The sequence below is a fragment of the Harmonia axyridis genome, chromosome 1, assembly GCF_914767665.1.
Source record: "Harmonia axyridis chromosome 1, icHarAxyr1.1, whole genome shotgun sequence".
In the NCBI taxonomy this organism is placed as follows: Eukaryota; Metazoa; Arthropoda; class Insecta; order Coleoptera; family Coccinellidae; genus Harmonia; species Harmonia axyridis.
This window is the reverse complement of record NC_059501.1, coordinates 35045798-35164369: the sequence shown is the minus strand read 5'-3', so window position 1 is coordinate 35164369 and position 118572 is coordinate 35045798. Positions and strand designations below refer to the sequence as shown.

General features: G+C 33.7%; 3 protein-coding genes across 5 annotated transcripts; 1 reads left to right on the top strand and 2 right to left on the bottom strand.

The window, feature by feature from the left end:
- The first annotated feature begins 1795 nt into the window (after positions 1-1795).
- Positions 1796-75662, top strand: LOC123685666 (A disintegrin and metalloproteinase with thrombospondin motifs adt-1-like). 2 transcript variants are annotated; one of them, XM_045625455.1, is made up of 18 exons: positions 1799-1994; positions 7009-7227; positions 16952-17021; positions 54694-54947; positions 57319-57684; positions 62668-62929; positions 63038-63143; positions 65679-65813; positions 65870-65976; positions 66178-66320; positions 66427-66650; positions 71705-71886; positions 72714-72924; positions 72980-73157; positions 73632-73743; positions 73804-73961; positions 75269-75434; positions 75490-75662. In XM_045625455.1, exons 2-18 carry the CDS (start codon positions 7165-7167, stop codon positions 75609-75611), a joined length of 2859 nt encoding a protein of 952 aa, XP_045481411.1. In that variant the 5' UTR covers positions 1799-1994; positions 7009-7164; the 3' UTR covers positions 75612-75662. The 2 variants fall into 2 exon arrangements, with proteins under 2 accessions (XP_045481420.1, XP_045481411.1); XM_045625464.1 differs by lacking the exon at positions 7009-7227 and having other exon boundaries at positions 1796-1994.
- Positions 75663-76580: 918 nt separating this feature from the next.
- On the bottom strand, positions 76581-79735 carry LOC123688732 (protein lethal(2)essential for life-like). The gene is made up of 2 exons (XM_045627374.1): positions 79577-79735; positions 76581-77517 (listed from the first exon to the last, which is right to left on the bottom strand). The coding sequence occupies exon 2, from the start codon at positions 77515-77517 to the stop codon at positions 76930-76932; it is 588 nt and encodes a 195-aa protein (XP_045483330.1). The 5' UTR covers positions 79577-79735; the 3' UTR covers positions 76581-76929.
- Positions 79736-81786: 2051 nt separating this feature from the next.
- LOC123686640 (high affinity cAMP-specific and IBMX-insensitive 3',5'-cyclic phosphodiesterase 8) lies at positions 81787-114467 on the bottom strand. 2 transcript variants are annotated; one of them, XM_045626860.1, is made up of 16 exons: positions 114188-114467; positions 103681-103737; positions 103439-103629; positions 100746-100805; positions 100633-100690; positions 99748-99915; positions 95215-95435; positions 94607-94766; positions 93225-93404; positions 92571-92654; positions 91519-91770; positions 89557-89773; positions 89338-89498; positions 85898-86183; positions 85443-85605; positions 81787-81950 (listed from the first exon to the last, which is right to left on the bottom strand). In XM_045626860.1, exons 1-16 carry the CDS (start codon positions 114422-114424, stop codon positions 81947-81949), a joined length of 2499 nt encoding a protein of 832 aa, XP_045482816.1. In that variant the 5' UTR covers positions 114425-114467; the 3' UTR covers positions 81787-81946. The 2 variants fall into 2 exon arrangements, with proteins under 2 accessions (XP_045482816.1, XP_045482819.1); XM_045626863.1 differs by lacking the exon at positions 114188-114467 and adding an exon at positions 109319-109520.
- Positions 114468-118572: the final 4105 nt, after the last annotated feature.

Below are 118572 nucleotides of genomic sequence, written 5' to 3'. Positions count from 1 at the left end.
TTACATTTTTTTTTGAATAAATTTGTTAATAATGTGTTTTTCTACCGCGATTATCTATACTTACTCCCCAACACGTCTCGGAATTGATGCAATAAGATGGCCTATTTATTCTTGAGGGATATTATCCCAAGCTACCTGTTCTTCATTTCTCAGAGCCGCCAAAGTCCGTGGAGGCTGGGGTAAATTTCCAAGCGTTTTACCCATGATGTCCCAAACATGCTCTTTGGGTGAAATATCGAGGGAACTGGCGGCCATGGCAAAAGATTCACATGGGTCGCTTCGAAAATGTTAAAACTAACTCTGGCAATGAGGTCGAGCATTATCTTGCTGAAATATTGGATTCTCGAGCCGGTTGAGGTAAAGGTGAACATATGGCTCCACTATTTCTTGAAGGTAACGAAGGATTGTCATGTTACTTCGAATAAAGACTTAAGGTGACCTACTTGCATGTGCAATACTGCAATAGCACCCCATACCATAACGCAATAGCACCCCATACCATAACGCTTACTGTCCGGTGTATATGAACATGACGCTCAATATCAAACTGATGAGGTTCACGTCTTTCTCCCCGACTTCGTCTTACGCTTCTTCGGCCATCATGTGCACCCAAGGAGTACGAGATTCATCAGAAAAGACGACCTGATGCCATTCCACATTCCAATGTTGACGTTCTCTGCACCACTGTAATCGTTGCCGGCGATGCTCACTCGTCAGAGGCAACACAAGATGGGGTCGAGAATGCTGCAGTCCTAAAGACCTTATCTGGCGGTAAACCGTTCGGACAGTTACAGGGTGTTCTCGTTCTCCTATCCACTCATCAGCCAAAGATCGAGTTGTCGCAAATTGGTCTCTAATGTCCCATAAGTCTTGGACGTCGATCTTGAACCTCATTTGTGCCCTTTACGTCCGGTGGCTAACCTTCTTCGATTTTGGCATTATCAAACCAGGCTTGACAACATCTAATAACAGTATTTGGATTTCTGTTAGTACGGTTAGCGATTTGTCGAAATAACAACCTCGCCTCCTGTAGATCAATAAGTCGACCTCTTTCAAATTCACTTCGCTGGCGATAAATTCCGCTTATACGTGCTCTAGGCATTTCAACAACAAAGAAACATCGATTTTGGATCTCCTTGAAGAGCTGGTTTATTGTAAAATTTAAAAAACTTTCAAAAACCACTACAATATTCAAGTAACAAAAATTGTTTACATGAAAAAACCTTCACGATTTTTTTTCTCCGAATTCAATCATTTACTCCTTGCTATACCATTTATGTTTCACAAAAAAAAAATTTCATTTGAACAGTACCTTCTGGGTGTTGCAGTTTCTTTGTCAGTTAATAGGTATATTTTGTGAGATTTGAGAAAATAATAATCCGGTACAATATGTTTTCTATTTGTATAAATTTCTTTAAATTAATGATTGTTATTCATCGATGTTTATGTATTAACTTGTCGTGTTCACAACACATACATTAGCACCTCATCCACCTTCCTAGTTGAAAACAAGTAATTCACTTTCTTCCTCAAGCTGTGGAGGCACACCATCGAAATTACATGCTACCAGTGTTAGACCTTCCGTAACAATTGCCTGTTAATCATAGTCATCACTCAATCAAGTTATGAAATTCGTGTCATAATCATAGGAATAGTTAAAAGGATGGTATCAATAATTATTATTTATGAACAAAAAGCCTGAATAAAGGTTGACCGGCAAATCTGACATCTGCATGGTTCGTTGGCCGCTTGGTGGAAATGGTAATAGCACTATTGCTATCAGACGAGGCATTCACTTCGAAATTTGCAGAACAGTTCTAGGCGTAAGGTGTTGGTGAGGACGCGTCCGTGCTGAAGAAGTGGTCACCGACCATCTCGCGTGTTTGTTTAGTTTATGGCGTGTAAAATCCAATGTGCGGTTTTGTTCAAAATTGTCATACTGTATGATTAGATCTGAATATTCAGCAAATACTTCTAGGCTCCTTTGTTGTGTGGTAATAAATTTTTTTTTTGATGGTCATGCTATTATTAGGGCATTGGAAAAAAAATTGGAATAAATCAGTAATCAAATAATCTTATAACAATATTCATTAATTTCTTGTTCGTACACAATTTTGCACAAATATTTTTCGATATCTTTATTTCGAAAACAATAACAGAACTATAAAGTCAGTTGATATAGGAACATCAGAGAAAATTTTAAGGGAATCTCCGATTTTAATTTCTCTCTCACTTTAACTGGTTTTGGTTTTTCAAATATTCGCTGCTTCACAATCACAACCGCAAGTTATAAATCTAATACAAGAAATATCCTCCAAACTTTGAACTCAAAGTTATGTTTTGAGTTCCTAATTTCGAAATATTATTTTTTAAATTATTGTAAACATCTGAAAATGCAATTAAAAATTTTGCGACAAAAAAATTTTCTAACAGTTTCAATAGACAAAATAGTTAAAATTTCATACTGAGTATAGAAATGTTGTTGTCCTGTTAATTTCAAAAATGCCTATTCGTTCGAGAAGAAAATTTGCATTTTTACGTAATACAACAATTTCAAGTTTGTTATGAAATTTCATGTCGATCGTATAACCAGAATTGTACAAAATTCAAGAGGAATGTCAAAAAAAAATGACCTAATATTTTATATTTTCGTGACATGTCGACAATTTCAAGCTTCATACAGAATTCCAAACTGATCATAGGTACCATCAAATTCATATGAAATTCAAGAAAAAGAAATATAAAATATGTCAGTGACAACGAATTCGATCGAAATAAGATTTTGTATATATTATGAAGAATAATTTTAAGCGTCGTGCAGAATTTCGAGATGAAAGCGTTGTTAGAACATTGAAATTTCAAGTATATTATCGACAAAAAAATAATATTTCTTCGACAGCAGATTCCTCCTGAGTTGAGAGTGTTCAAATGAATTGAGAAAAACAATTCATAGCTTTATTCAAAATTTTTATCGGATTATCAGAATATAGAAAAAAATGAGGAAAGTCAGAAACTTTTGAGTGTTCGTTCATACATGCTCAATTGCACCTTTGGATATACCCATAGAGTAATAAACATAGATAGATAGATAGATAGGATTGTGATATATTTTCAAATCCACAATTTTACTATATCATTATGAATGTATATTATATTGAATGTTGAATGAAATATAATTATTTGAGTGATTTTCGATTAAATATGCAAATTTGAATATTTGGAATCCGATATTTTTTCTAATTGTCGAATTTATAATAAGCAGAATATTTATTATTTTCTATATCTAACTGCTGAAATCCAAGGTTTGGCAACTTTTGCTCTCCTAGTGTCATCGGTTGTTTCACGTCGTTTGGCGTGCTTGAAGTTTGTTTTCTAGATTTCTGATATATTTAGATATTTATTTCAATATATTTTGAGTTCATATAAAACATTGATTCACTATGGGACTTAAGAAATGCGTTTCTTGTGGAGAAACTCGCGAATTGAGTGAAATATCGTATCACTGATATGTTTTCATTTCCGTGCGCTTCATGTCAAATTTTATATGATAGTTCATGTTGGGGATGAAATTTGCTTACTGAAAATGACATATGCTCCCTCCATCTATCTTTATTACTCTGAGGATATACCCCATATGCGGTTCTGTGGTTTACAAGGGTGCAATTGGTGCATATATAAATGAGCCCTCAGTAGTTCTCGACTTCATGTTAGAGCTTTTCTCATATTTGAAAAAAATATCTTTCACCTTGAAAATTATGAAGATTCAAGCTCTGAAAGGGGAGGAATAGAGATTTAAATTCTACTTATTTTCAAATAGGGATTATTAACTCTTCAGGAAGAAAGTTTATGTTTCGTACGATTTATGAAAATTAACAAGATAATATTAGAATTGATGAACTAATAACTCCTAGGTCTTGTTATATCGTAATGACCAAGTTTTTATAATTCGATAATGGAAATAAACTACTAAAGAGAAGAATGAACTGAAGGCAAATTAAATTCAAGAATGCTTGATCCATCATCAAGAGGAACAGAACGAAAAGTCATGAATCGAAATTTTGCTTCAAGATAAGGCTAATGCACTTGTGAAAACCTGAAGAAAATATTCTACTACTTCTTATGTGTTTAGATATGATTAATAATCATTTAAATTTCTCTCTATCTATATTATAGTCGTAATTATCCTGAAAATCTACTTCCTAAGAACTCTTCCTTGATAACCTGAGAATGTTTATTCTTCGTCCGTTTGTTAACATCGCTGTAGGTATTTCGAACTTTTTCATTCTCACAAAAAGATGAAAATTATCGCAGCGTTTTAAACAAACGGTACTGCTCTTTTCGGCTCGTAACTTCCTAATTGCATAATTGTTTCCATATCCCGTGAAATCCGAAGTGACATAAATGAATGATATGAACGACATTGACTTCTGATGACACTCAAGTTTCTCACATTATTTTGGGATCATTTTCGATATTTGCTAATAGATGATGAATAAAATATCGAGATGATTCTTTCAAATTAGGTGTATGGGAATGAGTGAGTTAATGAGGATTTTGCCTTTGCGTTATCTTGAGTAACACGTATTGCACTTCTGGTTCAAGGAAATCAAAATCGGTATGACATAACTACTTCTATTATATTCAATTTGAGGAATTTCCAAGGGTAAAATAGATCTATTATATTATTAATTCATATTTCTTTAAATTATGGGTATTAAAGTTACTTAATTAAAAGTTATATTATAGTTGGCAGGCCTGGATTCAGCCGAATATTTATGAGTAGGGGGCGGTTATTCTCCAAACTAACACTTTTACATATTTATTTTATAACAAATATCATTTTTTTTGGGTTTTTGGAGTGAATAATCTAATTTAAATACTAAAAAGATTTACATAATTGCTTATTTAAGTTAGGTGAGATTGATTCGTACAGCATTGAATTTTTATGTTTCACATTATCGCTAAGTGAATAGATATGAAAATGAATTATTAGATTCTTTTATGATTTTTTCTTCAGTAATAATTTGAAAATTTTCAAGAAAACTTGCTGAAATGTATATAATCGAGAAATATAATGAAAGAGTTGTCCATGTGAATTCTACTCGAAACTAAAACAGAATCCCATCCAAAACTCTGCCAATTTTATGTTTTGATTCATTATCCTATCCCCTTCAATATTTCATATACAATATTTTTTTGTTTTTATTTATCGAATATCAAACACCAATTTTTCAGTAATAACATGTACTACAATTAGTGAGAAAAATGAATCTCGAAGAACATTGACTTGAGTCAAGAGCTTTTTAATGTTTCATTCATAGGCCTCTTGTGCCCTTGCAGGCTATTCAGGTTTAGAGGGGCACTACAGGGATATCGAAAACTGTTAGAATTACAGGGTCGCTTAAATTACTTATTATTATTTAGGGATGAGTATGTTGGTGTAATCAGATCCAAAATATATCCAATGGTTTCCGAGTTATCCCAAAAAGCCTAAAATCGAGATCCCTTTTTTTTCTGTATAATTCATTTGTTTTTAGAGATAAGTCCACGAAATTTGGTTTTTAGCCATTATCCAATATGGAGATTCTAATGGTGTCTTCAGATTTGTTTTTTTATTATTTCAGAGACGCGAAAGTAAATTTTTTTTTCTTATGGACGCCATATTGATTCTTCTTATGGGGTGATGAAAAAACTACGAATTCAAAAATGTATGACACTACAAAAATATCGAGCCTAGCTACGCTGATTTGAACTTTGTTCCTATTTTTTTGTTTGAGTAGCAGTAGGACTGGTGGCAAAATTGTCAAAATATTCAATGAATATTCGAATATTCAAATTATTCATTCATAATTCCCAGCCCTAGTTTACACCAACACACTATTCCCAAATAACGCAACTTTTTTGTAATTTAAACCACCCTGTATTGAAACGGTTTTCGATATCCCTGTGGTGCCCTCCTAAATAGTTCTTACCTTGTTTATATCTAATAAGATACATCTTATTGAAAAATTAAATTTGAACCATATCTTTTGAGAGTATTCCCAGCTCAAAGTTTGAAAAATACAGATATCGTTAGGTGATATAAGGTAAATTAACTGGAAGTCCTGCCCTGATTAGTTTCGGAAATAGGTAGGCAATACTGAAGATTGAAATCAGGAATCGTTTTAATAATCCAGAGTTCAAATGCTAACCAATAATATTTATCTTGAGTAGGCATCCTTTTGAGATTAAATAAATAAATAATTTGTGTAAAATTTGCAGCGTTTCTGTGAACATTATGAGGTATTGTATATCCAAAGTCACTTGAACTAGTCCATAAAACCGCTTGGCCATAGATGTCCCTTTGAAGTGGATACCGCGATCCGTTATATACCGGGTTTTATTTGAAAGTATTGTTAGGCAATAAATTCACTAGCCCCAAAGATATTTCTAGAAACTTGGACAACCCTAGTGTAATCGAAATATTCAGCTTCCTCCGAGTGACTTTGGATATACTATACCTACCCAACTACGAATGTTTACCACTCACGTATAATGTTTTGGTTTATTGATATGATAATGATCATAATTGACAATTTTCAGATTCCTGCGATGAAGATCATTTCACTTCAATTTGTCACTATTTTGCTAAATGAAGTAAAAATAAATTTGACTTTTCGTGTAAATCGTGTGAATAATTTATAAACTCACAAGGAAATACTAGTAGTTTTATAGACTGGTTTCCTGAATTAAAAAAATTCATCTTCCAGGTGAATGAAAGTAATGAAACTCCTGATATTTTGAAATATATGTGTTATCATTGAACTATTTCGTCTTTGAATTTCTAACCAGAAATCTAAAAACTGGATTTTACGGAAAAAAATTTGCAGAATTTATGCTAATTTCATGGAACTGAATGAGTTATATCGATTCATTTTGAAATAGGTATCAATATTTTTTTTGGAAGACTAATTTTAGAATATTTTTCTGGAGCCCTGAAGTAGTTTGCTGAATCAGATTTCATTTCAGAAAAATAATGTAGTAGTGCAAAAAACTTACATTTGAACGATATGCATATTAGCATTTTGAATATCGATGGATTCGCAGATTTCGGTAATCGAAAGTGTTCAGTAGCTGTCCATCATGGTTGGATCTGGTTATAGACCAAATATTAATTATTAACTGATGATTTTCCCACTGAAGCGGCTTCTCTTCGCCGCTTTTTGGATTTTAAATGTGTTTGCATGGGTGAGTTGATTAATCTTAATGTAGAATAGTATAAGTTATTCTGTTTACCTGCTGAATACAAAGTGTTGTACATGTAGTGAAACAGAAAAATATTGAGTGGTTGAAAAAAAGGAAGACCATCGATGTGTGGTACAACTCTCTTGGAAATCTGGAAAAACTTTTGCGTTGATATTTTTCAGCACATCCCTGAAATGCAAGAAAAAAGAGTAGTGACCGAAAACTTCTTTTCTTTCATAGATTGTTCATAGTTTCCAAGAAAAAAATCTCCTAAAATATCTGGTTACCTACCGGCAAAAGAACTCATTTGATACTAATACGTTGCGAAAATGATGAATTCATAAAAAAATATGAGAAAACACATGAAGTCAGGAATTTTGCTCACTTGTTTAAATTCGTATTTATGTGGTTTTCTCACGAAATTTCACATAAAGAATTCTGTCTTGATCTTCTGCACATTAATCTGCAGTCAAAACTTCCCGGTGATGTGCCATAAAAATTTGTATTTGTGATACATACTTTCAACATAATGCTGTTTATTACATTCTTGTTACAATTTTTTTGGAAATTGGCAAAGCATATAAAAAAAATAATAGAATACTAACAGACCAATAGGACTTCTATCTTTTTCGAGCGCTCGTTCCCTGATCATATCGCTCCATTATTTCGTCACGGAGTCTGTAATTTTAAAATGAATCCTTCCTCAAATACGATTCTGTTCGCCTAAGAGTAAACAGAATAACTCCCGGACGTAAACTTGAAATTTTCAGGGTAGGTTCGAATCTTGAAAGTCGCGTTTAAAGTAACAGTATTATCAAGCTATGTGCCAAATTTTGAGTTGAGTCAGATCCACAGAAAATTAAAAACAGAATTCAAGCACATAATTGTTTATTACTCTATGGTCTTCCATGGTGCAGTTGCAGATGAATGAGCAAGCGCTCAAAAGCTCCTGAAAGTTCTATATACCCTTTCTCATGTTTTGGGTTGAGTGTGTAGCTAGATTATAGAAATAAGTACTCACTCTGAAAATTCTGAAAAAACAACTGAAATGTTTTGGAATCGTTGGTTCTCATCCGAAAAAATCAAATAAATATCCCAATCATTAAATTTTCTGAGACATCAAAATTGGATAGTATGATGCAAATCTAAAAAGGTTTCATTGGATACATTTTCAATCTTCTAGTTTATCAATTATCTACTTCACAATAATCAGATTTTCATTTGGATTTTCTCTTGAATGAAATGAAATTTCATGACCACAACTAAAAAAATATGAAGAATTCAGTAGCTAATATCAAACCTCAATTAAACTTCTATTCGTCGCAGGAACTAATTTTTGGAATAAGGTCGAAAAGCAATGTACCTTACACTTCTCGTACCTCGCACTATTCATGAATTGTTACATACAGAATATCGATCAAAATGTTTGATACTGCTTAGTCATTATCTACCGAATAGGATGGAAACATATTTGCTTCGCCATTTAGAGAGGCCATGAAAATATTTCAGAAAAGCAATGATATAAAGTCGTTACCTTTTGCGTGCATATTCATGTTCATAATTTCCTACAATTGTATATTTTGACCATTTCATCTTAGGGTTTAATCATAAATATATTGCCAAAACTTCTATACAAATATAAAATGATATTCAAGGTATTTAATTGGAATTTACTTCGAGAAAGGCTTATTCACCATGTTTTCAACCATCTTAAATCTCATATCCTGTATAAACACGTTAAAATATTAATGATTCAAAATAGTTGTTCGAACAGTTTCCAATCAACTTCAACTTCGTGGATTTACTATGCAAAAATCTTTGGTGCATGTTGGATATTAGACAGTCCCCTCATAATGTCCACAAACTTTCTATGAGGTTCAATTTTTAGTGATCAGAGTGGCCAAGACTAAACATTAATGTCTATTTCATATTTATTTATTATCCATAAAAAATTACAGGGATAGACAGTTTATATGTAAAAGGATATTATCGTTGTTTCGAGCATAAGAGTTCAAAATAGGTACATATATCACATATCAACATAAACATTCGAAACAAACTATACATGATACATCGTGACGTCTATTTGAATTTATATTTGAAAAATTTCTCAATATTCCTGGAGCAGCATGCATTGAAAATATACAAGATGTCCCAAAATGAAATTCAAAATAATTTTGCTGACTGTGTGGACGCAATCATCAGAAATTTTTTCAGGAGGGGCAAAATTAAAATTATTGAAAAACGATAAGGCGTCCATGATTGTCATTGAAAACCGGAAAATTGTTGTAAATCCATTACTTTCCTTTTTTCCATGCCCTTTGGATTGAGAAAGTAATATTGAGGGTGTTGTGCTGAAAAATGAGGTAATCTCAGGGGCGGCCATGGCCCTCAAGAAATTTCAGAGTATCCGATAGACTCCTTCTGAATCTGATGTTTTCTGGGCACTAAGCTGAGCTGAGCTACGTCACCTGAAATGAAAATATAATCCTGTTAAGGAAACAAAAACTATCCAAGTGATTGTTAACACGACATCAAAAATATCAAATACATTTACAAATCTTCAGAAGATGATCAACTCCTGAACGGAATAGTTTTTCATTTTGATTTTGTTATTTTATCTTGTAAAACCATTATCTCTGAAGAAGTTTTAATTTACGTATTCGCAACGTAAACGAAACAGCTGAATTTGGAATATTTATATCCCTATGCAAATGCACGAAGGTACACACCAAATTTCATCAAAATTCTACAAGCAGAACGCGAAATATACCAACTGTCAAAGAAACTGTAACACCCAGAAGGAGCTGTTCAAATTTGAATGTTTTTTTGGCGAAAAAAAGATAGTAAAACAAGGCGTAAATTATTGAAATATGGAGAAACATATTTTTATTCCTTACTCTGTCTGTCCATGGTATCTTCAGCATTCTGCGGTATATCCACATTTCAAAGGCTTCTAACATGTTCATTGAGCTTACCTTAAGGGTCCACTAGCGCAGCTAGGGTGGGGATGTGGAGCTGCAGCCCTCCCCAAAAATACCAAAAATTCAAATTATGTCTCTAATGAATTTTTGTTCATTATTCATTATCCAGCTTTAATATAGACAGTATTTCTTGGGCATTGCTTCTTGGATTCAAGTTTGAACCTCGGTTTGAACAAACCTTTGCTTCACATCATTGCTTTTCTCATTTTTGTATAACAACTCTGCGTTAAATTATTCGTTAATCTGTTGTTGAAAATTGGTGAATTAAAGCATGAAAACAATTACGGTAAATTGTAAATGTCCTGCTCAATTGGCGTAAAAATTTTCTACCCGTCTAATTGAATCGGAACAGGAAAACCACATCGATATCCTAACTCATTGTCCCACTTTCTTGGAGATCAATAGGCATTCAATTTCTAGGTACAAACACTTATCGAGAAGAAATACTTTTTACGGCCAGTTGCTTTCCTTATTGGTAAAAGTAATACAGAACGGTCATATTGATCAGTTTTGTATCCGATGTTTCTACTCGTCAAACGGATATTCCTTTTTGGTATATTTTTGTCCCTATTGCAAGAGAATTATCTATATTATGATGTATTACTGAAGAGAGTAGGAAAGTTGAAATATATTCGCATAAATATTTCATTTCGAATTCACTTTCGCGAAAGATATTGAAAGGAAATTTAATTGCAACCGACTAAGAAAGTTAATTCATCAATTATTTGTTGCGAAGGTTGAAAATCAGTTAAGCAAAAATATTAGTATCTATACATAATTTTTTCGGCAAAATATGATTTAATAAGCAATAACTCAGTAAAGTAATAACTGCAATTAGTTTAATCAATGACTTACTGCCAATATACACCAATTTGACATGCCTGAATCATTGATTTACGTATTTGGAATCAAAAATAGCCGAATTGGATCGCACCATTTATAACTTATAATTGCAAAAATAGGAAGAGCATGCTTGAGCGCTTGCTTGAATCCGTATTCATCTAAGTTTTTCTCGAAATTTTGCATGAATTTTCAAAACATTATTTTGAAATTAAGTAGAACACTTTTGCTCAACCGGTTCTCTAATTTTGGAAATGCATATTGAGAAAATTGAAATACATTGAAGTGGGAGATTCAGCAAACGACGGTAAAAGTTTAAAAGTATATATCAACAAGCAGTATTGCCGTAAATTTTAAATAAGTTTTTAATTCGGTACTAAGCAAAAAGGACCATTCAACTAAAATCAACAATTGGTCATGTACATCTTTATATTTTGTTGCATACAGTTTGCTCCTTCATCAGGATGCTTCAATAGTATACCTGCAACAAAAAGATCTAGCTTACATCTAGGCAGATTTCAACTCTTGAGATCATATACAGAATAATTTTAAAATGGAAATCCTTGGTGCAATTTTTCTCATTGATAAAATACAGAAAAAAGCACTCCTAGTTCACCAAATTTCACACTGAATACACCAGAAACCGCCCTTTGAACGACTCTATGAAAACGCTTGTCCAGTTTTTATTGGAAGTCATACCGCAACAATGGGCACACGCTTTTTGTGCCTCAGAGTTGAAAAAATATTAATGCGACTGTATTGAATTCCGATGTCGATTCTTTCAGATAATTTGCGACGTAAATATCTTTTTGTTACATTATTATTGCTACTATGTTATTCTACTTTGTTAAAATTTGATTATTCTATATTCTTGACTACTAACTAACAACATTTTATCGACTATGGTGACATGATCGTTGCATGAAATTTTAACCGCACGAAAGTGTTTCAGCTGAAATAAGGCAAATTAGAAATAACATTGATAAAATCAGAAAATACAGTGGAAATTTTCTACAAAAATCTTGTGTCACCGAAATCAATAAAAACTTCTCTCATTTTCTCGATAACTGTAGAATTATTCGTCGGTGTTTGATCAAATTTTCTCTCACAGATTTCAATAACTCCCCAAATCGATTTTGATGATGAGATGTGGAAGATGAGCACAACTACTAAATGAGGGCGATCAAATTGTCACGTGCGACCGCATGTGTAGTATTTTGGACAATGAAAGTGAACAAATGCACACATACTATTTCATCGACTAGCATTATTTAAAAGGAATGATAAGACAATAAATTCCCTACTGACTCTACTTCCTCATAAATTCCTGGCAACTAGGAAAACTCTTGAATATCAGAAATATTCTAAACAATTAAAAGGAGTTTGAATGGACTTTATCAAAATAAAAAGAAACAACGCAATGAAACCAACTGAAATTGCTCATTTTCTTAATCCACCTAAGGACCGCACTAGTCTATACGAAACATTAGAAAGATAGATAATAAAGCAGTGACATATGCAGTTAATGAAAGTAACAAAATCACCATGTGGTGGAACGTGAACTATATTAGCCAATTCTTCTTCTTCTAGTTCCATCTCCTATCGAAAGTTGGAAACCATCATAAGCAATGCGGATTTTGTTAACCGCCGCTCTAAAACAATAGAAACAAGTAAATCTACACCTTTTGGATCCAGAGATGATTCGCTATAATACCAAGGTTAATTTGAAAGTACTGTTAGTCAATAAATATCCTGGCTCCTAATGAAGTGCTGAAAACTTGGACAACCCTTGTATAATCAAAACATTCTGGCTTCCTCCAAGTTACTGTGGTTATAATATAGCATTCAAAGCTCAGAGATCAAAGATTATGATCATGGAATTGCTAATTTAAACTGTAGTTCAATAAGAGATGAAACAGATTTCCTTCATTCCAAAAGTGACTACGTTCGATAGACACAGAAGCAAAATCTTGAAACTCTTCATAAATAACGAGGCGTTTTTGGAAAGATGTTCATGAAAAACTATTATTTTGCCTTGAAAAATACTTCTGTAAAATCATGATATACAGGGTGGCCACTTTTTCAATGGGATTGTATCGGTAACTTTTAAACCATAAGAGTTAGAAGGTCGGTCAAATGGAGAAAAAGTTGCATGCATAGAAGCAATATCAAGCAGTTCAAACAAATCGAGATTATCAGGGCCGGTTATTGAGATATCATAAGAAAAGTAAATTCTGCCATTTTGATTTTTTTTTCCCACTTTATTTAAAATATTATCAAAAAATGTTACAGGAATTTTTTATTCGACAGTAAATTGTTCTCAATTTGACGTAATCAGATTTCGTATCCAACGTTTCGTGCTCTCTGGGCCACCCTCAACCTCATTTTTTTCAATACGGACCTGTATATTTTATGACACTTTTCGAAATAACTTTTAATGCTGAATTCAACGATATATCATACAATGTCATTCATTCTTTATGGTAAATCAGGACAAATTTGCGATATGGTTGGAAAGAAGATTCACTTCTTGAATATTCGATTTAGTTGTGGAGTTTTGAAGCGGTGTTACATAATACTCCTCACTTTGCTCTAGAAATGAAATATTAATCAATGAAAATCTCCATGTCGCTGTCTGCTAGGGCTCCTATATTCAAAATAGGTATGAGTTTGCATAAAAGCCGAAGGGAATCTTGGCACCTGTATTGGTTATGAATAATAGCTTAGGTTGTGCTCTAAACGAATCGATATGTACGTCTATAAGTCATTGTTGAGTCACAATTCGTACAGATAAGGCAACAATTTATGAATCATAAGGGTCGACATTGAAACACATTGTCATTTTCGACATATACATAAATATATCTTTCATGTTCTTCAACGCCCGGCCCACATGGGCTGCAAATTAATCCAGACGATATGCCGCCGTGGTCGTTTTTGATCTAGATAGGCAGAAATATGTTAGGATTAATGGGGCAATACATTTCTGCCTTTCTGGATTGAAAACTAAGACCTCGTTCCGATTACTCATGTGCGCCGTGTCTACACTAGCGGTTATCACTAGATTGATTCGGTAGTTCTAGAATTCGACCCTGAACTGTTTCCCTCGGACTCATGCATAAATGACACCGTTTTATAAAATTACGATTCAATTTTCTTAAACTAAAGTGTATGCAAAACCAATAAGAAGCGAGGAAGAATTGCGTGAACGCGTATTCGACGCAGCCCGGACCATATCGGAAATTAGTTTAATAAAATTGAATCGTAATTTTATAAAACGGTGTCATTTATGCATTAGAGTCCGAGGGAAACAGTTTGAACATTTACTGTAAGTTAGATTTAAGAATTAAATAAATAATCGAAAGTTAAGTATGTTTTTAATTAATTTACCTTTTTTTTCAATAATATTCCTTTTTCGCTTCCCCTAATCCATCTTTTTCCCTATTGTGACTTTAACAAATAATAACAAAGCCCGGTATCAAATGTAATGTCATAGCAAGCGGCAAAATTACCTGATAGCGGGGTTCCTAGTTTCAACTTAGTTAAGTAGGGCATCGGTAAAATGATGAAAATACCTAGTTTTATGGGCATAAGATTCGTGTATTGTACCATTTCTAAATCTGTCTAAAATGCCCAATTTTTTGATGTTACTTGCTTGTTTTGTTTCAAGGATTTTTTTTTCACAGCAGGTGTCCAAAGTCGAAGTTCTCGTTTTGCTAGCAATTGAAATCGAGATTTATCCATTAATTCACGGAAATCCACATAACTTTTTGCCAGAATCATACTCATGTCATCTTAAATAACTATTTAAGATTCCATTACAACAACAAAAATAAGCTTCGAGAGCTTTCCAGCAGAATTCTGACCCTGACGATGTTAAAAAAGGTGAAAATTCACTAAAAAACGTAATTTGGTAATAACTCGAAAACCATGCAACTTTTACTGGGGTCATGTTAGGCTGGTTAGGTCCCTTTTTAGCTGACCTACCTCCGGTGTCACTGTGACGTGCCACTTATGGGACACCCTGTATAACATTGTATGGTTTGTATCAATATAAATAATGAAAAATGGTCAAAAACCTTTTTTTACATAAAAGTGTCTCAATATTTCTATGGTTTCAACTGTTGACGAGCACAGAAAAATTGAGCTTCCCATAACAAGAGAAGTGTCCTTCCGTCAATCTGAATATTTCATTGATTTTCACTAATTTCTACATAATTCGAATCTAGGTAGGTATATTTTATAAATTTTTTATCCAAAAATGGATTTGGAAATAACGAAAAGATCAACAGGATCGAATGGTTCAATCGAAAGAGTTGTAATGAGATAGATCCATCAGAAGATTATTTTTATAGGTCTCCAGAATGAATACGCACAAGTATCAATCCATTTCAAATAGCATATGAAACAATGCATATATGATTGAATAATTTAATTACGAAGGGAACAAACAAGAAATAATATTTAACCTAATAATAAAAATAATTGCACAAAGCACAGTCGACACATCTTCTCGATATTTCGCACCGAATTCAATAGATGAATATGTGAAACTGTGTTCAAGCAACCTAGGAAATCTTCTCCGAGTTCATTCATATTTTCGCAACTATTTTTATGAAATATATCTAGATTCGAATAATCTCCTCTGGTTCAAAAGTTGTAGTGCTAAAACATCGAAATTTGCCCATCCTGTACTCCATGTTTCAGAGCCACCAAAATCCGTGGGGCTGGGGTCAATTTCCAAGCCTTCTACCCATGATGTCCCAAATATGCTCTATGGGTGGAAGATCGGGGGATGTGGACGGCCAATGCAAAAGATTCACATGGGTCGCTTCGAAAAAAATGAAACTAACCTCTGGCAACAGGAGGTCGGGCATTATCTTGATGAAATATTGGATTCTCGAGCCGGTAGAGGTGATGGAGAACATATGACTCAACTATTCATAGAAGGTAACGCAGCGCTGTCATGTTACCTCGAATAAAGTCTAAAAGTGACCTACTTGCATGTGCAATGGCACCCCATATCATAACGCCTACTGTCCTGTTTACATGACGCTCAATATCAAACTGAGGTTCACGTCTTTCTCCCCGACGGCGTCTAACCTTTCTTGGGCCCTCATGTGCACCCAAGGAGAATTGAGATTCATCAGAAAAGACGACATAATGCCATTCCACATTCCAATGTTGACGTACTCAGCACCACTGTAATCGTTGCCGGCGATGCTCAACCATCAGAGGTAACACAAGATGGGGTCGATAATGCTGCAGCCTGCAGTCCAAAAGGAATTATCCGACGATAAACTGTTCGGACAGTTACAGGACGGCCTTGTTCTCCTTACCACTCATCAGCCAAAGATCGAGTTGTTGCAAATTGGTTTCTAATGGTCATTAGTCTTAGACGTCGATCTTGAACTTCATTTGTGCCTCTTCGACGTCTGGTGCCTACCTTTTTTTCGATTTTGGGCATTGTCAAACCACATAGACCAATAATTCGAACTTTTTCAAATTCACTTAGCTGGCAATAAATTCCGCGTACACGTGCTCTAGGCATTTCAACAACAACTAAACATCGACTTTGGATCTCTTCGAACAGCTGGTTAGTTGTCAAATTTAAACTTGCAAAAAACGATTACAATATTTAAGTAAAAAATTAATTAAGTCACTGTAGTATCACCCGATATCAAGACAACCAATGCTTTCTATTGCTTCATTACATATCTATAGCATCTTAGGCGTCTCACATAGGCTCAAAAGTGTCGGTGAAAAATATTAGATTGCTCGATTAACAGGAAGCTTCAAGAAATGAGTATTATTTATAAATTATCAGAATATGAAAATTGCTTCATAATATCAACCCCGATTTATTATTTCATTTGATCTTTCAATATTTTCTCTTTTTTCAGGCGATTGAATATGATAGACTGAAAGAGATATTAACAGATAATGAATGGAAATCTTTACTAGGTAATCAAGGTGAGTTCAATAAATCTTTTATTTTTTATAGGTTAGGATGTTAGGAATAGGTTTTGTCATATAGGTAGCGATATTTTGTGATATGGGGAAATAGGTAATGAACCAATGTATGATATTTGCAGTACTTTCGGTTTATTAGTTTGGCTTAGGAAATTTTTTTACCCACCTTGTGAAAATTTCATTTTACCGCTTGGAATATTTGAATCAAATATGGAATAAAAAAAAATCCTTCCGTCGAAATTCACCGTCCGAAGCTTTCCTCACAAATCATGAGAGCCATTTGCATGTAATTTGATAAAAAAAATCGGTTGCTATACCTAATGCATTGATCTTCTTAGCTTGCGAGAATATATGAAAATTACCATTTCAAGTTTCATGAAAATGTCGTGAGGATAGCATCATTACAACCATATAAAATTCAAACAGAACAACAAAAAAAACTTTATTTTAGGGACAACAAATTCAATAGACTTGAAATTTTTCGAGCATTAATTGAATATATTTCGAAATTTCGTGTGAATAGAGGCGTCAGATCCATGGAAAATTCAAGCAAAATATCTAAAATAATTGTCAGGAGCTTTGGGAACTCATTCATTCATATGCCAATTACTCCTTCGGAGTTCACATGTATGTATTGCATATAAGTATATGTGGTTTTTAAGGGTACAATTGGCATATAAGTTAACGAGCACTCAAAACCTTCTGACTTACGTCAGAGCTTTAATCATTTTTTAACGATTTCCATATTTTATGAGAGGAAATAATAAAACATAGTGTAAAAAGCTGCAGTATTTTATGATATATGACCATATGGGCGATATAGTTAGAAATGGAACTGAAAACATCGAACCTATGAACCTATAGTTGTGTCATTTGCAACACTCGATATTCTCGAGCGATTTTTTTGCTGATAATATTATTCTCCTATCTAGAGTCTATGGAAACTTTTAGCCCGATTACCTCCTCTTAAAAGAGAACAAATCATGTATTGAAAACCGTCCAGAACTATACTAATTTTTCCTCTAAAATCCAATAAAATATTTCCTAGTTTTTATATTTTCTTCGATATAGAGAAAAACCACTTTTTTGTCAAGAAGTTGAATTTTCTTATCTATTCATCATGAGATGAAGCTCATCTCTTATCTCAAACAAAACTTGAGGATATAAGGAATATCATGCAAATGGATCAAGCTCTCTATGAAGGCACCCCTAAAAAAAATTATGTCTGGCTAATACGATACTCCATTGTGAACCGTCCTGTATATGACTTTTGAATGTGAAGCTGGGAATGCGCCAAACCTTGCCAAACTTTATTTCTGAAAAAATTCACATTTTCTTGTATTCGCCAATTGATAGGGAAATTTTGGAGCTTTTTGAGAAATTTACAACTTTTTGTAAAGAATAGAACAGTTGTCTAATGGTCAAATGGAGAAAAAGTTGTATGCATAGAAGCATTATCAAGCAGTTCAAACAAATCGTTATTATCAGGGCCGGTTATTGAGATATCATAAAAAAAGTAAATTCTGTCATTTTGATTTTTCTTTTTTTCCCACTTTATTTCAAATATTATCAAAAAATGTTACAGGAATTTTTTATTCGACAGTAAATTGTTCTCAATTTGACGTAATCAGATTTCGTATCCAACGTTTCGTCCTCTCTGGGCCACCCTCAACCTCATTTTTGTCAATACGGACCTGTATATTTTATGACACGTTTCGAAATAACTTTTAACGCTGAATTCAACGATATATCATACGATGTCATTCAAAGTTGATTTTCAGGTGATTTTGACTCTTATCCAAATTTCTTTGGGTCGGATCTGTATTACATTTTGGTCCCTTTAGTTTAATTAACAACAAGCAATACATTTCGATGAGAAAATCAACTTACTCATCTTGAACTGAATGGAACATATCAGAATCAAATTAAGAAACAAGTATTTATTATTTACATATTTCAATTCATAATAATTAAACGAATTATCATTTAATGAAAGAAAAATCGAATGATTATTCGAAAGTAAATGAAAATGAATGAAGTAAGTGTTCGAAATGTCCACCATTTTGTAAAATGCACTTAACGGTTCTGGAACCCATACTTCTTATACATTTGCTTATTTCGTCTTCTTGAATACCTTTCAATACATTCTCAATCTTTTCGCGAGAAATCACTATTGTTGGATTTGTCATTTGTTCCAGAATCGAACTTTATTTGGATATCATTACAATATAAGTTTTGAAGGCTTGGTATTCAAATTTAAAATCAATGTATTCGCGTCTCTTGACTATTTTATTAACAGCAGTTTTTGATAAATTGCATTCATTACAGATCCGACCCAAAGAAATTTGGATAAGGGTCAAAATCATCTCAAAATCAACTTTGAATGACATTGTATGATATATCGTTGAATTCAGCGTTAAAAGTTATTTCGAAAAGTGTCATAAAATATACAGGTCCGTATTGAAAAAAATGAGGTTGAGGGTGGCCCAGAGAGCACGAAACGTTGGATACGAAATCTGATTACGTCAAATTGAGAACAATTTACTGTCGAATAAAAAATTCCTGTAACATTTTTTGATAATATTTGAAATAAAGTGGAAAAAAAAGAAAAATCAAAATGACAGAATTTACTTTTCTTATTATATCTCAATAACCGGCCCTGATAATCTCGATTTGTTTGAACTGCTTGACAATGCTTCTATGGATGCAACTTTTTCGCCATTTGACCGACCTTCTAACTCTTATGGTTTAAAAGTTACCAATACAATCCCATTGAAAAAGTGGCCACCCTGTATATAATGTTTATAAGATCTAAGAAAGAAGCCAAAGAAAACTCTTACCTGATCCCTATCTACCGAAAGAATTTGGTGAAAATATTTATACGTTCACTGTCCAGAAAATTCCTGGGTATACACTTTTATAAATATCTCCACTTCATAAAGAATTGATAAGAAACGACAAATGCCAAGAAAATTCAAAGCATATCTATTTGCTTTCAAAAATGAACACTCCCTTCATATTATACATTCAAGAATATAGAAAAAATAACTTGACATCGAAATAATGCATGATAAAATCTTTCCACACCTTCGAAGTGAAATACGGAATAAAGTAGATTATTTTTTATGAATTCCTGCACTTTCACGTCCTACCTTGCTGTAATACTTTCATAATGATTGCTTCGACCTTGAGTATTGATTTTTTAGATCACAAAAGAAATGTTTGCTTTTGTTTTTAGTGTCGATCCAAACTAAATAAAGGTTACTTCAACGTGAGTTATATTCATAGGCAACACCATTTATGAATTATTCTCTATCGTGCAAACGGATAAAAGAAAAAATACAATTAGATATCCATACTTTAAGTTTCCGGTTTCTATGAATATCAATTCTCTGATCAAACTGAATTGGGTACATACCTTACGCATTGTTCTCAATAATATATGATAATTGAATATATCACTGTTTAAATAATCATGCAATTTGAAAAAAACAAAAAAAAAATTATCGTTGCATTATGCCCTTTAAGCCCTATTATGTGTCTGAATATGAACTTGAAATGAGTTAAGAACTTTGCGGTCACACAATGTGATCTCCAAATTAACACTAAATTTTCGGTAGTAAACATAGATATAGAAATTGTAAAACTTGTTGTAATCATGATCAACCACCAATTAGTAGGGGCTGAAACCCTGAAACAGTTCAAGTTCAATATACAAGGTATTACTTTTCCTAAATTGGAGGTACAAAAAATATTATAATTATGGTCCCACAAACGCTTTTTTTTCGTGATACAGGGTATATAAAAGTTTGATTTTTCTTCTCATAGCACACATCTCTCCGCAAGATATTCAAATTTGGCGTAGATATTCCAATTTGAAGTTTTCATCATGTGATATGCTAATTTTGAATGCAAATCTACAGGGTGATATTCTTTCTACCCGCTTCTTTCCTCCAGAACTTTTTTTGGTACTAAACTTTTTTGTTTTTTGTAGTTTTGTCGAATTTGCTACCGATTTTTAGACAGAAATTTCGAACAATTCTCTAGTAATCCTCAGGAAAATCCAAATTATTATAAAGATCCTATTAGCATTTTGCAATAAATAAAGATTCGATAAACTGGTATAATTATCACAAAATGTAGGACTACAAGGAACACTCTGTATCTTGAAAACAAAGCGTTTGTGGTCCAATTTTTATTGGATTTTTTTTTTCTTGAAATTATACACAAGGAATTTCTCATTTTCCTTTGTACCTCCACTTAAGGAACATCTTATATTATTTCGACACGATGATGCCTGTATTTTTAGAATGCTCAGGAAAGAATGGTCTCAAACAATGATGTTCTGCTCAGTGATGACGAATCCAAAGTCAAATTCTGTTTTGTCCGTGTTTTCAGCCATGAAAACGAAAAGTTATACAAAAAATCTAAATACATGAAACTTTCAGGCTCTAATCGCGGAACATACGTGTAAAAATTTCGATAGGTAAAATCCACCCAACAGTTTATTATAATTGGATCGAACTTGCAAATTGTCAATATTTTTGTGAGGCAGTCATCGGGAGTATGTCGAGAGCCTTCTGATAATGAAAATATGCAACGAAGAGGTTTTTGTATTCCTTGAACTTTTGGTTGCTTATAATGGAATCTTATACTAGCTCCTAGTGTTTTGAAGCATCTTTTCTGTTGTGTAGTTTTTATTTTATTTTTCTCGTAATAATAACGCTCAAATTTTGCATGAAAATTTTAGAGTGAATTAGGAACAGCTTATTTTATGGAATGATGGATCAAAAGCCATATGTGTTCGACTCACACACTATAGATTATAGAAAACAATTTTTTTCAAAAATTTTTTGGTTACAATCATTCGATTCTTCTAAAAAATTCTAAATATTCTAAATCTTCATTGTGAAAATATCAGGGAGTTCTTTTTGTTTTTAATTATTCGGAATGTTATATCTGAGGAATTAGGACAAAACAATTTCATAGGGAATATTAGGGTGAGGTTTTATAGACTAGATTGATTATTTGCATTTTAAATGAGAAGATGAACGGAACATAAAATTGATGCTCCAGTACATAAGAAAGTGGTTACGATTGACCTACTTTACTCTCAATCGATGAATCGATCGGATTTCTCATGAATTCTTCATCTTATATTTCTAATTAATTTGAGTGATAGGTTGATTATTTCATAACAACCGATTATTTGGAATTTGTATATAAACAAACAATTTATATTATTTAATTACTATATTTATTTGAAATTCTTCATCCAAAACATTATTCACTGGCTGGCAAAATTTTCATGAAACTCTCATGATATTTAAGATATATGAATAAAATTACAGAAATTCGGAAATTCATTTGATTTATTAGTTTTTTCTTCAATTTTCGTTTTGCTAATTCTTTTTTTTTTGGTTGATCCAATAACTTTTGTTATTGTGGAAATTGTATTTTAGGAAACAAATGTTTTAAAATATATATCGGAAGCCTTCACTCGTCGTATATCATCACAAATTATTGTAATATTTTCAATATTTCCATCACTTTATCAAGCATTTGAATGTAATAATTCAACATTTTATAACTAAAGAAAAGTTGTTATTAGGAATATTCAGTAATATTCTAGAAATATTAAACAAAAACGACTATCACGTTGATATTTATACACAATTAATTTCTCCCAAATTTCATTTGAAACTATGACGTAGCTAGATCTCGGTTTTTTTACTGAAAACATTCTAGTTGGAGAATTTCAATTCCATCAAAATAATAACTATTCCAAAATTAGGAAGAACATAAATATTTCAAAAAATACCTAGTAAAATGAAGAAGGAAAAAACTTTCTTCACATTTTGATTATTCTTTAAATATTCTGCGTACACAATCTCATTCAGCATCAGAATAAGTGAAATTCTTGTTTATGTAAGTGCTACTTGAAATTTTCTGTCCTGAGCTTTGTAAAATGGTGAATTTTCTGATTTTATTATGCATAATAAACTTCCTGATGTTTCACTTACTGATTATCTCATTGTGAAGAAATTCAATTATTCAAGTTCACTCTCTCTTTCTAGTGTTTTTCGAACCATGATATGGGTATTTTACATAGAGGTTAAACATACTCCAGGAAAGTATACCTACTTAGGTACTATTATTTCTATAAGAGTTGCTAACCTGTGGATTAATTTGTTTTTTGGAATGAATTATCTACAGATTTTTTGATACGTTAGTTATTGTAAAACTCAATGTCGATATCGTTTTGTTTGGAATTTTATTTTCCTAATAAAAAAATGTTATATATCCTTTATTACAAAAGTTTATTCCTCATAATTCAGAGATTATTTCCCCAACAGTAAATGAATAAATTCAAATGATGAAAAATTATATTTAATTTAAAATATTCACCTTTCCATCGAAATAATATCAGCCTATTCCCTGAACAGATCACTCCATCATTTTTCCGAAAACCTATCACCATCAGTGACCTAACTATCAAAAAACTTGGTGGTGCTGTGCTCTGGTTCTCAGATCATGACAATGGACTAGTTTTCATTTTTTTGTTAAGGACTAATTCTAAAAATTTAAGTAAAATGTAGCAAAAATGTGGAAGAATCATTGAAATATCTCTAGAAATGAAAAAGTTATGGGACTTTGAAGTTGCGCTTGGAAGAATAATTTCATAGTACGCAGCGTCTAGTGTGTGACGTCACGCCACTTACACGAGGCGAATGGTATTCGCAGAGTGCTTACGAATTCATTGGTGTACAATCACTTGTACCGTTCGTGTCGTGTTCTGTTCGTTACACGATGGCTGAAATAAAAAAACAATCCTACAAATATTGTATTGTGCCTATGTGTGCAAGCACGACAATTAAAAACTCCAATAAATTGTTTTTTCATGTACCAAATGACACGTATCAAAGGAAGAAGTGGTGCAAATTAATGAGGCGTGACTTAATTGGACCTAAAACAACTTCATATGTGTGTAAAGATCATTTTGGATTTGAAGAAAAAAACTCCATCACTGCGAATATATCTATTTCAGGCAAATTGTCACTTTGTCCTTTCACGAAGCCTTCTTCCATTATGGGGACATAAAAACAAAACTCGAGTAAAAACTACACTGTACAACTAAAAACGGCGCGAGAGCCTTGGCGCGGCTAAGTATTTAAATATAATTTATGGTATAGCGATCACAGGCAAGTGGCGTGACGTTACAGACGAGTCGGAACTCGGAGACCAAAGACGTTCCGCGCTAAAATACGTAAATTTAAATAATCTATTTCTCAGTCATTTATTGATGGATTTTCAAAATTGTTTCACTGATTTATCAGTTTTGCTCTATATTTTAATTCTATCGTGTCGAATATAGTATTATCAACATCACTAAACTAGTCCATTGGTTAATTATTAGCAATAATGAACCTTAGGTATTATTTGAGAAAAAAAATTACCCATCTTGAAATTCCCCTTTATGTGATGTAGAGAATTCAAAAATTGAATAAAAAATTCGATTAAATCCCTGATTTTGCATCAGAAGCTTTTGAGCGTTCATTTATTCATGCGCCGTTGGAGACCATAGAACTGAATTTATCTATATGAGAAGAGATTTTTCATGATGGTATTGCTGTGGGTTAGTTTATCTAGATTAGCGCTTCTAATAATACGATCCTCTTGAGGTTTGACATGAACACTGAAATGGTTATTTTAGATTATATAAACTACATTTCACCCTAGTGAAAACTTTCAACTTTTTTATTATTGAAATATTAGGTTTTTTCGATATTTCTCCTAAATTTTGTATAGTTCCGCTGTTATGATGAACAAGAAATGTTGCATGTAGTTTAAAACTATCATGATTAATTTGCTCGCAAAATCTCAACTCAGTCAGATCTGTCATTACTGAAATATTGATTACCTTTGTTTCCGATGTATATAACTGAATTTTCTATGGTTCCGATAACGCAATCAACATGAAATTTTGCATAAGGCTTGAAACTGTTATTTTCTATTTAAATACAGAATTAAATTTCGATCTACTCCATATTTTTGAACTTGACAAGAAAACAAATTTTCAAAAGGGCAAATTAACGGAACTCCACATCTGATTTTGCCTATTAACTAACATCAGAACCTTTCCTCAAATTTTCAATTTTCTAGATAAGCCACATTAGCCAGATGGCCTGCAGAACACAAAGACTAAAGATCTTCTCGAGGGTAGAAAAGAAATGAAAGAAGGAACGATGTAATTAAATATGGATGAACATATAATTATGGGAATATTTTTTCCAGTTAGTTTGTGAAAACAAGGCAATAAGTCATCCGATTCTCATATTCCCTTTCCATACATGAGTTGATTCTATATGTATACTGACATTGGTTTTTCTGTTTGAGGTGATACCTTCATTGCAGGATATGTCTGTTACATTATCAGTTCTATGTATTAGCTGCAGAAAATTATAATTTTCCAAGGATTTTGTCTCTAAGGAGTAGTTTTTCTTTGTTTTCAGATTTTTAGAAAAACTGGGGGACCTGATTATGATTTTTATTATTATTCATTTCCTGCTGAACGAAAATGAGTTTGAATGCGAAATTCTTTGATATTGGATAACAGAAGGAGAACGATGTTTCAATAATGAAATGATAATACAGTGGCGCACCCGGACATGAGCTTTAGAGGGGAGAAACTGTTATAAACAAAAAAAATTGGTTATTCTTTTCCAATGTCCTTTGAATTTACAAATAAAAAAATAATTATTATTCATCAGGTGACGAATCATCAGTGCAATTTTTGCACAAAATATAAGAGGTGAAAAATTAAACTAGTATTGAATTTTCTATAGTCATTTCGAGTATTCTGCAACAGGAAAATTTTTACAGTCACGTCAATGTTACTTCTCAAATCATTATGTCCTTCACCAGCAAATTAGGTCATAATCTGTCTCGAATCTGAATATTTTATATCCGACCAAAGGGACTCATGAATAAATACGCAATCTGTTGGCTGTAATTGAAATGTTGGCTCTCATTGAATTGTAACAAGAAATGAAACACAACAAGGACAAAGTGAAGGCTGTTGGGATAGATAACATATCAATTAAACATATGGGATTCAATCGATAGGACTTTCATTCTACCATCTTAGATAATTCATTACTAGCATTTCGTTCAAATTTCTATGATACCTTATTTCATTACAGCGTGTTTCTGAAAAAAATATATATTTTGATGCAAACTAATTTTCCTTACCTAATGACCTTTCGAATTTGGACAAACTGAATCGTTTTCATTTGCTATATTATGTGAGACTTCTATTGTGTTTATAGCTTCTACACAAATAAATGAGATGATTATTCTCATTCAAAAACATTTTCCACTGACCTATTCCAAAATCGGTAGTTTCATTTGATTTGTAGGTTTGAAAAAATCTAATATTCATCTCCTATGATCATTGTGACATTTTGTTTGAATATAACAAAACCGGAAATTATAATAAGTGATAATATTCGACTCCCCGATGACGAATCTGTGGTCAAATCCAATTCCGTCCTACCATAAACAAGATAATTCGAACAAAAACACCTTCAGTTTCGTGAGATATTGTTGAAATTCAATGAGAAATTCCGATTATACATCCTAGTAACTTTTGTATTATAAAGCTGTAATGAGTTCATTACAGCACTGTTTTTAGTACTGCAATGAACCCATTACGATACTGAAATAGAGAAAAGTAAAATACAGCACATTTTACACTATGGCTTATTATTCCTTAGTTTAATGACAAAATCCAGAAAACGATCCATAAATTTAGAAGGCATCACTGGCATCAGTATCTCAAATGTTAAAGACTACTGATCTAATTGGTGCATACAAACTCAGTGGCGTACCCAGACATAAGCCTTGGGGGCATAAAGAAAAAAAGTTGATTACTCGTATTGGATGTCCTTTGAATTTCCAAAAACTTCTTGATATTGATTTTCAATTCGAGTAGTTCGGAGCTTTTAATTCAGAATCTTATTAATTTTACCAAATTTTTTATTTTTAATATAGGAAACCTGGTGTGTGCACTGATTCGATATTGTTTCAGACTTTTTGAGATAGTCCACCGGTTGCTTTGGTGTTCTGCTTCACCAGAGTTCTGCAAGGTGGATCTCTTCAGAAATTTTCGAATTCCTGCTATCTCCTGGTGACGTTTAAAAATGAAATACTGATTTAAGACACTGCAAACTTTCACAATAAATTACAATTCAGTTCCTATCGAATTTTTAATGAAATGGAATGGAATCTAATCACAGAGTATGAAAGATGGTCACGAGCATAGAATATAAAATATTATTGTTCTATACTCGAAGGTCACGAGAGCGGAGAATCGAAAGAAATATCAAATGTAAACGATGTAAATGTAAGCGCCATCTGAAACAGACGGGATCTCTCGAAATCAAAAAATCTCCCGTTTTGTCTGAAAGTATTACAGGTATAAGTAGACTCACCATAGGTTTTCTATGCATCTTACCTGTAAGTAAATAATGATTATGCCGACTATCAGATCAAGCCCTTCGACTTAACCGCTGGTTGATGAATTCGTTGATTGAATTTTTACACAATCAAATTATTGAGCGTTGTAAGTAACTCATAATGGATATTTCTCCTGGCGGAAATATATCCCCCCTATACCTCCCTTGCGTACGCCACTGTACAAACTATTGTCTTCGATAGTTAAATTGTCCTTACTGTTCTCGAAACTCAATATACAGGAAGAAACTAAAACCACAGAATTTATGTTAAAAATAAGGAATAGCAAATCCATGTACTGCAATCCAATTACTACAGCAGAACTCAAAGAATTAGCCAGGAAACTTAAAAATAAGAACAGCAGTGGTGATGACGACATCCCTACAAGCATAGTTAAAGATTCAATTGAGGAAATAGTGGAGCCCCTTACATATATATTAAATAATTCAATTAAGTATGGTATATTTCCCGAAAACTAGATTGCACTCGTTAAACCAATATTTAAGAAAGGAGATAGAGGAGATCTTGGAAACTATAGGCCTATTAGCCTGTTGCCGTCTCTTTAAAAAATCTTCGAGATAGCAATGGGAGAAATAAATTTTTTGGTAAAGTGCAACATACTGAGTGAAAATCAACATGGATTTGTCAAGGGCAAATCGACAAATACTGCTATTTTCCAGTTCGTCAAAAAAATCGTGCAAACAATGGAGGAGAAAATGAACATATTTGGACTCTTTTTCGATCTCTCGAAGGTATACGACAGTGTAGATCATGAAGTATTGTTGGAAATAATGGAGCAATATGGAATAAGAGGACAGATATCAAAATGGTTTAGGTCTTACTTAACACACCGAGAACAGAGGGTATTGATAGTAGAAAATGGGAAAGAAGTAAAATCAGACAAAAACTACATCAAACAGGGTATACCATAAGGAAGCATATTGGGATGCATTCTATTCTTGTTGTATATTAATGATCTAACAGGCATAACTGATATGGGACAACTGATGGTATTATTTGCAGATGATACAAATTTGTTGCTCTGGGATGAGAATTTTCAAAAGTTGTTGACCAACACAGCAAATACTTTCGTCAAGATAGAACAGTGGTTACAATCTCGTAAATTGAAACTTAATGCAGACAAGACCAGCATAATGTGCTTCAGAACTCATCATTCAAAGCAGAGTATACCAGAGGAAATTAAAATCAAAGAATCAAACTTTAAGCTACAGAAAACAACTAAGTTCTTAGGAATAACACTTGATGAACACCTAACATGGAAAGAACATATAGAAACTCTAAATAACAACCTTAATTCAGTATGCTATTCCATCAGGGTATTATCCATCAATAATCGTCCTAAGCAAGACGTCATTGAAAACAGTATATTTTGCCAACTTTGAGTCGAGAATGAGATATGGAATGATTTTTTATGGATCTAATAGGAACATCAACAACATCTTCACAACTCAGAAGAAGGTCCTGAGGATTATATTCGGTCTCAAATTCAGAGAATCTTGTAGAGGTTTATTCAGAAATAATAAAATCCTCACAATTTATGCAGTGTATATTCAGGAATGCTTAAATTTTTTTTTTCCAGAATAAACAACTTTTCATTGATAATGTAAATTCAAGCAGAACCGAAAGTAGAAATCCACATTATGTATATCCTAAATACCACCTCACAATAACTGAGAAAAACTGCCATTATTCTTGTTTAAGTATATTCAATATATTGCCTATGCACATACGTAAAGAAACAAACTCAAAAAAATTCAAAAAAGCAATATATGAAATGTTAATTAACTCAGAGCCCTATGATATGAATGAATTCAATAACATGTAGCTCATACATTGTATATCTGTATTGACACTATTTTTTCTTGCTATTGTTGTAGTACCCAGAAATAAAGATATATTCTATTCTATTTTATTCTATTCTACTTAATATTCTCTTTTGGGTGGTTTTTCAGTTTCAGTACATTTTTATAATTCAGAAAATGACTTTGTTGTACACCGAGTCCCCGAAATTAAAAATGTGTTGATGTTTGTTGATAGCGAGAGCGTTAATTGATACTTTCAGATGCATTGCTTCGTTTGAATCATGAAACAAATATCCGAATCGAATCGATTGTCATGATAATATAAATAACGGATCGACCTCTTTTTCCATAACGCGCGATTACTCCTGAATTTGTTTCTAATTTGAGTATATAAAAAAGTTTTCAGATTACGAGTGTATATAGAGCTCGCGATTCAGCTTGTCAGTTACGCTCAATCCGTACGTTGAAAGTAGATGGTGTCGAGATAATTGCTTTGTAACGTATAATATAATAATAGAATTGAGCGTATGCGGCCAAGTTCAGAGAAGGTGAATTTGAGCGGAAACGCAAAATCTGTACTTCCGAAAACAAAGGTCAAAGAACATTTAGCATGGCTCATTCATTATGTTTGATTATAATCTGTCGACGATCGATTTGATACAATACGGTTCGATAGTTCGATAGTATTTTTGTATCTTTTTACTTTCAGTGACTTATGATTTTTCCATCAACTATTGAATTTATTTCATATATATTTAATATTCATTTTAGGTATAGGGTTTGCTGAAGTAACCCCCACTATTTTTGTACGTAGAATCGACTGAAATAATTAAAAATATAGGTTTTAATTTGAAAATCTTGAGTTTTGATGAATTTGAGTTGTCCAAGTTCATGATCCTCTTATAAACACCCTGTACATTTTTGGTCCAAGCCGAAAACAGTCTTATAATACTACGTATTTGCGTAAACGAAACAAAACAAATTTTTTTCGAAAAAGGCTTTTTCTGCTGAAATATTCAAAAAAATGTGAGTCCTCATCGCCACCTTTTTTGTCATAAGAATCCCAATAACTCATGAACCGTTGAATTTTTACCCAAGGTATGGCATACTGCCGAAATTGCCATCAAAAAAGCTATCTAATGATGCAATAATATACTGGGTGTACTATTTGAAATAAGGAAGTAGTAGTCTGTTTCCGGTATAACCGGAAGTTGTAGAGATCTGAAAATATTTTAGGGAGAAAGATCATTGTCTCAAACCCCAATATGCAAATTTTCAGCTCAAAATTGTTATTAGTTTTCCAGAAACGTCCATCGAGTTTGGGACACCCGATATAGCGTGCCAAAAAAGTAACTCGTCAATAATTCTTGTACGAAGAATTTTTAAGCAAAATCCTCGCACCCGTCGATTTTTAATTTCAAAAGCAATTTATCCTGTGCTTTTTTTTTAATTTGATATTTCTCACCCCCTACGCCCCGCACTCCTCTACTTAATTTTTTCAAATGGGAATATGGGTTTGGGTTGTGATACATCAAATTAAAAGGTAATTTGATTACCTATTCAACGATGTGGCTAAAAAAAGAATTGGTTGTGCCGTTCTTTATAAAAAAATTAGGAAATAATTTACAATTTGTTATGAGAGAGTAACTTCAATCAGACCATCATTCTTTTACAAATTATTATCAAGATAAATCCACGAATCCATGGATTTTTCATTTCAAAAGTAGGTCTCCCTATACCTTTTTGAATATATGCTCCACACCTTTAACGCTCCACATCTCTTTAGTGTTTTTTTTCAAATAGGAATATATGGATTATGATATATCAACGGAAAGGACATTCGATTGCATATTATTTTCGATCTGATACAATTCGCAACAGTTTTTAACTTGTGTATGAATTTTTCATTTCATCATAACATTTTTATTGCAAGAATTTTAAAATTTTATTTTTGTTCACATAACTGAATTGGTCCTCGACTTAGCTTTGATGCGATATATCACAAGCAATATTTTTCCAATAGAAAAAATTTATTGAGGAAGTAGAGGAATGTGGAGCGTGAAGGTGTGGAGGGTTTACTCAAAAAAGCATAGGGAAACCTGTTTTTGGAATGAAAAATCCATCAATTCGTAGATTTCTCTTAGTAATAATTTGTAAAAGAATAATGGTCTGATTGCAGTTACTTTCTAGTCACAAATTGTAAATAATTTCCTAATTTTTCAATGAAAGACGGCACAACCAATTCTACTTTTAGCCACATCGCTGAATAGGTAATTAAATAACCTTTCATTCGATGTATCATAACCCATATATTACTATTTGAAAAAAATTTGTATAGGGGTGCGGTTCGTAGGGGGTGAAAAATATCAAATTCAAAAAGCACAGGATGAATTGCTTATGAAATTAAAAACTGTCTGGTGCGAGGATTTTCCTTAATAATTTTTCGTACAAGAATTATTGACGAGTTACGTTACTTTCATGGAACGCTGTATTTATATTTCCAAGGTCCCAATTGAACCAACTCGAATTATTTTAACTTCTTTGTGATATTATATAAATTTTTCACAAAGTTTCGGTAGTTATACAGGTAAAGTTAATTATTCAGAATTGTATCACTACTGTATTACGTAATAATGCGTTGATGTAATAATATTGTTAATAATTTAATATGAACCATACACACATCAGGAATCAGAATCATCAGAATCAGGATAATCTAAAAAAATTAACCTCTACAGCAAGAATATGACGAAACCATTAACGAAACCATTGTTCAATATTAACATACTCTTTTGGTATAATTCCATGGAGCAAAACAGATATCGAACACCTGCAACGAAAAAAGAAAATTTTGATGACAAATGCAAACAAGGCCCGTCCAAAAAGCAATATCGACAGGACAACATTGCCTGGCAGGGTCTCTTAAACATCATGGAACCTGCTCATGGGCAAGTAGAATGCCTACGAATAAAATTCATAAACCGTACGGCAGAGGTCTACTGAACATCGTGGAAAGCAGAAGAATCAACAACTTCACAATTACATAACGATTATGTTCATACAACTACCAGACTATCACAGAAAACTGTAAATATGGGGGAGAAGCTCCTACATCGAAGACATTTCAACGACGTAAACCAGGATTATGTCGACATTGAATCGTCGAACTGTTGACTCACATTATGTGAAATGTATCCAGAAACGTAAGATTTTCTTCTAGCTATCACGGGTGGATGTCGAATGTTTGCAGGTACCGAAGATGCAAGAAGATGCTGTAGGAATTATACTTCACCAAGAATTGGTAAACATATTAGGAGCACTACAGTGTAAAAAAAAGTGCCATACTACAAATAAAACCGGAGAATCGCTTCACAATGTACTGGGATCCTACGGTTCCAACTGATAAAACGGTTCCTAGCTACAGATCAGATATATTATTAGTCGATTAACATCAGAAGGCAGCAATACTCATCGACCAAATAACAACAACTTGCGTCTGAAAGAAATCGCAAAAATTTCGAAATGGAGAGACCTCTAGGAATGATTCCAACGAGAGCTACCCCAATTATCATCTCAACAACTGGAATTGTATCAGAAAATTTTAAGAGAAATATCAAGGAACAAGGACTTTATGAATCTAAGTATATATAAAACCGCTTGCACATATACGTCAAACTTTAAACGTAAAATCACAGCCCAAACGGGACCATCTAGAGCAAAAATGACAAGAATAAGACCCCCCTCAAAATCGTCTGGAGATCCCGGGAAAAATCCCAAACCTTCGATTCTCCCCGCGGTTTTCGAGTATACGGGGTGTTTCGGATCATTTTGACATTTCAAGTCCCATATTTCTGTGGTATCTGTGGACAATTTGGCTGTCAGTGTCATGTTAATAATAAATATTCCATTTCGATATATGAAAGTTCTTGAAAAAGTTTGCAGTTTCCAAAATTGTTATTCAATATTTAAATAAATGCCGACAGATAAAATGCAAAGTTTTCGGCGAATCGAAAATTCGATAGATATTTGTCAAAATTTGGAAATGAACATTGATATCATCGAATGCATTTTCCTCAATTCAGGTTTGTTTTAAGTGTTTGTATCATTCAATTGGATATGAATGTTACTTTATTTCAGGAATTTTTCGTTTATTTTCCACAAACTATAAAACTACATTCTCTTTCGTGAGAATTTGAATCTATTGCGACAGAAGATGGAACTACAAAAGAGAACAGAAGCTTCATCTGATCATGTATTAAACAGATAGAAAAACTCCTTATAGATAATTCACAATTGGCTTTATTACTGGAAAAAGAGCCAAGTTAGTCAGATGACATTCAAAAATTTCCATGTGTTTTTGGAATATCTAAAATATACACTTTTACGACTGAAGAGTGCAAAAATATAAGTTACCTATCAGTTTTTGAAGAATTTGAGTGCAGTGCTGTTGAATTTATAATGAAGAAATCAAATCGTTGTGAAATCTTTCATACGAATAATTTCAACCATATATACCCTGTTATATTATCATAATATTATTTGTCGTTCAACTGAAACCTTGGAAATTAAGAGACTCTCAAACTTATAACCTGATTTCTCAAAAAGGTTCTACCTAGATATTAAATTTGCTTATGAGGTAACATAAGCCATGGGTATTCGAAAGGCAAGTCTATTCATTCTGTCTCTTTTCAGGTTGTTCATTTATAGCTATACTATATACATATATAAAATCAGTTCAAATTTTTCACTTGAATTACTAGTCAAAATGTTACATCAGAAATAAAATTTGAAGGATCATTCAGTATATGAAGAATTTTGACATGGCAGTTACTTTCGAAATTGGTATAAATTTTCCAGCAATTCAATGTAGGTATAAAATACTTTATACTTGCATCTTGAAATGAATTTTGCACTTTTTCAGTGTTCAATAATGAGATAATTATTAAATTGACTCAAGAGATTAACAGAGTATGCTTTATCAGGATTAGTTAATACTGCTAAAGACGTTAATAAACCTATTAATTTCTTATATGGTTCATCATTACAACTCTCTTTTGTTGAATCAAATTTCAATTAAGTTTTCAAAGGAGTTTTCATATGTTTACAATTAGACATGCTGAATTATTGCAATACATACTTGAAGAATATAAACAATTACTATACTACCTTTTTCATAATTTCTAGTGATATTCATCCCTAAACATTTTTAGCTTTCCCTGAATTCTTTATGATGAAATTACCACTTAAATTTTCTATCAGATATATTCATAAGTAATTGCACAAGTGCATCAAAATTACCGATAATTTTGCATGACAGCGTGTTGTCATAAAAACTGCATGAGTTCATTTTCATTTTTGGAGAAAGAGCCCGACACCGAAGGTGGAGGGCTCTTTCTCCAAAAATGAAAATGACCGAATGCAGTTTTTCAAAGAAAACACGCTGGAATGCGAAATTATCCGGTCATTTTGATGCACGAGTGTAATTCGGGGGAATATTTCCCGAATAAACTGTTACATTACTTGTCAAACTGATTTAGAATGGAATTGCCATAGATTCGATCTGTGTAAGATGCATAGAAACTATGCATCTATGAACAGAACAATTATCGCAGTGCAGTTTCGCTACCTACAATGCAATTATCGCTGTAATTTTCGATAATTGTTCTCCATATACATAGAATTTTTGACAGGAGGGAAATATTCATTCAGAATTAACATTTGTTAAAACAAAAAAGTCAACCACGTACAATGCAACAACAGTTAGCAAGTTATTTTTTGATTTTATGTAAATACAATGCTCAATTGTTGATCTTTTTTAACTAATATCTGTCAAAATTTCATTTACTATATATATTTCCCTGTTCAATTTACTTCTGAGTGAAACCCAGAGCTACAAGCTTGCTCTATAACGTAACGAACCATCACGATTAAGCTTTAATTCAGCTGTCCTCCACTGAATCAGAATTATCTAGTGAAATTTCTATATCATCTTTTATCTATGATAACTACATCTCGACTGGTATTAATGAAATTGTTACCTGTATCCCTTTGATCATTCACCAGAACCCACAAAAATCATTTTTGTCCATATACCTTCAAGAAATATGGAACAGAAAAGTATGCAAAATTCATCGATACAATTTTCAGATTCTAAAAACGTCTTAGTTCTTCAGGAATGTCCAATTGGTCTTTCAATATTATAAATTATGGAAAATAACCTACTATTAACCAAATTTTTAGATTTCAAAAGGTGTCCTTCCTTGTATTTCTTAATAAATTATGAAATAGAAGAATAATTTGTTGCTCAACTGAAAAAGTATTGATGAACCTCGGAAATGAGGGAATTCTAATAACCTGATTTCTCAAAGATGTTACTGATATGATTACGATTGCTTGTAAGGCAACATTAGCCATGGGTTTTTGAAAGGTAGATCTATTCATTCTGCCCCTTTTTAGTTTATTATAGCTATACTGAATATTCCTAAAACAAAATTTCACTGTAGGTCTTTTCATAGATCTTATCGAATGATTATGTAAATTCAATATTTGTCAAAACTGAAAATAAACATTGAATGCAGTTTCTTTTTCAGGTAGTATTTCTATTGACTGATAATAACTCTCACATTTTGATTATGCATTTTTCCCAAATTTTTCAAAGAAGAAAGGAATTGCCATTTCTAGAGAAATGAGAATTTCAGATTTCAAAATGTCTAATTACTACTTCAAATATATATACACCCTATATAATTGTTGATCAAATATTGTGTATTTCTTTACAAATTAGTTAATAATTTGAAGCTTTAATCTCAATTTTCAGACTTGAATTGGTCCAACATCTCTAGATACTTCTAATTGATATTCGACAAATAAATATCCTGTATAATTATTCATCCAAACGAAAATAATCCATCTTCTGAAAAGAAAAACAATGTTTACTATATAGAATTAATTTTAATAATGATTCAAAAGTGATGAAATTTTGCAGACTTACTTATTTTGGATCTTAGATCACGAATCCCCTTTCATAAATTCCTTAATCCAGCTAGTTTTTTTTTTATTTGGGAAATTGGCCTAATGAAGGTGAGGTTATCCACATTAATAGCTAGTTTTCTTGTATTTTATTAACTGATTCTCGTAAGAAATGATTAATTAATCACATTTCAAGCTTTCCCTGAAATAAAAATGCCTTTTTTTCGTCAAAATCGATGGTTTTATCCATTGTTTATATATGGCGGCGGCCATCACGTTTAATACGTGAAGTCTGTCAGATGCAGCGTTGCCAGGTCGACAAGCCTAAAATATCGTACCGCGTGTTTAAAATCATCGTATTTTATCGTACATATTATCGTATCCCACTGATTTTATCGTACACATTCGAAATAAAGGAAATTTTTGCGAGAATATGACAATTTGTGGAAAAGGATGAAAAAACAAGCAATGTATCGATTAAGTAATATATTTTTTATTTAGACAAAACGGTTAATGAATAATTAATTAATTATCAGACAAGATCAGAGAACCTGTATTTTCCTATTCACAGATTGTCGGTATTTTCACTTTATTCAGAATACACCTTATTCTAATGTCTCTTATGGTTAAATTTTACTTTATGAATAGGATAGATAGTAGAGATGCGTACAGATTCGAAAATAAAACAAGACATTTTTTAAGGAAATCGTGAAAGAATGGATCGAATTTTACTTATAACATCGTGAAAATTGTTTCTGTTATTTTTGTGTTTTTTTTTTGTTGAAAATTACTCATTTTCATACAAGTTCTTTTCCCAAATAACTTAGAATATTGCAAAAAACATGCAATCGTCGACAAAGATGTAAAGGAAACCGAATAAACAATACCCAAATACAAAATTCTTTGAATATAGGTGTTCGAGGTACCAGATACGTTTCGGAATTGAATCTGAAATACTAATGAAAAATACGTTTTTCGGAAATAATTCAAGGATCCTATTATTTAATGATACCTATACATATACTTAGAGTTGAAGTTTGTAAGTACGATTTCAAGTAACAAATTTATTTTGATAATTATATTTGACTTCAATAGTCTTTCTGAATTAAAATTAATGAATTTATTTAACATGCATTGTCATGTATTTCTTTTTCATATTAATTCAATTAAATATCTCTAGTGTGCTTTTTTGCAGATACGCCCTTTTCAATTGAAATAGCAGTATATTTTTGATGGTCTTTGTTATGTGCTTTCAACAATTGAACATTTGATCCCATATCCACATATTATAAAATAATATGAATCTAAATACTTGAATTGATTGGAAATACGAAGAAATATTTTCGTAAAAATTCTCTATGAAATAAGGGTCATCAAAAAAACGATTTTGTTGTGTGAAATGAATATATTCAAATCTGAAATATTCAGCCACTCAAATATGTCAATGAAATACCTGTTACAAACAATTTTTTTTCACTAAATAGAATACCAAATATGAGATAATGGTATATTTTCAACTGAAGTTTGAACACCATCTGTTTTTAATGAGGCACCTACCCTTCGGATATTCCATGATTCTTTGTATTTATTTTCAACCGACAGCCAGAAAAGAAATTTTATGATTTTATTATGTTTAAGTAGGTTCGTTCTTCTAGATCCACGTAGAACGTAGAACCCCAATGAACTATGAATTGATTCATCGGAACATTCTAAAGTCTAGACTTTCCCAACCGTTTCGGTTAGATTTTTTAAAACTACTAAAATCTACCAAATGATTTCTTCCTACTAAAAACTTCATGAAAATGCGAAAAATCTACTAAAAAAGAAAATTTCTACTAAATCTGGCCATACTCAGTTTCATTATATTTTTAGTATCTATGGAAATTTCAACTCAAATGATAGGTACACTGAAATGATCGTACAAAACGCTATTATCGTACATGCGGTATCGTACATAGTACCGATCAGCAAATTATCGTACAAAACGATAATTATCGTACGAACGGCAACGCTGGACTCAGATGCGAAATAATCTGCAACGTTGCCTGTATGCCAGATCTTCTTGATGGGATCGGTTTTTTACTTGGTGGAAATTCATATTAATAGATTGTTTGAGATTATGACGTATTATAAAACTGTATGGAAACTCATAATTTTCGCACAGCTATTCGAGCAGAAAATTCGGCAAGTTTATTTTCGAAATGAATAAATGGTAGTTCATATGGTGTTATTCTGGTTTTTTCGATATTGACATCGAATTCAGTATAGTCCTCCTGAACATATACAGGGACATTGATGATGACGAGGACGCTGTGATTACAAGGTTTTCAAGGGGTTCACAGACCAAATTAGATTTTGTGTTATACTTGCCAATTGTCTTCTTTTTTTTTTCATATGAAACAATAGATTTACTATTTTTTTTTTAATTTCTACCTGAATGGCTAAAACCGTGATAAGTAAATAAATATATTATAATATAACAAATACATAAGCGTACACATTATTTTACCGAAATTTGAGGCTTTATTGTAAAACACTGGTTATACATTTATGATTCGAAATATTGCCCATCGCTGGTCACTATACTTTCTCACATCTTTCGGGCAGCGTACGAATTGAAAAAACTGGTCATCTTTTGAAGCGATCCACGAATCGATCCAAGTTTTTAATTCTTCATAAGATAGGAAGTGCTGGTCAGCCAGGCTGTGTGCTATTGATCGAAACAAGTGATAATCCGAGGAAGCAACGTCTGGAGAATACGTCAGGTGGGGTAGGAATTCCCATTTCAACTCTTTCAAGTATATCTTGACTTTCGCAACATGGAGTCGAGCATTGTCATGCAATAGAATCCATTCATCTACTCTCTCGTCGTATTGCGGCGGTTTGTCTCTCAATGCTCGACACAAACGCATTGATTGCGTTCGATAACGATCGCCTGTGATCGTTTCAGTCGGTTTTAACAACTCATAATACACTACACCGAGCTGGCCCCACCAAATACTGAGCATGACCTTAGAACCGAGAATATTCGGTTTAGCCGTCGACGTGGAAGCATGGCCGGGATATCCACATGATCTTATGTGCTTGGGACTATCGTAATGAACCCGTTTTTCGTCTCCAGTCCCAATCCGATGCAGAAATTCCTTCCGTCTTTGCCTCGAAAGCAGCTGTTCACAAACGAACAAACTCCGTTCAAACACCTCCCGGCTTCAACTCGTACGGCACCCACTTTTCTTGTTTCTGAATCATTCCTATGACTTTCAGGCGTTTTGAAATGGCTTGTAGGCTTAATGATCCTGTCAATTATTGTTGCGTTTGAAATGAGTCTTGATCAAGTATTGCCTCCAATTCTGCATCTTCAAAAACCTTCTCTCTTCCACCGCGATGCTGGTCTTCGACATCAAAATCACCATTCTTGAAGCGTTGAAACCACTCTCGGCACGTTCTTTCACTAATAGCGGCCTCACCATAGGTATTTGAGAGCATTCGATGAGCCTCAGCCGCAGATTTATTCATATTTCAGTAGAAAATTAAAACCTCCCTCAAATGACGAGAATTTGACTCGTAAGCTGACATGGATAATCGTGAATAACTTTATGATGCAGACACAAATCGACTAACATGTCGATGGCGTTATGTTCACAAATAACTAAACTCATCGTATGACATCTACGATATATTTATTTCGACTATCACTTACCGTTACAGCCAGCTATTGCCCAACGGCAGGAGCAAAGTTGTACGCCTAAATCTAATATTTCGGAATATGACATTGTTCAGCTAAAATATTTTCGAAGTTCAGGCGCTTCCGGTTATATAAGAATTAAAAAAATTTTTTTCAAAACAAACTTTTTCTTCATTTTATGTCTCAGATATTATCGAGATTTCCATTCTCAATTACTCTTTGCTAAAATTATTGTGTTAGTCCTCATAGTTTTCAAAATATCAAGGAAAAACCGTAAAAAAGAGAGAATTTCCTTAGTCACAATTACCTGAATTATTTTTACTGTGAATATCCTATGCCTATGTCAATTCACTTTCTCAAACTAAAATGATGTTGGAACATCGTGCATATCTTGAATTTGAGAAATATCATCACAGGGTGCCAAAAATTGTAAACAAAATTTGATCATAACTTTCGATTTTCAAATCAGAACCCTATTTTTTTGTGATTTCGCTGGATTCTACGGTAAAAAATAAGGGTAGTGTCCAAACGTGATTATGCTCTCAAATTCAATAATTCAAGAGTTATTTGAGATTTTATGAATTTATGTTATACGTAGGGTCAATTTTATTCGAACTGTTTCCAGACAGACTAGCAATAATACTCTATGACCATAGAAATTTAAATATCTAATTACTTTACATGTGACAGGTATTTTCATTATCAAAGCTTCACTAATTTGATTTCACGAATTGAATTTCCGATATTCAAATGACAAAATTCTGGATATACTTTTCTCTAATTATGTGGCAAGAAAACTGTTCTACCAACCAACATTTTTCAATGCAAAAATCACTAATAGATATTTATGGAAATTTCCGTCAATTTCAATAAAAAGGCAGTGAATTCGGGAACATAATGTTTAAAACTCGTACAGAAGGCTCATTCTACCACTCGGTCATTTTGAACTCTTGGAAGAATAACAATAAGTTCTGCACTTGTATTATAAATATCTTATTCCATATTCACGATGAATGCATTAGAATTATTGGTAGAACTCATCAAATTTTGAATCAGAAATTTCCTCATCTTCTTGAAAGGATGTTGCATACTTCATGAATATCCATTATACTGGATGGAGTACCTACCTAGAAGAAAAAAACCTCTACCTACCAAATGAAATAAAATCATGCAGGACTCCTGTGTGCCAATTCTATTGATATGAAAAAGCGGTAGAATACATTTTATGAATTCAGGAAAAAATCAGCGTGGTGATGAAAAGGGAGTAACAGAAAGTTTGAAACATCCTTCCGAATTATCTTCTCGTCAATTGGTGATAAATGTGGATATTTCTGATTGAATGCTCGACAAGTTCTCGAAACAATTCTTGTACATTCACCGTGGATATGGAATAGATCCAGAATTTCATTATTTGAATAACGGGGATTCATATCGTCAAATTATAATCTACTAGATTCAATAATGAGTACACCTGTCACTTTGAAATAATTGAATATTTGAAACGCACTCTAGAAACAGATTGAATGAAATTGACCCTACGTATAACATAAATTCATAAAATCTGGAATAACTCTTGAATTATTGAATTTGAGAGCATAATCATGTTTGAACACTACCCTTATTTTTACCGTAGAATTCAACGAAATCACAAAAAAAATAGGTTTCTGATTTGAAAATCGAAAGTTATGATCAAATTTTGTTCACAATTTTTGGCACAATATTTGAAACACCCTGTGATGATATTTTTCAAATTCAAGATATGCACGATATTCCAACATCATTCTAGTTTGTGAAAGTGAATTGAGTATACGCATAGGATATTCACAGTGAAAATAATTCACGTGATAGTGACTATGGAAATTCTCTCTTTTTTACGGTTTTTTCTTAATATTTTGAAAACTATGAGAACTAACGCAATAATATTAGCAGACAGTAATTGAAAATAGAAATCAAATATTTTCATGTGAAGTGAAAGATGAACGGGAGGATGATTGGAGATTGGAAATTGAGGGAGAGGAAGTTGAAAAGGTGGAATGTTTCAGATATTTAGGAGTGAACATAGAAAATACGGGAAGCCAAGAAAGGGAGATTAACGAGAGAATTGAAAAAGCCGGAAGATTATACCACGCAATTAATAAGAAATTCCTAAGAAGAACTGAAGTCGAAGAGAAAACTAAAATGACCGTGTTCAAGTCGATATTCAGACCGGTTCTATCGTACGGATGTGAAACTTGGAACACAACAAAGAGAATGAGGAGTAAACTACAGGCAGTGGAAATGAAATTTTTGAGAGGAATGAAGGGGGTTACAAGGATGGACAGAAGGAGAAATGAGGACATAAGGACATTGGGGATAAAATCATTGGAAAGGTTTGTGGGTGAGAGGCAGTTGGGATGGTGGGGACACTTACATCGTATGGAAGAGGAGAGACCAATCAAACAAATATGGGAGGCAAAAGTCGAGAAAAAGGCAAAAAGGGGAAGACCGCAACAAACATGGGAGGATATGATAGAAGAGGAAATAAAAAAGAGAGGGAAAAGCGTCAGGGAAGCTGAGATGATGACATCAAATAGGACAGAATGGAAGAAATTTATTGAATCAAATTAGAATTATTTTAAGTTATTGTTAAGATAGAAAATGTAGATAATGAAACCCATACACCGAAAGGTAACAAATGGGATAAAGATTATATATATATATATATTTTCATGTGAGCAAGGGCGAAATGGTGTGTTCTAGGAAAGAAGTCATATAGAATTCTACCCTAGAATCAGCATAGGATACCGAGTGAATCGTCTAAAATCAGCTAACAATACAAGGTTTCCGAAAAAAATCTTTCATTTCCTAGAGGGATACCCAGTGAAGGATCTACCGGCATAGTGACGGGGTCCAAGGGGCGGAGCCCCTTCGGCGAGCAGAGCGAGTATATATAATATAATGCAAAATGCTATTCTTTTAGGTACAACAAGAATGGTAAGAAATTCCTAGGAGGCGATGGAAAGGCTCCAAGGATCGAGTGGACAAGGATATGAGTGTCGTCTCGGATGCGAGAAGCTACGAGCACCGGACACGACCGAGCTCTATCCTTCTGATATTTTAAATATCCAGGGCTGAGTGAACGAGAAAGCCGACTGCGAAAGTAGTTTTCCCTCTACGGCCCACGCTAACGCTGATAGGCTAAAGTCAGGGATATTCTTCTATTCAATAATTGGCAATTAACACACACATTTACTAAGCATATATTTTGTGTAGCGCCCAGGTCCCTTGACTCTTTCTCGATGGCCCAGTTGCATTCGAGGTTATGTCCTCCTCATCAGGAGCGGATTAAGATCCACAAAAATAGTTAAAAGCCCAACAACAACAAAATAACTATGTTATGTTATAGCATAGAGAGGTACGCAAATTGATAGCGTATTCGACTGGTTGCACCAGTGCGAATTAATTCGAATTTTTGTAGTGCTAAATGACATGATTATAATTAGCTCGAATTAATTCGAACTGGTGTAGCCAGTCGAATACGCTATGAATTATTTGGCATAAATTTTATTATTTTTCTGTCGAGAACTTGAGTTGATGGTAAACAAGACTCTCAAAATGCAACTACCAATATGTGAGGTGAACTTTTTTGATCCGATTTAGTTTATTTTGCAATGATTGGAATCCTTTCATTTCAACTTCTATTCAAGTTGTGTCCCTGTACCCGTAGTAGTAAATCCTTGCGTACTTCACATCAGTGTCAATTAAGCCTTCTATACCTGCATGGTGCATGGTAATAATAATAATCTTCTTTATTCAGAAAGAGAATTACATAAGTAAAGTTTAGGTGGTTTTCCCACCTTTTGCCTCTTCTAGATGATTCTCAAAGTTGCTGTACTTTCACTTTTTCTGTCTTTGTTCTTAACGACACTATCTCTTATGCTTTTCTCGATGTTTTTATAATAAACATGCTGCAGGTTATCATCAGTAAAAGGGACGGACTTTTCGTTTAATCAAGAGAATTCATTTACCATCGCCAAAGAAGTTTTACTCAATAACATAGGCTAATTGTATATTTCACTCTTAATCATATTTAGTGAAACATTTCCGAAATAGATCGTATAGGTGATAGTTCTTCAGCTTCCTCGGAGGCTCAGTTAGATTTATATCAAATTATTGGGTATTCATTCACCTTTTTGTAGGCTTTTAGCAGCAGTTTTTTTTCTATGGGTATTCTTTCCATTTTCTTCCTACTTAGCATCTCATATTCTTCTCGTAATGCATTACATATCTTCACGGCTAAGTGGTTTCTGTTCCCAGTTCTGTTGTTGTCATTTTAAATAAAGAAATAATGAATTTATCAGCATTTATTAGAAACTGTACGTATGGTAGAAACTGTTAGGAGTAAGCTCTCTTTGTGTTCATGAAAATACATAATACAGGTTAGTATAAACAAAGATGTCAAGGTAAGAATGTTTCCTTTCCTGGAATATTTCCTCAAGATAATATTCCGTACTAGATAGCTACTGAATGAAACGCTCCGAACGCAATTTTTGTGTCCTGTTCTCTGGCCAATTGTCTTGTTCTCCTTATAACAAAGATTTCCTTCGATAAACTAAACCTAATTCATTTAAGTGATGATTGAACTTGAGGTCTGATTGAAGTAGGACCCCTAGGAACTTGGGGCAAGTGATTTGGTTGCAAAATAAATAGTTTGCGTCTTCTCAGAATTCATTTTCATCATATTCACACACTAAACCACTCTTGAGCTTTCATCAAAGTGATTCCTCCAGTTGTTAGTCACCACCATTAACATCAACAAAGCTGTTTTCGTCAACAATTATAACTTTCAAAATTCCTGATTGTTTTTTTCGGGAAGGTCATTGACATATATCAGAAACAATATGGTTCACGTGATGGACCCTTGTGGAACGCCACTTGTAACAACTCCCAATCTAAATTGTCTGCTTCAATTTGCAATCGTCGTCCATCAAATAGATGGTAAATTGGTCATGTTCCACTCCCCCCCACTCCATAATATTCTAACTTCCTTCTGAGCTTGAAGATTCTGAAAGGATTCACAGAGGCCTAGTATAACATCATAACTTTAGACTCACCAAAATTTTCAAATAAAATATTGGGTCCAAATTTAAATAAATGTATTGAAAGAAAATGTTTTTTTTTAGGAAATTTATTACGACAATTTCCTAGAACAGTAGAACTAGATCAAAAGAAGCTTCAGTTGACATTGACACTGTGCTTTCATCGTGAACGCACATAGACGACCTTTGTTTTGAAAACAATAAAACATGAAATACTCAGTGCAGACCTTGGCGAATGCACTATCTCAATCAGTTTTGCCAACATACATCACATTGTGACACGGAATAAATGTTTCATTATTCTATTCAGATCGTGTTAAAATCTACACCGTCATTAAGTGGATATTGCATCAAAAATTTCATTTAAGAATAGCCTTGATAAGGTTCCATTTCTTAACCATGAATCCACGTATTAATGAAAATGAATAGATCATTTAAAAAATGATTATTCATAACCATCTGAATTCGGAGTATCCTGCTCTTAAACAATGCTTGTTTGTTTAGATTTTAGGCAAGCTATAATTTTCGCATAAATTTAACAGGTAGCTAATTACCTAACGCACGTTCATCGACCAAGAACGCTCTCAGTGAATAACTTTCAGATTTTGGTTCGTTGATTGAGAACACTCAGAATTTACGGAATTACGAAAATGTTGTTATATAGATATGAATTGAATGAACTCTTATGAAAATAAGATATTGCCGAATACTGAATTGCATATAACTCAACGATTAATTTTTTCAATCCATAGATTAACATACGATACTTATTTTGTGATGAAATATCAACTGCTCCTCGGTTTGGAAGTATTTGATGCTTTCAGAGATCACACTGTATCTAGGATTTTTTCCTAGATACAATGCTCGTGGTGATGCAGACATTGATAAGGAGATAGAGAATGCTGATTAATATGTAATGCTTCATTTAATATGATTTGAGATCAAAATCAGAGTGCAAAACCTTCTTCGTTCTTCATTTGAGGTAACAACTAATAATTCTGCTGGAAATATTTGTTCAGGTTTTCAAAAAATACCTAAAGCTTCCAGCAATCGAACTACATAAATAAGGATAGAGGACATTCCGGATTGGTTAAATTTTTGGGTACATTTCAAACGCGATCATGAAGACGAAAGTTTATCAAATAAAGATAAATTTCAATATCTCCTTCAAGAAAAAATTATAGTCCAGCCAGAGCACGACAGATAGTTGACAGTTACCCCAAACAGGTGCAAACTACTCCACCGCTATAAATAATTTGAAAACTAAATTTGACCGAGATGATTCATTAGTAGAAGTGTATGCAGGGCCGTCGCTAGAGTGGAGGCAGCGTAGGCGATCGACTAGGGCGGCAAAATTCAAATTTCATGCTTGATCAACAAAAACATGTGTACAAAGTTGAATCGGGACAGCAACAACAGGAAGGAATACCGAAGAATTTAATTAACATCAAAATCATGTGCATTTTACTCATAAATATCGAAATGTCGCGTAATCCCCTCATAGTGCTGTTTACGAGTTATTGATGCTCAAAAAACACATGCACTCATCAGCCTTGTCGGCGTTCGCTTTGCTAAACGTTACCGAATTTTATTGCCACTTGGGGAGGCTTCTGGATTATTTTTCTTTCCAATTCTCCGATCAGAATGTTGATTCTTCTAAATGGAATGCAAAATATACGAGGAACGATTTCATTTCACTATTTACAACTTATCCTTTTTAAGAAATATAAGAATTTCATTATTTCGTACCGCATTCCATTAACTGATCATTTTTTCATTTTTTATATCGAATTAACTAGTGTTGGGCGTATGCGCATTCGATTTTAAAATAATGGTTCACCCGCATCCGATTGTTTTACTCGATAATCTTGAAAAAAACAAAATGTTTACACTTTTATAGAGTCAAAACTGAGCAGAAGAACCCTGAACCACAGGGCACGCTCTAGAGGGAAGGCGGCATTATCTACTTTTTCCGAGAAATCTGGGCTACTGGAAAAATGAATTAAATATTTATTTTTAATTTCAACGAATTCCACAAATTATTTTTTTATCAAATTCTCTAATCTCCAACATCTTTGCATCGAAATTGCCTGCAAGATCTATTCGAATTCAAAAAACGATTCATCCGGTTGTTTCATTCAATCATATCAAAGAAAAATCGAAATGTTCGAGTGTTTTAGGAAGCCGAAACTCAGCAGAAGAATATGAAACCTAATTCATTTCATATATTTCATCATTCATCCATAAGAATTCATTTGAGCACGTTTATTGTTTATTACATTTCCCTTTCCTGAATAATTTGTTCGATTTAAATTTGAATCCATAAGAACACTAGAAAAACATTTTTTCTTTCCTGAAATACTTTTCATTAAAAAGTGTGGAATTTTTTACACTACATCTATGAATACAACTTCATCAATCCCACCAAATCCACCACGCTCTTTTGCTTAGTACAAAACCCCAAACCTGCAAAAATGCAGACTTGTATATTTTTGCCAGGGCGGCAGGAACACTAGAGCGGGCCCTGGAGCCGATTATCAAATATTAATTTTCAACATTCTGCAGATGAACTGAACAGTAGTAGGAAAGAGTTTGAATCAGATTGAACCCTAAAATTTAATTCGAATCGCCATTGAAAATCAAGATTTTGACATATGAAATATTGAATACGCGGATAGATCGTTTTTATTTAATCCGAAGCTAATTTTCGTTCGTAAGCAGTTCTTTGATATTCATTTCTACTAAAGGAAAACGTATGGGAACTAACATTCAAAAAACTTTTCTTTGCCTCTTGCACATGCAATTGAGGTAGGTATATTTCTAAAAGAAAAGAAAAATTACATAGCAATGAGAAACTTCCAATTGTTCGTATAATGTTGAAGACAATCGATTGCAACAAGAATGGATCGATGAATCTGTTCGTTTAATTATACCGACAGGAAGAGAAATCGTAGAATCAAGACTCAAGGAAGCGGTAGAAGAGATAATCATCGTATTGATAAATTTGTTATTTCGAAAAAAAGTGAATCAACAAAATCGATCATGAACACGAACGTGGTAGATTAGTGAAGCAAAGTTGTCGTTTCAAGGAATGAAACATATCTTTATCTGAATTGATGTTGTCTTTACATAATTATATATGAACACCAAGATGGTAAGAGAAATATTTGATCAGCGATATTTGATTTGTAAAGAAATTATATAAAGTTGTCAATCCAAAACATTTAATGCGAATACATAATCTGATTAATTAAGAACTGATAATGGGTTATTCAGAAAGACCGCAAAGGGATTGTTGAGATTCTTTTAGACAACACAACTGGTCTTCTGTACTCACGCCGAAATAATAGCGTCATTTGAACTGTGATTATGAAGCAGCAATACCTTGTCCGTTTTCTAACAACATTTTATTACCTAGAAATTCCAGAAATTCTGGGCTCTAAGGCCAAAAGGCTCAGAATTCTCTAATTCTAGCTCTTCTTGGTTTCATTGAATTTAGATTTACTTTTTCTCTTCTGAATATTTATTATGACATCGATTCATCCTATCTTCAGAATTCTCCTCCAGCGCAACACCTAGAATGCCTTCTAATATTCTACTATTCTTTTCGATCTTAATTATTGCAATCCAAAAAATATACGCCTTAACTGCAGCATATATCTACATTTCTCAACAATTTCAGGTTCTTTAAAAAAAAATAAATTTGAATCCGGGAAGGATCTCTAATCCAAAACACTGAATACTTAGAATTTTCTGAGTAGTTTCGGACTTGAAATTACGTGATTGAGTCCATTATTGGGCAAATATGACTATGGGCGGGTATTATATATATATATATATATCGGGTGTCCCAAGGTGAGTGGCCTATTAGATTATTATGGAAACTATTGATGGTAAAGATTTCAAATTTTGTGGATGGATATTTGGCCATGTAAGGTACATTTTTGAAATAATTTCACATTTCCAGTGTTGCCGGATGTACGACAATTTGGCAACAACTTTGTTATTTTAAATGGGACATCCGGTATTTCTATTTTTTTATGATACTACATAAAATATTAAATCTATTCACTATTACTTTTCCATCCCTATCTTCAACGGTTTTTGAGTTATAAATTATTTTTCGAAATTTTAGATCAAATTGGCGTATTATGAAAATGACTCTAGTTCGCTCAATATTTGAGATTTAAGTCAGAAATTTTGCAAGTCGTTAGATATTGATCTGATATGTGTCATTGCTTTTGAATTATGGTTGTCAATAATACAGGACGGACCAAAAAAAATCATCATTTTCCAAGTTACAAAATTGTAAAAAAGTCTATTTTTTCAAATTAGACACCTAGTATATTTTTCAATTTTTGGAATCAGTACAACACACTCTACAATTTTTCTATTCACGTCCCTATACCTATCTCAACTGGATTCCGAGTTATATGCGTTTATTAGATTTTACATTGATTCAATAAGTTAATTTCTTTTGTATTGTTATTTTCTCTATGTCGTTCATAGATGGATAAATCAATGAATCAGTTCAATCCATAAGTGTCAAAATAAACAATTATTGCCTAACAGGTGTTTTGTTCCGAGGTTTTTCTATAAATAATGGCTCAAGAAAGATATACACATATAACGCATATAACTCGGACTCCAGTTGAGATAGGTATAGGGACGTGAATAGAAAAATTGTAGAGTGTGTTGTACTGATTCCAAAAATTGAAAAATATACTAGTTGTCTAATTTGAAAACAAAGACTTTTTTACAATTTTGTAACTTGGAAAATGATGATTTTTTTTGGTCCGTCCTGTATTATTGACAACCATAATTCAAAAGCAGTGACACAGATCAGATCAATATCTAACGACTTGCAAAATTTCTGACTTAAATCTCAAATATTGAGCGAACTAGAGTCATTTTCATAATACGCCAATTTGATCTAAAATTTCGAAAAATAATTAATAACTCAAAAACCGTTGAAGATAGGGATGGAAAAGTAATAATGAATAGATTTAATATTTTATGTAGTATCATAAAAAAAATAGAAATACCGGATGTCCCATTTAAATAACAAAGTTGTTGCCAAATTGTCGTACATCCGGCAACACTGGAAATGTGAAATTATTTCAAAAATGTACCTTACATGGCCAAATATCTATCCACAAAATTGGAAATCTTTACCATCAATGGTTTCCATAATAATCTAATAGGCCACTCACCTTGGGACACCCGATATATATATATATATATATGTTCGGAAAGTAAAAAAAAACGATAATTATATATCCTTCAATGTTTAAAACCCTAAATTTATTCGTTGACTCTCGGTTGAACTCAACCGACAGTCAGCCATCCTTTATAGTACTGGCCCTAGGTGTATCCAGTATCGGTCGAAGTCAAGCGTTTGGTCACTTTGGGGATTCAGTAAGCACTACGCATTTGAAAACATGAAATTATCATGACCTCAATATCTCACGTTTGATTATAACGATCAAACTTGAAATGCATAGTAAGTAAGAAGCTCCATGGAAATTTCGTCCTTTCAAACGTGGAATTCCCGGGATAAATTGCTTTCTATGATTCGATTTGAATGAAATTGGGTTGTTCCATAGGAAGTTTAACGGCGCGCATCGTGCAGGCTTAGTTCATTCATTAAGAGCGAATAATACTTACTTACTATACAGGGTGGCCACTTTTTCAATGGGATTGTATTGGTAACTTTTAAACCATAAGAGTTAGAAGGTCGGTCAAATGGAGAAAAAGTTGCATGCATAAAAGCATTATCAAGCAGTTCAAACAAATCGAAATTATCAGGGCCGATTATTGAGATATCATAAGAAAAGTAAATTCTGTCATTCTGATTTTTCTTTTTTTCCCACTTTATTTCAAATATTATAAAAAAATGTTACAGGAATTTTTATTCGACAGTAAATTGTTCTCAATTTGACGTAATCAGATTTCGTATCCAACGTTTCGTGGTCTCTGGGCCACCCTCAACCCCATTTTTTCAATACGGACCAGTATATTTTATGACACTTTTCGAAATAACTTTTAACGCTGAATTCAACGATGTATCATACGATGTCATTCAAAGTTGATTTTCAGGTGATTTTCACCCTTATCCAAATTTCTTTGGGTCGGATCTGTATTACATTCAGGTACCTTTAGTTTAATTAACAACATGCAATACATTTCGATGAGAAAATCAACTTACTCATCTTGAACTAAATGGAACATATCAGAATTAAATCAAGAAACAAGTAATAATTATTTACATATCTCAATTCATAACAATTAAACGAATTATCATTTAATGAAAGAAAAATCGAATGATTATTCGAAAGTAAATGAAAATGAATGAAGTAAGTGTTCGAAATGTCCACTATTTTGTAAAATGCACTTAACGGTTCTGGAACCCATACTTCTTATACATTTGCTTATTTCGTCTTCTTGAATACCTTCCAATACATTCTCAATCTTCTCGCGAGAAATCACTATTGTTGGATTTGTCATTTGTTCCATTGAAACAAATTACAGAATCGAACTTTATTTTGATATCATTACGATATAAGTTTTGCAAGGCTTGATATTCAAATTTAAAATCATTGTATTCGCGTCTCTTGACTATTTTATTAACAGCAGTTTTTGATAAATTGCATTCACTACAGATCCGACCCAAAGAAAATTAGATAAGGGTCAAAATCATCTGAAAATCAACTTTGAATGACATTGTATGATATATCGTTGAATTCAGCGTTAAAAGTTATTTCGAAAAGTGTCATAAAATATATAGGTCCGTATTGAAAAAAATGAGGTTGAAGGTGGCCCAGAGAGCACGAAACGTTGGATACGAAATCTGATTACGTCAAATTGAGAACAATTTACTGTCGAATAAAAAATTCCTTCAACATTTTTTGATAATATTCGAAATAAAGTGGGAAAAAAAGAATAATCAAAATGACAGAATTTACTTTTCTTATGATATCTCAATAACCGGCCCTGATAATCTCGATTTGTTTGAACTGCTTGATAATGCTTCTATGCATGCAACTTTTTCTCCATTTGACCGACCTTCTAACTCTTATGGTTTAAAAGTTACCAAAACAATCCCATTGGAATAGTGGCCACCCTGTATAAACATGATTGAAAATATTCGGTCTTGAGTTGGATCAAAAAGTTATACGTTATGCTCTTACCATTTGTATCAACAAATGGTAAGAGCATAACGTATAACTTTTTGTCACTATTTGAGCTATTTTGAGGCTCTAGTGTCTGTAAAAAACTTAATAATGTCGATTTTAATAAACCGATTAAAGAATTTTTATGTTTGTGTTCTTGTAATATACTTGTATAATAAATCGAAAGATGAATAACATTATCCAGAAGAAATTTCTATGAGTGCAATATACCGTTTGATTTACCCAGGTATATTGTGACAACAGAGAATAAAACACCAATGATTTTAACATGAAAAAATAATTGATTCACTTCTTTCTGATTAGTGCACTTAATATATCTGTGAGACAGATCAGACCAGTCGAGAGGGGGAAGGGAATATTTTCTCTTTGTCGGTGCTTTGGAAATAAGAATCTGAAATATAATGCTTCATTTCAACGAAAACAAGCCTACTTGCCGATAAGGCTCGTCTGCAAAATATATCCTATTTTGTTATGCTATCATAAAAATTATTTGGCTTTGTTGTAGAATCATATTAGGAATGAAACGATTACTCATCTCTTTTATCTTGTAAATTGAAATGACAGTTCTTTCATTTTATTACCCATGTGCCTATATAATAACAGATTTGCAGTTTCGTTCAATCCATTTCGTTTATTTTATGCCCTATAGTGTCATTTTGAAGAAAGAAGTGGTCCATTTCGAAGTGAAAATACAAGTAAATGAATGAGGACATTTTTTATTTTATTCGAATTACCATCAATAAAACATTTTGGGAAAACCTCATGCATACTCTTATTGCTCAGTGGATTTCAAATACACTGCGCAAAAGAATTAACGCACATTATGGAAATCTCAAATTTATTCTACAACTGAATGTGTTCTCAATGATAATTAATTTTATTAGAATTATGCATGCATATGTTATTCACTTTCAACGTTTTTCTTCAATACAGATGTTTTTTCCCAGCAGGAATAAAAAAAGAAGAGATTATCAGATTTTGAATGTATTGGCTCCATTCTGAAATCAGTTGTTCTCGATCAATTCTAGTGATCAATAGTTTTTCTTTCGTTTGATTTTCTACACTCGATCGCTATGCAACGCGAAACACGCAATTTGACCCAAGAGGAATGTGCCCAAGCGGAAGTTTTGCTAGAAGAAGGGTGGACATACACAAGAATTGCAGAAAAGTTTGGAGTTTCCCATACAAGTGTGTCCAGAATGTTGCAGCGATTCACGGAGACAGGTATAAATGTCCGAAGACCAAGACAGGGTAGACCACGGGTAACAACTGCCATTCAAGAACGTTACTTGAGAGTTTCTTTGTTGAGACAACGGTTTGCAATCGCTCGCCTCCTTCAAAATCAGCAGGAGCAAACTCATGGGGTGCAAATTAGCACTCAGACAATAAGAAATCGCCTCAGAGAATATGATTTAAGGCCTCGTGTCGCGGCAAGAGGCCCAGCTCTTACCCCAGTCCATCGAAAGGCGCATTTGGATTTTGCGAGAGAGCATATCCATTGGAAAGAGGCTGATTTGGAAAGAGGCTGATTGGGAAAGAGTTCTCTTCACAGATGAGTCTAGATTCTGCCTCTACCATTTTGATCGACGTTCCCTTGTATACAGATGTCCACATGAAATATAAGCTCAGTGCACTCTATCCCAATCAGCCTCTTCCCAATGGATATGCTCTCTCGCAAAATCCAAACGCGCCCTTCGATGGGCTGGGGTAAGAGCTGGGCCTCTTGCCGCGACACGAGGCCTTAAATCATATTCTCTGAGGCGATTTCTTATTGTCTGAATGCTAATTTGCACCCCATGAGTTTGCTCAAGCTGATTTCGAAGGAGGCGAGCGGTTGCAAACCATTGTCTCAACGAATAAACTCTCAAGTAACGTTCTTGAATGGCAGTTGTTACCCTGTCCTGGTCTTCGGACATTCATACCTGTCTCCCTGAATCGCTGCAACATTCTGGACACACTTGTATGGGAAACTCCAAACCTTTCTGCAATTCTTGTGTATGTCCACCCTTCTTCTAGCCAAACTTCCGCTTGGGCACATTCCTCTTGGGTCAAATTGCGTGTTTCGCGTTGCATAGCGATCGAGTGTAGAAAATCAAACGAAAGAAAAACTATTGATCACTAGAATTGATCGAGAACAACTGATTTCAGAATGGAGCCAATACATTCAAAATCTGATAATCTCATCTTTTTTTATTCCTGCTGGGAAAAAACATCTGTATTGAAGAAAAACGTTGAAAGTGGATAACATATGCATGCATAATTCTGATAAAAATAATTATCATTGAGAACACCTTCAGTTGTGGAATAAATTTAGATTTCCATAATGTGCGTTAATTCTTTTGCGCAGTGTATAATAATCCAATATTGAATTTAACTTATTATTATTTCATTATTTCCCTTTTCTTCCAGATTCACAATACTTCATAACCAATCCTTCATTTGAGAAGTTGAACAATTCCTCGCTGTACCGACTGATTCTTCCTGTGCCTTCAACTGGACAAAACATAACAGTGTATTTGTTGCAAAATGATAAAGTTTTGGCCAACAATTTCGTAGTCTTAGAAACCTATACAAATAGATCCAATGTTTTAAACCATAATGAAAATGACACCAACTGCCACTATAAAGGGGAAAATGCTGCAGTAAGCACTTGCGAAGGAATAGTAAGTATTCATAATAATAATATTTATCACAGATTTCGTTAAGTGATTAAAATGATTTCGAAAATGATATCTTAAAAAGGTAGTATATGAATATGAGCTTAAACAATAGAATAGGTAGGTATACGTGAATATCAAGAAAAAATCCGGAATTTAAAGATTGAACAAAATAATTAATTAAAAAAATTGTGAGAGATAAGAGTAAGAAATGTTTATTCACAAATAAACAGATATTGTCTCAAATTAGTCAGAAATACAAAGATTTCGAGTTTTTACTATTTATGAATTGTTGTGTATTAATGTAACTTTTTTCAATGGATTAGCTGCAAATCGAGATAAAAGTACGGAATTATATTTTATCACTTTTGTAAAAACTCACTGTGCTCTTAGATGCTCACAAATGTGAATAGGATAACTGTCCGGTGATTCAATGATTAATTTCTAAAATTTCTAAAAAGTATAATTTCAGACTTTATCATTTCTTCTTGTTTTTCTTGTTTTTCCATTATATAATTTTCTGCATACTTATGTGAAACACAACTCATTATTTGAAAAAGATTTCCTTATTATATAGTATGTTTCTAAATTTAAGGTACAAACGAAAATGAGAGATTCCTTTATAATTTTAAGAAAAAAAGTCTTCAAAACATAATTTAATTCTAACTATTGAACATTTTCTTGTCGCATATCCACAATTTAGAAAATTCGTAATGAGTTGAACCTCGATAATAACTTGGAGGACATACTGAAGTATGAGCCTGAGTATGAAAGAATGGTACTAAAATTTCTTGCTCAAACACATTCATTGAAAACAATTTAATTCACTTATCCCTATATTAACTTATGAGTGTTGAACTATATTGAATCTTGTACATACAAAATTTCGCGTTATATCCACATGATAATTTATTTATTCTGTTCATGTGTTTGTTTATTCTTTAGATATTTATATTACTATTTATCGGTATTTTATATAATCTTTTATTAATATATGTGTATATGTATGTATGTATAAATGTTTAAATATGTATATGTTTATATTATATTTAAGTTATTCATTTTAATAATATTTGCCTCGATTATTTCTATACAGTTTATGGTTTTATCTATACTCCCATGATTTTATTTAAATTAATGTTGTTTCATATGTATTCTGTGGTTCCTGTTTTTCTGGAATATGGCTAATGACTTTAGCAGTCGACGCCAAAAAACTTATTTAAAAAAAACATAAAACCGCAAACACCTTGTTTTCGGGATACAGGTTGTTTTTTGAGTTCTAATTGTTGTTATGATTATCCGAGTTCATAGAATCTTTATTGATCATTGTTACAAATAGAAAGAAAAGCAACAAAACCAATAATTAATTTGTCAAAGTTTACTCATTGGATTTATGATAATTTGGATTTTCCTGAGTATTTTCTCGAAATCGTTGACAGATATGATGAAATTATAAATCAAAAAGTTCAAAGCTTCTTTTTATATTTTTTAAACTACCAGTGGTCCACCAGAACAAGTTCAGGAGGAAAAATTCGGACACTGTTTCAGAAAAAATTTTACCCTGTAGGTTTTTAATCGAAATTGGTATATCACTTGTTAGATAGTTATTTGAACTGGTTCCTACATCTATGCGGTTGCTTGTTTCCGATGTTTCGGCAAGCATTCGCCTACCGTCTTCATGGCACGTTTGATTGAGGTTTTCTTATATTTTCTGACCTCTTGGTATAATGCTGGCCCATACCGAATTTCTAATTGTTATCTTGATATTGATGATGGACTATATGTTCGATAGTTATTTGAGCTGTTTTCATCATCTATGAGGTTGGTTATATATAACTTGATGTAAACTCTGTTTGCCAAATTTCAATTTAAAAAATTAAAAAACAAAAAAAAAGTGTTAGCGTGCTCTTATTTTCAGGCCCTTTTTTCTTCAAATTATTAGGGGAATCTCTAATTTTTGTTTGTACCTAATTTAGAAACAGCCTGTAGTGTTATAAAACCACTCCTTTTGTTCAATACAAAATTTCTGGTGAAGTTCCACATACTGATTGATAAACGCCATATCAATTAAATTTATTTAGTTTAGCATAAGTATATTGTAAGTAAGCATGATTGTTTCATCTTAAGAATCAAAAAATCATTTTCAATAAATTAGAAAAGGATTATTGCCCGAATCACTTCAAAACGAAATTTAAAAACCCGTACATCCAAAGATTGACACCAGCTTCGAATTGCAATAGTTTCAATGTGATATTATTAGAAAATACTTGTTATTCTGTAATCTTAGTGAAAAAAATGTTTCTCGAATGTCATCCTAGCCCAAGAATATTCATCCAAATTATACAAATCATATTACATATTACTGCTTCTTTTTCAGAGGGGTGTTATCCACAACGACAATAAATTCTACCTCATTCAACCACTACCTGCCAGATTAAAAAATGAAACTCATTATCCACACATCCTAATTGAAAAGCATAGTGATGAAGTGGAACCGAAGAATTCAAGTAACTACGAATGCTCTCATAGTAAGATTCATGGATATACCAAAGAAACCTCAGCGAAAAAGCCAAACATACATAAAGCAATTCGACGAAAGAGAGAGAATTTTCCACCAGGAGCCCCAGTTTTTGTTGAAACTGCTGTTTTCGTCGATCGAGATCTGTTCGATCATATGAGAAATAACTTTCCAGTTGATACAGAGAGGGAACTTATACGTTTTGTTCTCGCAATGGTAAATGCGGTGAGTGAGAATAATTGAACCTAATACATACAACTGAAAGTAGTTATTGAGAGATAGTATATCAAATCATTGTTAATTACCTGATCACATAACGAAATGATGCAGGTACGCAAGTATCCTTCTCAGTTACACTATATCGGGTGTCCCAAACTCGATGGCCTATTAGACGTTTCTGGAAAACTAATCATAATTTTGAGCTGAAAATTTGCATATTGGGGTTTGAGACAATGATCTTTCTCCCTAAAATATTTTCAGATCTCTACAACTTCCGGTTATACCGGAAACAGACTACTACTTCCTTATTTCAAATGGCACACCCAGTATATTATTGCATCATTTGATAGCTTTTTTGATGGCAATTTCGGCAATATGCCATAACTTGGGTAAAAATTCAACGGTTCATGAGTTATTGGGATTCTTATGAAAAAAAAGGTGTCGATGAGGACTCACATTTTTTTGAATATTTCAGCAGAAAAAGTCTTTTTCGAAAAAAATTTGTTTTGTTTCGTTTACGCAAATACGTAGTATTATAAGACTGTTTTCGGCTTGGACCAAAAATGTACAGGGTGTTTATAAGAGGATCATGAACTTGGACAACTCGAATTCATCAAAACTCAAGATATTCAAATTAGAACCTATATTTTTTATTATTTCAGTCGATTCTACGTACAAAAAAAGTGGGGGTTACTTCAGCAAACCCTATACCTGAAATGAATACTTCAAGAGTTATCGGGGAAGAACTTCAAATGAGGAAAAACCGCTATTTATAACTGGGGGAATAACTGTCTGTTACTTCCGTAAAACACAGAAGGAAAATAAAATTCGATGTTTCCATAATTAAATTTGACATATCAAGAATTGTAATGAATTATTCGTAATTGAAAATTGTATTGGTTTATGGATTTCTCAACAATACCAACGAAAAATTAATTAAAATTCATGAAATGTAAAATTTAGTTATCCAAACATCGAATTTTATTTTCTTTCTGTGTTTTACGGAAGTAACAGACAGTTATTCCCTCAGTTATAAATAGCGGTTTTTCCTCATTTGAAGTTCTTCCCCGATAACTCTTGAAGTATTCGTTTTAGGTATAGGGTTTGCTGAAGTAACCCCCACTATTTTTGTACGTAGAATCGACTGAAATAATAAAAAGTATAGGTTCTAATTTGAAAATCTCGAGTTTTGATGAATTTGAGTTGTCCAAGTTCATGATCCTCTTATAAACACCCTGTACATTTTTGGTCCAAGCCGAAAACAGTCTTATAATACTACGTATTTGCGTAAACGAAACAAAACAAATTTTTTTCGAAAAAGACTTTTTCTGCTGAAATATTCAAAAAAATGTGAGTCCTCATCGCCACCTTTTTTTTCATAAGAACCCCAATAACTCATGAACCGTTGAATTTTTACCCAAGGTATGGCATATTGCCGAAATTGCCATCAAAAAAGCTATCTAATGATGCAATAATATACTGGGTGTGCCATTTGAAATAAGGAAGTAGTAGTCTGTTTCCGGTATAACTGGAAGTTGTAGAGATCTGAAAATATTTTAGGGAGAAAGATCATTGTCTCAAACCCCAATATGCAAATTTTCAGCTCAAAATTATGATTAGTTTTCCAGAAACGTCTAATAGGCCATCGAGTTTGGGACACCCGATATACTAACTGACAAAGAAACTGCAACACCCCAGAAGGAGCTGTCTAAATCTCAATTTATTTTTTTTTGTAAAACATAGATAGTATAGCAAGGAGAAAATGATTGAATTTGTAGAAAAAAAATCGTGAAAGATTTTTCATGTAAACAATTTCTGTTACTTGAATATTGTAGTCGTTTTTTGCTGTACGAGGACATCCAAAGTTGATGTTTAGTTGTTGTTAAAATGCCTTGAGCACGTGTACGCGGAATTTATCGCCAGCAAAGTGAATTTGAATGAGGTCGAATCCTTGGTCTACGGAAGACGGGATTGTCATTTCGAAAAATCACTAACCGCACGAAGAGAAATCCAACTACTGTTATGAGATGTTGTCAAGCGTGGTTTGATAATGCCCAAAATTGAAGAAGAGTAGACACCGGACGTCGAAGGGCACATCAAATGCAGTTCAAGATCGACGTCTAAGACTTACGGTCATTAGAGACCGATTTGCGACAACTCGATCTTTGGCTGATGAGTGATTAAGAGAACAAGGACATCCTGTAACTGTCCGAACGGTTTACCGCTGGATAAGGTCTTTTGGACTGCAGCATTATCCACCCCATCTTGTGTTACCTATGACGGTTGAGCATCGCCGGCAACGATTACAGTGGTGCAGAGAATGTCAACATTGGAATGTGGAATGACATTATGTCGTCTTTTCTGATCAATCTCGATTCTCCTTGGGTGCACATGATGGCCGAAGAAGGGTTAGACGACGTTGGGGAGAATGTCGTGAACCTCAGTTTGACGCTGAGCGTCATGTACACCGGACAGTAGGCGTTATGGTATGGGGTGCTATTTCACATGCCAGTAGGTCACCTTTAGTCTTTATTCCAGGTAACATGACAGCGCTGCGTTACCTTCAGTAAATAGTGGAGCCTCATATTCTCCCTTACCTTGACCGGATCGAGAATCCAATATTTCAGAAAGATAATGCCCGACCTGATGTTGCCAGAGTTAGTTTAGACTTTTTCGAAGAGTCCTATGTGAATATTTTGCCATGGCCGCCCAGATCCCCCGATCTTTCGCCTATAGAGCATGTTTGGGACATCATTGATAGAAGGCTTGGAAATTTTCCCCAGCCCCCACGGACTTTGGCGGTTCTGAGACATGATGAAGTACAGGTAGCTTGGGATCGTATCCCTCAAGAAGAAATCGAATCAGCATCAATGCCGAGACCTGTTGGGGAATCTATAGATAATCGCGGTGGATAAACACATTATTAATAAATTTATCAAAAAAATTTGTAAACCCTTCTTTTTTTTCTCCAAATTTCAATCATTCACTCCTTGCTATACTATCTATGTCTTACCCAAAAAAATTAAAATTGAAACAGCTATTTCTGGGTGTTGCAGTTTCTTCGTTAGTTAGTATATTTTATCCTCTTTCTAATTCGACTTGCCGCTAATACTAAAAATTAACCGGGTGATTTTTTTAAAGTTGAATCAGTCTAAAATCTCGATAAGGAAACATCTTACTGAAAAATATTTCGAATAAAAGGTTAATTTTTTTTAGGATGAAGTCTAGTTAATCCAGAACCTCATTATAATAATTCGCATCTCATATACGGGGTGGTCCCGTGTGAGAGGCGGAAAATCCAAAACACAATAGAGAATCGAAGAATTATATAAACTTGCTTAATGAACGATATCCTTCGAGAAATATTTCGTTTACAAAGTAGAATTTAATTTCGAATTTGTGCGGAGAAACATTTTCCTTGTTCGAGTGTCATAGTGTTTACAGCCGGACAGCAACACAGGATTTAACTGACATAGTGACAAAATGATCCATTTGTTGAGGGCGAGTGCTCAAAAAGAATGAATACATTCATTGCATCGATTACATAAATGAAGTGTAATAAGCTATAAACTGGATAAACTCCTCCTGGTAGTTATTTATACTTTTTGTCAAAAAAATGCCAAATCTTATTATTAATTAACACAAAATTTGAATGACTACTGGAATACTTAGGTATAACTCATATTATTAACTTTTACTCATTATACAATTGGAGTACTATTGAAGGTCATCCTAGCTATTCTATATGAATTATGCGTTATATTGAATGAAATTAGGTTAGTAACTTTGAAGTCAAGGCAACAATTTTTCTACCTAATTATTGTGATCTGTGAATGATTTATACATATAGTCGAATGAATGCTAGCCTAATGATAGAACGTCGAGAAAGTAATATATGTATAATATTTGTTTATTTGATCAAGTGATTGATACTGTGGATTCTCGGAAATCTACAATAAAAGCGGTGCTACAAAAATGATGAAAAAACACTTTTGGGTCGTCGTGAAGCACCTTCTCGGCTGGCCATATTGAAAAAAGTTCTTGGGATAAGTGAATGATGTGGAGAATTGAAGTAGTTTGCGTCACTCAAGAACTACTGAGAATATTACTTCTTTGATCACAAGTGGCCACTCAAATGTTGTTATTTAACAACTTTTGACTTTTTCTTTGTAAACATGTGAAAGATATGGTCTATTCCAATGCTTCACAATGGATTCAAGACCATAAAGATAGAATTCGTGAAGTTCTCGGGGACATAAAGCCGCAAATATGCGAATTGATCTTAAAAAATTACATGAAAAAGATATGGTGCTGCAACAGTAGCCGTGGCAGCCATTTGGCTAATATAGTTAATGGCATACCTACCTCTTTACAATAAAACAAACAAGCATTGATTTCTTTCAAAATATACTCATTATTTTCAATTTCAAAATGAATCCTCTTATTGGAAAATGGTTTTGTGGTCACTGAAATATTTTATAATTTTTTTCTATATTATTCTTCAATGTTCTATTATTCTGGTAATGCTATCAATATGAAATTCCGCATGAAAATCGAATATATTATTTCAGACACAAACGAAATGCCGCATGTCGATCGAATTGGTTGTTCTGAAATCTTCAGGAAAACAAATTTTCGTATGACCTTATTTACGGAACCCGCTATCAACGGCGTTTGAAACTCCCTGAAAATCTCAATTTTCTAGATTGTTCCAGAGTTATCGTGTTTATGGCTGCATGGCCGGCACAATAAAATACCGTCATCATTCATGACTAAATGATAGATCGGTCTGTAAGGGAGATGACCATTCAAAACGTCATTGAATATAATAGCATATAATGGCTCTATCTACTGCACAGCATTCTTACATAAAAAAGTTGAAAGAGGTTTTTCTATGTGGTGCGTTTTATGACATGCACACTTATATAGATAAAGAATTTCTAGCAATCATAACAAAAGGATGATCATTGAAGTTTAATTTTGATTAAGGTCCAACTGCTATACCATGATCCGAGCTTAGGAAGACCAGTTAACTTTGTCCTCAAACGGCTAGAAATACTCAAAGAAGAAGCAACAGGACTTGCGAGACCACCAGACATCGATCGCTTCCTGTCAAATTTTTGTAATTGGCAAAGAACTAAAAACCCCGTAGGAGACAAAGAGCCCCAACATTGGGATCATGCCCTGATCTTGACTGGTTTAGATTTATATGTTAGGGGGAAACATGGAAAGATATCCACTCAAGTTGTAGGTGAGTACTTAGCATTAGGAGTGCTAGTAGAATTTACATATTATCTAACATAAACTTCATTTCTCTTTGTACAAAATCATGTAAGCATATCATTACATGTTTTTCTAGGCTTAGCACCCGTGGCTGGGATGTGTACTTCGACCAGTAGTTGTACAGTCAACGAAGGAAGACACTTTGAAAGCGTGTATGTTGTAGCTCATGAAATCGGCCATAAGTGAGTAACTATTCTTAAGCATAGTTATATTAACCAATTCTTAAAAAATTTAATTAAATTATTGAATTAAAAATTTTTGAAAAAAAGCAATCTTATGAACGAATAATTCTAAGAACATGAAAATATTATAAGATCCTGTAAAAAGCCAGGTACAACATTTTAAAAGAAATAATCTCAAAATTAAGAAAAAATAGGGAGGAACAATCTGAATATGATAACGTGAACTGCTGCTCTATATGAAGGTTACAGACGGGAATGCAGCTCTGAGAAAATGATATCCTAGGTGCTCTCAATGACAATAACAATATAGTTGAGTAATGAAATTCGTGAGGATCATACTTTTCATTCCTGAATATACCCTACAAAAGAAAAGTAAGAAATATACCTTCTGCAGCAATGAAATTCAGTTTTTGAAATCCACAAATGACTCAATTAAAATCTGCATAGATCCAATATTGTTCCAGACGGGTTTTCCTTAATAACTTTCCATACCTGTGTTCTATAGTTTTTCCGATAACATATTTAGATAGCCCGAGAAATAATGCTATCATATAGATGGGTCACGTGTCATGTTTCAATTTTGCTCGAAGAATTTATCACAAAATCCAGTGACTCGCTTACGTGAACCACCTTGTACAAAATTTGAATTTCTGTTATAAGGAAGAAGATCTTTAATAAAGAGAGCTATTTTGAGTAACCAAGATTAATATTTGTTTTTATTTATCTGTGATGGCGATGATTGACACATTTACTTAAGTAGTTATTTGCATACTATATTATATTTACATTTGTAGTGACTCTTTGCTAGTCCAGTAAAGTTACCCACAACACGCTGAAATTGTCAGTTCACGTTAGAATACTGAAGTCAAGCAGCTTCGAGCGCGATTAAGACTTGGATGGTTAACCGCTTAGGAGTACCGCTTGCTATAAGCTTTAACTCAATTTCCTTCAGGCAAAGTCCTCTGCTGTAAAAAAGAAGGTATATTGACGATTCTATCAGTGATCTCAGGGTGGAAAAATGTAATATCCTCAAAAAAATTAGCTTGAGTCGAGTAAGTGTAGAAATTCAGAATGTACCGAAAATATAACCAGAATGATTCATACCTGTCCATTTTTTGTTATGTAAAATACCAGAGTATTTTGACAATTGTTTATACATTCAAGTGTTCGATCAACGTTTCTGTTGATATCATAATAAAACCGTATTTCTATGTTTAAAAACAGCGTTTCCAACCATTTCACAACATTATATCAACGTACCTTTACCCATTGGAAAATATTTATAATGAGTACCCAGAAATATAAATATACATTCGAACAATTTAAGAGAAAATTTTCAGAATTCCTTCATACTAAATTAGATTTTTCAAACCTTTTTCAGACAAAAAAATCCTCATCTCATTAAAAAGGGCCCACTCCATGGCTTTCGTAAGGGACTGTTTATCATGATATTGTTATCTCTTTGTTTTTTATCTAAAGTTTTATATTTTGCAAAATATACTTAAGTGGTTGTCGACTATTATATCAGCTCATTATGAAAATTCAAAATGGCTATATTTTCTCATCTAGGCCAAATCAGAAAAAATGGTAAAGGAAAAAAGTTTTTTTTGACCTCAGGAATCTACTGTTTAAATATATGTACAAGTCAAAGACTCACCCTGTATAAACATTTGTAGTGACTTTTTGCTAGGCCAGTAAAGTTACCCATAACACGCTGAAATTGTCAGTTCACGTTAGAAGCCAAGCAGCACCGAGCGCGATTAGGACTTGGTTAACCGCTTAGGAATACCGCGTGCTGTAAGCTTTAACCTTTGGGAAGGTATATTGACTATTCTATCAGTGATATCAGGGTGAAACAACGCAATCCCCTCAAAAAATTTGCTTGGGTAGAGTACGTGTAGATATTCAGAATGTACCGAAAATATAATCAGCATAATTCATACCTGTTCATTTTTCGTTATGTGAAATACCTTAATATTTAAAAAATTGTTGATATATTTAAGTGATCGTTCAACATTTCTGTTGATCTCATAACAAGAGCGTATTTGTATATTTTAAAACCATTTCACAACATTATATCAACGTACCTTTACCCATTGGGAGATATTTATAATGAGTACCCAGAAATATAAATATACATCCAAAGATCCAAACAATTAAAGAAAAAATTTGCAGTATTCCTTCATACTGAATTACATTTTTCAGACAACAATATACTTATCTCATTAAAAAGGGCCAACTCTATGGCTTTCGTGAGGGACTGTTTATCATTAGTCTGTTTTTTTATTCATTTCGAAGTTCTTTATTTTGAAAAATTCTAGTAGAGGTGGGGACCACAAAACAGATAGTATTTTCTTGGTATTACTTACACTCCTAAGGTGGTAGCAAATATAAAGTGAAATGCGAAAGAGAATACGATTAATATCGATCTATTTTTCTTTCACATTGTTTACCTTATTCGTTTTATAATCTATTTTATTGCATTCTTCCCACTAAAATAATATATCATCAAATTATATATAACATTATATTCAGTCTAGGTATGAGACATGATGGTCCCCTAGCCGACAATGATTGTGACCCAACAAGCTATATAATGTCACCAACTCTAGGAAGTGGCAAAATAACCTGGTCATCGTGTAGTAAGAGATACCTTCAAAAATTTCTCGAGTAAGAAATATACCTCATATTTCTGTAAAGAATCTAACCTACTCATATTTTTTTAGCACTTCGCAATCAAGATGTTTGTTGGATCATGGTAGCTCAGCAGGAACATTAGATCATAGTGCTGAAGGAGCACTTCCTGGAGAAAGATTTGATGCTAATCAACAATGTACGTTTCTTTGTTTAATTCGATGGTGTGGTACTTATATGCCTGTAATTATAGTCGAAGTACGTCTGAAGTATGTAATATCTGATATTAATATGAGGTACTGACTATAATTATGGGCAATATTTATCATGATCTAAATAATTTTTTTGAATTCTTCAGAATTAAGAACTGCAATCACCACTAATATCTTTTCCTAAATAGGCATGCTGAAGTACGGTAGTGGAAGCAAACATTCATCTCAACAGCCATTAGATGATGTTTGCAGAGACCTTCATTGCGAGAGAGAAAGATACACTTGGACATCACATCCTGCTCTAGAAGGAACCTCATGTGGTCATAACTTGGTGAGTTTTGAATTCTGCTTATATTTCTTTATAACAAATACATAAGGATTGAAATATCAGATATAGGTGAACAAATTTTTTGACATACTGTTTATTATTCTTACAGTGGTGTAGGGGTGGAAGATGTATGAGTAAAGGCATTTTCAGACAATCTATCTTCACTCACCAGGCTCAAAAACTTGCCGCGAATTCTGAAAAAGTTAATGGGGGCTGGAGTGATTGGCGACCATCTAGCGATTGTGCTTCTGGTTGTCTATTTGGGGAAGAAGGTCGATTGAGTTCTGGAAGTAGTGGAATTCGAATTTCCGAAAGATTTTGTAATAATCCTAGGTGAGTAAAATGATCACGTTAACATAATTCTATTAATTTATGGAAATTATAGGTGAATATTATTGTTCGAAAATTGTTTTGGTCAAATACGACGTAATTTACTAGTAGCGGAATGGAAATAATTCGATAACTTATATGTACAGTGCATCCCATTTTGGGTGAGACTGCCAGGTTTCTCGCTTGTTATTTAAGATAGAGCCTTGCGGTTTTCACGTTCCTGTCCTACTTTTTCGTGAAACTCAAAATGGTCTAATCAGATTTTGCATAACTGTTTCCGTTCAAGAGATACAGGGCGATTTTGAAAATTTATACTTTTGGGACCCCTATTTTATCTCCGAAGTTATTAAAAATAATGCTGAGGTAAAAACTACGTCTGAATCAGAATTCTGCGTAGAATCCAGTGGCGTACTCAATTGTTTTTTTCGGGGTTTGGTTTTGAAGATTCAACACAAACCTATATTTTTTTAAATGGAACACTCTATATATTATTACTTCGTTGAATTCGTTATTTTTTTCCCTTCAAAATGATGTATGATACTATGTAGGTAGGATGTTCAGAAATGTTAAAAAACCACTAAAACATCAAATAATGATGATTTTTTGTTAATGGGCAATGGATTTCCCATATAAAAAAAGAATCAATTGAGTAATTTTCATTTGTGATTAATATTCATAGAAGAGAAAGCAAACAAAGATAATACACTCATCATTAACGTGAAAAACAAAACGTAGGTACCTACCAAATAGCAACAAATAAATAATACAAAAATTCATAAACATTGCATGATATTATTATTATTACATCGTTGAATTTGTTACTTTTTTTCCCTTCAAAATGATGTATGATACTATGCAGGTAGGATAAGAGGATTATCACTTTTGATTTTTAAAAGTAGTAGATCATTGATGATACAAACATCCTTGTTGTTATTATGGCTACTATGCATTTGGGAGCATTGTTTTATCAAATAGGCATTGGAGAAAAAAAAACCAATCTGATCTAGCTGTCATCGCAATTATTATTGTGTATCATCGTGTTTGGGTTAGAAGGCATATCGAATATTGTAGAAAAAACTATTTGGAATTTGTTGATTGAGGACTGATAATGGCTGGAAGAGATTTGGTTTTTGGTAACAATGAAAAATATGACATTATACAATGTTTTAATCAATCCAATCAAAACGTTAGCGAAGCTTTGGAACTTTATTTCAACAGGTATGACGTCGAGAATTTTACCACAAGATATTTTCTTAATTTCCTTATATCGTGATTTAAAAACTTTCAGATATCCTGAGAGGCATCAACCTAGTCGAGCAACTATATTCAGACTAAAGCATAATTTACTGAATTATGGTGCATATTCCAAACCTCGACCCAAGGTATATAATAAAGAAAATCAAGAAGTAGATGGAATAAATGTTTTAGCTAGCGTTCATGCCAATCATCAGAATTCTTGTGCAAAATTAGAAAATGAAACTGGCGTTTCCAGATCACGGGTACACAGAATTTTAAAACAGCATAAGTTAAAACCCTACAAATTTAATATTGTCCAACACTTATATCCTGGTGATGCAGCAAGACGTATGAATTTCTGCAATTGGTTTTTGAACCAAGCTCAGAGAGATATTGATTTTGCAAAAAAAATTATTTGGTCAGACGAATCACATATAAGCAGTGCTGGTATATTTAACACAAAGACATTGGTATGATGAAAACCATCACATAGTTTTTGAACGACAACAACAAGGTCGATTTGGTTTTAATGTGGCATGTTTCATATTGGGGACTAAAATCATATACCGCATTTTTGAAGGATCTCTTACCGCAAATAGGTACTTGACAATTTTAGAAGACGTGCTACCGGAACTGCTGGAAGATGTTCCCCTCGCCTTTCGTAATTCTATATATTTCCAACAGGACGGCGCCCCTGCCCATAATTCAAGATTGATCGGGCGGTTTTTAGAAAATAATTTTCAGGGTTGTTGGATTGGAACGCATGGACCCATCAGGTGGCCTCCAAGGTCACCTGATCTGTCTATATTAGATTTTTTCTTTTGGGGCTATTTGAAAAATAAAATATACGGTAAAAGACACAACAGTCCCGAAGAACTTCGTGCATCAACAGAGGCAGTTTTCCAAGATTTACAAAACCGCCCTTTTATAATATTAAATGCACTCAGGCGTATTGAAAAGGTTTGTCAATTATGTATTAGGGAAAATGGACAGCATTTTGAACAGTTCAATGTGTAAGATATTATGAAATGTTTATGAATTTTTGTATTATTTGTTTGTTGCTATTAGGTAGGTACCTACGTTTTGTTTTTCATGTTAGTGATGAGTGTATTATCTTTGTTTGCTTACTCTTTTATGAATATAAATCACAAATGAAAATTACTCAATTGATTCTTTTTTTATATGGGAAATCCATTGCCCATTAACAAAAAATCATCATTATTTGATGTTTTAGTGTTTTTTTAACATTTCTGAACATCCTACCTACATAGTATCATACATCATTTTGAAGGGAAAAAAATAACGAATTCAACGAAGTAATAATATATAGGGTGTTCCATTTAAAAAAATATAGGTTTGTGTTGAATCTTCAAAACCAAACCCCGAAAAAAAAAATTGAGTACGCCACTGGCTTCTACGCAGAATTCTGATTCAGACGTAGTTTTTACCTCAGCATTATTTCTAATAACTTCGGAGATAAAGGAGGGGTCCCAAAAGTATAAATTTTCAAAATCGCCCTGTATCTCTTGAACGGAAACAGTTATGCAAAATCTGATTAGACCATTTTGAGTTTCACGAAAAAGTAGGACAGGAACGTGAAAACCGCAAGGCTCTATCTTAAATAACAAGCGAGAAACCTGGCAGTCTCACCCAAAATGGGATGCACTGTACAGTGATTTTGGAAATTGATACTTTTCGGACCCCTCCTTTATCTCCGAAGTTATTAGAAATAATGCTGAGGTGAAAACTGCGTCTGAATCAGAATTTTGCGTAGAATCCAGTGGCGTACTCAATATTTTTTTTCGGGGTATGGTTTTGAAGATTCAACACAAACCTATATTTTTTTCAATGGAACACCATATACATCACTACTTCGTTGAATTCGTTATTTTTTTCCCTTCAAAATAATATATGATACTATATAGGTAGGATGGTCAAAAATGTTGAAAAAACACTAAAACATCAAATAATGATGATTTTTTGTTAATGAGCAATGGATTTTCCATATGAAAAAAAGGATTAATTGGATAATTTTCATTTGTGATTTTTATTTATAGTAGAGTAAGCAAACAAATATAATACACTCATCACTAATATGAAAAACAAAACGTAGGTACCTACCTAATAGCAACAAATGAATAATAAAAAAATTCATAAACATTTCATAATATCTTACAGATTAAACTGTTCAAATTGCTGTCCATTTTCCCTAATACATATAATATACTACAGTAAAAGACATAACAGTCTCGAAGAACTTCGTGCATCAACAGAGGCAGTTTTCCAGGATTTACAAAACCGCCCTTTTATAATATTAAATGCACTCAGGCGTATTGAAAAGTTTTGTCAATTATGTATTAGAGGAAAATGGACAGTAATTTGAACAGTTTAAGCTGTCATGCTTAAGATATCATGCAATGTTTATGATTTTTTGTATTATTTATTTGTTGCTATTAGGTAGGTACCTACGTTTTGTTTTTCATGTTAGTGATGAGTGTATTATCTTTGTCTGCTTACTCTACTATTTATAAAAATCACAAATTAAAATTATCCAATTGAACCTTTTTTTCATATAGGAAATCCATTGCTCATTAACAAAAAATCATCATTATTTGATGTTTTAGTGTTTTTTTAACATTTCTGACCATTCTACCTATATAGTATCACACATCATTTTGAAGGGAAAAAAATAACGAATTCAACGAAGTAATGATATATAGGGTGTTCCATTAAAAAAATATAGGTTTGTGTTGCATCTTCAAAAACCATACCCCGAAAAAAAATTGAGTACGCCACTGGATTCTACGCAGAATTCTGATTCAGACGTAGTTTTTACCTCAGCATTATTTCTAATAACTTTGGAGATAAAGGAGGGGTCCGAAAAGTATCAATTTCCAAAATCGCCCTGTATCTCTTGAACGGAAACAGTTATGCAAAATCTGATTAGACCAACTTGAGTTTCACGAAAAAGTAGGACAGGAACGTGAAAACCGCAAGGCTATATCTTAAATAACAAGGGAGAAACCTGGCAGTCTCACCCAAAATGGTATGCACTGTACATACTAGACTCGTAACAGCCTGAAACCTGGAAATTATGCGATATGAGTTTTTCTCTAAAAATGTCATTATTGGTAAAGACTCGAAACATCACATGAATAAAAATTACCTGGTTAGAAGTATCAAAACTTTCTCTTGCGGCCGAAACCATAATTGAAATTTTACATATAGTTTTGTAGGTTTTTTTTTGGTATTTCAATATATTCTTCATTTTATTTGTTTTTCTTTTGAAATTCATTGGAGATCGTTTATATGTAAGAATATCTTTGAGGTAAATGTCGCCTATTTGTATTTGTAATTGATTTATGTACTTTTTTTATGAAAAAAGACGGTTTTTATTATTATCATTATTCTATGTTGAGTGAATATAGGGCAAACCCAATATAACTTTTATGCTGATATCTATCTTTGAAATACGTATTCTATTTAGATATCAAATTTCTTAAAAATTTATGTTTTATTTTTGAACGCTCGTTCTCACATCTGAGATGCAAATTTTAATCTGCAGTTTTGAAATTAACAAAAAAAACATTTTTAACGTTCCTATTCACGAAACCCATAGTTACATAACTGCTGCATACAGTTTTATCATCGATGAGGCGTACCTTATCACTTGAGTACATATCCTGCTCAAAATTTGAAAATTGGAAACATTCTGACTTAATAATAGAGCGATCTTTTCGGCGAAAGAGTACTCAAAAACAGTATTCTATTAATCTGACCCGAAACTTGAACAGCAGATCAATTTTTTATTTTATTTTCAGACCACTAGGTGGTGGAGCCAATTGTGAAGGTCCTGAAAGAAAATTCGAAGCTTGCAATGCTGAGCAATGTATAAATGTTCCTAGATTATCTGTTAGAGAGTTTGCAGATCAAATATGTACCAGAGCTAAAGAAGTAGACGATGAGCTTACTGGGATAGGGATGCAAAAAATCACTTCAAGCTGTAAGAATTTTCGAATTATTTAAACTTAAATGATTGAATAACAATTATTGCATAAACAGATGAGTCCAAACAGAAATACACTATCAACCTTAAATCTTCAAAGTCTTTCTGTTGCTAAGATGACAGGTCGAATTTCTTATCGACATCTCTATAATAACACCTTCAATTTCACAAAAATACTCGAAATTAGAAGATTACGATACATTTTATTGACTTAAACACAGTAAATTAATATCATGAACATTTTTGACGATGCATTGTTGAAGGCGATCTTGGAAGTTAGAGTGGGCACTCCACTCTGTCACCTTAGGCCTCTTTCACGTGAATTGCCTCTTTCAAATCGTCTAGAATTCAGGGCCCATGAAAAAAAAATTCTGATGGAAAAATCTGGAGACTGAGGTTGATAATGAACATCACCAAACCAGGAAATAAGGCCACCACGGAAGAGAAGGCGAGCAATATTCATCGTTGCTCTGTCTGTGTTGATCACGAGTAAAAATGCTTCAACCCATCGAAGGATGGTGTTTCGAGAAGCAACAGCTCGATTCTGATGAATGTTGAAGTAGCAACGAAACTCACGCTCTACAACCGTGATAAACTCAATATTTTGGACAAAGGTGTCTCACGCGAAAACTTGGTAACTACTGAACTGAACTGTCCACGGACCCATAATGTCAAATAGTCAAAAAATGCAAGGAACTCACGAGTCGAACGACCATGTCCCCATGTCTCTCGTCCTAATAGGACGAGTATTATGTAGTGTAGTATTATGTGTAGTATAATCTACTTATCTAGCAATATCCTTTTATAATATTCAATTTTCCCAGCTGACGAAGCTTGCCTGGTTTGGTGTAAGAAACGGGATGGCGGTATAAAAAGTAGAGGTTGGAACTTCCCTGATGGTACCGTATGCCAAACAAGGAGAAGTCGATATGGCAGGGCGAATTACTGCGTAAGTGGAAGATGTGAAGAATTTGTCTGTGATTCATTCGATGAATCTCCCTTTGTTCAGATGCCTGATCTGTGTCCTGTAGAAAGGTAGAATAACATAAATTATTCTCCACATGTAAATTCAAGAATTCGCTTTTTTCAGGGAAGACAATGAATTGTTGTGGAAAACTGGTTTAAGAAGAAGGGACACCCCAACACATTGGAAAAGTGCAAGCGGTTGTCATTTCAACTGTATTTCACCTGGTTCTGGAATTCGATTAGTCATGAGCAAAGGAACACAAAGCAAGTCGAGTATTCAGCTGTGTCAAGCTGACGAATATGTAAGCTGATTGAATTTAAGTGATATCTAACTCTACTTGGATTACTGAGTTCTTAGGTTTATTACGCTTCTACCTGCCTTTCTATATTCCAAATATTTTCTAGTACCTAGTAATTGTGAGATTAGTGCTTTATGAAGAAGCACTAATCTCACAATTTGGTAGGACCCGTTGATCAAAATGTAATTTTGCACTGAGCTTACAATCATTTCTTTATACATAAACCTGCAAATATTGCGTTTTTTTATCGATATTCTTCCAGAATTTCAAATAAAGCTTTAATTTTGAATACCTAATCGAATTACTACTTTTGAAATAATAACAAATAACTGATTACTATTAAATTGGTATTTTCTTCATGAATCTCAAGTATGCTATAGTCAATTCATTAACATCTTTAAACATCGTTATTTTCAAAACACTATCAATTTTTACTATGAATCTTAAACTCATTGAAATACTCATATGATGTTCCAGGCATGTGGTAGGAAAAAGTCCCCATTTCAACATGCCTCTATGGTTTGCAGTAAATACAAAGAAAGAGTAAGAAGATTATCAGGTCTTGGGATGCAGATTTCTCCTGTTATAGGTAAATAAATTTAAGGTCAAGAAATTTCATTTCATTAAAACTTTTGAATTTAATTTATAGAAGATCCAGATAGACCGTGCAGAGTAGCGTGTCAAGATGAAAATATCTCCCATAGGTTTTACCTAGTCAATGGCGAAGAGGGATGGTTTCCCTTCGGTACTGACTGTACTCGAGGATCGTCAGATAAAAAAGCCTATTGTATCAGTGGAAAATGCCTTGTGAGTATACATAGGTATATGTATAAATTGAACAATGAAATACATAATACGTATTATTATTACAAAATTACTTTATACTCTACTCTAACTTGTAAACCATATCCTCTGACCTTTAACCAGTTAAATATCTGGTAAAGTACCAATGGTTATCATGAATATAATTGTAATAAAATGAGTTAACCGTGTCCTGTCGAATGTCAATTGGTACTAAGTTTCAACTCGTGGGATTCTTGTACTCGGCTGTCTGACTGACTGACTAAAGGGTGTTTTTTTTAGAGCTATAGAACTTTAAATTGCAATAAAACAACGATGGATTATTCGATTAACATGAATTTTATTCATCCGCAAGATAATCTTGTGGCATAACATTTTAAATATGATTTCTGGTATATGACCGCCACGGCTGGCTCGGATGTAGTCCAATCTGAACGTTCAATTTTCGATGACTTTCTCCAACATTTGTGGCCGTATATCGACAATAACACGGCGAATGTTGTCTTCCAAATGGTCAAGGGTTTGTGGCTTATCCGCATAGACCAATGACTTTACATAGCCCCACAGAAAGTAGTCTAGCGGTGTTAAATCACAAGATCTTGGAGGCCAATTCACAGGTCCAAAACGTGAAATTAGGCGGTCACCAAACGTGTCTTTCAATAAATCGATTGTGGCACGAGCTGTGTGACATGTTGCGCCGTTTTGTTGGAACCACAGCTCCTGGACATCATGGTTGTTCAATTCAGAAATGAAAAAGTTAGTAATCATGGCTCTATACCGATCACCATTGACTGTAACGTTCTGGCCATCATCGTTTTTGAAGAAGTACGGACCAATGATTCCACCAGCCCATAAAGCGCACCAAACAGTCAGTTTTTCTGGATGTAACGGTGTTTCGACATACACTTGAGGATAAGCTTCACTCCAAATGCGGCAGTTTTGTTTGTTGACGTAGCCATTCAACCAGAAGTGTGCTTCATCGCTAAACGCGATACGTATTCCGCACAGAACCATTATTTTCGAAATAAATTGCACTATTTGCAAACGTTGTTCAGGCGTGAGTATATTCATGATGAATTGCCAAACCAAACTGAGAAGAAATCACTTGACAGCTGTTAAATCGGTCGCCATCTTGAACAGTTATACCAACTTAATGTTATATATCTCGAAAAAAACACCCTATAGTTTCTTCATGTTTCTGAAAGAAGGGTCATTCGGAGCTCTAAAGTTCCCGTAAAAAGAGTCTCGAGAGTAGTCTACATTAAACCCTAGATATCTTTCACTGATCGTATTAATTCTAATTTTTTCTTCAGGAATTTGGTTCAGATGGCACGCCTCTCTCAGAGAATGAATTCACTCTACCTCTCTTGTCGAGAACGAAAAGATCGTTGTATAAAAATAGCAATACCAGAATTATCGTTAAATTGGATCAAAAAGAACTAGATAATATCGTTCATGATTTGAATAGGACTATATCAGGTAAACTCATGAATATTCAAGGGTCTCATTATCTTCTAAAAATTTATATTTTTAGGTCAGGATTACTATATACCCAGAAATAAATTCGCTATAGACTTGGATAATCCGATACATTTCAACATGGATAATGAAACAGTGATAAGATACGGAAACCAAGATTATATAAATTACGCTTAATCACCTGTGTAACTGATTATGATTCCTTGAAAATATACTGCCAGAATTAGAGTTGTCCTTATGATTGAATAATTACCCAAACATCCTTCCTTTTTCAAACAATTCCAAAGGCTATTTCAAATTCGAAGTTATTTTAGGTTTATTATTTCCAAAAAAAACTTTCGTGAACTTCAATCTCAATTGAAATTTTCACACATAACATTCATTCTTATGAAAAAAATTCAAATGCGAGCGCTGATGCTTCGCCTTTGTCAGACACAATTCTTGTTGAAAAATGGAAAAAAAGAATTTTCAATTTTTTGTACAATTTCTTCTGTATAATTTTCGTGTGAATTCGGTACTGTGCGCCCCATCCCCTTGAAGAAATCGTGGATCCGCCACTGGCACCGAGGACTATAATAACTTGATTATTTTTCCCTTATAAAAGCTACATTGCTGAATATTTTGGATAACTCACTTCATCGATGAATTTTGTATACACACAAAATTTCAATGAAATCTGAGATATTGAAGTATCATTGAAAAAATGTCTCAAATAAGATGCATAGAATACCTATTATTATTATTATTCTATGCATCTTAGTCTCAAACTTCAAATGATGCGAGCGTCAAGTAATTTTGAATGAATATTCACTATTTTGTTCACTTCAATAGAATGATGTTCATTTCGATCATTGAGAAAACAAAATTTCAAAACTTCGGAATCATTTAACTGATTTTGAACATAATCTGAACCCTGAACTTATTATAAAAATTTTAAGGATCTCGCACATTCCATTCAAACATCACCTGCCAGACAAAAATTGATTTTGACCAAGAATTCTTCATCAGTCAGTTGAACCAAATCCTTTAACACCATCCCTGATAAAAAATTTGAAAATTATCTACTGAAGTTTTTGTAGCCATACAAAATCTCCATAAGCATTTGAGGATTTATTTCCGAAGAAAAAGAAATAATTAACAATAATGTGAAATTTGCAGTGTTTTATTCATATCAATTCGAGCAGCATATGTTAATTACAGAAAGTGACACTACGTTATCTGTACTTTTATATTTCCTTCATTCGATATAATCTTACATAACTCATTAAAAAAATAATATCTGATTATAAGTATGTACATAAATATGTAGATTCATTCTTGTATGATTGTGCAGAATATATTATATTCTGGATATAATTCAGTACAGGGTTAAAAATATATGAATAGCTTGGTAACGTCATTCAATTAGAAAACATCAATACCAAATAAAGACAAGCAAAATATGAAAACGACATTAAAAATTATTCATACATTTCCCAAAGCTTCAATAGCCAAACTACTTTGCTGGTTGCTCAACTTTTGGCTGATTTGTTTCGGTAACAGGCTGAACAGTAGGCTTCGCAGGTCCAGTCTGTGTAATGGGAATAACGCGATCTCCAGTAGCTGGTAGAATCTGTTTCTTGGGAGCAGTGACCGTGAGTATTCCATCAGAAGACAATGAAGATACAACATCCTCAATATTATGATCTTCTGGCAATATATACCTCCTCACAAAATGCCTAGAAATGTATCCGTGCTCATCTTGTTTCTCCTCGTGTTTACCCTCTACAACAATACTTTTCCCAGAAGTTTTAACTGTTATTTCTTCTGGAGTGAACTGTTGTACGTCAAGTATGACCTGGAACTTTTCTTTATCGTTCGAAATGGTTGAGGCAGAATTTTGTCTTTGGAGAAGAGGAGATGGACTCCAAGGACGAAGGTAGCTGCTTCTGAAAACAGGACTTCTTGGGCGGATCGTGCTCAGGGAGTTGATAAGGTCATCCCTGCGAAGACCAAGACCGAAGTTCTGGTCGAAAAGACGAGAAGGACGGTAAAAATCTTCATCGTCCCACCAGTCTCTGTAGATGAGTGGTACCATAGACATCTGAAAATTATCATAAACTTTGAAACTGAAAACTGGGGTGCAAAAATAATATATATATATATATTATATATGTAGGATCCGGTTTATTGTTCCCTGTAAATAATTGAGATGGTCAACCGGATGCTTGGAGACCTATTAGTCGCTTCAAGTGCCAAGGGCATGACAAATTCAATGAATTTACAGGGAACGAATGGTTATTGTACATAATGCACAAAGGATGTGTTATTCTTCGGGGTGTCGAAGAAATGTGTCAGGTCGGTGGTAAAACTTAAGAGATTTATTGGGGGGTTGATAAGGTTCGAAGACAATACGGTCATGCCAGATGTGTTTCATCTTTTTTTCTCAGGTTCTAGTCCTTCTAGAATATTCGGTTTCCAGGAATCCGCGAAGATCTTTGTGGGCGGTACGGCAAAAATCTTATTGGACTAGGGGGATGGTACCTTTCCCTAAGGGTGTGGTCAAACCGAGACAGGGTAGTTCCAATCGGCAGAGAGCACAGTTCAAATTAAGCCGAAGACGGAGACAGTTCAGATTAAACCGAAGACGGGTACAGACGGTACAGTTTAACTCAAATCAAAGACGAGACAAGTTCGGTCGGTCAACTTAAGACGTAAGACGAAAAGACGGTTCGCGGATTAGATTAAGACGAGTCGCGAACAAGTTAAAGACGAGACGACCGAAAACTTGAAGTACGACGAAGACGTTTCGAGTAATCAATTAAACGAGAGTTAAAGACGAAATTCAGTACCGTATAGAAACTTGTTTTTAGGACGTTATTGGGATCTTCTCAATACTGAGTTTTCACTGTATAATTGTGGCTTTGTAAATAGATGTAAATAATTCAAAAGAGTTTCATTATTACAAATCCAACAAAGTCACGGAGAAAAAGACGAAAGGCCAGGTAATCGAATCATACCTCTAGACGATCGATTAACCAAGCCTACATATATAATAATTGCTAGTCCGGTTCTGTGTTTTTAATTTGGGAAAAACTTAAGGAATACATTCGTAAAAGGTGACAAAACTGCAAAATTCGAAATAATTCTACCGATTTGTTCAAGATTTATTGAACTATGGAATTTCACTCGTAAGAGAATGTTTATTGATCATCCTGTATGACGGTGACAAGCAGAGATTTAAAATTTTTATTATGAATGGATACTTTGTGATTACGAAAACGAATCCAAAATTTACGAAAAAAACGTCTAAATTTTTTCTAGTCCGGACCTGATTTATTCGATTTCAGAAAGATTGAGGGATGGCGATAGTGAAGGGGGCAATTATTTGATTTGTTACTTAAAGAGTTATTGAACTGTGTTATTGAAACATCACCCTGTATATCCCAAAAAAAGACACACAGGCGATTGCATTCTTTTGATAGAAGTCCCCCATGATGTCCCTCATTCATTCTTTCCAGGACACCATGTATATGTAGCTAAAAAAAGCCAAAATTTTCACGAGCGAAGAAGTCAATCCATTCGTTCGTACAGCTCCAAAAGAGGCAGATCCAGATAAGAGACGTTTCAATAAGGAATTTCCCAAATACAAGTGTGTTAATAACGTAACATTTTCAGACATCACATAATATGCAGAATCAGGTAGAGAGTGCAAGTGGCAGCGTAAAAGTCATGTGTGCTAAATGATCCGAAATCATAATGTTTAATATGGTGGAAGGTAATACTAACGAATGTAACACCATATTCACTCAACAGAAATAAGTAAAAAAGAGTTCGAATGAAATACATATTTCCAAGTAAACAACATGTAGCCTAAAAAACAGGATATTTTCATTAATCAATCGAAACTCGAAAGTCACATTATTGAAAAATTCTTGCTGAATTAGACTTCCATGATACTTTTGAATAAAAATGTGTTTTCGAAAAAAATTAAATTCACTCCAGAAAAATAATACTGAAATATTCTACTCGATACTTCCAACATTGTAATGCAATATAGTTATTTTTTTCTGTTACGTTCTTAACGATTAAATGAAAACAGAACTATGAACAAAACTTGCAAAAATTAAAATGAAATGACATATTCCCAATTAAATACTCACTATGTTTCACTTCTTTGAAATGAACTTAGGTACTTCAGAAGTCGATGTCGAACTGAAATTCACAAACTAACTAAACATCGAAAAGGATTCTGGTGTATTCTATTGCATCCTACACATTTCAGATTTTCGTCTTTCCTAAAATAACCTGTGTGAGTAACAAAATTCATAGTGCCGCATCTTGAGTGTGAGCAAAAATAGAATCTTGATGCGCTTTCTCAAAACACCTGCAACGTATTTGGCTTGGGGAGATATCCATTTCATTATTCATTAGATTTGTAATAAAACAAGGATCCATCAGAACTGATCTCAGAGCCAGCAATTTTCAATTATTACTCAGCTAAATAAGTTCGATTCATTTAGTCATATGAATTCTTCATACGATTATTTCCATTATTATCTTTTATTTTTTGCAGAGAGTGTGATACTTATACAAGCGCTTTCTTAGGCTGTACTCTTCTGCTTAATTAATTAAAAGTATTTTAGATGGATAAATTGATGATAATGAATTGTAAAATGTACCAATAACAGATTACCATATCTCGAATAAATTCGTTTAGATTTGTAAATAATCCATAAGAACTATTTAATCGCGATTCCTTTTCTATTTGTTTCCCTATTGGTTCTGATTTTGTTATTTATAAGTTATTCTCATAATTCTTGTCAACAAAAGCCAATGCTCTATTTTCTTGAGGCCATGGAGTTTATTAAAACTCTTGAAATGGAAACGACGAGCTGTAGATGAGGGGCACAATAGATCCTATAAGGTTGCGGTAACCTCTCAAAAGCAATCAGTAATCAGTTCTTATCAAAAATTTATGAAGAACATTAATACATTAACCGTTCGAATGATCTAATATTGATTACCTAATACATATAATTTCCCCATAAATATTTGGCAGGTAAATATTAAAAAGATTCAGTTCTCACTTGATGGAAAATTTTTCCAAATATTAGTATATTTACAAAATTGACAACCTCGAGTGTCCGATGAAGCGCCGGTTGGAATGCTTTCAACTTGAACAATCCTGATTATCATCTCAACCTGAACCATAGGACTAATACCTTGAAAATAAAGCTCAAGTGCAATATCAAAGAAATAGGCGATAACATATATTTCATCATGAAAAAGTTTATTGAACACATGAGTAAGCAGACTTAATGGTTCACTACTTACCAAATCCTTAATAACTATTACGATCACATCCTTTTTCACTCCTACCTGAACTATAATATAATTTTTCCTACAACTGCTGCGGAAAGTAGCGTATTCTTCATAGCTCACTCAATTTGAAAACTATGTATTGCTCATACTGTGGGAAATGTTTCTCACGACAATTTGCCCACACCTCGCTTGGTAGATCAATGAAATTGGGCTTTTGAGTCGTTTCTATGGAAACGCAATAAATTAGCACATATACTGTCAACGGAGGCCATTTTGATTTGAAACAAGTTCATTACTTGAATTATTGAAATTTGTGCAGCTGTAGGAAAAGTATAGTGTGCAACATGTGGAGAAAGTAGTTTTCTCGCTCGTGTGTTCCACACTCGCGAGAAAAGTTGGACTTTCCCCACTTGTTGCTCAATATACTATTAAGTGTTATTGCAGTAGATGTCAATGCAATTCCAAGTAAAATATAATAAAATATCACTCATATACACCTATTTTAAAAGCATTCACAGACACTGAATCCACGATTGCCGAGAGTGAACTATTCCACTGCTTATACCATTTATGTTATAATATGCTGCCTCTGTAGTATTCTGAACTTCCTACAGCTTATAGGTATGAAAATGCTGAATCATCACACACGCAATCTCGTACTCCATGTAGGGCCATCAAACTCCAAAATAGAGCGAAGATACAGGGTAGCAGTGTGAATGAATCTCACCGTAGCTCTTTGGAGTGTCTTGAAGACACGGAGGAACCCATAAAAGATGATGATTATAAGGAAAAAGAACATTAAGCTTATATCTGAAATTTTTCAGGGCGTATCTAGAGCTGACGCTGGACATAACAGAATGCGGTAAGTCTGTGACAGAGTGATAAAGAGACGAAATAAGGAATTTTCCCATATTTTGAATATCTGAGCGGATAATGAAGAGGAGTTTACCTCTATGCTGATAGGTTGTAGTTGGAATTTTCCTAAACGGATTATCTAGGTAGGTACTCACATTCATATATTTTATAAATTAGTAGAACGAAAACATGATTTCAGAGGTTAAATATGTATTTTGTTGTAAATCCATTATAAAATAGTGTAAATAGTTATTTTTAAAATTATCCAAGTGGATTTGCTCTTCGACAAACCATACCAATTGAATCAAAAAGCTAATTTCATTTCTCCTCTGTCTGAATGGAAAACAATTACTTCACCTGAAATGAATAATACAATGCATTAATAGGTGAAATCATATGATTTGAAAAAAGGGGCATTTATTCTTATAAAATATGATGCTGATTATATTATTATTTCATCAGGTCATCAGAAAGAAAACCGTTCCTGTTCAACAACTTAAAAAAGTTCCAAGGTTAAGTTGATAGCCAAATATACATCAAAGCAAAGGAGAATGGGTCAAGAAGAAACAAAACATATTATCAATAATTAGTAGCATCGTCAATTCATAAAATGAATTTCTATTCAAATTGTCAAAAATGATATCATTCGTTAAATGCATAGTGAGTGAAATTGTGATCAATTTCAGTTCTGTTTCTGATAGAATTAGTACTATGAACAGCAATTAATGGGAATTTTTGTCTATCTATCCGCCATTTTGAAATATGGGTCATTTCATATATGGTACACTAATCCTTTAGGATATGAAAATGTTTATAAAATGAAAAAAAATGCTAAAAATTTTTGCAATGCTAAATTTGCTTTCCTATTCTCCATCGGAGTCGCAATTTAATCATTTTATCTATAGAATTGAGTTACGCACATTCTGCACAATCTCATTGCATCTGTCACTTTATTTTGAACCAGCATTAATTTTCAGAAAATATGCTTTAATTTCTGAAGATCGTTGTTGAAACGATTCGTTAAACGATTTTCACAATCTATAAGTTTTTTAGAGGTTTCACAGATTCAGCGTATTAGAAAACCAATAGGGCTAATATAACTTCAGTATAATATTCACTATCATCACTAAAACTCAATAGGTTATAACTTGAACATTTCCATTGTGCTCAAATTCCTATATGTCCGATAGTTCTCCTATTTGCTGAACTAAAAACCTGAGAATGATGGAGAGCAAATTATGATATCCTAAAAAATTAGTTTTCTATATATGGAACACATTTAAAAAACATCAAATCTAGCCGAAAAATAAACTATCATCATTCTATAGCGCACGAAGAATGAAATTTCATATGTTCTCTTTAATACATTGAATTTTTATAGTCACATTTTGAGTATTTGAGTTGAATCTGCACTTTGCGTCTTGACATTTTACGTAAGTAGTACCGAATAACGATCTATAATAAGCAGAATTAATTTAAAAGTGTTATTTTGTGATGGAGTAGAACATGTCAAAACAGGGCAGCTTTTATGCAATCAAAAGAAAATTTTCTAAGAAAGTATGTGTATTGAGGCAGGAGGTGGCCACTTTGAAAACCTACTGTAAATTTTATAAATAAATTTCTTTTTGTTTACATTATGATGTGTGATTTATTGCCATACCTTTTTCTTTTTTTTTTCTGAAACTTTTCTTGACCCACATCTGAAGCTAATTTTCAGCATTTTCTATCATAACTTGATCAGAAAAATCTTAAAATGGCAAAAAATAATTTTTGAGTAAATGTCTAGTTCTTTGATTTTTACCACCCCGGTGACTAAAGGCTAATTCGAGCAAAAGTAGACTGTTAAGTACCATTTTTTATTAATGATTCTAAAAGCTGACTGTTGAGCGAAGTTTTTAAACATATTAAGAAACCGTGAGTTAGCCTTCTTACATTTTTAATTTTGATTCGAAAATTTAGACCATAATACAATTCACGTAACTTTTTCACTTGATACCAACATTTCCAAAATTTTTATCAAAGTTACGAAGCTGGTCATTTTATGTATAAAAGTACAGTTCATGGAGATTAAGATACAAAAAAAATTTCACAAAAAAGTCTTGTACTTTTTTTATATCTTTTTTAATATGGTCAAGTCAAAAATTCTCAAAGTTTATAAAAAAATTTATTACTCGAAAACCGTGAAAAATCGCATAACATACGTGGGGGTAGCCCATGACACGAGGGACCTATTTTTTTTTCTTTTTGACGTCAATCTCTTGGCCACCCTGTTTTTCAAGCTGAAATTCATCGAATGAAAATAATTTTGAAAGCTCTTTTAGACACTGGCGGTTGATGTAAACATTGTCGTGCCAACTAGGTTAATAGGGCTCTAACCAATAAAGCTGAAGCCTGTTATCACAAAAATGAATCATGTAAAAATTATATATCGGGTGTCCCAAGGTGAGTGGCCTATCAGATTATTATGGGAACTATTGATGGTAAAGATTTCAAATTTTGTAGATAGATATTTGACCATGTAAGGTACATTTTTAAAATAATTTCACATTTCCAGTGTTGCCGGATGTACGACAATTTGGCAACAACTTTGTTATTTTGAATGGGACATCAGGTATTTCTATTTTTTTTATGATACTCCATAAAATATTAAATCTATTCACTCTTACTTTTCCATCCCTATCTCTAACGGTTTTTGAGTTATTAATTATTTTTCGAAATTTTAGATCAAATTGGCGTATTACAAAAATGACTCTAGTTCGCTCAATATTCGAGATTTAAGTCAGAAATTTTGCAAGTCGGTAGATATTGATCTGATCTGTGTCACTGTTTTTGAATTATGGTTGCCAATAATACAGGACGGACCAAAAAAAATCATCATTTGCCAAGTTACAAAATTGTAAAAAAGGCTATTTTTTCAAATTAGACACCTAGTATATTTTTCAATTTTTAGAATCAGTACAACACACTCTACAATTTTTCTCTTCACGTCCCTATACCTATCTCAACTGGATTCCGAGTTATATGCCTTTATTAGATTTCACATTGATTCAATAAGCGTTAATTTCTTTTGTATTGTTATTTTCTTTATGTCGTTCATAGATGGATATACCAATGAATCAGTTCAATCCATAAGTGTCAAAATAAACAATTATTGCCTAACAGGTGTTTTGTTCCGAGGTTTTTCTATAAATAATGGCTCAAGAAAGAAATACACATATAACGCATATAACTCGGACTCCAGTTGAGATAGGTATAGGGACGTGAATAGAAAAATTGTAGAGTGTGTTGTATTGATTCCAAAAATTGAAAAATATACTAGGTGTCTAATTTGAAAAAATAGACTTTTTTACAATTTTGTAACTTGGCAAATGATGATTTTTTTTGGTCCGTCCTGTATTATTGACAACCATAATTCAAAAGCAGTGACACAGATCAGATCAATATCTAGCGACTTGCAAAATTTCTGACTTAAATCTCAAATATTGAGCGAACTAGAGTCATTTTTGTAATACGCCAATTTGATCTAAAATTTCGAAAAATAATTAATAACTCAAAAACGGTTAAAGATAGGGATGGAAAAGTAAGAGTGAATAGATTTACTATTTTATGGAGTATCATAAAAAAAATTGAAATACCTGATGTCCCATTTAAAATAACAAAGTTGTTGCCAAATTGTCGTACATCCGGCAACACTGGAAATGTGAAATTATTTTAAAAATGTACCTTACATGGCCAAATATCTATCCCCAAAATTTGAAATCTTTACCATCAATAGTTTCCATAATAATCTAATAGGCCACTCACCTTGGGACACCCGATATATACATTCCAACCTGAAAATATATTTACCGAGGGTTTGATCGTGGTTTTGAAGGAAGTATAGGTGCCAACAGAACACTAGTTTGGAGAAGCCTGATGTCTGCTAATGTTCTATGTCCCTGTTCATCAAACTCTTTCCATCTTATGTAGTTCTGTCTTAGGTAAGATATCAGTTCTGGCATGTCAATGAAAGCTGTAAATCGAATTATTTTTCAATGTCAAATTTCTCCAAAATAACAGAAATAACTGTAGTAATTTTTCCACTCCAAAAGCATGTTTAATCATCTAGTGGTATCTAGTAGTATTCTTTCATGTGATTATCCTTGAAAAATAGCACTTGATCTGGAGTTATCAACTAGAAACTTAATTTTCAACAATGATCACTCAGAATAGTCTCAAACATTAACCATTTTATGAAATTGGAGTAGGGGAGATTGTATTCATGATAAACAAAATACATATTCGCACTTATAGTGACTACTCACCATTCCAGGCTTCGAACATGTCATTCACGATGTAGTCGATGAATCCTATCTGGGACTTGGGAACCGAGCAAGTGTTTCTGTCGAACATTGGCATCACCACCGGTAATCCTTTCACCTTTTCCTCGTCAGTTTGTTGGAAATACTCTTCTGCAATCCTCCTCGCCCACTCTACGTAGAGCCTGAATGGTCGAGTTGGGTTTGAAACGTCGGCACATTTGATGAGCATTCTTTTGATCAGAGTGATGTTTTCTGGATTTGATAGAGTTATGAAATCTCCCTCTGTATCCTATGAAGATATTGGAACATTAAATTTAGGAATGCTAAATCTTTATCAAAATCTTCGTATAGGTAACCACTCTTGTTTCACTACTACAAACATTAAAAAAACATTTTGAAAATTTGGTGCTTCAAAACAAAAAAAGAATTCACTCAATTGAACATTTATTCATCAACAGAAAGAATATTGTTGGTAAAACTGATTCTGCGAGATAAAGGATCTTAATGGCAATCAACTAGGAACCACTGTACAGTGTGTTTACTTATTTTCGCAAATTAATAGCCAATCAAAGAAAGGTTCATTGGGATAGAGCGATCAATTTGCCAAACAAATTGTGCCGACTTGACCATGATATTCCCAGAAGGTACTTCTCTTTTCTTCCGTAGGTGACGCTATTTGATAAAAATGCTCATACTGCCATGAGAATGACAACGAATATTATAGGGGCCATTGATGAAATTTACTTATTTTCATGGAAACGAAAGAGGAATTTGATGTGAGTGACATATAAAACGATGCGGAGATCAGGTAAAATACTGGGAATATCCTTGCAATGCAAGAAGGCTAGTCCCATCAAAATTCGCCAGTTTATCTTAAACTTTTTCAAGTGTTAGTAGAATTTCTAGACAACTCAGTTTTATGATTCAGCCATCAATTTGCACTGTACAGGTGGGCAAATTTCGATGTTTTAGCACTACAGCTTTTGAACCAGAGGAGATAGACAAAATCTGATACCCTATTCTCGGTCTCTTTTTCTGAGAAACTAACAGGAGTAGTATTCATTTTTGGCCGCCTTCTTTTGTTTTCGAATTATAAGCGAGAATTGGAGAAATTGCGATATCGAAAAACATTTATATCTCCGCTTATACTGATGATAGAGCTCTGAAATTAAAACATCTTACAGGCACTTTTTTACGTCTAATCCAGTGGCGTGCTTGTCTTTTCGAAAGGGTTTTTAATTACGAAGCTATGACCCAAAGTTATGTTTTTTCAAATGGGAACACTAGATTTATGTGCCATTTTTTGAAAGCTTAATTTTTCTTGATTTAAAATATATAACATCGTATGGTTTGTATCAATATAAATAATAGAAAATGGTCAAAAACCTTTTTTTATCTAAGAGTCTCAATATTTCTATGGTTTCAACTATTGATGAGCACAGAAAAATTGAGCTTTCTATAACAAGAGTAGTGTCCTTCCGTCAATCTGATTATTTCTATGCTTTTCACTAATTTCTACAAAATTCGAATCTAGATATATTTTATAAATTTTTCATCTTAAAATTGATTTGAAAATAACAAAAGATCCGCAAGATCGAATGTTTCAATCGAAAGAGTTGTAATGAGATGGATGTATCAGAAGATTATTTTCTCTAATTCTGTGGTTATTCCGTTCATTCTTCCACATCTTGTAGAACAAAATCGTGCGAGAATATATCAGAAACGCACAGATTTCATGGTTATATTTCATTATTATATGTTGGTACTCCGAACTTTCCGCCACGGCTTTATCTGTCAATTCATCAATTTGCCTTGTATGTATGTATGTATGTATAATACTCGTACAGAAGGCTCATTCTACCACTTGTTCATTCCAAAACTCGCCACTTCGTGGCTCGTTTTTGAATTTTGAACTCGTGGAAGAATATCAATGCCTTCTGCACTTGTATTATAAATAACTATTTTAAGTCTCCAGAATGAATACGCACAAGTAGGTACCAATCCATTTTAAATAACATATGAAACGACGCATATATGATTGAACTCAACAATTTAATTAAGAAATTAGTAAAAAGCATAGAAATAATCAGATTGACATAAGGACACTGCTCTTGTTCTAGAAAGCTCATTTTTTCTTTGCTCATCAACAGTTGAAACCATAGAAATATCGAGACTCTTAGGTAAAAAAAGGTTTTTGACCATTTTCTGTAAATTATTTTGATACAAACGATGTTATATATTTTTGAAATCAGGAAAAATTAAGCTTTCAAACAATGGCACATAAATCTAGTGTTCCCATTTGAAAAAACATAACTTTGGATCATAGCTTCGTAATTAAAAACACTTTTGAAAAGACGAACACGCCACTGGATTCTACGTAAAAAAGTACCTGTAAAATGTTTTAATTTCAGAGCTCTATCATCAGTATAAGTGGAGATATAAATGTTTTTCGATATCGCCATTTTTCCAATTTTCGCTTATAACGCGAAAACAAAAGAAGGTGACCAAAAATGAATACTACCTTTGTTAGTTTCTCAGAAAAGGAGACCGAGAAGGGGGTAGATTTCGTCTATCTCCTCTGGTTTAAAACTTGTAATGCTAAAACGTCGAAATTTGCCCACCCTGTACCCATGACATTTGGGTAGAAGCTTAATGTCCCTATTTGGAACCGAAAAATCTCAGTTTAGGAAGTTTCTGGCCCGGTACATGGAACAAGAACTAATCCTGCATCGTTTTACCCAAATCAAAAGTTCTGAGCTTCCAAGTGGTTCCACAGGAGCCTTACATGGAAAAGAATGAGTAAATTATCGAAAATAATTGTCGCAAATAACTCCTCCTCGAAATTATTGAAAATAGTTGGACAACACGTCGAGTGCAATAAACAATTTTTGCACGAGTTGCATACAACATTTTTTCTACGTTCATGCAAAAAGCAAAAAATGATTTATTGAGGTGCGGCACTAGGTGTAGGAAAATGAAAAGCGCAACTTGAATACTTTAGTATTAATATCGGATCAGTTTTGATTAAGGAGTTATTCTCGGGAAGGCATTGTTTGTTTATCTCTGGCTGCTAACATTAATACAAAATAATATAAAATATGTAACTGTTTAAAACGTATTGCCAATCTCACAGCATATCTGATAAATATGTAGTGGGTTTGAACGTTTATGTTTGTCATGATGACAGCACGTTGAAGTAGAATGACAGATGAGTGCAATAAGAACTTGATTGCACTAGTGCAATAAAGAACTCTTTTTCCACTAAATATAGTTCAATAAAGTTTTGCTTTTTGCATGAATGTAGAAAAACAATATTATAACCTTGATTATTGTTTAAAATGGCATTCCTTTAAATAAGCTGTAGAACCTTCAATGTCCTGAAATTCAGGAAATGAATGCATCAAAATATATCTTTCAATTTTCGATAAAAATAGAGTACTTACATCTTCTTCGTCCGCTTTGGCGCAGAAAACATTCACAAATTTGGTAAGGTGTTCGAAATGTTTAGTCATCTCGGTAGCTAATATCATATCGACTATATTATTCCTGACTATTTTGTAAGTGTCACGATCCAAATTTCTGAACACGTTAACACGCTCATCTCCTGCAATTATTCGAGAACAGAATTTTATAATTGAATGTAAACCAAGTTATTGTCTTACCTAGGGTGAGTTTGAACATACAAGCACAATGGTGATTCTCCAATATGGTTAAATCATTATACAACACAGCTAGCGGGCTACTTGAATTAGCTAAGAATGCACTGGATTTTCCTGGGTGATCAACGTCATGAGCTGCGGCAGCCAGTAGACACATAGCCTCATCCAGAGGCTCCATAATAATTTTGATCCGTTCTCTTTGAAGAAACCCTGCGGTTGCCTTTACAATATTCGAATTAGCATTGCAAATAATTCCAATCATGTAATTAGTGATCACTTTGTTTTGAATATATCATATACACTGATCAAATATTGCTAGGGATCACTTATGAACTTCTCATCATTTGTATTTTTTTCAAGTTATCTTGTGAATATCTGTACACTATACGTTCTCTAAGGAAAAAGTAAGATGTTTTGAGTTGATTATATCAAAGTCTTCCTCACTTCATCGGCTCTTGTTCACAAAATCGATTATTATCTGTAGGATGTTACAGGTGGAGTGAAAAGCAATGTGGTATTTGTTATTAAATCTGTTTTTTTCTCTCGTTTAAACACATAAGGTGACAATAATTGAAGAAATGAGAACAATATCAGCTTATCAGTCATGCCGAGAAGACGTTTGGCTCCTGTGCAACTGGACCAAATCATACGGTGGATACAGGAAGGTTTGTCCCAGCGAGAAGTGTCCCGGCGGTTGAATGTTTCGCAAAGTGTCGTGAGTCGGGCTTGGAATAGGTTCATCCAAAACGACTCAGTAGCGTATGTTCATGGGAGAGGTCAGCAGCGCAGTACGACAGATCGCCCAAGATCGTCTTTTGATCCTCAATGCTAGGAGAAATCCCACTTACCCGGCGTCGCGGCTCAATAGATCACTGAGAGTTGCAACAGGAGTTCTAATTTCGAACCAGACTGTAAGACGACGACTACATGTTCGTGGTTTGAGAGCACGTAGGAGGGTACAACATCCCCGTTTGAATAGGGAACACCGGGTTCATCGACGGCAATGGGCTGAGGAGCACCGCAATTGGGCACTTGAAGATTGGAGCCGATGTTTATTTACGGATGAGTCTAGATTTCGTTTGGTCAACTCCGATGAACGTATTCTTGCTTGGAGGGAAAGAGGTCGAAGGTATGCAGAACAGTTTATGGTACCCACAACAGCTTTTGGCGGAGGTTCTATATGTGTATGGGGAGGCATTTGTTTAAACCAACGCACAGAGTTGGTTGTTCTGCAGAACACCACCATGACCAGCCAGAGATATCACGATATGATTATTGAACCCATAATTGTTCCGTTTGCGGCTGCCGTGGGCGAGAATTTCATTTTAATTGACGATAATGCCCGTCCACACCGTAGTCGTATGGTTAATGAAGCGCTAGAAACTCATGCTATTGATAGGATGGACTGGCCAGCTCGCTCTCCAGACATGAATTGCATCGAACATGTCTGGTCTGAGATGTCTAGACAATTGTCAACCTTAGAACAACCGATCAATAACCTGGAGGACCTTTTTAACGCTTTACGGGATATTTGGACGAATTTGCCCCAAAATTTTATAAATCGTTTGATCGAAAGTATGCCTCGTAGGGTAGAATGCTTGAGACGGGCTCGTGGGGGACCAACTAGGTACTAGCTTAACCGAAACTTCAGCCTTCTTGTGGTTTCATCATAAAATTTTATGTTATTCAAACACAGAATTTTGAGTGTTCCTAATAAAGTCTTTTTTTCTCTCCAACATTCCATTTTTTCATTCTTTTCTCAAGTGAACCATATTATCAACTGAAAATACTCTGATATCTGACTAAATTTATAATCTTGGAGCGAATATTTCAGAAATAAATTTAGAACAAGTAAGTGATCCCTGTCAATTGTTGAGCAGTGTATATATATATTGAAAAATCAGTGATTATTTTGTTATGAAGATATGTTTGAATATCTTTTTCATTCAATTATGTTCAAATTACCTGCATCACATCAGCTGCATGAGTAGAATTATGGTAGAAGTTTTCACTGTGGTAGTGTGATTCGATAATAATGAACCAGTTCTGTAATGTTTTTTCATCACAACTCAAAGCAGAGGCTACGTTGAATTGCTGACAGAGGTACATCCCCAAATGCTGCAAGGGTCTATGCTTCGTCATCTCTTCTAAATGGAATATCTCAAAGTCCCAATGAAGAGCAGTATCAAGAAGTTCATCGAGCTCTGTAGAAAGACGCTGAAACAAATATTTCAAATATTAACACGTCAAGAATCAAACCGAAACAACCATTCATCAACGATAGTTTCCCGAATCTTTTATGGTTCTGACGATGTGATTAGCTTGAAATTCTGCTTGTAACTTGAAATTGTTGTTTTACATCACACGACGGTTTTGTGGTAAAGGAAATATTAAGCAATATTTGTTCGATCTTAAAATTCCCATGATTTTTGTTATACGATCAACATATAAAGATCCAAATACCCAAAGACGGTTTTGTGATCACATAAATATTGGGTGATTTTTTTTTTCGATATTCTCCTTGAACTTTCCACGGTTATGGTTGAGTGATCAATTTAAAATTTCGCACAAGGCTTTAAATTGCTATTTTACACCGTGTGCAAATTTTCATCTCGATCGAATATGCAATTTTAATTAAAAAAAAATCAACATCAGTGAGTCCTTAGATAACCGCGATTATCAGCATTTATTCGTTTGACATCGCTTCTTATTTAACTAATGGGATTTCGTCTATATTACTGGCAGTATCATTGGATATCTACAATATCAAGACTTATCGTTGCCAATACGTTATATACAATTATGTGGTTTTCAAGGAATCAATTGGGTGATGAAATATGGTTCTGCCTTTACGTCAGTGATTTTATGATAATTTTTTATTTTTATCTACGTATAGCCTATCTTCTGTTGTATTTCAATACAATCCAAATTTCACTAATTTCAACAGAAAGAATTCATGAAAAATATACTTATTGAAAAGCAAATGTCTAGAAAACATCGTTATTGTTGTAACTCACCCTCAAAACTTTTGATGGTCTTATCACTGTAGAGTCAGTGCTTCCTCTTCTTGTTGTTGGTAGTTTCGGTATTTGGGCTTGGTTCTAGAATTATCGAACAAAAACAATCAGAATTAACTAAGACCAAGAAGACTTCCTGACAATCATATTTGAGAGTTCATGGTAGTTTATGACTATATACTATCTTGCACCTAGATACGATCTCACAAGACTACACACTATGATAATGAATAAGTAGGTACAGTTAGTTGTTCCTTAAAACTAGATTCACTCTTTTGTATAGTAGAAATATTATGTACTTAACATCAACAAGTACTTTTGTCGATTTTATGTTCTTAATTGCTTTCCATACTGAGTTATCATGGTTGTTTATTTTGTATTTTTGTCGATATCTTCTTAATTTTTATTTTAAATCGGTTTCTTGTATTATTCAGTTTATTCTTGTCTGCTTCAACATGTATTTGGTGCCATATAACTTTAGGACTCTCTTTTGAACTATGAGTGAAATTAAGTCTGTCACTCGTAAATTTTGATGTCTGCTAAATTTAAGAAAATGAATAGATATAAGAAATCCGACTCCATCTGCCGAATATTAACACATATAATTTCTTAAATATAAAAATAATAAATTGTATAAAAAAATCATATCCTTACACTGAGCAAAGCAGTTATCAAATCTGCGACCACTGGTTCCTCAGGCTTCACTCTGAAGTTCTCTCTCAGTTGAGTTGCATATAATTCAGAATGTTTCAAAATATCCTCAGCCTCGTTGATATTCCTTACCAAATCACTGTCGCCCAAATTCATCCTCACCTCATCTAATAAACCAATAATCTGAAAAAGTAAGAAATATGTTTATTTTCAGTCATGATAATTGTATAATTTAGGTCGTATAATCATGTAATGAATAGAGACTGTATGGGTGAATAGTAGGGTTGAGAATCATTGAATGAATTATTCGAATATTCATTGATTGATAATTCGAAGAAATTTTTGACTATTTATGAATAGTTTGAAAATTCATTAATGGTTGGATAATTTATGAATAATTGAATATTTAACCTATTTATAAGACATAAGTAAACAAATTATTCATGAAAATGTATAATATTTCCGATTAATTAGATTCTTGAATGCTTATTTCCATTTTGTTCTTAATCAGATCATTTCATATTGATTATTGGAAAGAACATATTGATGAGTTTGCAGGAATTATTCGAATTGATATTTATTGTTTCAAATCATAATAATAGAACACGTTATGGTCCGAGTATATCCATTTAAGAATTATGTATAGGAGATTTGTTCCGATTTTGAAATGAATCAAATCATAATAAGTGAAACTTTTCTGCCATCTCTAATTAAACTTTATTCAAACCTTAATTTGAATATTCATAAATAATCATAAGATTCAGTAGTAATATCCCGAGTGCTTGCCAAATATTCGAAAATATTCAATAATGTGGCAAGCGAGAGGGATAGACGAAGGCTATTTCCCGAAAAAAAAATTCAATTGAATTTCAATTATTCAAATACTAACAGTAATTTAAATAGATAAAATCTTTTTAACAATCATTCCGAATTTTTTCCATTGTTTTAAACGTAAAAAAAATATTCACCTAAAGCACACGTGCGAATACCCGGATATTTCCACACTGTATTGATATTTAAAAATATTATTGGTTCATTGCTAAGTGGTTTGTATCATATGCGTTATAATAAGTTGAAATTTGTTTTTTGGGAAATAGTCCTTTATATATCTTTCTTGCCAAATTATCAAATATTTTCCCTCCTATACACTTCATGCAGTCGGGAAAATATTCGAGTATATGGCATCATTAGAAAAGCTACTGTTGAATGAAAAATTTATTATGTTCCTATCCCTAACATAATAACTGGTTGAAATATAAAATTTACTATGGATTTTATATTTCACCCTTTGATAGGGGTGCCTACTGGATAATTCAATATTTCCATGCTGAATATACTACATTAGGAAATGTACTCGGATTCGAATTTCCTCTCGAATTACTAACCTTCACAATAGGAGCTTCAAGAGGCAATGCCATCATTTTATTCAGAGAGGCTTTTCTGAAGTCACTTATCCTCCTCTGGTCAACTGATGGTCGATTTATTTTTATAGATGATTCGGTGGAATCAGGCATATCAAAAATTAGAACGAAATGAGTTGGTAACCTAGAACCGAAGAAATCATTGAATGCATTATGTGTTACATGATATAGGAATATCAATTAGTTACTCAGAAATCTCGATCGATATAAAAACTTAAATCAATAAGCTTTTAAAGTAGATTACCCAATCCTGAAATTTTGAGCTCAAAAATAGCATTTGGGGTGCCAACTTCACACTTCGCGTAATTTTCAATGGTCGATTTTTTGGTTTCTGAGTGTGGTAAAATGAAATTATTGGGTGGACAAACGTGGACCTACGATGGACAAACGATCCTGAAATTTTGATCCCAAAATTCGCATTTGGGGGTGTCAGCTTCACAGAGCTGAATTGTGCTTTTTCCGTTTTTTCGGTATTAATTGGTGTCTTTGCGCTCTATATTATCATCCAATGAGGACTAATAAATGAAATATTTTCAAATTTTTTGACCAAATATAAACAAATATTTTCTCACCTTCCATAGCAAGCAATGGAGACCGCACTACATTCAACTGCTACTACCTCCTGGTTCTTTTTCTGTAAAGTTATCTGTCCCATCCATTCTCTTCCACGCAACAAAGATGATGCTAAAATATTCAACTGTCCCTGATCATAGGCAACGTTTTCTCCCAAATTCCGGCCAACAATATCCTCTTGTCGAATTTTCAAGAGCTTTTCTATCAAGATATTGGCATACTGCAACATATATAAATTAATTTATTGGATTGAAACAAAGAAATAAGCAAGGTATTATTATACGATAAAACCCAGATCTGATAATGAGTCGATAGCGCATAGGGAGGGTGAGAGGAATTGACTCTAGCAGAAAGATGAGACGCACGATGTTTACACCTTGTGACCCAAGACCTAACCAATCGAGTGATTGGTTGAAAATAGTGAACCAATCGATCATTGAATGAAACCCTTTTAAATCCCGTGATTTGGCTTCTTTTATTATTGGTTGAAATTCAAACATCGAAAAAAAAATTTCGACGACACTGTTCCCTCATATTTATAATATGAAAAAAAGAGGTTTGAGAACGAAGTTGGAACTTAATTACTCAAAATATTTTTTTTTATTACCAATTCAATTGTTCTCACCTTATACTGGGTTTTCCTAAAACGGAGTTACGAAGGAAAATATTCCTTGCATAATTTTAAGAGAAAAAAGTATCCTAAACATGAGCCCGCAAACGCTTTGTTTTCGAGATACAGGGTGTTTCTTGTATAGACATACTTTTTAGTGATGCTTATATTTATTATTTTATCGAATCTTTATTAATCTTCGCTACAGAATTTGTTGATAAGTACCATAAGTTATAATTAATCTATTCATAACGGCTTACTAACTGGATTTTTATAATAATTTGGATATTCCTGAGGATTACCAGAAAACTGTTTGAATTTTTTTTTTCGAAATCGATAGCAGATTCGACAAAACTACAACAAACCAAAAAGTGTTGTACTAGACCAGAGTTTCTTTTCACATTTTTCTATAGAACCAGTGCTTCACCAAAAATTAGTTCTGGTGGAAAGAAACAGGTACCCTTCCAGAAAAAATATCACCCTGTAGATTTGCATAGAAACTAAGCATATCACAAGATGATAACTTTCAATCAAAAGATCTATGCCAATTAAAGTTAAATATCTTGTTAAGGAAAGGTGCTATGAGAAAAAAAAAACTTTAACACCGGTATCTCAAAACCAAAGCGTTTGCAGATTCATGTTATAGGACTTTTTCTCAAAATGATCCGAAAAATCTGTCATTTTCATTTATACACATTAGGAACACCGTTTAGATATTATCAATTCAAAACTGATATCTGCACAATTAAATTGCAATTTGAATGAATCACAATAAATTGTATAACACGACCCAGACAATTTTTCGATGCGAATTACTCAGTTCAGTACTTTGTTAACTACAGTATTGAAATTTTGTGACGAGAATGAAACAAAAAAACCGAAAACAACGAGTAAGTGCATACCGATTACGAATGCAAAAATTACAGATGGCAAATAAGGGGCGACACCGACAAAGCGGATAGATATAGGAAAATAATAAACCTCGAACATAGATGTGCTCGTAGTGCAGTAAGTGTACTCATCTTGAAAGCGATAATAAACACATAAATCGTGATAATTACCACCCATTTCTACGCCCTTGCTGGAAACATTGAAAATATTGCTCGTCTTCCCTAGAATTTGCGTACAAAGCATAAAATAATCACAAAATATATGACTTAAGTTATGAACAAAAAAATACTATAAGAAAATAAAATCGATGAAAAAAACTCTTCGAAAATGGGGGGCGCTGTCTAAGATATTGCCACAGGCGCAATAGTACCTAGATACGGCTCTGTGACAGAGTCTGGTCCTCCAACCAACAACCAAATGATCAAGAAAGTAATCATCGAGAACTACGTTCCTTAATAGGAAGAAAAACTGGGAAGGGGAAGACACCAACCATAATAAAAAAAATAAATAAATAAAATGATAAATAATAAAAAATAAAAATAATGGTACACAAATGATTCAAAAACCACAAAAGGAGCCAAGGTTGGAATATCTGGCCGGACAACAAGCACACACTTCGAGTGTATTTCAAGCAGAAATACTCGCAATTGAAAGATGCGTGGAAGCGAACCTAGAAAAATACTATGAAAAATATGACATCGCAGTTCATTTTTATAGTCAAATTACTATTATAGCATTGAGCTCCTATATCATCTATTCAAAGCTGATATAGGAGTGCCAAAGGAAAATTAATGAATCGAATGAAAATAATAAGGTTTTTTTTTAAATTGGATTCTTGGTTGTTCGAGAATCAGAGGAAACGAAAAGGGCAATGCATTTTCCTGAAAGTGAGCACGAGAGCCTATAACTTTGCTAGGAATTTTTCTTCAGTATAAGAAAATGTTTCGAGAGAAGAAAAATATGAATGAGAAATTCTCTGGCGGAAGCTTCCAGGCATGAATCACTAAAAATACTGCAAGATCCAATGAGAATGAGGTTATTGGAAACTGGCGAGTAGGGGGAGGAAAAAACTACTAATCTCCTGCTCACGGAGAACCCTGCCATTTTAATTCAACACAAAAAATGTTTTGTAAGTGAAATTTGTAGTTTGATGAGTGGGATGTACCCTCATTGAAACCATCAGATACTGGACTTTATCAGAGCTCTGGGACTTAAAGGTATTATTATTATTATTATTATTATTTGAACTGGGGTCGTTTTGCTTCGGTAAGCCTTCCCGGAACTGCGACCATGCAGATCTTTTGTTCACTACCCTACTCGTTCATAGAAACCCAGGGAGGTCGTCAACGACGTTAATAAAATTGACAACCTCCCTAGGGGCCTTGGCCATTACCTCTCTGGTATCCAGGACCGGCTTGCCCATGTGAATGGTTCTTAGGCCAGCCAGCTCTGGACACTTGCATATCAAGTGTTCAGCCGTTTCTACTTCCGATCCACAGAGCCTGCAAATCTTGTCTGCTGACTTACCCATACGGTACAAATGATGTTTGTACCGACAGTGCCCCGTCAGCAGTCCCACCATCACCCGAAGCTCCGCTCGCGACAGCTTCAGGAGCTTTCTGGTGTAAGTAGGTGAAATCTTCACGAATTTCTTTGCCTGAGCAAGTCTAGGAGTGTTAGTCCAGAGGATTGTCCTACTGTTCAACTCCCATAGCTGGACCGCAGCTTTGTATTGGTCTTTTCCTATCCCACAGAAAGGCTCAGGTCCAGCAGGTCTTAACCTTGATGCACTTTTTGCAAGCTCATCCGCTCTCTCATTTCCTTCAACCCCACAGTGCCCTGGTACCCATAGTAGAGTCATCTTATTTCCTCTGGCCAGTTGCTTTATGGTGTTACGGCACTCCCAAGTCAGCAGAGACCCCTGACAGCACGATTCCAGGGATCTCAGCGTGGTTTGGCTGTCCGTGGTGATGTAGATATGCGCCCCTTTGAGGTTAATTTTGAGACACTCCTGGGCGCATACATAAACAGCCATTATCTCGGTCTGTAGAATCGAGGGCTCACTTCCCAGGGCTTTAGAGATCCTCAGTCTAGGTCCATATATCCCAATGCCGGTGCTCTTCTCTGTTTTTGATCCATCTGTAAACCATATGGATGACTTTTTGTCCAGACGATTTATGAGACTTATTGCACTATGACGGTCATTTATAACAGTTTCAAAGGGCGTTTCAAAATCGTAGGTGGTTGGCATAATATCTGATGGTTTTGCGAGGAGGTTTGAATCTAGTTGATTCAGTATCCTCATATGTCCAACCCAGTTCCCAGGAAGGAGCTTTCCATTATGGGAAATTCTAATTGCTCCGAGCAGGCTACATTTCCTCACATGTAGGTGTAAGGGAGGCAAGTCTAGTATGACCTCCAGCGCTGCCGTGGGAGCTGTACGCGTAGCTCCTGTGGACTTAAAGGTAAGCTGTAGATGGCGCAGTGGTGAGAACAGCTCAATAGACCTCAAGTCTCGGTGAAAGGTAACCCATAAAGAGTAATCAGTTATGTTCTTCAATTGAACCAAATCACTGTTTCAACCGCCCCTGGTATGGGAACGATTGAAAGAATTTCATATTTTGTTCTTATATGGTTTTACACAAATTCTTAAACACCGAGCATTCGAATGGCACTGAGAATCGATGGATAGAAACACACCCTTACATTAAACTTATCTAATTATGTCAAGGCAATTCTATGGCCAATAAAAGCTAAATCATATCAACCGTGCCATTCTACCCGATTACACATTTCTAATGTTATGGTGGAGATAGTTCTTAAGAAATAAATTTTCTTCAAATTCATTTCAGATTTGGAATTCATGAATCGAATTCTCAAGCATGTAGAATCGATGCGATAGAAGTGAATAATCCTTTAAGTGAACTTATATGAAAAAAATTGATTTATCTCTAGGTACCTAATTCTGACACCTAAAATCAAAAATGATTACCTAAATAGAAACAAAAAAAATTTGGGGAATCAATCTTACCTGAACTTTGAAACTGTCATCAGTTATAAATATTAAGACATTGCATCTGTCTAATGCTGCATACAAGGCTTGAGTAGTGGACTTTTGTGCCATAGGTTTCATGTCACTTATTTTCAACTGCACTATTTCATTGATATAATTAGTTACACTGGAGCTTTCTACAATGCACTGACAAAATTAGGCATTAATATCATTTCTTGAAGTAATTGATGAACTTATTATTAAAGCAAGTAAAATCGAACGATTTAACAGGCCATGCACTTAATGAGAAACTTCATATCACAGCAGACGTAACACAACCGATTCACAAATCGTGGTAGAGGTTGAAAAGTCTTAAGTGAATCCAGGAACATGAGAAAGTTACATAGTTTGTAGTAATTTGGTATCAACATAATTTATACAGCTTTTTTTGTATTTGTAGAATGTATTTCCGTGAAAAAAAATATTCATTTCAGTATTTTAAATCTGTTAAACTCGTTTCCATTCTAATATTCAGGTCTCTTCCAATGCTTTGAAATAGATTTTCCATTTCCATCATATCCTTTATCACTAATATGCTGCCACATGACAATGCTGTGATTTCATATATCGGAAAAACTATGTTCATAGATTAAAAAGAAAAGATATCAACAGAAATGTAAACTAATCAGATTTCCTTTATTTAGGTGAAACTAGACAAATTTCACCAATAGATTATAAATTAATTTTCAGCGATAGATTTTCATTAAATTTTGAATCATTAATTTGTAAACAATGAATTTTGTAAAGGAATCGCAGCGTTGTCATGTGGCATTCTACAGCTACCTTAGATTTAGACGAAAAATCACCCTGTACACTAATTTTTGAGGAAAAAAATAGCTAAAAATAAAAAAATCATGCTTTTACCCGATTGAATCCACATTCTAACAAATTAAGGATTCCACCATCATCACGTTCGAAGAGACTGGAAAAAAGAAGTTACATTAATCTTGCTTATTATTATGTCATTGAAGTATCACCTTTTTTTTACAATCGCAACTATGGGTGCATGTTGACTGCCTTTTGAACTTCGTATTGCTCTGAAAATGTTGAACTCGATTATCATTAGTTATTGAGTAAAGCTCATGACAATTTTTTCTGATTTTATATTTTGCATATAAATCTTTGAGGTTCTTTCGGAAGGGTAAAGAGAAAACTGGGTTCATTTTATACCTAAAAATTCAAATCCATTTTAAACACTTATATCGTTCCATTTTCTCTAAACATATTGCTTAATTATAAGAGATGGAATACAGAAAATTTTTAATTCCGGAAAAAGTACTTCCTCAAGACATTAAAAGCTATTATTTCTGATATTGCTCAATTATGTATAATTTCAATAAATAAACGTAACAAATAACAATAACAAAACGTAACATTCATGAAATAAATTACAGTAAGAGCTCGTGGGCGTCCGAGTTCTGTTATATGTATTTTGAATCGTGAAATATTTCAAATAATGCTCTCAACCAAATAAATCATTGAATTTCTCATGGTCTTCATTCTTATTTTTCAATATTATTTGAGCGGAAAATGTTTGAGGCGATTGAAGATATAGTCTAAAGATGGACGCCAGTCTCACGTCGTAGCCTGAAAACTGTATACAATACCTCAATAGGGTCAAGTAAGAATGACCACTACAAAATTTCATTAAAAGATTATCCTGGCGGATGTTGTTAAAAGTTCATAAAATTGGAAAACGTCATTTGTAGGTTTCATTGTCAAGTTTTAGTCTTCATCATAAGTAAAACAGCGAAAATTGATTTATGTTTCTTGGATAACTATCTAAAGATCTCAATTGACAGACACTCTGCATTGTGGTAATACTGGTAACCCCTCACCAGACAATCTTAATGATCATCTTGTAACGTTACAATTCCCCCATTTGAGCAAACAATTGTCAAGATGAGACTCTAAAACAAATTTCTAAGGGTTGTTTGGCTTATTTGGCATCAGCCAGATTTTTACAAATTTAATAAAATCAAGATTTCACTCTATACAAAATTAAAATCAAACAACTTAACTTAAATGAACCAGGTTTCAACAATTCCTTAGGCTTTCACGATGACTGAAATGGAACCTCTTCAGCAGATGACTTTCGGCCTCAAAAATACCAGATCTTAGCTGGAAACTATAGTACTCCAATTCCCATTTACCGAAATTGATGTGATTGCGTAAAAAACTAACTTCAGGAACAATTCCAGTTCTAAGGGATATTTTTGCATTCAATTCCAAGGGAGGGGAGGTTGTTCTTTGTGGTATTTGAATCCCGAGGATATTTCAATCTCAACGAAGATGCGAGAGTCCCAACAAAATTCTCGCCAATAAATTATATTTTTATAAATCACGAATTCTGGACCGAAATATAAAATAACGTATACGTATCCCTGCTGAATAATAAATTGGAAATATTCCAGAAAAATCTCTCTGTCCCTTGCTCTAGCTGCAATTACCTGTAGCCCTTTTCATTGGCCACCAACGACGTAAGAAGAATCGACAAATTGACCATATTCACCGTCGCCATATTGTTATGCGACAATACCAACTACCCAGTGTTCCCAACGAAGAAATATTGAGTTTACTAGAAAAATTCCACAATATAAAGTTTATGTGTACCTTTTCTGGCTGCTACGTCAGATAGGCTTGTTTGGGACAATATTTTGCAAAAATTTCACCTTTTGGAAATAAAAACATTAGTGAAAGGTGGTTTTCTGAACAAATTAATTGTGGCCGAGTGTATAAATGAAGGATTCGCTTCATTTTTGGAAATAGTCAGTGGAAGAATAGTCTCTATGGCTGATAGTATTTTTGATATTAGCGGTATTTTTCTAGTAAACTCAAAATTTCTCCGTTGGGAACACTGGGTAGTTGGTATTGTCGCAAAACAATATGGCGACGGTGAATATGGTCAATTACCGTGCTTTTGCAAATTCCAGTAGCGTAACATAAATGAGGAGTGCAAAATCGTTGCAATCTGTGTGCATGCAGAGTGCGTATCGACTATGCACGAAGGCCGAGATAACAATCATAAATTCTAGTTTTATTTCTATGATGATTGAAAAAATTGGAATTGAAAACAGAAATGATTGAATATATTTCAAATTTAGCGGGGGTTTTTTTATGGAAAGTGTCTGTTATTTCGGAGAACATTTTTTGACATTTGTCCAAGCAACACATATCAATTTCAGCTTTTATAGCGAAAACGTATATTGACCTCAAGACTTGTCAATTTTGGAGGTGTTTGGCAAGGGGTTCTCCACCTTGCAAATTGTCTGTCATTCTATAATTCTGAATGGTAAAAAAAAGGAAAATTTAATTTATGTCATTGGCTTACCTGAATCATTTTGTGTTTATGAAAGTAATCCCTAGCTTTGTAAAAGTGTGCTTAAGTACATCACTGATTTTTTTTATTGATACTACCAAGAGCAAAAAGAACTTCACTTTGACTACTTAATTAAATAAAATTATTTAATTTGAAATCATTATCACAATAATTATATACAAAAATTCTGTGTAATTACTCAGAAAACTGATACATGATATGCCCGAGAATGTTAGAAGAAGCTTTTACTTTTGTAAATAATAAACTTTTATCATTTATTTATATTCATACGGTACCTTTAACCTTTGTATGCATGTTATCAAGATGAAAGAAAATTGAATAAATTCTCACCGACATAATGTTTCATAATCCAATGCCCTCAGAGATCTAGTATCGATCATGACCAAATCATGATGTTTCGATTGGAACTCATCAAAGGCACTATCGACACTACTGCATTGAGTAATTTCGAATCCTACTTTTTCTGCTGCTCGTTTAAGAGCCTCACTCGTCAAATCAGTGGAGGGAAACACCATGAGAAACTACAAAAACAAATCATTACTATGCAAATTCAACTGGAAAGATTTATTTACCTTGAGATTAGGCTTGAACGGAGCAACCAAGGACACAATTTTGGCATCTTGAATTTTCTGAAAATCAGTAAGACGTATATCATTGGAAGAGTATATTATATCCATGTTGTATCTTCATCATGAGAAAAATGAATAAATAGATGAAAAAAAGTAAATGAAATTTTATACGAGAAATTGACCCTTGAATAATATCGACAGAATAAAGACAAAATGTCAAAATAAGATCAACGAAATCGCTTCTTCCACCACTTTATGATTTCATATAAGGTCTGTTCGATGCATCCGACCGCGTCATATACACAGGGTGATTCACTTATCTTGCATGGTAATCCAAATTTTCTCTAAAACGGTCGAATATATTTTTATTTCATAAACGGCGTTTTGTACAAGTTGTTCGACGAAAAAAATGAAGCGGCGCTGTCAATTAGTTTTTTTCGCAGAAACAGACCTTTTTTTATTATGCCATTCGAAACATGAATAATATTCATGGAAGTTGAGAATGTTATTCAATTAAGGTTTGATCTTTATGAAGTGAAAAGACGAAAAAATGACAGTAGTCAGATGAAAGAACTACCAAAATTGTTCTGATCTTAGCAAAAAGTTCGAAGTTTGCCACTCGGGGGGGTGCAATTATACGTTATATACGTTATACGAAAAGTGAGATCTTGAAAAATTCTAACCTTTTGATATTGTTATATCTAGGTGAAACTTTGAATAGGTTAATAGTGAATGTGTTCTCAGAAACAATTGCCAAAATTGGAGAGACTGAAATAATTAATTGGAAAATTCAAAGCGTAAGAGATTCATTAGAATCATGATAAATCTAAGAGTCTGATATGAATTCTTCATTAGGGGTTGTCCATTAATCACGTGATCTTTTTTTAGCATTTTTTAAACCCCCCTCCCCCATTGGTGATACGTAGTGAGGTTTAAGACCACCCCCCCTCCCCCTTCTCAACATCACGTGTATTTTTAGTACCTACAACGAATCTTAAAATTTTCTGAATATTAACTCAATTTAAATACAGGTATAAACTATAATCTTTCTTCTGAAATTAAGGACCATAATAAAAATGTCTACACCAGGTTGCAAGTTTTTTTTGATTGCCATAACAATAATAATAAACGAAAAGTGTAATCATAGGAAAAACATGTATTGTACTAGTACATGAATATATTCAATGTAGTCAAGGTCACTACACGCCACGCCGTGCCGCTTAATATTTGTTTAAAAATCGCGCGTTTGACGAAAAAATAAATACACGTGATATCTTACTACACCCCCCCTCCCCCTTGTGATATTTTCGTGATTTTTTATCAAACCCCTCCCCCCCCTTTCAAGCCTCACGTGATTAATGAACAACCCCTTAGTAATTAGAAAAATGTGAAAGATGTTCAATCGGATCACCTGATGTAGATATTGTAAACGCGCCAAATTCCAAATAAAAAATAATGAATCAAATTTGTCAAAAGTTCTTTTCCAAGTATTTTATGAAAACTAAGTTCAATAAAAAAACAAAAGCGTTTTTGAAAAGAGATAAATCTTTTGAGGAGCCACTTTATGGATCAGAATAAAATTTCTGTTGATAAAGGAAAAGCGATAAACACAATTTCAGTTGAGACTTTTGGAAAAAAATTGACATCTTGAGGATGGCCTAGCTTAGGCCTTCTTCAAGTCTTTGGACTGCTGATTAGTGATTACCAAATTTCGAAACTCTGAAGATGAATATAGAAGAAGATCGAGAGAATTTCGATTGTGTTCAGATCTAGAATTATCAATTTAAAAATGTCTCAATAAATTTGACAATAATGTTTTTCAAAATAAATTACGTCCATTCTAAAAGTGGTCGAATATTCTCCAACAAAAAGAAGACAATAATTCGTCTCTCTGTGATTGGTAGATATTGTCATAACATTCATTCTACCTATTAAATTAACTTCACGGCATTCAGACAATATTTCAGTTTTGGAAAAAGTACCTCCCCGAGCGGGCCTCGAACCCGCAACCTCCGAATAACTAGTCTGCGAAAAGCGAAAATATTTTAAGAAATTAATAATATTATACCGGGTGATTCCTCATAAACGCGGATATCATTTTAAGGGTGTAAATAAAGAAATTCTGAAAATATTTTCTTGCGATGTGTACAGTGCATCCCATTTTGGGTGAGACTGCCAGGTTTCTCGCTTGTTATTTAAGATAGAGCCTTGCGGTTTTCACGTTCCTGTCCTACTTTTTCTTGAAACTCAAGTTGGTCTAATCAGATTCTGCATAACTTTTTCCGTTCAAAAGATACAGGGTGATTTTGGAAATTGATACTTTTTGAACCCCTCCTTTATCTCCGAAATTATTAGAAATAATGCTGAGCTGAAAACTACGTCTGAATCAGAATTCTGCGTAGAATCCAGTGGCGTACTCAATATTTTTTTCCGGGGTATGGTTTTGAAGATTCAACACAAACCTATATTTTTTTTTAATGGAACACCCTATATATCATTACTTCGTTGAATTCGTTATTTTTTTCCCTTCAAAATGATATATGATACTATGTAGGTAGGATGTTTAGAAATGTTAAAAAAACACTAAAACGTCAAATAATGATGATTTTTTGTAAATGGGCCATGAATTTTCTATGTTTCAATAAGAGGATTATTACTTTCGATTTTTAAAAATAGTAGGTTATTGATGACACAAACATCCTTGTTGTTATTATGGCTACTATGCATTTGGGAGCATTGTTTTATCAAGTAGGCATTGGAGGGAAAAAACCAATCTGATCTAGCTGTCATCGCTATAAATTATTGTTATCATTATTGATTCTTCTTTTCTATGGAAAATCCATTGCCCATTAACAAAAAATCATCATTGTTTGATGTTTTAGTGTTTTTTTAACATTTCTGAACATCCTACCTACATAGTGTCATATATCATTTTGAAGGGAAAAAAAAACAAATTGAACGAAGTAATGATACACATGGTGTTCCATTAAAAAAAACATAAGTTTGTGTTGAATCTTCAAAACCATAACCCGAAAAAAAAATTTGAGTACGCCACTGGATTCTACGCAGAATTCTGATTCAGACGTAGTTTTTACCTCAGCATTATTTCTAATAACTTCGGAGATAAAGAAGGGGTCCGAAAAGTATCAATTTCCAAAATCACCCTGTATCTCTTGAACGGAAACAGTTATGCAAAATCTGATTAGACCATCTTGAGTTTCACGAAAAAGTAGGAAAGGAACGTGAAAACCGCAAGGCTCTATCTTAAACAACAAGCGAGAAACCTGGCTGTCTCACCCAAAATGGGATGCACTGTACATTATAGTGAGAAGCACAATTTTGAATTATTTTCATATATTCGTTTTGTTCGAAAACAAATATAAAGACCGAAGTTACCCCTTTTTCAATATAATACCTTTTATATTAATTCAAAAATAAAATGGCATGCTCTTCAGATCACGTTATAGGTACTTCAGAAGCATTTACGAGAAAATGGTGAAAAATTGAAAATTCAGAATTTTTAATTAGTATCTAATTAATGAAGCCGCCGATACAGACAATATTTTTTCGAGTAGACTAATTTCCTACTTCTATACTATACAGTGTTCATAATTAATAACAAAACATTAACTACAAATAATGACAAAAAACTTTCTTATTTCAAATGGTACCCCCTGAACAGTTATAAGTTTAAGGTGTATGAAAACCGAATGAGGATAGTTTCAAAATTAATTTTTACGTTCAATAAGATATAAAAATACTGGGTGTGCCTTTTGAAATTATAAAATTTTTGGCCATAATTTGTAGTCAATATTTGAATATTAATTATGATCATACAGAATTAAAATTTTCTTTTCTATCTTGAAATAGATAATAGGTCTGCTCGAAAAAATATTGTCTTCATCTGTGGTGTAACATGGTTTCTTCATTAATTACCAATTAAAAAAACTCCACAATATCAATTTTTCGCCATTTTCTCGTGAATGGTATGAAGTGATATAATAAAACTCATCATTATTTGAGCTTGCCATTCCATATTTGAATGTTAATATACAAGGTTTCACATTGAAAAACGTGTAACTTTGGTCTAAATATTTGTAATAATTTGCCACCTGGTATATGTAGTGAGAAGGGTGCTATTGGAGAGCGATATAAATTCATATCTCGGGATATAATGAAAAGTCATCTTGATAAATAAAACCTGAATCAAAATAATCAAATAATAATTTGAAATTAATATCCATACGCTGATTGAGATAAAAGAATAATAATATATGTCTATCATAACTAATATTCATTAAAATTCATATATCTAATAAAAACAATGCAGTTTCACTATAGTTTCTCATCTCTTTCTATCTCATAGAATATCTAGTTCATATGAACAAAAGGACTTATAAAAAAAATATTAACGTTATTTTCACAACTCGGCCATGGCAGAAAAAAAGTCACATAATAATATTAATATTATTTCGCGTAAATAACTCTTAACCCGAATCACAGGAGGAATTTCTGAGCATGATGGTACTTTCCGGCCTATTTTTGACTCTTGAGTCAAGCATGAAATTCAACCAAATTTTCCCCCTAAAATATCAAAATGCGATCGACCTACACAATTTTATCTGTGTAACATGCAATCAGTCAAATTTGGATGGACAGTTATATCAGAATCTATAACAGTTATATGGGGGTAATGTTTTTTTTATTTCATTTCATGCTTTGCTGCTTGTTGGTTCCGGTGACCTGCTCAACAGGAAATTTCGCTTAGAGCTTCAAATTTTATTTCTATTGAATTCATAGTTTTCAAATCATAGAGAAAACAAAATTTCGAATGGCCATATTTGGTACATCCCTTGTCGGAATTTTGCCGATTAACGAACCGCGGCTTTCAATAATTCAAACTACCCTGAAAGTTTCAAGATCCCTGGTCTTACTGAAGTTACAGTAGTATTAGGTCTTCTCTGAACTCAAAAAACTTGATATTTCAAGTTCTTTCCGTTCGAGAGTTATCTTGTTTACTCACGGACAGAATTGAATTTGAAAGCAGATTCGTCATCAGTTGGACGAACCTTATTGTTTGAGACCGTTCCTGGCTCAAAATTCGAAAACTACAAACATTGTGATGAAGTGAAAGACCGATCTGTTCACCAGAACAGATCGGTACTATATCTGTAACGACCAATCAAAAATACTTAATTCGCTTGCGTTCTCTCTCCACGTATATAACTTCCTGTTATTCCTGTTAATCCTTCTCTGAGGCGTCGTCGGTACTGGCAAGGGAGTGTGTAGTGAATTATTATTATTATTATTTACTTGCTCGAGATATGGCGTCGTGGGCTGGCAGCCGCTTGGGATATAAACCCAACCATTTCACAACAAAGTTGGCACGCTCCGCTATGGGATGGAAGTTGTATTTGGCAGAGATCAGTGAGAGCCCATTCCTGGCTCAAAATTCTAAAATTATATATATTGAGACGAAATGATAGACCGATCTGTTAGGGGAACGACCGATCAAAAAACTATTTACACTCACTCAATCGACGCAATTGTATTCAGATCAAATAGGTACCTATTGTATAGAAGTTAGAAAAATTGTCCGAAGTAATAAATCGTGGTATTCAAATTCATCAATGAAGCTTACTGTTGCATAAGGACATCTGCTATTCCCTTTGTGACTGACTCTTTTGGCTTCCTTTACGTATCTCGAAAAACTTTCATCAATACTTGTCCCCGCTTCCACTTTAGAAGATTTGTTCTTCGCCATAGCAATAAATACAAACAATGAAGACAGAGTTCAAAAAGTAAAAAAAAATTTGCATATTGAAATATATGTCAACTCGAATCATACTTGACAAAAAGTATCTGCCAGTGATGAAGAACATAGAAAATTATCTTTCAACATAGGGTAACCTGTCATTAAGGGATATAGGTAATCCCTAAATTGGAGGTTCGAAGGAAATTCCTTGGAATATTTTAAGAAAAATTTTAATAAACATGAGCCCGCAAATGCTTTGTTTCCGAGATACTATAGTACCTACTTCTTGTAGCAGTGTAGAACTTTTTGTAGTCTTACTTTTTTGTGATGATTATATCAGTTTATCGAAGACTTATTAATCTTCATTAAAAATTTGGTGAATAAGTACCCATTTATTCATCGCATCTCACTAACCTGATCTTTATATAATTTGGATTTTTTTTCTCGAAATCGGTAGCACATACGACAAAACAATAAGAAACCAAAATGTGTAGTACTGGACCAAAGTTTCTTTTTACATTTTTTTGAACTACTAGAGATCCATCGAAAAGTTCTGTAAGAAAGAAGCGGGCAGTATTCCAGAAAAAATATCATTTTGTGTAGATCTGCATTCAAAATTAGCAAGAATATCCCATGATGAAAACTTCAATTAATTGGAATATTTAATCCCAATTTAAGTTAAATATTATGTGAAGGGAGGTAGCTATGAGAAAAAACTTGCAAAAATCAAACTTAAACACCCTGTATCAAGAAAACAAAACGTATGCGGACCCGCGTTCATAGGTTCCTTTTTTTTTAATGATCTGAAGAATTCGTCATTTTCGTTTGTACCTCCAATTTGGGAACACCTTGTATTTCACATACGGCCGACCAAAAAAATGTCTCCGAGTTGTAACATACAGGGAGAAACAATGAAAATTTCACACCCCGATTTTTCAGCTTCTTTTTCCTTATCCAATCGGAGATATGTCTCTCGTTATTTTTTACTAGCCTATTCTCATCCATGCGGTTGATATGTTCATTACATTCCTTCTTCCTGTTTAGCACTGATGTTACGACTCCTCATGTTCTTCTGATGTTCTCGCTCCTTATACATGACCCAGAAGTTTCTGGTCTGGGTTCCGCAGTGTAAGTAAGAATGGGTCTAATTGTCGTATATCCTCAATTTTACTTCTGTATCATTATGCTTATTGTTCCAAATGATATCGTTGAGACACCCGGCTGTTCGTGCTGCCCTCGTGGCTTGCCCTCTTACCTCTGCTTCGATATTCCCATACCCAGATAACATCCCACGCTGATATATCTGAACTTCATCTCTTGCCAGATTATAAAGGGTGTTTTTTTTTCGAGGTATATAATAAAATCAAATGTTCTTGTTCTTTTTTGTTTTTTAAACGGGTGTTTTTTTTCGAGGTATAAAACTTTAAGTTGGCATTACTGTTCAAGATGGCAACCGATTTAATAGCTGTCAAGTGATTTATTCTCAGTTTGGTTTGGCAATTCATCATGAATAGACTCACGCCTGAACAACCCTTGCAAATAGTGCAATTTTATTTCGAAAATAATGGTTCTGTGCGGAATACGTATCGCGCACTACATCCATTTTATCGTCGACAAAATCGTCCATCAGAGCAGTTAATTCGATTAACCATGGAACGTTTTCGCACCACGTTTACTCTTATTGATAACTCGCATCCCCACAGACGCCATTAGCATTGAAGAAGACCCGAATGAGTATATCCGCCATTGAGCATTGGATCTGTGTCCATCCACTTTATGGAAGATTTTGCGGAAGGATCTTATCTGCGTGCTTACAAAATCCAACTCGTGCAAGAATTGAAGCCAAACGATCATCAAGTAAGGCGTAGATTCGTCGAATGGACCCAAAATGAGATTGCCGTTGTTCCTGATTTTCATAAGCGAATTTTGTTTAGCGATGAAGCGCACTTTTGGTTGAATGGCTACGTCAACAAACAAAACTGCCGCATTTGGAGTGAAGCTAATCCTCAAGTGTATGTCGAAACACCGTTACATCCAGAAAAACTGACTATTTGGTGCGCTTTTTGGGCTGGTGGAATCATTGGTCCGTACTTCTTCAAAAATGATGATGGCCAGAACGTTACAGTCAATGGTGATCGGTATAGAGCCATGATTACTAACTTTTCCATTCCTGAATTGAACAACCATGATGTCCAGGAGCTGTGGTTCCAACAAGACGGTGCAACATGTCACACAGCTCGTGCCATAATCGATTTATTGAAAGACACGTTTGGTGACCGCCTAATTTCACGTTTTGGACCTGTGAATTGGCCTCTAAGATCTTGTGATTTAACACCGCTAGACTACTTTCTGTGGGGCTATGTAAAGTAATTGGTCTATTCGGATAAGCCACAAACCCTTGACCATTTGGAAGACAACATTCGCCGTGTTATTGCCGATATACGGCCACAAATGTTAGAAAAAGTCATCGAAAATTGGACGTCCAGATTGGACTACATCCGAGCTAGCCGTGGCGGTCATATGCCAGAAATCATATTTAAAATGTAATGCTACAAGATTATCTTGCGGATAAATAAAATTAATGTCAATCGAATAATCCATCGTTGTTTTATTGCAATTTGAAGTTCTATAGCTCTAAAAAAAACACCCTTTATGACCACCTTGTTTTTGATGTTGTCATGCATTTTGTTTGGGATATCGATACAACCATCTGAATTTTTTTCTCTGTTAGGTTGAACTGATACAATAGTCTCTGAAGATCAGAGACGATTCGCATTCCAGTATTAATAATAATAAAGGTCTTTATTCCTTCAGTTAGACTTTACTACTCACATCGTCGAAGCATAATATTCGAATCTCTCTATTTCCAAATTTATACCCTTTTAGTTTAACCACCTATTTTATAAGCTCATTCATCATGTGTTGGTTGTATTGGTGTTAGGGGGTTCAATATCCACAAGATCCTTGCACACCAAAATCTATAATATCGTACGATAGTGCGTTTCTGAGATAAGAAAAACAGCAATTTCAAGCTGTATGCAAAATTTCTTGTGGATAATGTAACCAGAACCACAGAAAATACAAAGAGAATTAAAAAATAATCCAATATGTCCTTAACAGACTAGGTGAAATAATCGTTCGAATGTTCATGCTGAATTTTATAGGATTGATAAACTAGCCTAGAATAATTACATCATAGTATTCATCACATCTGAAATAAAGGATGCTCCCGAATAACGTCAGAAAATGTAAAGGGGTTATTCTTGAAAAAAGTTCTCATGAACGTAAATCCGCATTGAAATCTGTTTTGGTCAAAACTCTGGAAGTTTTTGGGCAAAATCATAATATCCTCTTCCATATCATAGTGGAGAAAAAATTCAATAGAGCAAGCAATGGTGGATCCAAGGGGCAAAAGAAGTAATTACGCCCCAAACCGAATCAGCTTTCAAGCAGCTTTTTGTATGACTGCATCCTTAACAAATATGAAGGAATACCAGTGATCAAAAATATGAAGAAACGCATTTTATTCCAAGTTCATTCATATGACTCGATCACTATAACGTATGTGACTCATTTTTTTAATAATTCTGATACCTATGCGGAATTTTCTTCTCTTGTTTCCATTATCTTTGTTATGTTACATCGACTTATTTATTTTTGTGATACATTATTACCTTTAATAAGTATATACCTTTTGAAAATGTATTTTCATTTTGTTTTTTATTCTATGCTGAATTATATTTGTCCCATTTATTATTGACAGAATAATTGAAAAATAGTATATTCTAAAACAAGTTGCAGAATGGGCTCCTATTCCAACACGAATGCGAAATTCGAAAACGAGCGACGAAGGAGCGAACGCATGAGTGTTGGAATTGCCTTCTGCAACGAGTATTAGACGATATTTTCTCTATTTCAGTCAAGATTTATGAAATATTGTCGAAATTCAATGAATAATTCAGATTATATATCCTAGTGACTGTTGTATTGTATCTTGGCAGTTGGTGTGACTAATACGGAAATTGACAGATTACAGAATTTGAATATGAATCGTACATTTCGAATTTTGAAATAATTTACAATTACGCATTAAATTCGTGAATTATGTCTGATGAAATCGATTTAACATCCCAAGAATTAAAAGAAATTGCAAATGATGTTGCAAATCATGTCACTTTATCCAAATTATATTATATTGACAATTATTGACGTTTGTTGAAATTTGATAGGATTGGAAGTCAGTATAGACAACCACAAAACGAAAAATAAAAAACGAAAAAAGCGATGCTGTAATGAGTTCATTACAGCACTGTTATTAGATCTGTAATGCACTCATTACAATACTGAAATAGAGAAAAATATTTCTTCAATTATTTTCATGTTCAGCAGATATTGTTGACTGGCAATATATTTTCATCTCTGGCATTTCATTTTTGGTGGCATACCAAACCGCATATTCTTTATGTTTTTTTCGTATGTCTATTATAGGAACACATATTCATATTTTACTCTTTTACTCAGTACCATGGATCCGCTGGGAGCAAGGCAAAAATGCTCAAACACAAGATTTCATACTTTTGTCTGTAACTTACTTCTTGATGATGCAAAAAAATCAAAAATTAAAATTTCAATGTGAAATATCTATCTACTAAATATATGTGTGGGGAAAAACTATCACATTTTCTATTAACTAAAATGTCATTCACGATTTCTAGCTTTTCGTTTTGGAGGTGTATAACCCTAAAACTGACTCACCTTTCTGACACCAGCAAAATTGGAAAGTCTCTGATTAAACGCCACAGTACTTCTTCTTTTTTCATATTTACCAACGACAATATCATCGTGGTGACCAGTGTTCTCGTTCTTTTCTCTCTTCGAACCGAAACACCACCAACTGTTGGAGCTCCCCTCATCCCTCACTTTTCTGTACAACACGGTCGAGGACCCGTAGGGTTCCAAATTGTGCCCGCAATACTGACAAGCTTCCGACATTGTACTAGACTAACCGAAAGATTTTAGTTTTTTCATGTAGATACATTGGCGAAAAACACTTCAAATCAAATCATAATTGTGGATCAATCGATTTGTTTTTATCTTCGGTTTGATAAGATATACCACAGGAACAATGTTCTTGCCTGTATTAATATTATCGAATCTATCAATGATAGTAGTGAAATAAAGTTTGAAGAATTCAAAAATTATTTCGATTAAAAAGAAATCTGTAAATTCCAGAACAATATCTGGTTGATATAATATGTTACCTATATCAAAGCTTTAGACTCAGTGGCGGATCCAGGGGGCAAGGTGTGCAGGGCCGGCGTCTGGGGGGGAAACAGTGAAGCGACTGTTTCAGGCACCTCTATTCGAGGGGCGGCAATTTAGCCCAGTTTGAGGCCGCCTTTCCATATTTCTAAAAAAATATAGTCCTAATTCTTGAAAACAACATGATGTTGGTCCGCTCCGCTGCGTTTATCAACATTCCCTGCGATAAAAATCTCCAAACCGTCTTTACAGAGCCGCCTGTGCAATAAATTACACATGGCAACCCAACCAATATAAGCAGTGTAGGGAATCTATCGATTCCTTCGAAAATATAAGTCCGAGAACTGAAAAATTCGGTGTACAAACTAAGGATTATCAAAGCCACACCCCTAAGAGATCCGTAGAAAGGCTTCGCTAACGGTCGAATGGAAAACAGCCTGAATGCCCATAAAACTCGGCATTTCAGGGCAAATAATTCAACCAGAAGAGACAATGACGAGTCCAACCTCTCCTACAGAAATCAAAGAATTAATCAGGAAACTGAAAAATAGAAAAGCACCAGGAAAAGATAAAATCACAAACACTCTGCTGGAATAGCTGCCAAAAAAGGAATAGCTGCAATAACTAACATTGCAAACGCAGTAATGAGAACAGAACATTTTCCAAACAGATGGAAAACAGCCGAAGTGATTGTATTCAATAAACCTGGAAAGAATAGAAAATTCCCGCAAAACTACAGGCCGATTAGTCTTTTACCAGCCCTAGGAAAGATAATAGAAAGAGTAGTTGCAAAGAGACTCAAAGAAGAAACCGAAAATCTGAATATTCTACCAACAGAACAATTCGGATTCAGAGATAAACATTCAACTGAACAACAACTTCTCCGACTAACAGAGTATATCACCCAGGGCTTTCAAAACAAACAAGCTACTGGACTGCTTCTTCTAGATGTAACAAGAGCATTTGACAGAGTCTGGCAGGAAAGACTAGCCTATAAGATGAGAACAGTAGGATACCCAATTAAGATGTGCCGATTCATCAGAAATTACTTGAGGGATAGAAATTTCTACGTTAAATTAGAAGATGAAAAATCAACGCTAAGAAACTTAGAAGCAGGAGTCCCACAAGGCTCAGTATTAGGACCTCTCCTGTATAATATATACATCCATGATATACCAAGGAATCCGAGAAATTTGCTTGCCCTTTATGCGGATGACACAGGAATAGCAGTCAAACACAGAAGAGCAAATATCATACACCAAAGATTACAAGAAGCAGCAGATGAAATAACCAAATGGTGCATTAAATGGAAGATTGAAATAAATGGACAGAAAAGCCAAGCTTTCCTACTACAAAAGAGAAGATTACAAATGGAGGAAAAATTATCAATTGACGGCAACGAAGTTGAATGGCAAAAAGAAGCAAAATACCTAGGTGTTATCATGGATACGGGACTAACGTGGAAACAACATGTTAAGTATGCGGTGGATAAAACCAACAAAGCGATGAACCGTCTATACCCAATTATCGGAAGAAGAAGCCGAATGGACATAAACACCAAACTCAGGATAATTAAAGCCGTTGCCAGACCCCAACTCACGTACGGCTCAGTTGCTTGGGGATACGCGGCAAAGAACCACATCAAGAGAATTCAATCAACGGAAGATAAACATCTAAGATGGGCAATAGATGCCCCTTGGTTTGTTAGAAACATCCAAATCCACAGAGACTTAAAATGGGACAGAATAACTGACTACATAAAGAAAAAAGCAGAAAGAATATTCGAAAAATTGATAGAACATCCCAACGAAAAATTGAGAAGATTAATTGACTACGACCCTGCCGAAGATGCAAGAAGAATGAGAATATACCGCAAAAGACCCAGGGATCAATTGCGAAACGATTACTTTAATATATAGGAAACTCAATAAAACACATCAAATTGAAGAAACAATCCGAATAAAAAGGACTCCCGAATAACCCAGCACAATAGTGTGCAAGTAGAAATTTATCCGACCAAGAGATAAATGGTTTATAGGTTTTATGCCCGAAACCTAAGAAACAGCAGGTTAGGTTTGGTGAGTATTCTCGCTCTTGATGAGCCTGGACCCTCACACTAGTTCCTTTAGATAAGGTCCGTCTGTAAATGGAGTCTCCCTGCTTCAACAAAAAAAAAAGAATAATTCAATTGAGTTCAGACCAGACTACGAGAAACTACATCTACAACATATGTGCAACACTTGCACCGACAACAAGAAGATTAAGGATTTCCACATCTGTTCACGAGACCGGCGAAAAACTACCTGCGACCGAGCCGCAACGAACCAAGTGTCCAGCGACCCTAAGAATCGATTAGACATATTATCATCTTCTTCAAACTCTTTTAGTGGGTTGAAATAAATTGAATCCCGTTCTTTTATTTCCATTATTTGTCTTTGACCGCGAACTACAAGTTAGTCACAATATAAGGACCACAACCCACAACTGCATTGCCTATTACCCTTATTCAAAGAGGGGTACAATAAAAATTTCACAAAGACGAAAAACAACACTATTTTCTCTTTCGAATTATGTGGGAGTTGTGTATACATTCAACATAAAGAAAAATCATACGATTTTTCATTCGAAACTAGTTACACTAGTTTTCACATTTTTTTAATCCCATTTAGTTTTCGAAGCTTTGCCTGGCTACCGCCCTTTGTATCTTGTATTGTGATAGGTAATCTTTCATCGATCGTAGTCTCTGTGTCTTGTGAATGAGAAAATTTGAATTCGGTACTGTGCGCACCCCCTTGAGGAAATCCGTGATCCGTCACTGTCTGGACTAGAACCTAAAAGAAATCATAGCCTAGAATTTAAATCATGATTATCACATTCGACCTCATCATATTCAGGATATTTCGGCTGTCACTCTAAGGCTAAGCTGAAGCAACATCGGATTTTTGTGTAACCTTATAATGTTGTAATCTTAGTGTAATCTTATAATGTTCTTGGGATAATTTGCAAATTTTCAGCGGAAACTATAGTATCAAACCAATAGGTTATACATGGTGTAACATGAGTGACTGGCCATAACCTAGTGAATACATGTAATCCTGGCTTTTCAGAAAAGTAGCTTATTTTGTATCCTAGACTGTTAGTTTCGGAGATACAGGGTGATTCATGAAAATTGGCCTACATTTCTGATCTCCATTGAGAATCAGCAGTCCGATTTTGTTCAAATTTTGAGAATTTATTCACTTCCTGCAACCCTTCAAAATAGTTCAAAATGAATAATGTAATTTCAATATTTTCAGGACAGTACTCAGATTATTGGATTTTTTCCTTTAGACTTCGAATACTATATTTTTTACACGTTTTAGAGTGATATCGTTATTGCCCTGAAAAAGTACATAATTATTCAGTCTAATGAATTCAATTTTTTACTTTGAATGGCACCCTTTTTTCAAAAGAGTAGCAAATGAAAGAATTTATGTGTAACTTTTTTGGAATACATCAGTCCTATTTTTATTTATTTTGTGATAATATTTGATGTTATCTGATGATTTTTCGGATTTTATAGCTTTCTGTTCATCTCCCTTTCATTGTTAACCCTCAGTACCTACTGATGAGTGCTGAGCCACGCTGCGTAAAGTATTAATTACAAGTATGCTTGATCAAACTGTGAATTCTTTAGAAACTATAGATATTAAATTGAGAACAAAATGAAGTAACCTCATAAAAGTTGATGAAATTTTCACAAGGTCACTTAGGGGTCCTCTTAGATGCCAACGCTTAGTTTTCGACATCATGCATGGCCTTGAACTAACTTGGGAATAACTCAATTTTTCCGACTTCTTTTCGGTTTCTCATTTATAACTCGAAAACTATGCATCAAA

What these genes read in the sequence shown, in the direction of transcription:
- LOC123685666 (XM_045625455.1), top strand. Translation starts at nt 7,165, where the DNA reads ATGATTTTCCCACTGAAGCGGCTTCTCTTCGCCGCTTTTTGGATTTTA. An exon ending in TTCTCGCAATGGTAAATGCG is followed by an intron (nt 57,685 to 62,667) that starts GTGAGTGAGAAT and finishes ATTTTGATTAAG; the next exon opens with GTCCAACTGCTATACCATGA. An exon ending in AGATTTTGTAATAATCCTAG is followed by an intron (nt 66,651 to 71,704) that starts GTGAGTAAAATG and finishes TTTTATTTTCAG; the next exon opens with ACCACTAGGTGGTGGAGCCA.
- LOC123688732 (XM_045627374.1), bottom strand. Translation starts at nt 77,517, where the DNA reads ATGTCTATGGTACCACTCATCTACAGAGACTGGTGGGACGATGAAGAT.
- LOC123686640 (XM_045626860.1), bottom strand. Translation starts at nt 114,424, where the DNA reads ATGTCGGAAGCTTGTCAGTATTGCGGGCACAATTTGGAACCCTACGGG. An exon ending in TAGAATGTGGATTCAATCGG is followed by an intron (nt 99,916 to 100,632) that starts GTAAAAGCATGA and finishes TAATTTTGTCAG; the next exon opens with TGCATTGTAGAAAGCTCCAG. An exon ending in ATGACAGTTTCAAAGTTCAG is followed by an intron (nt 95,436 to 99,747) that starts GTAAGATTGATT and finishes TATATGTTGCAG; the next exon opens with TATGCCAATATCTTGATAGA.